Source organism: Pseudochaenichthys georgianus, chromosome 7 (assembly GCF_902827115.2).
Source record: "Pseudochaenichthys georgianus chromosome 7, fPseGeo1.2, whole genome shotgun sequence".
Classification (NCBI taxonomy): domain Eukaryota; kingdom Metazoa; phylum Chordata; class Actinopteri; order Perciformes; family Channichthyidae; genus Pseudochaenichthys; species Pseudochaenichthys georgianus.
Window position 1 is genome coordinate 6,231,850 of NC_047509.1, and position 144,179 is coordinate 6,376,028.

General features: G+C 40.7%; 5 protein-coding genes across 12 annotated transcripts in view; all 5 read right to left on the minus strand.

The window, feature by feature from the left end:
* Positions 1-1,859: 1,859 nt before the first annotated feature.
* Positions 1,860-22,460, minus strand: LOC117449208 (homeodomain-interacting protein kinase 1-like). 5 transcript variants are annotated; one of them, XM_034086687.1, is made up of 17 exons: positions 22,113-22,460; positions 17,362-17,646; positions 16,666-17,135; positions 14,701-15,074; positions 13,183-13,306; positions 11,925-12,044; positions 11,070-11,156; positions 10,800-10,981; positions 10,230-10,338; positions 8,814-8,985; positions 8,236-8,354; positions 6,964-7,109; positions 6,713-6,811; positions 5,881-6,033; positions 5,440-5,642; positions 3,809-3,927; positions 1,860-3,509 (listed from the first exon to the last, which is right to left on the minus strand). In XM_034086687.1, exons 2-17 carry the CDS (start codon positions 17,642-17,644, stop codon positions 3,120-3,122), a joined length of 3,150 nt encoding a protein of 1,049 aa, XP_033942578.1. In that variant the 5' UTR covers positions 17,645-17,646; positions 22,113-22,460; the 3' UTR covers positions 1,860-3,119. The 5 variants fall into 5 exon arrangements, with proteins under 5 accessions (XP_033942578.1, XP_033942576.1, XP_033942577.1 ...); XM_034086685.1 differs by having other exon boundaries at positions 6,964-7,106; positions 10,230-10,380; XM_034086686.1 differs by having other exon boundaries at positions 1,860-3,503; positions 10,230-10,380.
* A 1,015-nt stretch (positions 22,461-23,475) lies between these two features.
* Positions 23,476-116,834, minus strand: LOC117449209 (arf-GAP with coiled-coil, ANK repeat and PH domain-containing protein 3-like). Its single transcript, XM_034086691.1, has 25 exons — positions 116,627-116,834; positions 81,044-81,101; positions 76,655-76,774; positions 75,637-75,690; positions 61,505-61,563; positions 61,033-61,216; positions 56,411-56,455; positions 56,205-56,300; positions 54,888-54,962; positions 52,653-52,664; positions 44,732-44,844; positions 43,835-43,886; positions 43,269-43,369; positions 42,357-42,468; positions 41,486-41,694; positions 39,699-39,768; positions 38,808-38,902; positions 38,509-38,726; positions 36,617-36,706; positions 35,108-35,197; positions 34,131-34,345; positions 32,874-32,983; positions 31,559-31,669; positions 30,897-30,958; positions 23,476-24,401 (listed from the first exon to the last, which is right to left on the minus strand). Exons 1-25 carry the CDS (start codon positions 116,671-116,673, stop codon positions 24,295-24,297), a joined length of 2,505 nt encoding a protein of 834 aa, XP_033942582.1. The 5' UTR covers positions 116,674-116,834; the 3' UTR covers positions 23,476-24,294.
* A 6,603-nt stretch (positions 116,835-123,437) lies between these two features.
* Positions 123,438-127,007, minus strand: LOC117449796 (PHD and RING finger domain-containing protein 1-like). Its single transcript, XM_034087683.2, has 7 exons — positions 126,366-127,007; positions 125,430-125,513; positions 125,225-125,355; positions 124,623-124,714; positions 124,122-124,309; positions 123,655-123,742; positions 123,438-123,567 (listed from the first exon to the last, which is right to left on the minus strand). The coding sequence occupies exons 1-7, from the start codon at positions 126,507-126,509 to the stop codon at positions 123,530-123,532; spliced, it is 765 nt and encodes a 254-aa protein (XP_033943574.1). The 5' UTR covers positions 126,510-127,007; the 3' UTR covers positions 123,438-123,529.
* Positions 127,008-127,990: 983 nt separating this feature from the next.
* Positions 127,991-139,133, minus strand: wasb (WASP actin nucleation promoting factor b). 2 transcript variants are annotated; one of them, XM_034087652.2, is made up of 12 exons: positions 138,867-139,132; positions 138,009-138,149; positions 135,958-136,044; positions 135,751-135,847; positions 135,345-135,374; positions 135,218-135,253; positions 132,964-133,150; positions 131,310-131,485; positions 131,166-131,167; positions 129,917-130,453; positions 129,376-129,478; positions 127,991-129,291 (listed from the first exon to the last, which is right to left on the minus strand). In XM_034087652.2, the coding sequence occupies exons 1-12, from the start codon at positions 138,966-138,968 to the stop codon at positions 129,233-129,235; spliced, it is 1,557 nt and encodes a 518-aa protein (XP_033943543.1). In that variant the 5' UTR covers positions 138,969-139,132; the 3' UTR covers positions 127,991-129,232. The 2 variants fall into 2 exon arrangements, with proteins under 2 accessions (XP_033943543.1, XP_033943542.1); XM_034087651.2 differs by lacking the exons at positions 127,991-129,291; positions 131,166-131,167 and having other exon boundaries at positions 129,382-129,478; positions 138,867-139,133.
* A 714-nt stretch (positions 139,134-139,847) lies between these two features.
* The window catches only part of LOC117449329 (sodium-coupled neutral amino acid transporter 3-like), a 19,860-nt gene continuing 15,528 nt past the window's right edge, over positions 139,848-144,179 (minus strand). For all 3 annotated transcript variants that reach the window (XM_034086942.2, XM_034086941.2, XM_071203714.1), the window contains exons 14-16: positions 141,934-142,078; positions 141,701-141,804; positions 139,848-141,072 (exon numbers count right to left, since the gene is read on the minus strand). In XM_034086942.2, the coding sequence (XP_033942833.1) occupies positions 140,968-141,072; positions 141,701-141,804; positions 141,934-142,078 (354 nt within the window). In that variant the 3' untranslated portion in view covers positions 139,848-140,967. The remainder of the gene's footprint in view (positions 141,073-141,700; positions 141,805-141,933; positions 142,079-144,179) is intronic.

Consider the following 144,179-nt stretch of genomic DNA (forward strand, 5'->3'; position numbering starts at 1 on the left):
AAAAATGATTTTCAAAAGTTGATTCTGTGATTTAGAGATCTATGGCTGATGGTTAGGGACACGTTTTTTTGAAAAATTCCGAACTCTATGATTTTCGGAATCTTTAAGAATTGTTTTGAGAATTCTGACTTTTTTTTTAATACTTTCTTTTATTCTGACTTCTTTTCGAATTCAGAATTTTTTTGTTAAATTCTGATTTTTTTTTATTCTTACCTTTTTCGAATTCTGACTTTTTTTTTCTCGAATTCTCCATCCATCCATCTTCTCCCGCTTATCCGTGGTCGGGTTGCGGGGGTAGCAGTTCCAGCAGAGAGCCCCAAACTTTCTTTTCCCTGGCGACATCAACCAGCTCTGACTGGGGGATCCCAAGGCGCTCCCAGGCCAGCGAAGAGATATAACCCCTCCACCTGGTCCTAGGTCTACCCCTTGGTCTCTTCCCAGCTGGACGTGCCTGGAACACCTCCCTAGGGAGGCGCCCAGGTGGCATCCTAACTAGGTGCCCGAACCACCTCAACTGGCTTCTTTCGACGCGAAGGAGGAGCGGCTCAACTCCGAGTCCCTCCCTGATGACCGAACTTCTCACCTTATCTCTAAGGGAGACACCAGCCACCCGGCGGAGGAAACCCATCTCGGCCGCTTGTATCCGCGATCTCGTTCTTTCGGTCATGACCCATCCTTCATGACCGTAGGTGAGGGTAGGAACGAAAATGGCCCGGTAGACAGAGAGCTTTGCCTTCTGGCTCAGCTCCCTTTTCGTCACAACGGTGCGGTAAAGCGACTGCAGTACCGCTCCCGCTGCTCCGATTCTCCGGCCCATCTCACGCTCCATTGCTCCCTCACTCGAGAACAAGACCCCGAGATACTTGAACTCCTTCACTTGGGGTAAGGACTCATTCCCTACTTGGAGTGGACAGTCCATCGGTTTCCTGCTGAGAACCATGGCCTCAGATTTGGAGGTGCTGATCCTCATCCCAGCCGCTTCACACTCGGTTGCGAACCGATCCAGTGAGTGCTGAAGGTCGCAGACCGATGAAGCCATCAGAACCACATCATCTGCAAAAAGCAGTGGTGCAATCCTTAGTCCACCGAACTGCAGACCCCCCCCCCCCACGACTACGCCTCGAAATCCGATCCATGTATATTACAAACAGGATTGGTGACAAAGCGCAGCCCTGGCGGAGGCCAACCCTCACCGGAAATGGGTCCGACTTACTGCCGAGGACCCGGACACAGCTCTCGCTTTGGGAGTACAGAGATTGGATGGCCCTGAGTAGAGACCCCCTCACCCCATACTCCCGCAGCACCTCCCACAGTAACTCCCTGGGAACCCGGTCATACGCCTTCTCCAAGTCTACAAAACACATGTAGACCGGATAAGCGTACTCCCAGGCCCCCTCCAGGATCCTTGCGAGAGTAAAAAGCTGATCCGTCGTTCCACGACCAGGACGGAATCCGCATTGTTCCTCTTCAATCTGAGGTTCGACAATCGGCCTGACCCTCCTTTCGAGCACCTTGGAGTAAACTTTCCCGGGGAGGCTGAGTAGTGTGATGCCTCTGTAATTGGCACACACCCTCTGATCCCCCTTTTTAAAAAGGGGAACCACCACCCCGGTCTGCCACTCCTTCCTCCTTCGAATTCTGACTTTTTTAATTCTGACTTTTGTTTTCTTAACTTTTTACTTGTTTCAAAATTCTGACTTTTTTTCTGAGTTGTCTCAGATCTAAAAACAAATACACTTTCGGTCAGATCTCAAATGAAAATGTCACGTGGCCCTAATCCTCTTCCGTAGTGATGCAATTTGAAAACAATCCTTCAGTTTAATCATCAATGAGTCAAATTCTCTTTTGAGCATATTTTATTGTGTATATACGGGTTAAGGTCCGTTGAGTGTTTTATGTAACGTAGCACTCCACAACACAGCAAAAGCCACCATTTCACCAAACCAATGATTTGTTTATAAGCAGTTACACATTGAACATCAATTTGTATTTTTATATATCGTCTTTTTCTCAGATTTCTTTCACAATTTTAAACGCATTAGCTTTGATGTGATAGTGTGATGCCCGATCAGATTTTGATGCACACATTTTAATAGCACAGACATCACTTCACAAGACACAGGTTTAACAATGTACCAATATCCTTAACGTGTTTGTCCCACAAATGAAATATAACATGTATATTTGTCTGCAAGCGACGATGAAAATCAATGCAGATGCAGTTTGTACGCATCTCTCCTGAATGCTACCCCATGTCAGAGCCATGCAACCTTAAGAACACATTTAAAACTGTACAATCCCCTCTTACTGTAATACCACACCCTATATAATGGTATGTCCTAAACATATACACATAATCAAGTATATAGCCAGCACTAAAACATAATTAACACTGAAAACATTTGAAGAACATTATCAGACACAGCTTAAACACACACACACATGTTCATAAATGAAACTTTAAAACGCCTAACGTATCACAACCTGCTGACATTGAAGTAACAAAACAATCAAGAAACGGATTAAACAGGTAAGGCGATTGGGTTTCTGACTTAATATAGATTACCATGGAGATACAAAATAATAATAACATTTTTGGACAGCACAGCAAGTAGTCAAGTTCCAGTTTCTCCTCAACACTTCTCTCTCAAAAAATAAATAAATAATGGGGCTCAGCATGTTAGCAAACTACCAGGAATAGTAGAATTGCAGCTGATCGATTAGTCCCTTAACATTTAGGGACTTTGTACAAAAAAGGCTACAATTCCTACTTGCTTCATCTGGTCTGTGTGTAAACAACCTTCAATTAGAGCCACACGTCAGCACTTTAAGTTTATACTTATTGTTTAATTGTAAAATCTAATGTATTGGAGTGCAGAGCCAACACAACCATACATCTGTAAATAAGTAGATACTTGCCGACTGCACTGTAACTGTTAACTGGCAGTATGTATGCAACACAAAAACACGAAAACGTTGGAAAAGATTTTAAAACAGACCATGATTAAAATATAAATAAATTACATGTTTAACGAAATTAAGATGCGTTTAAAAAAAAAAAAGACAGAAAATGTCAAATAAGCCGCTTGTGCTCGTCTCTAGTCTCGGCCATTTGGTGTTTACAGGTAGGGGAACTGGTTGAGTTTTCTCTGGTAAGTAGCACTGGCGTGGTGAAAAGGCAGCACCCCCTGCTGGAGGCTTTGGTTACCGTACTGTGCCGGAGAGACCCCCAGGCTGCCGGTCTTCTGCAGCAGCGCCAGGGAGGAGAAGGCCCCCCCGACCCGGCCCCCCTGCATCTGGTCCACAGCCTGCGAGACGGAGGCCAGGGCGGCAGAGGCGGGGTAGGCGTACAGGTTGGGGGCGGAGCTGAAGAGGGGGTTCTCGTGGAGCAGGAAGGACGAGTGGGAGGAGACGGGAGGAGGGTAGGTGGGCTCATGGGTGGGCTGCCTCCTCAGGATGATACAGCTTCCTGTTGGGTCGAGGGAAGATGACATCACAGACTGCTGTACCTGAAACCACAGAGAGAGGGTTTGGTGTTTTTGTAAGAAGGAGCAGGTCAAATAAGATTTTCTTCTCCCTGCTCCTTTCCACCATGCGCTATAAAAAAAAACAGTATAAGTGTACATGTTTTGTAAAGTCTACATGTTTTGTTTTAAAATAACTGCCATGTGTGGAATAAACAAACAAGTACATTTAAAAAAGTGTCAGAAATACTCCCACTTCAAAACTGTTGAACTATTCTTTCAACTTGACCGAACTGAAGTGCTTGAGTGATGTCCCTGTCTAATGAATACATAAAAGCAGTTACCTGACTGAGGTTGAGAGGCTGAGATCTGCTGGACGTGTTTCGTTGATGGCGGTCAGTGTTGGAGTCTCCGGTCCGACTCGACGCTTTCTTGGGTTTTCCAGAGCCACTTGTAGCTTGATCTACGAGTGGAAAAACAAAAACATAAACATACTGTGAGTTCGAACAAAGGATGTGCTTCAGGTAAAGATGATCAGTCTAACTTGTTAATTGAGCCGAGCTGATTATTAATGCACCTTAAATGGATCCATTGAGGCCACTTAATGCAAGGACACCTGGTTAAATACAAGAAGAATGAATAGAATTAAAAAAAACTAAAAATAGCAAATTCTGCGTACAGTAAATTATTTTCCAAAGATCTTTCACTCGATGTGACAGTGATGAAATTAACGACTATTTAACAAGTTACATCTTCTCCACAAAAAGGCACCAAATCAAAAGGACCTCCTGCTCCTAATCTAATCTCGAAATAAAAATGCTCTCGGTAACTGGACTTTGTCTTTTTTTATTCACACTGAAGAACCTCCACAACGTTGATCTGATCTGATCTGATCTGTCTGTGTGTGTGTGTGTGTGTGTGTGTGTGTGTGTGTGTGTGTGTGTGTGTGTGTGTGTGTGTGTGTGTGTGTGTGTGTGTGTGTGTGTGTGTGTGTGTGTGTGTGTGTGTGTGTGTGTGTGTGTGTGTGTGTGTGTGTGTGTGTGTGTGTGTGTGTGTGTGTGTGTGTGGCTCCGTCAGGAGGGGCTTGGACTGGGAGCTGTAAGGTCGTCGGTTCAAGTCCCCGACCAGACCTAAATATGGAGTGTGGACTTCTACTTGGAGAGGTCCCAGTTAACCTCCTGCCCTGCCGTGGTGCCCTTGAGCAAGGCACCGGACACCCCCCCTCACTCCCATTGCTCCCCGGGCGCTGTGCACTAGCTGCCCACTGCTCCTAGTACTAGACTCCTGGTACGAGGATGGGTTAAAAGCAGAGAACACTTTTCACTGTGTGACCTTTAAAGAGGGTTTCCTCCCTCCGATTCTATCATGCAGCTAGTATCTAAATCTCACCAGCAAAACATTTGATAGACGAGACCAATCACTGCATAAAGAATAACGTGCAATTACGTATCTGCCACTACTAAATAACAAATGTGACCGTCTGTTTCCTGTTAGTGTACAGTTTTATTATTATTATGCTGCTGTGTTTATTGTATTTTTTAGGGCTGTACCCGAATATCCGAATATTCGTTCGTTGGAGTACTATTCGGGTTTCAATTTCGTTATTCGGTTTTCCCCCCCGTTTTTTTTGGCTGCACTGCGGCTGCAACATTGAATTGATTGAAAACTCCAATATCAACGTAAGAGCTTGTGCCTCTTCGGGGGGGGCTAACACTTAAAATGTAGATATGACTTTTTCTCCGTTAATCTTCGTCACGTTGTTTCCATAGCAACAACAACTTCCTGTCAACAGCGCTAACTCTCCTTAAATAAAAGCATGTCCATGTCCATACAAAATAGGAAGCCAAGCCAAATTACACGTAAGATATATACAATGGCAACGAAAGTAACAAACACAGTGCGATATCCTTTTCAATTTCAAAGCACACAAATTGGGTTCCCCGCGCAGGCCGAATATTCGCTGCTGATTACTGACCCGAGCTCTCCCCCGGCTGGCTCTTCACAGACGGCACGATGACGGCCAGAGGCTGGGCGGGCTGCGGGGGCGTCTTGGTGCTCAGAGGGGGGGTCTTTGTGCTCAGAGGGGGGGTCTTTGTGCTCAGAGGGCTGCTGGTGGAGGAGTCCGAGTCATGCACCGTCACACAGCTGATCACGTTGGTCCGCTGGCTCGTTCCAGAGCTGCAGGAGAGGGAAACAACGATAATACGATAATACTGTAATGGTCAGATCACGTCTGAAATTTGACTCATGACAGCAGCTCCACTCTGGGATTCAGCTCTGTATTTACCGTGAGGATGGACTGATGCACAAAGGATGCTTCAGTCGGACTTTATTGAATCGTTATTTACAAATAAAGGTGTAAAAATAACAATTTCAGCTAATTTAAAAACCTCTCAGAGACAGGAAGTGAGCTCACCAGCCAGCGGGGAACTTCCTGTCGTCCTCGTCCTCCGAGTCGCTGTGGATGGTGATGATGCTGACGGCGGGGCTGGGGGTGTCGGAGATGATGATTGGCTGAGACTGATCCCCAGCAGGAGGGTTCTGGAGCGCAGTGGCCGACGACACAGGCCTGCAGGGAAGAGGATGTTTAATAAATATGTTTCGAAGATAACTTTTTTCTCATCTCAATTTTTTTTTTTGTGAAGCACCTTGAGATGACATTGTTTTTTTAAGTGTGCTATACAAATAAAATGTATTATTTTTATTAAGATGCTCACTGTTTTATTGCAAATATTTATCTTAGGTGACCTGCCACCTATTTATGTTGCTTCAAACTACTGTTATATTACCATTGTTATAAATAGATAAATACTCAAACACGAGTAAAAAGTAATTATTAAGTCAAATGAATCTAGTAAGTACTTGGGGCACCAGTGTAGTGTATGTGGGGTTATTTCTAAATAAACTACCCTTTGTGTGTAATTTGTAGTGACATAACATTTCACCCAGGTCAACAAAGTGGTTTTTGAACGACAATGGAGCTCGATGTCTCAGAGGAATGTTAAATGTATGGCTTTGATACACGGACACCTTTGTTAGAAGTAGTTAGTTGTATCAGTTAACTGTTGGTTTTGGTATTACTATTGGAAACTTCAATTCTTCACAACTTGCTGACTGCAGGATAAAGGTTTCATGGATATCACTGCAGCCCATTGAACAAGTAGATATGAAGCCAGGTAACAGACCACCACCACTACCCCCCCCCCCCCATGGAGATGATGTGGATGTAAGGCAGTGTGACAGGAGACCTGGCTCTGCTCTCTGCGTGTCGAGCCTTTGCCCTCTTGCCCTGCTGGGGTCTGGAGGCAGCGTGACCGACGCCATCGAACTGGCTGCCATGACGACCCCTGAGAGAAGGACGAACACACGTTATTTATCTTAAACTGCATCTATGACTGACTGACCTCACAGAGATACATTTTCTTTTAAGTTGTAATAATACAATGGCCTGAAGGTGGGTTTTAACATGCAGAATGAAGTCCTATGGGATTAAACTCACCTCCAGCCAGAGCCTTGTTGACTGTCGGAGGCCCCCATGGGGGGGGCCGGCACCACGTTCTGCCCCGGGTTGTGGAGGGCCATGCCGGGCATCTGCTGCCAGGTGGAGGGGATGAGGATCTGCTGAGTGCCAGCTGGCCAGCCCTGCTACACACACACACACACACACACACACACACACACACACACACACACACACACACACACACACACACACACACACACACACACACACACACACACACACACACACACACACACACACACACACACACACACACACACACACACACACACACACACACACACACACACACACACACACACACACACACACACACACACACACACACACACACACACACACACACACACACACCTATTACAAGAGGTTCAGGTTTAGGTTCTTATGCCAAGCCGTAAAGATAAGGTCCAGAAAGAACAGAGCCCCCCTGAAAGTTAAAGGACGTGTTAGTCTGGGACGAGGAGAGGAAGAAAGTGAGTTGTCTCTTGGCATAAGTTCAACCTTTTTGAAAAACAAAAATAGAGAAAGCTTCTCCAGCATTAAAACGCAACAGTATTTTTTTTACATTGCAGTTTTAAAAACATCTTTCGCTAGAAGTGACAGTGATGAAAGGAATCTTTTAAAGGAATAGTAAACCATTTTTGGAAATACGTTTATTTGTTTATAGCGGAGAAAGCCTAATACCAACTCTGAAAATAGAGTTTTATGCTTCTACCACCTGAAGCAGAAAGCAATACATCACATTGTGCGCATGTGTCCACCGTCCAGCTGCAGTCTAGACATACATTAGGAGAGAACAGGAAGAAATGAGAGATGTTATCCAGTCATGATGATGGTGTTTTACCAGCAGGAGGCATTCTGATCCAGTCAGCCGGCTAAACCCGCACATCTGCAGCCTAAAGACGGCAACTCAGCCAGAGGCGTACAGACTGCCCACCAGCAGGGGGTCGAGTGAGGCCTGGGGGAGCAGTGGGGGGGTGGGGTTTAGACATGGTGGATACAGACCTGCTGCATATTCCGCTGAAACCTGATGAGATTCTTTGCATACAAGAATACAGATATTCTAAATCCTTGGTGGGGGTTTTGATTTGTGAAGAGAGTGGAGAGTTGAGAATACATTTCCTTCTGAAAGGTGTGACATGGAAGTACACAAGTACAGGTACCTTACACTTTTACTTGGGTAAATGTACTCAGTTAAATGTCATGCCTGCTGGTGCTTATGGATACTGGAAGAAGAGTGTGTCCCACCTGAGCCAGCATGCCGGGCTGGATGTGCAGAGACTGGGAGTTCTGGTTCTGAGGACCTAAGGGGGCGGAGCTGTCCATCCGCACTGGAAAACCAGAGGGCTTACTGGATGTCTGGAGACCTGGAGGGAGGAGAAGAAGAAGAAGGCAGGTGATATTGGTTAATTCAATGAATATATAATTATAAATATAGAGATATAGAGGCTAGGAAATATAGGGATAATGTAGCAAGTTGCATAACATATACAGTACACAGGCCAGGCTACATTTAAAGCATTAAGACATAGAAACACTTTATAAAATGTCATTAGAGTACATTTAAAAAATAGTAAAGAGAGAATACAGAACTAGAAAAACAAAAAAGAATAAGGTAAAAAATCAAAATCAAAATGCAATGTGAAATATGAAAGTTATTTGATTTAATAAACGGCAGCAGCAACAATTAAATAATGATGCCTCGATCTAAAAGTTTCAATGAGTTTTAAATGTTTGGGAAATATAAAAATGTAGTTATTTCAACATTTTCTAGGTGACTATGAAATGATATTTATTTTCATTCAGGCAACATGTGGCCCGCTCACCCTGGATGGTGGGGGGGCAGACGATGAGGGTCTGCTGGAAGGGCTCGGTCTGGGTGCAGAGCTGGGGGGGGCGGGGGATGTTGATGGTGGCCTGCTGGTAGAGGCCGGGCTGGTAATTGAGTAGCGGGACGTTACTGCTGAGGGACAGAGACTGGGCTCCTGCTGAGGACATCTGGAGACACAACGAGCAGAGACATTCAGATCAATGCCGGGAGATATGAGTCCAGTTCAGCAAGAACGTCGACGGTAAATGGACGGCATTTTGACGCCTCAAGGCACTTTTACACATACGAGTCAGAACACACCCATACAGTACATACAGAACATGCAACGGGCCAATGTGCTTAAGGACATGTATGCAGAATGAAATAAATCTCACCTGTTCTACATCCTCTTGCACTTCTATGCAATTACAAATGCTGCCGCTTAGGAATAACATATGCTTCTTCGTTCAATACATTTAAACAAATGTAACTGGTGTTTAAAATAAAAGTTAGTGATTAAGTAACATTTTTGTACATTTCCTGAATTGAAAATAGAAATTCAAGTGTATCGTTAAAATAAATTGACTGTTTAATAATTAATGTTTTTTTGTTTTTTAATGAAGAGGACCTTCTACTGTACCTACCTCTCACTCAAAAAAACATCCTACATTGCAAAAAATATAACTCCAGATGAATTGCACAATATTCCAGTTTATTACATGGTTTAGTTGAATACTCGATTCTGATTGGTCAATTCAGAGCACGTGACACGTTGTTAATCCAGAACAGACAGACCGCTGTCAAGCACTTATTGACCGTTGTTCAGGACGCTCACATCTGCACAAAGAAGTCCGGTCGATTGAACTGTATACAGTTTGGCTTCGCGTCGGGATCCTGATCCGCCTGTCGGTGTTCTTTTACCCGTCCACACAGCGGTGTGCGTTGAAAGCTTCACCATTCACTTTGAATGGGGTGACGTCACTTTTTGCCGAACTGCATTGTGGGAAGCGACGCGGAGCTTTGCTGGCGTGGCTCACGGCAAAAGTTGAGCAATGTTCAACTTTTGAAGCCTCGGCAGAAGCGTCAGCCAATCGAATCATATGCCAGTACAAGCTCTAGCCAATCAAACCGCTGGTGGTGTGTCAGGGGCGGGAGATTCATGTGATTGGTTGTTGGTCGAGTTTCAGACACGCCCGCCGGCAAGCTTCAACGCACGCCGCTGTGAGGACGGGCCGTAACGACGGGCCGTAACGACGGGCCGTAACGACGGGCCGTAACGACCGCCTCGCTGCACATTAGCCCTTACTTATCCAACAGGTTTTACTCTTCAAAGAAGTCAGGTGCAACAATGGTTTGACTACTTAACTAAAAGGCTGCTTTATAACCTTCAGCAGGTGACCCCCCCCCCGGGGGCAGACGCAGGACTCCTCACCTGGCTGTGCTGGCTGAGCTGGCTGCTGAAGGTCACGGTGAGGTTGGCGGCTGCACTCGACGTGGTGTTGCTGGAGAACATGTTCTTCCCGTTCTCAAAGGCGCTGCATCTGCGTTTGCATATGTCCATATTTTGGAAGCAGGATTTCATGCTGGAAGATGACATTGTACAAAATGGTGAACGTGTGGGCTCGAAGTTGTTACGTACCTTGTCACACGAGGGGTTTAGAAGGCTGGCAATAAGAATAGCATCAACTCAAATGTTTTGTTTGGGTTATGTGTGTGATGTTTTGTTATATCTGAGTATTTACTTGCATACTGTCTATTTCCATTATTATGTAGTTGTATGTAATTATCTTTGGTTTTTATGATCTTTCTGTCGTATGTTTGTCAACTCATTGGGGAATACCACCTGGAGGGGGAGGGGGAGGGGTTTGCAACTTGTTATCATAAATGTTGGACATACTGTATTTGTGAAAAACTGAAAAATAAAGTTGTTAAAACAGAAAAAAATGGTGAACAAAGATGGAACCTAACTGCAGTCTTGATCCTCAGCGAGTCCTGCACTTACTGTGAGCTGTGAGGGAAGTGCAGCAGGTGCGTCATGGTAACGAAGGGGTGGTTCAGCGTCTTCATGGGCGTGATGCGCTTGTCTGCGTCCAGCGTCAGCATCTTCTTCAGCAGGTCGATGAACTCCCGCCGGTCCGCCTTCTCTGCCAAGATGTCCGTCCCCTCCAGGTTCGTCATGTTCACCTGCGGAGCCACAGGAAGTGGGTTTGTCAAGCGGCTTCCTGGAGCACCCTAAACTGTGAGAAGTGTACAGGAAAGGAAAGAAGCTCACCTGCATCATATCATCCAAACAGTTGAAGATGTATTTCCTCGCCTCCTTGGACTTGATGCCCATCTCCGCCTCGTGCTCAGAGGACGTCTGCAGAGAGAAATAACCATAGCAACACTTCAGTATATGTACTGCTCATATGCTTAATGATAGACTCGTTAACTTAAAACACATTGTGTTTGCACCAATCTTTAAACAATACAAATATACATTTGAGGGCTGATGTTGTGGGAACAAACTGGAGGAAGGAATTCAAACATGACATCAGACAGTTTGAGAGGTTGATTGTGATTCTGATGCAGACGGACATAGAGGGTACGTTGTGGGGATGGACTCTGTGGCCGATTGGATCAAACAAAGTTACAAAGTGCTCTCACATAAAAACAGAAACATTTACAACAGAAAAGAAACTAAACTAAAACCAGCAACTAAAACACATTTTAATACAAATAGAGGAAAACAAACTGAAAGTAACACACACAAATAATGAGTTTTTAAAAGTGATTCGATACAGGGAAACTGCTATTTAGTGGTTACTTCTGTTTTGTTTTCCTGGAGCTGCTTTGTTGGATTACTACTTTGAGAATTGAAATCATTGTTTAATGTTGTTGTAGGTCTTGGAGCCTGTTTATAACAAAGCTGTTCTGTCCTTACTCTTTATATTTGAGGTCTTTGACCAGGGGCAATGGCATTGGATAACTCACACAATCATTTATTTTTGTTTATAGTCTGCCTTCCTGCTTCAACTCACGTTATGTTCTTGCACTCTGTCTTGAGAACTTGGCCGTGTTAACGTTGAACTTGTTGAACATGTTTTAATTCAGGCTCAGTAATGTCCATCTGTGCAGAGCAACTCACTTTGAGTCTCCAGAGGGGGTAGCTGGAGTCGGGCCCTCTGTTGAAGAAGCGGCTGGTCTTGGTTCCTGCGCTCAGCAGATACTCCGCAGGGAGGCCCTGCGTCTGGGAGATGTATCGGATCTGAGGGAGACAACAGGAGAAGACATTCAGTTGCCTTTTGTTCAAACAATGTGTTAACATCACCTGAGGGCTGGTTCTCTGAATGAGGCATTGTGGGTTTGGATAAATACATGCAATGCGTGTCGACACACCTGCTTTAAGAAGGTTCCCGTCTTCATGCCAAGCAACCTGGCAGTTGGCTAAAGCTTCATAAAACGTATGCAAAGCGTCTGAAACTGCCACGCGTCCACAAACATCCTTTAAGAGTGTTAACAAATTTTAAACTGATAAGAGTATTTAAATCAACAAACATTTTCTTCTCATGTTTGACATTTTAACAAAGTAATTACAGTTTTTTCATACTTTGTACGAATTCATAGTCACAGAGAAAGGGCTAAAATGTAAGTTTGTGTGCATGTGTCTGTGTAACTGTCTAAAGTTAGATGGGTTAATCCACATATTGATTTATTTTGTCAGACAATATAATATAATAATATTAAAAGATGCAACAAAGATGTAAATAGTCCTGCACACTGTAAAATCAAGCTTAACAAAACAGTAATTCTACACAAACAAGATATAAATGTTAATGTGTTATATTAATATATATAAAGCTGTTTACCCTCTGGTTTCTAGTCTTTATGCTAAGCTAAGCTAACCGGCTGTTGACTGTAGCTTCAAACAGAAAGTGGTATCAATCTTCCAATCTAACGGCCCGTCCACACTCCAGCTTCGACAGCTTCGAAAACGGTTTCCAACGCGTCTGCACATTCACTTTGAATGGGGTGACGTCACTTTTCGCCGAACTGCATTGTGGGAAGCAGAGCGGAGCTTTCCTGGCGTTTCAGGCTGCAAAAGTTGAGCAATGTTTAACTTTTGAAGCTTCTAAAGCTTTCGGTGGAAGCGGCAGCCAATCAAATCATATGCCAGTACAAGCTCTAGCCAATCAAACCGCTGCTTGTGTGTCAGGGGCGGGAGATTCATGTGATTGGTTGTTGGTCGAGCTTCAGACACGCCCAGCTCCAAGCTTTTTTTGAAGCTGTAGTGTGGACGGGCCGTAACTCTTGTAAACTATAATAAAATGAGAAAATTCTACAATGTCCAACTCTTTCTTACTCTCTCCTAACATATTAGTGTGTGTGAGAGCGCTGCAGCTGACCTGATCATACTCCGAGGCCCCCGGATAAAGCGGCCATCCCAAAAACAGCTCAGCGATGACACATCCCAACGACCACATGTCGATCGCCTCGCAGAAAGGAAGGCCCAGAATAATCTCCGGAGCTCTGCAAGCACAACACAATAGTATGTTAAAAAGACAAAAGAGCAGGTCATTTACATAATATTCAAGAAAAGGCACGTTTTTTTTATATAGTGCTTTGTAGAGGGGGGAGTGTGTGAGGGGGAAACCCAGGGATTGTAGTCTTTGCAGACCATTTACATGCAGAAAAATATGTACAACACACTACAGGAAATTGCCCAAAAGCAAAATAGAGCCTCTTTAAGTGCCTTTTAAACCAGCAGTAGTCATTTAAAACCGATTATTTGACCCACAGGAAACCACTTTAAAGACCTCAGAACCGTGTTGATGTGATCATCTTCCAAAGCTCTAACGCAGAGGTGTCCAAACTGTTTTCACCCAGGGCCCCATACAGAAAAATATACGAAGGGCTGGGCCCACTCACTGGAGAGCCTCATAAGTTCAGTTATTATAAGTTGGAAAAATCTATCCAATGTAGGTACATTATTCTTGATACTTGAAAATGCTGTTAGAAAAAAACTGCCTCCATCACAGCTCTCCAGAGCTCATTCCTTTAAACAGAAGCTTCAGATTGCTTATATGGGAAATATGAACAGTAGATTTCAAGCTTGATATGTAATTAAGTTATTGGGCTTTTTTCTTATCAACAGGGCATACGCAGGAATCCTGAAGTCAAATGTAAAACCATTTAAAACCTTTTTTAAGACCCTCTCCGTACATTTTAAGACCTCATCGCCACTTGGAGTTCTAACCGGTTACCTTGGCGACACACTTTACCTCACATTGACTATATACAGTATTGATTGTCCTTCCTCCTTATCTTCCAACCATTTGGACGCAAACTTGCATTTCCCCATAACGATGTTGCTTAGCAACCGGCGTAAACGGACCTTCGCGCGCTACCAAGCAGTGAGCGTGCGACGTCCTGTTCAGATGACGTCAAACCCAACGGGATGCCATCAATAAACTACACAGAATCACACTACACACCTACGCCATGATTACATTCAGGCAGACTGTAGAACACAACCTCTCTGGACCATTTATATACTTATTGGAAACAAGCTACAAAATATAAAACCTTGGAAAATGCCCTTTAACACTTTTTAATAGCCTTCATTTTCGCTAAATTGATTTATCAACTTTTAACACTCTTTAAGACCCCGCGGACCCCCTGATCAAGTTAAATTTGTTAGAACATGTTTTCAACTTTAATTGACTGAATTTATTAGAACATTGGGCTTATTAACACATGAATAATATATTTGAACATATATACAAGCTGAAGTTTATCATACTCAAGTCATTATATTTTTTAATTAGCTGAGGGCCAATTCAAAATGGTCCGCGGGCCGCATTTGGCCCCCGGGCCTTAGTTTGGACACCCCTGCTCTCACGGTACAGTCCAGGCTGACTCACCTGTAGTATCGAGACTGCAGGTAGGTGGAGCAAACTGCTTTGGACACGTGGCTGGCGGAGCCGAAGTCGATGACCTTGACTCGGTACGGCTGCCTCAGAGGGTCCACCAGCATGATGTTCTCCGGCTTCAGGTCGGCGTGGATCAGCCCCAGGCTCTTCAGCTTCATCAGGGCCGTGGCCACCTGCTGCAGGATGGGCCGGATGCATTTCAGCAGCAGCGGGCTGAACTTGCTGTGCTTCAGGAAGTCGTAGAGGTTCTGCTCCAGCATCTCAAACACCAGGCACGTGTGGTTCTTGTGCTGGAAACACTCGTAGGAGCGGACGAAGTTGAACTCGTCGGCGTTCTCTGTGCTCAGTCTGCTCAGGATGCTCACCTGCAGGAGAGAGGGGGAGGAACATGGACATTGTATTGTGCTTAAGAGATAGATGGAATGTCTTTAGAATATTTGTAGATGTTTAGTAATGGCAATTATTTCCATGTGAGTTGTTCCTAACTTTATCTTGTGGTAAAGTGGTTTGTAAAGGCTTTTTTCTGTACATCTACAGGTTTGAAAAACTAGATATCCGGTTTATAACCGGATAGAAGGGAGTGTCGGAGCTCCGTGTGAATAACAACCATGTTTACCGGATACTCGGAGGCGTTGTACTCTCAAATAAAATACATTAATTATGCAGAGGGAAAAACGTTCACCTGAATGGATTTGGGCTTCTTATTGTTTTTATCTAACTGCTATTTGGTATAATCATTTTATATGAAACAAATATTTTAGGGACTATAGTTTCCATGAAACCATAGGGGGAAACAAGCCTCTTGGCTTCTTGTTTACTTTGCATTTTGTGCCTAGGTTGGCAATAGTCTGCTTTTGTGTGAGCAGGCCCTAAACTAGCATTCATGTCTTATTGGAGCCGTCATTACAACAAGAAACTCAGATGTGTCCATGTCTGAAATGAGGAAAATGGAAACCCCCTATATGTATGTTATATTGTCGCTTGACAATAACTAAGCCTGATATAGGCTTAGTTTGTCGGGGGACATCTTACTTCTTCCTTCTCTCTGTCTATACCCGTGTACACTCATGTTCCGATTAACCCAGCTTCCCCAAATGTCTTTCTTTTTGGTGTCTATATACGCTGGGATCCGGAGTCATGGATGATCCTGCGGTCCTGTGTCCTGGATCGCGAGCGCTGGATCTTGAGTCGTGGCTGTGGTCCTGGATCATCGGTCCTGGATGGATATCCTCGTGGATTCATCTTCCTATTATACACACATGCATTTCCAAACATTTGGACTACCTATGTTGCAAATGTATTATCTTTTCAATTTACACACGGCATCTATTGCACGTCTGTCCGTCCTGGGAGAGGGATCCCTCCTCTGTTGCTCTCCCTGAGGTTTCTCCCATTTTTCCCTTTAAACTGGGTTTTCTTTGGAAGTTTTTCCTTGTACGATGTGAGGGTCTAAGGACAGAGGGTGTCGTATTGTCATACTGATATTCTGTACACACTGTGAAGACCACTGAGACAAATGTAACATTTGTGATATTGGGCTATATAAATAAACATTGATTGATTGATTGATTGATTGATTGATTGATTGATTGATTGATTGATTGATTGATTGATTGATTGATCGCTGCAGAGCATAGAGATCTTTCCCATCACCAACCTCCATTTTATCTGACGTGAACATTATGCTATCATGGACCACGTTTGTTTGCCTTTATGTGTGTACACTTTGGCTGTTTGGCACCTTTAAGTCATATTGAATTAGATGTTAGCAGTTACTGTCTGCACCCTACACTGTGGATTCATACAACCTTTCTGGATGACTTTAATAATGAAAAAAAATTACTTTCTTTGGGATTTCTAAGCAGATTTTGGAGGTTTATCGGATGCTAAGAGTCAAACAATTGAAAATACTACCGTTTCTAGAGTTTTCATTTCATTTCAGAAAAAAATACTCACTTCAATTTGACCCTGCCGAGCGTAAGACGGGTGGTTCTTCAAGATCTTGATCGCCACGATCTCGTTTGTGCCTCGCTTCCAGCATTTGGCCACCTGTCCGAAGGTGCCTCGCCCCAGGAACTCCAGCACCTCGTAGCTGTTGGCCATGGAGCACAGGATCTCGTGCTGCACCAGCTGGTAGTCGCCTTCGCTGTGGGAGGAGCTGCTCTTGGTGGTGGAGGTGGAGTGAGCTATGGACTGCGCTGTGGTCCCCCCTCCTCCCCCTCCCCCTCCTCCTCCACCCGTTCGGTTTGACACCACGGGGGCCGAAAGCTCCTCCAGGATCTGAACGCTGTCGCTGCTGTCAACCTCCTCACTCTTCCTCTTCAGGCTGTGCTGCTTGTGGTAGAGGGAGGAGGACTCTGCATCCTTTATGCGGCGGCTGGAGGAAGAGGAGGAGGAAGAGGAGGAGGGAGGTCCGCGTACGCTACCTGTAAAAGTCAGTAAGTAACATTTATTTATAAAGCGCTTTTCACAGACAAAGTCACAAAGTGCTTGACAAAGCATTAAAACATCATACGAATAAAGACGTGCTAAAAACACAATACATTGTGAAAAACACAATAAACAATAAAATAGAATAAAAGCACACAAGTTACCCAAACGCCTGCCCAAACAGGAATGTCTTTAAATTACATTTACCGGACCGTACGCTACCTGTGCTGTCGGCCGCTCGGACCACCGTCTGCTCCCGGGAGCCGGATGAAGGCGGGGGGGGTCCCTGGTTGGAGTTGTACAGCGGGTTGAAGTTTGATCCGGAGCTGGAGGTGGAGGTGGAGGGGGCGGCTCCCTGGGAGGGGCTCTGCTGGAGGTAACCATTGTCCCCCGGCTGGCTGGAGGCTTCCCAGGTGGGGGGGTTCTCCACTTTCAGCCTCTTGGAGCGGGAGTGGGCAGTGGAGGAGACGGCGGGAGAGGAGAACACCTGCAGCTGAGACGCCATGTCTGCAGGTTGAAGATCAGCAGAACCCATCAGAAGTGTGTCAAGAAAACTTGACGGATGGATGGGTTGGTGGATGGATGGATGGATGGATGATAGATACAGTAGAATCTACTGTATGAATGGATAGATAGATAGATAGATAGATAGATAGATAGATAGATAGATAGATAGATAGATAGATAGATAGATAGATAGATAGATAGATAGATAGATAGATAGATAGATAGATAGATAGATAGATAGATGGATGGATGGATGGATGGATAGATAGAAGTACAAAAATATATTGGATGTATTCTTGGTGATAAATGTCTTTTCTACTGTCGACATGTATATGGTAATTGTATTTTGTTTATACTCTATTCCACCTTTTAAACATGTTAATGCCTGAACACATTGCTGCTGTAACAAATAATATCCCAATTTGGCATCAATAAAGTATCTATCCATCTAGAAATTGGAGATTTGAGAGTTCATCCTTTACGGATGATGATTTAGAAAATATATCAAATGGATACAATTTATCGAGTAGTCAAACAACAGAAAGAAATATTCTGTTGTTTAAAATACAATTATTTGTTTTAATTTAAATAATTAAACATTGTTTGGGTCATTCTTGAAGTAAAGATATTCAGGCTTCCTAAATGTTAAATATTTAATGCTTTTTCCTATCTTATATTATAATACATTAGAAATGTATTTTACTTACAGAATACAAACAAAGTAATAGATTATTGATATTTGATGAGTATTTTCGGCAACAGAAACAAATATTCAGTAACTATTTTCATACAGTAATTTAACATCCTTTTTGAAGCAATACATGGCAACATTTTCAAGATTAAAGCTTCTTAAAGTTCAGAGTGTAATGCTTTTTGTTATCTTACAATATAGTAAATTAAAAATGTCGTTTTTCGAAATAATTTTCACCTTGATTACACCAGTGTCCGTGCAGATGCATAGTACCCCGCAACCACCAGGGGGCCCTAAGCTGAAAGTTCAGGTTCAGCCTCAATATATTTGGGGAGAATTAAAATTAGCCGTCTTTATTTGTAGACAGCAAAGCCCCCTCCTGTGTTCGGTGAAGCATTATATGCTTACAAATCTAATGTAGGATATAAATATAAACACAACAAAACTGCAATGATAGCAAAACTGTGGCTTGTGTTTGTGGGGTAATAAAGTCCAAACCTTCTATGGGCTGCCACCCAATGAGTGACGTCTGAGGAAGATGAAAAATGTAAATTAAACATTGATGAGAAAATGCTGCATCTCTTGCATTTGCTGAGGTAGAGGAGCCTTATTTTTTACCTTTTTAATATAATTCTTTGTAAGTTTCAATTGCTTGGTTTTCATGAAATTAGCCTGTTTTCCTCTTCAAGTGTAACAGATTGATGCATCTCCACAGATCATCTTAAAGGCTTCGGGATCCCACCATTGTAGTTTGAAAAAAACTAGGGCCCCCAAACAGCATCTTGCATAGGGCCTCCAAAAAGCTAGAAACGGCCCTGACATGTATAACATGTAACTGCTGTCTGATAATAATAAAAACTAGAGAATGCAATTCCTGACGAAACTGCTAGTGGGAATGCTTTATGCTGAAAAAAGTGAAGAATTTAGGTTGAAATTATGAATACTGGGGGCTTGAATATGTGATGAGAGAAGAAAAGAAAGTAAAATGGCTTGTAAAAGCAGCAGAATATTTGAACTGCAAACTTTTGAACTAACTTGATGGCGAATGATCTGTCGCCATGCCAATGGCATTTGATGACATCCCATAATACGCTTAGGTGCGTTGATGGCTGCATCGTTACCAAACCTGTGAAATTTTGGTCAGTTTGGAGCATTTTCACTGAAGTTATGAGAAAACCGTGTTTCATGGCGAGCCTTGTGTTACCATGGCAACAATATTTGAAGAAATCTCAAAACTCTCACGTATATGTCTTCACGGCTGGACTGTTAGCACACGTGAAGTTTGAGCACTTTTTGAACATTTTCATAGGAGTTCTAGCGACATCGTATTTTATGGCGAGGGATGTGTTTCCATGGAAACGGCATATGGTGAGATCTCAGATTTGGCGTAGAACTGTTGAGGCATGGACCGGTGATATACAAGTGAAGATTGGGGGACGATTGGACCGTGTCCATTGGACTTACAGCGACATCGTGTTTCATGGCGAGTGGTCTCTCGCCATGGCAACGACATTTGATGAAACCCCATAATACGCTTAGATGCGTTGATGGCTGCATCGTTACCAAACCTGTGAAGTTTTGGGCCGTTTGGAGCATTTTCACTGAAGTTATGAGAAAACCGTGTTTCATGGCGAGCATTGTGTTGCCATGGCAATGGCATTTGAAGAAATCTCAAAATTGTCGGTAGATGTCGTCACGGCTGGACTGTTAGCACACATGTGAAGTTTGAGCACTTTTTGAACATTTTCATAGGAGTTAATGTATAGCGACATCGTCTTTTATGGCGAGGGATGCGTTTCCAAGGAAACGGCATATGATGACACCCCATAATTGACGTAGAGATGTTGAGGGCTGGACCGTTAACCATTATCTGAAGTCTGCTGCTCGGAGCATGTCGGTTGGAGTTATGACATCATCGTAGGGGTGGGCGATATGACGATATATATCGTCGTGACGATATTAGGTCTCCACGATATGCTTTTTCAGAGATATCGTCCTATCGTGATAAAAAAAAAAAATAATTGGAAAAAAATAAAATAGCGGGAGGGGGAGAGGCTCTCCGTGCGCGGCGCAGGGGGCTATGACAGCGGACGGAGAGCCTCTTCCCCTCCCGCTCCCCCAGCCTCACCTACTGATTTTAATTTCACCATATATCAAGCCCGATCGATTTCACAATGTCAGCGCACCTCTGCTTTTGTTCAGTCCGAGTTGTTTGACACGCTCCCAAAGTCCCCGCCCCCTTTCTTTGCAGCGAGGGAAAATACACAAGTCTACTCTAAAGTTTACATTTTAATTGTTTGGCACTGACTTTTCCTCATTGATGTTTTATGTTTTACTTAGTTATGTTTTACCCTCCTTTTCATGTTTATTGATGTTCACTGCTCACTTGTTCATTCAGGGATTCATTTCTGAAATAAAACCAGCTTGAAATGCTATTCTGGTCTGTTACTCCTTTTTGTTTTAGTTTCTGTTACCTTGTAGGTGCTTGTACTGTTAAGTAACATGAAAAATAACCATAATAACCAACATGAAAAAATATCGTGATATATATCGTCTATCGTGATACTGCTTGAAAATATCGTGATAACATATTTTTCAATATCGCCCACCCCTACATCATCGTGTTCCATTACACAGGTGTTTATATTTGAGCTAACGAGGCGTCCAGAGATCACAGGTTTCCATTGTTCTGAATGAGAGATAAACCTCTTACATGTGAACGTTTTGTTGAAGAACCGTAAAAGATATCGGTGAAATTTCAAAGTGTGAAGCATCTCAAGGACCTTGAGTATCTGAAGTGTGCTTTTTGTGTACTTTCGGGTCAATAATGTGGCCTTTTGGGCAGATTAACTAAAGGTGTGCGGCTGCTGTGAGGAAATATCAGCCTGAAATTACAATGGGCTTTAATGGAGACATGTTGAAAGTTATTGTCACTTCATGCCCACAAGAGGCATTTTGTTTAATTATTTTTGCTTAATTATTTGTCATTTTTCAAGCTACGAGATGTTTTCCTACGTTTGTCATGAAAGATTATGTCTCAGGAATGTAGGGTTTGGGAATTATGGCAGTTTAAAAAAATATATGAAGGCACATTTCAAGATTTCCGACACTCTATGTGACATCATGCACTCTAGTTAATGTTAAAATCTGAAGAAGGCCTCTGTACCAAGGTCTGAACAATGTTTAATATCTCTAAAAGTAAGATTTAAAAGTTGTTTTACACGAATAATGTCAGAAAGATGTTGGAATGCTGTTTACAGCATTCCCACTAAAATATTCAGTAACTATTTTCATACAGTAATTTGACATCCTATAGGTAGTTTTTTAAGCAAAACATGGCACCATTTTAAAGATTAAAGCTTCTTAAAGTTCAGAATGCAAAGCTTTTAGTTGTCTTACAACATAGTAAATTGAAAATGTATTTGTTTGAATGTTACCTTAATTTTCACCTTGATCACACATAATTAGGGTCAGGGTCTTGGTTTTTGGCCCCTGTCTGTTCACTTCAACTGTGCATAAGCCTTAACATGTAACTACTGTCTGATCATTAAAAAACAGTCCCAAAAGTTTTATTTTGATAAGGTCTCAACACTTTATGTTAAACTGCTGCCACAATTGTTTTTTGGCCATGGTAGTGTACTTATTTGTCTTTTTTATTTATTTATTACTAATGTCTTTCTCTTTTTATCATTGCTTGCCTTTTTTACCTGCTATGCCACTTTTGCAGTGGGACTAATAACGGAATTTCTGGATACACATTAACGAATGACAATACCTGTATTTGATGACTGAACACACCGATCTGATATTTAAGGCCTGATCATCATCATCATCTTCATCCTCTCCTCTTCAGAAGAACACCGGGCTGTGTGTTGCTGCTGCTGCAGCCGATCAGAGGGAGCTGCTGGCCAGCTGCCGCTCGAGCTCTCTCTCGCTGTAGCAGGATGGATGAATGAGCACTAAGCTAACAGGCTAACGTTAGCTAGCTACGCACATCCCAGTCATAAGGGACTGACAGCCGCAGTCACATCGTGTATGAAGCGAGCAGAATGTGCACAATGTCAGAGGAAATGTCAGATACTATCATAATGAGCACTGTCGACTAGACAGAGCTCCATCATCATCCTCATCATCATCACCACTGTACGTACGCTTTCTACTGAGTGGACGTAACGGAGCGTACGTAACATGCGTCTACGGTCGCAGGGTCAGGGATAGAGCAAAACATCGTACAATTTCACAGAATGTCATCACTATAAATAAATATATACACACACCAGAGGTGGGAGAAGTACACAGATCTTGTATTTGAATAAAATAGGTAGAAGTACCAGAGTGTAGGAACACTCTGTAACACGTAAAAGTCCTGCATTCACAATGTTAAAGTACAAAAGTATCAGCTTAAAAAAGTAAAAGTCCTCATTATGCAGATTGGTCTATTTCAGAATAATAATATATGTTTTGATTATAATTATTGGTCATTAAAGTGCTATCAAAGCTGGTAAAGGTGCAGCTATAGTTGTAATGACTTTGTATGCTGCAGGGTAGCCTATGAATTTACTCCAGGTGTAACTAAAGTCTGATTTAAGAGTTGATTATATTTCACATCATTAATCCAAATCTGTACAGTAACTAAAAGGTACAATGTAGTTGAGTTAAAGTACACGAGTTACCTCTGAATTGTAGTGGAGTAAAAGTAAAATGCAGCATATTATTGAAATATTCAAGTAAAGTAAAAGTATCTCAAAATTGTACTCAAGTACAGTAGTTGAGTAAATGTATTTAGTAACTTCCCGACTCTGACACACAAACTGTACAGTAGGGTGAGCACTTTTAAGCAGTTTAATTCGTATAATTCCAACTGTTTCAAGTATTTCCTTGTTCCTTTTCAATATTCTTATTTCTCTCTTCCCGTATGATAAACGCAGTGTGACGTAAAGTATAGATAGTAGAATAGTAAAACAGTGTATATAAAAGAAATCAGGGAAATTCAAAGCCAACTAAAACATAAAAAAAACTCAAATGTAGAACGACAGGTTTCTAGCAGATTTCTTATTTCAACACAAGGGGTCGCTGCTGTTCAGCTACAGTGAGATGTTAAATAGTTGTGTGGCCAAACCATAGACAAGTTCCCTTAATGCATTTTGTGTAAACACAGACAAGTTTATTTTTCATCCATCTTTCATGTGCATTCCTGTTCATAGTCATACAGATATATTATCAAGTGTGCTACTACAACACATATACAGTAAGCACTGCATTTCATAGTGGTACTGCAAATTACACAAAGTAATACAAAGACTACACCAGCATAGTCAATGCAAAAAACACACAACATTTCATAACAAAATAAACGGAAAGTAATACTGCGACTTCATGGTTGTTGATGATAGCTGATGAAATGGCACTCTTTATCCATACAACATAGCTGAATTCAAGTATGAAATATAATGGGAGTAAATGCATGCATTACACACACACATGTATATGTAAAATAAATCCTTCAATGAATCAGAATAATGAAACTGATACAGCAAAGAAACGGCAATGATTAAAGAAAATAACAAAACAAGTGCTTGACATTTTATCCAAACAATTTGTATCTAACACTGTACAAAAGCAATGCTATATTTATTTATAAAAGCATTTAAGAGGACAAGACCAGCAAAGTCCTCATTACAATATAAAACGTTGATCCAAGAACAGCACAAGACTCTTGCGGATATAATGCTACTGTAGGATATTGATATGAAATTGAGGGCTAATGACCAGCGAACAGCATCCAAACATGAACGATTTCTCACTCAAATGTGAATTTTTCTGCTGAATAAACAGACTGGGTAACTTGTAACACGTTATGCTTTTTCTTTAAGGTTTGTGATAGTAACTGTGAGAATATGGAAAGTGGCTGTTGCACTTTTCAAGTACATCATTGTGTTCCTCTGCTTATTTACCGACTACCTGAAGGAGTGTCTGAAGTGAACACTCCTTCGTTTCAGCTTCTCCGGGTTGTGGGATGCCATGTGGGAAAATTCTCGGAAGATGTCGAGGTACGTGGCGTCTCCTGATGACGGAAACAACGTAAATAATGTTAAAAATGATGCCACTTTGAACAGGCAAAACATCTACAGTGTAAGGGTGGGAGAAGTACTAAATCTTGTACTTAAGTAAAAGTAAAAGAACAGATATTAACGGATATCAACATTTAAATACGGCGATATCAAAAGATAAAGTTTACATTTAAGAGTGTAGAAATACTCTGTTGCAAGTAAAAGTCCTGCATCAAAATATTACTAAAGTAAAAAATACACAAGTACACAACTTAAGGTAAAAGTACTCATTCTGCAGATTGGTCCATTTCAGAATAATATATATTATATATTTTGATTAAATTATTGATTCATTAAAGTGTTCTGAAAGCTGGTAAAGGTGCAGCTAGTTTGAATGACTTTGTATGCTGCAGGATAGCTTGTGAATTTACTCCAGGTGGAACTAAAGTCTGATTTAACACTTGAATATATTATTAAACAAAATCTGCAAAGTAACTAAAGGTATTAAATACATCTAGTGGAGCAAAAGTACACCATTTACCTCTGAATTGTAGTTGGACACAAGAAAACTTTGAAATACTCAAGGAAAGTACAAGTAACTCTAAATGGTACTTCAGTACAGTGCTTGAGTAAATCTACTTAGTTACTTTACACCACTGCTTTTATATAAACACAAGCGATGAGAGGAAACAGAAAGCATAAGGAGCTCTGTGTAAGAAGAAGTCTAGTGAATAGAAACAGGCCGAGGCACCGTGAAGCTTTCTGCTTTCAACTTTACAAATTCTGAGCTTTTACTTTACTCGTGGCCATGGTAACCGCTCTATCCACAAGCGTAACAAAGGCAGTCAAACTCTTTGTGTCTCATGAGAGCTCCCAGGCTCGGCTAATAAAAAAAAAAGGAGGAATGAACATTCCTGGCTTTCCCTGTTTATGTGATGTGTGAGAAAGAAAAGTGCATCCTTAGATATGGCTTCATGGTAAAAATGTAAACCCTGCAATAAGTACTTCAAAGTAAACATCGTGGTTTATAAGACATACAGGAGGGAGATTTGAGTTTCAAAATAATATGTACTTAGGAGCACTGTGCTGTACAGAAATTAAGGAATGGTTTATATAAGAACATTATACATTTAATATATTTGTCAACACTCAATATACACTTGTAATGTGCACACGTGCTTCAATTGCATATTATTAATAACATTGTGTTTACAGTGATATTTTTGGACCAACATTATACATTATAAAGCAGCAACAATGGTCCAGTTTATCTACCTCAAAAAAGAGCCCAAGCCAGGAGAAAATGCAATTATAATGCAATTAAATTCTACCTTTATTTTTATATTTAAAGGGTCAAGGGCAACGTTTTTATAATTGAGCAACAGACTGTTACACAACATTATGTGTCTAAGTAGAGCTTATACACATTTTGAATGGTATATCCTATCCTACATTTTTGGGTTGAATCTTTCCAAGAAAACACTTTTTAAGAGGAATAGTACATTAATTAGTTTTTTGTGGGCGTAAAAATGCAGCAAAAGTTCATTTTTGGCCACATTTTCTTACTACAGTTTGTTTGCTGTTCCAAACTCCCTCTGGAGGGAACTTTGGCCTTTGCAGACCATTGACATGCACAACAATCTGTATAACACTCTCCAGGAAAGGGAAACCCTAAAAGCATAATAAGGCCTCTTTAAGCGTTGAAGAATGCGTTAATTGAAATGAGGGCTGAACGATTAATCGATTTTAAATGATGCGATTATCAAATCAAAGCCTGCATTTTGTTTTTACAATTTGTTGTTTTCTTCTTCTTGTGTGTCAGTCATCCACACCAATCAGAAGTGCTGTGCTCCACATGTACCAGCCATTGTTAACCAATCAGAAGTGCTGTGCTCCACATGTACCAGCCATTGTTAACCAATCAGAAGTGGCCCATGATAGAAGGTGATAGACAGATTGATCCAATCACCTGCCAAGTCTTTTTTAAAGTGCCTGCCCGTTCCAAATGGCTTCCAATGGAGCTTTGCTAGATGGTTTGGTGAACCATCTGAGTCAGGTTAGTAATGCTCCATCACATGTTTCTATCACAGGGTGAATCTTTAACTGAAGCTTGACTTTAAAGCAACCCAACGGAAGTTTCATGTAAGTTTAGTTCTTTCACTCGTAGCTCGGGCTGCGGGGGTGCTAGAGACGGGAGCACGTTGATGCGACCTTCCTAGCCGGAGATATGGCCGCATTTTACAATAAACTTCCGTTGGGTCGCTTAAAAACAAATATCGTAAATCGAATCGCAATATCTGTCAGAAAAATCGCAATTAGATTTTTTCCCAAAATCGTGCAGCCCTAATTGAAATACTTAAGTTAACATTATATTTTCTTGCCACTATATAATGTTATATACACCGTTGTATAATTACTATACAGTGCCTATAAATACTCAAAAATAAAAACATTCCAACTCAAATGTTAATCTCTCTGCATAATGCACATTCTAATCGACTGAATAAATATGTTCTAATGTCATGCTGTGGAAACCAGATATATTGATTCATTGTTAGTGCAGCAGCAGTTCATGATGTGCGTTAGTGCTGTTACATGTAGGGAAAGGCTGTAAGAGAAGAGAAGAAAGAAGCAAGGAAGCAAAAGGAGAGGACAGATTTTAGTCACATCTTCCATTTATTTTACTTTTAGAAGACACTGGGAGGGGTTATTGAACAAAGAGAAGGAGTCAAGTAGCAGTTAGTGTTAATATGCACAGGAAAGTTCTTACAATATTCAAAGAAATGAACAGTTAACAGTCAGAGACAGAAAAGATGCAAGAAAGTTAAAAGTTGCATGTTAGAAGCAAGCAGTTAAAGTGTTAATAGTTTTTTTTGTTTCTATACACAACAGTCAGCAGACACATCGTACTGTACAACACATAATCCTTCAATGGCTTGATGCAAATTATCGTGCGGTCAGTGAAACAGTCTGTAAGCTACCACATCGAGTACTGCACAAAATATGAGAAGGCTGGATTTTCAAAGTGCTTTCATTTGTTCACTGACGAGCAAGAAAAGGGAGTGAGCTGCTCTCTTTGTCAGCGCTACGTCTGCTACACGGCTAAGACCTGTGTTAGCAAACTTAAGTTAGGGACTGTATGACAATTATTAGGGAAAAATGTAATACATTTATTTATTTATTAAAAGAAAAGTCAACACAAAATGTACATTAGTTTCAATGGAATCAATGCGTTTTAGTGGGTTCATTCGTGAGACAGGAGTGCATGTGCATACATATCTCAGCTTTGGTGAACTGTTGCTCGCAAAATGTTGATATCATATTCTTTATTAAGAGAACAGGGCTCATACTGAAGCTTATTAGACATGTTGCGCCATCAACTCTGATTTAAACTCCGTTGTTGGAGTAAAAAGGCTGCCTTAAAAATAATTGGTTGCACACAGTAATGAGACAGGAATCTTATTCTCCTATTAGCGACTGAGCTAACGAGCTGCTAAGTGAGAGGTGGCAAGTGATGTTCTTTTTCTTCCGATCTGGTCTTTTATTGAATGAAATAATATAAAATCGTGGTAAAGAATATGTCAGCAGTTAGCTCACCCTTGCCGTGCACTATTGTAACTGTGCCTTTATTTCATAATGTTCTTGCAGGATTCAGTATAAAATGCATTTTCAGCACAAACCAATGTGTTATACTGTTAAGCAGTGACTCTGATCATACTTAGATTCATGGTTTAGAAATGAGTTTCGCTCGATTAAAAAGCTCAATAAAACCACCCAATTATTTGTCATACAGTCCCTTTGGATTCATGGCCGACCTTAAGAAAGAAAAAGGTCATATAAAAGAAGAAAAACACTTGCTGGCACTCTGAGAAACTGTGGTCTTTGGTTAACCAAACCTCAACAGTCCATAGCATCTGTCAAAGACGAGCAACAGACGACAGGACTGTAATGTCTTAATTTAAACTCAGAAAACCACGTTCTGTATCACTGCTACTTAGGAGTCAAACAAATAGAAATCGAGAGACTTTGTTTCATTTCATTTCAGAGCGTAAACGGGATGATTAAATAAAGTTTTAGGCAGGCTACCATGGTCATTGTCAGCTTGTTGCACTATCCAGCCAACGTAAGAGAGGGGCGTTCAGTCCGTTTGCATCTCTTTCTGTCATGGATGTCATTCCATGCACTGTTGTCATGATTTGGCAGTATATAATATGGACATCAACATTATACAACAATATTAAAATGTCAAATATTCACTTACACTGGGCACACAAGTAAACAAAAGCAACAGGAAGATCTGGGCAACAGCCACCCATGCATTATAAACAAAGAACAAATCTAACGTATGCTTAATCGTGATACTTTAGAACACAATGATCAGACATTTTAACATATAAATAATGTTTATAAACAGTAATACTTGTTAGTTTAATGTGATTTATAAAAAAAGTCCATCTTACACTGCAGTTTGTACTCCAAGAGACGATATATTATCGAGTGTTGGCTCTCTTTCTCACCATGAGAATATATGTGTGTGTGTGTGTGTGTGTGTGTGTGTGTGTGTGTGTGTGTGTGTGTGTGTGTGTGTGTGTGTGTGTGTGTGTGTGTGTGTGTGTGTGTGTGTGTGTGTGTGTGTGTGTGTGTGTGTGTGTGTGTGTGTGTGCACTCAGCAAAATAAGATCTACCAAAATATATCCAGCTTAAAAAAATACTTTGATTATCTGTACTGAAATCGTCATTGCACTTTTGCTCTGGACGCTTTGTCTTGATTAAAAGCATTTTAACTTATTCCTAAGGAGAACAAAAAACTAGATTTAAATCACTGTTGGTAAGAAAAAGTGCATAATTCTGCTTTTAATAAATCATAAAAGCTTTGTAAGAGGAATGATCTTTCTTCAGTGATCTTCTACTCTCAGTCACAGTTATCTCAGCCTCACAGTTTCCCCTCAGAATGCAAATACAACACTACCTTTCATCATAAACACGCAAACTACTGATCCTCAGGTTATTCAAACAAGTACATTTACTCGAGTACTTTTCTAAAGTACAGTTTTACCTGAGTATTCCCAATTTATGCTACTTTACTTTATACTTAGTACATTTTAGAAGCCAATATTGTACTTTTTACTCCACTACATTTATCTGACAGCTTTTAGATACTAGTTACTTTTAAGATTTAGATTATTAGCTAATATAAAATATTCATGTGTTATTAAATAGGCTTTGACATATAAATATACACCAAGGTATCCAGCAGAAGTGTATAATTCCCAATAGCACTACCTTTACCAGCTGTGGTAAGCAAACACATCAATAATCATAATCCAGTTGCTTAATATAACTCAATGGGCGAATATGCATAGGGAGTACTTTTACTTTGGTATTTTAAGTATATTTAGATGCCGATAGTTTTGTACTTTTACTTGTAACGGATTATTTTAACAATTTGATATTGCTGTTTTTTAAGAAAAACATTGGAGTAGTTTTTCCACCACTGTGAACAGGCGATGAATCGATTGTTCTTTCCTCGATGAGACACATTTTAGAGTTACCAGGGCGTCCAGCCGCTGATTCCTGAAGTAATTTCTCCCATTCTGTATTCCCATTTCAATTTTAAGGACACAATATCCCCTAAAGGATTAAGCCACGACCACCAGTTATAATTATCTCCATTTCGTTTTTGTGAAATTATCTTTTGTCCATCCTTTCTGTCAAGCAAACAGCTCTTAATACTACAATACCCATGAGCCTCAGCCACCAATACCGGGCTAAAGAGACAAAAGAGAGCGATAGAGAATTTGAAATGCTTCATCGTTTTAAATGGAAACAAATGATGGGTCCCTCGCGGCTGAAATAATCTAAAAGGGATTCCAAAAATAAAAAGCTCTGTGATTGGATGTTTCTTGCGCAGTTAACTTTGACCGAAAAGTTGTATATCTTTTCAACGTCTTACATAAGAACTGGACTGATGATTTAAGCAGGATTTTAGTGCTGATTGACGCGTCAGAAGTCGTCCCTTTTGATTGCATTTTAGTCGGAACAAAAGCGCCCGAAATATCTGAAATCTGATGAAATAAACTTGTTTGTAAAAGCAAACCGTGGCAGGTCTTTGGTTCGGAGCACACTGTAGCATTGAAGCACTCAAATATGACTATCTGTGGTTTGTTGACAGCAGTGCTGCTGGACGGCTCTGACCCCTCCACCATGTTGTGTTAATGCTGTGTTCATGTTGGCAGCTGAGTGAAATCTGACACCACTAGAGGAGGTTAACACTGAGTTAGTGGGTGATCCTAAGTGATAATCTGACTGTTTAAAGTCAGTAGTGTATGGTTCTGATGTGGAGAGGAAACACCTGCTTGTTTGTGTGTGTGTTCTGGCACCCCCTGCACTGCTGTTACTGTAGTTTGAACCCGAGTTCTGATCCTAGCACTCGGCTATAGTGAGACAGATAAACTCCTGAATGCACTTCTTATACTGCTGCTCAGTGGGGCTGCTGATTGGGTAATGACCTGGCTGTCCAAAGGGTCCCTCCGACTCCCGCATCTCCTCGTTCATCCGGGCCAGACGCAGCCTGGAGATACAGAGCAAAGGGTGTTAAAACTATCAAAGCTGGAGAGTGAAAATGGTACGGTCTGCTTTGTACACCTTTTTTGAATTACATATAAAGAAACAAACACAAACAACAGCACTGCTGCTACGGGCTATCTCAACTGGGTATACATGTTTCCAATATTTCACTGAAAACACAGCCTGACGTTAAGAAAGAAAGTGTGTTAAAATCCATCATAGCTGGAGTGTAAAGCAATAAAAAGTGGTTTTATATAAATTATTATAAAATGGTGTGTAATTGAAAGGTTTGTTTAATTTACGTTTTGAGGGGGAAATAAAGAAACATTTAATATTTGGACGCATTTTTTGAATAAAGTGTGTGCCACACTTCTCCGAAAAGTTATCTGCATCTTAACGCGTGTTTAAATTGTTCTAATATTTCACTGTAAACACAGCCTGAAGATCTATTTGTTTATTCCACACATGGCAATTATTATAAAACAAACCATGTACACTTTAAGCCGTTTTTGTAGCAGAAGAAAAGTCTTGGATAAGAAGGAAGGGCTGTTAAATCCATCAATGATGAAGGGGTTAAAGATTGAATGTATAAAAATGAACATACAGTGTGACGATATCCGCGTTAGCTTGTTGCACAGCTATACTCAAAGGGTCCTGGCCATCTTCATCTTCATCGTTCTGTGTCGCTCCTCTTTTCAGGAATAAACACACCTGCCTGGAAAAACCAGAGAAACGGAGATCATTACAGCAAACACACATTCAGACAGATCGATTGACATTAAGAAACATAAATAAGTGACATTTGTGAATGTAAAATGCAGATATAACTTCAGGAGATTAGCAGATGTTATTTATATTGTGTTAATTAGGTAAGAGTAAGTCAATGATGTAACGTGTCGCAGACAGTTTTTTCAGATTTTAGTGAAAAAGCCAAATATTGTCATCGAGTGGTGACCTCTGTATTCAAGGGACTTTAATAATAATACATTTAATTGCCAAGCGCTTTTTCAGGTGCTCAAAGATTTTACAGTGGTTATAAAACGAGATATAATAGAATACAAATATTAAAACAGCAACACAACATAATTCACATATTAACACTAGAACCGCCAGAGATTTTTTTTATACCTAAAACCGCCACCGGGGTCAAATTGACCCGGTATTAGAATGCATTGATTTTCAAGGTAAAAGTATTGCTTGCTTGGTATTGGTATTCTTGCAATTTTGTTAAATTGTTTTGTTTATTAACGCTACAACATAGCGTTTCGTGAGGCGGTTGTCGTTGTTGGGTGAAAAGCAAACAGCGGGAGCTATAGCAACACGTCATGTTTGTTTACACGCAAAAAGGGGTCAATATGACCCGCTGGGCGGAAATAGGTATACATTTTTAACAACATAGCGTGCTACATAACACACTTTCAGGAAAAGTCACGGACTGGGAGACTTTAATATTTTATTGAAAAAAAGTTACATACAATAAAAAACAGCTCCGGGTCAAATTGACCCGATTGGCGGTTCTAGTCAGTCTGAAGATTTAAAAGACTACATTTCCCACGGCGCCAGCAATTTAAGAGACACAGATATGGGCAACCTGTGTAGAAGACACTGTCGAGACACGGGTTTTTAAACAGTTAGTGTTACATTACACAACGTAAAAGAAAGAAAGACATCTAAGTTTGTTTATTATTTTTATTAGAATGTTGCAGCTTTGATTGATATAATGTTGGATCCTAAAAAAAGTCTTTATAAAACAAAGAGAGGCTTTAAAAAGGATGTGAGAGTGATGGAGATATTATTATGTCCTATAGTAGGTAAGGTAATGGTTATGAGTATGATGCTGGACATGCCTAACTGTGCATTCAATAAAGCAACATGATCAATATTATTCTGAAGTGGGTTATTTTGCGCCTCTGACTCACCCCGTGTGTCCCAGATACGTGGCGTGGTGCAGCGGGCCCCTCCCCCTCGCGTCCCGCTGGTTGACGTCAGCAGCGTTCTGCAGCAGGAACTCACAGGCGATCAGTGAACCCTGAAATAACAACACGCGTTAGCTTCATGCTCACAACCAGGTATTGATCTGGGGGGCAGAAGAAAAACAGACTGCAACACACTCCCAGCTGCTGATGGGAGTGTCTCGCACCGGAGCCATTTGTGACCATTTTGAAGGGGATTTCACTTTAAATAGTTAATAATTGAATTATGTTTTTTGTTTAACTTCATTCAACTTTTACGAGTCTCATATTTGTTTCAGTAATATTTACAATGTTGTATTGTACCAAGATATATGGGTATTTATAACTTTAGCACAGTTGTAAGTGAGGTGCACGTCTCATCACAATCATATTCACGTTTGAATGTTCAATAAGGATTTTGTTGTCATTTGTTGGATTATTTATTTCTTTAAATGACCTAGAATTAATTATTTATGTTATTATGAGTTAAATGCATCTATTAGACATACAACGGAATAGCCCTCCATTTAAAATATTTCCCGAATTGTCAAAAGCTCTTTTTTACATGTTGCCTATCTTACTTTGTTTAACATCTGGAGGTCAATGTGGATCCGTTTTGACCGACTCTCTGCACTCAGGCCGTTTCTCAATGTCGAGTGGAGCTGCTGCAGAGCCACTATTTCAAGTATACTACGTCATCGAGTGGCGCCGAAGGACTGTTTAAATGTATGTTAAATACCCAGCATTCGGCGCCACTCGATAACGTAGTATACTTGAAATAGTGGCTCTGCAGCAGCTCTACTCGACATTGAGAAACGGCCTCAGAATGACCAAAACACAGAACTATATACATTTCCATTTCACCATAATCCTATAAACTGGTCCTTTAAAGGAGCATTCAGAAACCATTTCATATTTTAATAAAGATTATTAAAAGATAATGGTCAATAGAGTTTGATATATCCTGACTGTTATTCTCTATTAAAGGTCAAGCTAAAAAAAGTTTGCATCTACATTTCCCACAATGCAACCTTACTTTAGACTACAAAATGTACATTGCATTTCACCATATCCAACTGGTCAAAGCCAACCAACTTGTAGCCGGTTGAGAACCGCTCATGACTGACCTTCATGTGTGTAAGAGCTTTAAGATTCTTATTCTGTCACTGAACGTTTACTATATATATATATTCCTGTGTGACTCATTCAGCTCATTGGACTCACCCCGATGACGGCCTGGATGAGGGGCGTCTTCCCTTCGTCTTCATCGTTCACCAGGTTGACGTCGGCCCCGTGAGCGAGCGCTTCAGCCATGATGGGCAGGTTTCGGGCTTTGGAGGCTTTGCAGAGCAGCGCCCCGGGGGGCAGCTCCCTGAGGTCCTCGGGGTCCGACGTCTCAGGCTCCGCCTCCCCGCTCGAGTCCTCCGACACCTCGCACTCTGAGGAGAGGGGGAGGGGAGTGTGTACTTATTTCATATTCTAATATCCAAAATACCATCTGACACTGTACCTCTCCCTTTATCAAGATTTCTTACAATTATTAAAAATAAACAGAAATATTTAGAATCAACCAGAGGAACAGGAAACTAGATATAATATGAAAGTAAATGACAGGATGAACTTTAAATATAGTCAAACTAAGTCATATTAATATTATACTTATAGAATAATTAGGGAGGTCTTACTTAATCAGATTTACATTAATGAAGGTAAAACTATGCAAAAATGAAAAACACCTTCACTAATAAATATTGTGTTCAACATAAAAATATATATTTTTAAAACTATTATCTTTTTGAAGTTCAAAGTTAGATAATATTATTCTAAATGTCCTGTAGTGTTCAGGTATGTTTTCATAAAAGATGGTTTTACTGGAATAACAAGAAGCAGTGTAAATACATTTTTTTAAATTTAACAAAAAAAGACCTAACCGGGCAGCATTTATGAATGACTTTAAATGATACTTCTTTTACCATATTTACAAAAAGTAAGTCGAAACTTTTTTCCCGCAGAAACAGCTAAATGATTTTTCCAAAAAGCTATTCCAGGTAAAACAGAAACAATATTCCTTTGAGAAAGAGCACAGATCTTACAATAAGGCACTTGTTCTGCTCGCCACGTCAGTTGAAGGAAAATAAAAAAACAGAAGTTGATTCAAAACCCTTTATTTATCAGAAAGTGATTCCTCTCCGTGGACTCACCCTCGGTGACGCTGCCCACCACCGATCCGAACACCAGGATGTCCGAGCTGCCGTCGGTGCTTCCTCCCAAACCGCTGTCACTGCTGAGGCCTGCGGGACCAGGAGGCGCCACAACACGGACACATTACTTCCTCTGTCTCTTTCTCACTCATCAATACAGTTTAAAGGTCACCTATTATGCAAATTCCACTTCTTCATGTCTCTTCTACATCAACATGTGTCCCCTCTTCTTCATGTCTCTTCTACATCAACATGTGTCTTCTCTTCTTCATGTCTCTTCTACATCAACATGTGTCCCCTCTTCTTCATGTCTCTTCTACATCAACATGTGTCCCCTCTTCTTCATGTCTCTTCTACATCAACATGTGTCCCCTCTTCTTCATGTCTCTTCTACATCAACATGTGTCCCCTCTTCTCCATGTCTCTTCTACATCAACATGTGTCCCCTCTTCTTCATGTCTCTTCTACATCAACATGTGTCCCCTCTTCTTCATGTCTCTTCTACATCAACATGTGTCCCCTCTTCTACATGTCTCTTCTACATCAACATGTGTCCCCTCTTCTTCATGTCTCTTCTACATCAACATGTGTCCCCTCTTCTTCATGTCTCTTCTACATCAACATGTGTCCCCTCTTCTCCATGTCTCTTCTACATCAACATGTGTCCCCTCTTCTCCATGTCTCTTCTACATCAACATGTGTCCCCTCTTCTTCATGTCTCTTCATCAACATGTGTCCCCTCTTCTTCATGTCTCTTCTACATCAACATGTGTCCCCTCTTCTTCATGTCTCTTCTACATCAACATGTGTCCCCTCTTCTTCATGTCTCTTCTACATCAACACGTGTCCCCTCTGTGGAAAGAGACTCTGAAAGTTTCAGGAACAAAGATTCTCTCTCTTTTTGATCCATTTCTATAAAAACCTGTCTGAAAATGAGCTGATCAGATTTTGGCCACTTTATGATGTCATAACGATGTGTTGTCTTGTGTAACCGTTAGCCAATCAGCCCCCCCCCCTATCACCTGAATCTCCTCCTAGAGCTCCATTGTGTGGAGCGGGGGAGGGGCTAGTTTCATCTAAAGCAGGGGTGTCAAACTAAATGTCATCGCGGGCCATGTTAGAATTATGGTTGCACTCAAAGGGCCGGTGGTAACTAACTTTAAGACTATATAAATATACATAGATAAATATATATAAAATAATGTATTATTTTACAATATTTCCTCTGCATTGGGTTATTATCGGATAGGGTCATAACTTCATGATTAACTACGTCTGAAAGCAGAAGTCTAGGGAAAATAATAGCAAGTCTCTTCAGTGAGAATGTCACAAAATAAGATGCATTGTGGGACATGTAGTTTATGGGCAACGTGCTCATGTAACCTTATAATAAACGTATTCTATTCTTTGCAAGCTCTAATGAAAACAGTACAATAGGGGACCTTTAAATGAATACAGTTTCTGGATGCTACTGTTCATGGTAGAGAGATTGCATCGTGACTCGCTTACTTCGAGGCCCAGATCCCGTGTCAAAGTATGAGAAGAGAGAGTCGAGCTCATCGGGACAAAACAGAGATTCTCTTCTGAACTTGGCAGCGGCTGAAAGACAAACAGGCAACTCGTCAGAACAAAGTGTATCAGACAAACTTAAAACAGCTGGAGCCACATCAAGCTTCTGTCTGTCACCATTTAGCGAGAACTGGCACCATTATGCAAAATAGCTATTAGCTGCAGTGTTGGGTAACGTAACTACTTTTGCCGGGTAAAAAGTAGTGTAACGCGCTACTACGGAACATTTGGTAACGTAGTTTCTTCTTCAATTCGCCGCAACGTTACTTTTCCCAGGGACGAGCGACAGCGACACTGCCTACTCAGCTGCGTGCTTACGCATCAGGCACGAGCTCTCATTCCACACTGTACGTGATAGAGGCCGGCCGCTGGTGGTGGCATGAAGACTGAAGAGCAGTGATGGCAAGCGAGAAGCAGCCACCGCTAACATTCGAGGGACGGAGGTATTCCCATTACTTCGAACTTGTTGAAACTAAGGGGAAACATGTGAGTGTAAGGTGTACGTTGTGCCCTGGCAAGAAACGTGTGTCCACTGCCGTTAACTCCACTGCCAACCTCACCAAGCTTTTGAAAGGAAAACATGCTAGCATGAAGCTATAGCTCAAGATCCCGGGGAAATGATGATATTTCGAGTCCAAGCCTATTTAGTAGCCTATTGATATGATTTGCACCAGCTGTGCACCTACTTTGGGGCTAGCCTGTAACCCTTAATGATTATGATTTTATTGTGTAGTGGTGGTGTTGACGCCTAAGCCCAATGTTTTGTTAAGTGCTCTGTGGCATTTTTTTATAATAAAGAGCACAAAAGACATATCTGTTATGTCCTCCATAGTAGAACTTTATGTAAGCCTACACATTTAGGAACAGAGACGGGGTTCTGCCAAAAGTCGAGCAACATAAAAGTAACGTGAAAGTAACGAGTAATGTAAAAAGTGACTTTCCTTGGAGGGTAACCAAGTAAAGTAAGGGATTACTTTTTTAAAGAAGTAACGAGCAAACACTACTTTTTAAAAGTAACTTCCCCAACACTGATTAGCTGCTACTGTTTTTAACGCATTCATGTCTTTGTGTTTGACCAAATGATGACTCGAGAAGGAGTGTGTTTTTGATGCAAATGGAGGCACTTAGCTGCCGAGGTGTTGAAGTCAGTAATTGCCTTCATAAGCCGTGTGACTCAGCAGCGGCTTCAAATCCAACTGATCGTGTTGATGAATCGGCCAATCAGCGGACGGAGCTACAATAACGGCGTAAAGAAGTGGAATTCTTTGCCGAAGGATTTAAACGGAAGTAAGACCTTTTTTAAGTTTAAGAAAATGTATAAAGAAAGCGTAATTAGACAGTATGAAGTTGACTTCTGATTGTGTTTGGGTTTATGTTTCAGTATTTGTGAGCAACTGTGACTGAAAGAATATCGCTTTTATTTCACTTTTTAAAGGTTATTTCCTTTATTTAAGGCGCAGGTAAAATAAAAAGTTCTTGTCCCTGCGCCTTTCCACCATGCGCTATAAAAAAATAACAACCAGTATAAGTGTACATGTTTAGTTTTTAAATAACTGCCATGTGTGGAATAAACAAATAAATAAACACCTCACTTCCTGTTGTTTTAAAACACTACATTTTAATGAGTGAGTTTTTGTTAGACCTCGGGACCGTGGGAAACAGTATTTCGATCTTTCTGTGTGTACAAACATATTTTGAGATGGACCTTTGACTATCATGAACCTGTCTCTATCACCACATGGGTATTTTTGCAAAACCCCTATTCCACTGGTTGCCATGTTTGTTTGTTGACCATCCAGTGATGCTCCAGAGACAGAGACCCTCTGAAGTACCTGAGGAGAGGGTGGACGGGGAGATGCTTCCTATGTCGTGTCGATATCTCCGCCGTGTTTTAGGAACCGTGGTGGCGCTGTTGTGCCTCCGACACTTCTTCACGCTCCACCGCCGCTCCGACTTCCTCTCTCCGTTGATGAGGATCTCTGTGGAGCACAGCTTCTTCAGGAATTTCCTCTCCACGTACTTCGATTTGATCCAAGCCTCCTTCTCCTGCCTGCGACGGACCAAACACCAACATTATAGCACACTAACACGCAGAATACATTTGATTAAGCTTTATTTTAGGAATGCCTACCTTGAACTGGACGGTAATGGTTTCTTCAGACCTTGTTCTTGGTATGAGCCTTCGTAGATGTGGTTGATGACACTGTTCCCAAGCTCACACATTAACTACGAACCAAAGACAAAGAGACATTAATGGTGTCCTTATTAAGACTGATTGTTTAGAGCAGTTCGACATTTTAGGAAATTAGTTCATTTGCTTTCCTGAGTAAAACGAGAAGATTGATAATCTCTACAACGAGAGCTACAGCTACAAGATGTTTAGCTTAGCATGCATATTGGCATATGAACGCATTACATCCCCTTTGTTTCATTGGTGTGGTTGTTTTTAACTTTTATGAACCCAGGCTAGCTGTTTCAACCTTTTAAATGGCTTTTATGCTAGGCTAAACTGTCTTAGTGTCTTAGTATATTTAAGGTAGGGTAGGTAAGAGTGGAGAAACCGGAACATATCTGCCACTTCCTCACAGAGCCCCTCCTCCAACACACACGAACGCGCACATGACCAATGAGGGCACGAGATAAGTTTGTGCCCAGATGGAAGGCTGACAGGCAGGTAGGCCATCCAGTTACTTTAGCCGGCTCAGATGATTGGTCGTGCTTTTTACAGCGCTACGGCTTTTTTTAATGTATTTATTGTCAAAGCATTTAATGTATTCATTGCTATCGGATGTTAAGAGCATTCCATGGAATATAACAGAAAGTGTTTCTGAAGTGAATTACCTACCCCGCCTTTAAGCTAAGGAAAGCTAAACTAAGCTAGGCAAACAGTCTCCTTGCTGTGGATTCAAAATCAAATAATAATTTCCCCCAAAATGTTTGGCTATTCATTAAAAGGAATTTGGTAATAGTTAAGAGCAACAACTACCTAATTATTGCACGACACTGCTAAGACAAACTGTACCTTTAATAATTCTGGTTCCCATGAGTCCAGTGTGAGAGAGCGAACCTTCGAACAGTGAACTCCCAGACTCCTGCAACAACACAAGTGAAGTCATTATGTTCTGTAGTCAAAGAATTTAGAGGAGAAAGTGCAGTAATGTAACTATGTTGTGACTTAAGGGAAGAGGTTGTGGCTAACACAGGAAAACAAGAGGATATAAATATAGATTATCAGAACATTTTAATAAAAATAGGAAAAAGTACCATGGAAAATTAAACCTACTTTTATATTACACTTAACATTTATCATATCATTTTAGTTTCAATGTGTGTATAACCCTACCATCCGCAAAGATTAGAAAACACCACAACATTTAAGACAAAACAATAAAACATAGAAAAAGACAAAAGGAAAAATAATAATACATGCTTTTAGTTTTAGATGTAATTCACGCTGACATTATGCACCAATACATACAAGTAAACTCCTTCTGTGTATACAACTACTTTGTAAACCGCATATAGATTCTAATTAACGTTTTTTATTATAATTGTTCCTACAGATGAATCGTACACTTTGTTGACGGCCTCTGAATAGCAGCGGGGATCGAACATCAGAAGAGTTTTATCCGGAGGGAAATGAGAGAAGCTAATGTCATGCAAACCACAGAGTTCCACACATGAAGCTGTTTGGTATCCAGGCAACAGTGGCACAGTCAGAACAAAAACAAAAAAAATGACACCGTGTTTCTCCCTCTGCGTTGTAACGTCTGATCTCACCGAGAGACGAACATCATTTCAAAATATAACGCACACACAACTCCAGAGGGATTTCTATTCAAGCCAGGAGTGTGACGGAACAGAACATGAGGTCTGTCGGAGGGTCTGACAGGAAATTACTCAATTAACTACTAATGTAGCTCTTTTTCACTGAAACTCGTCTTTATCTTCTCACTTTACCTGTGTGTGTGTGTGTGTGTGTGTGTGTGTGTGTGTGTGTGTGTGTGTGTGTGTGTGTGTGTGTGTGTGTGTGTGTGTGTGTGTGTGTGTGTGTGTGTGTGTGTGTGTGTGTGTGTGTGTGTGTGTGTGTGTGTGTGTGTGTGTGTGTGTGTGTGTGTGTGTGTTTTTGGCAGGAAGTTCTAAGTGTCTTTCACGGCACAATTTAGGGTCAAAGTGACAGACAGTTGGCATCACTTCCTGTGTTCAGTGCCAGCGCCCTCACAGCAACACTGGCAGCGGCAGAAGAGTGTTCAGATATTTTATTATTTATAGTTTTACGCTTTATGGAACCTTTTCTGTGCAAAATGATGCATGTTTGACGACTCGAAGACACCTTTTTGTAATTGTCTTTTTGTTGCCAATAAAAAAAATGAAATGCTTGATTTAGACTAAAACAAGTTGATATTATCTCACCACAACTGAAGAATGAAGATTCTTAGGACTTAAATAACTAATTTACAGTAAATTATTAATTTCGGGACATTTTTTGATCTACAAAGTCAATTTAGCAATCAGTTTGAAGTTAGTAGATGTAGGAGCAGAACAAGTTAATACTCAAGTGAGATATACTATAGGAACCTAAACAAGTGTACTAAGGTGCAGTGATAATAATACTTCTGTTTTTATTTGGAAGCACCTTTCAGGACACTGTTGTGGATTACTTCAAGCATTTAAGAAATACTCAAACAGATAATAACATCAAAACAAAAACATAAGAAAACTCGAAATAAAAAAAGAGACATTTTTAAACAGACTGGCAGTACTTTAGCCAATAAGTCACTTTAGATTAGCCTGACAACTCTTCTCTACCTGTGGATGCCGGAGCACTCGATGCACAGCAGGATGCCCAGGTTGATGGAGGCCCAGCGGGGGTCCGCCTGGCCGCAGTCGCAGCAATGCTCGTTGCCTGGCAGCAGCTGGATCCTCTGCAGGATGCTCTCCCCGCGGACGCTGCGCTCCCGAGGCTCGCTGGCCGAATCGATGCTGCTGGTGGACGGAGAGGCCGTTCTGTCCAGGTGCTGGACAAAACACAAAGAAAAGTAAATCTTAAGGATCACAGAATATGTTCAGCAATACCACACTATCAAAGACATGTATTACAAATACATTTTTACACATATTCTGAACTGGTTAAAAAGGTACACAGTCAATTGTTAGTCAAGGTATACAAGTATTTTAAACAGGTCAATTAGTGAGCTTCAGACATGCTGATAGATTACTAAGCTAACCATCTGCTGGTAGTAGAAGCCCTACTGTACGGTACTTATGTGTTATTTCATTTAAACATCACATGCATGCATCTCTGAGAAACGATTGGACCTTGTATTCCAAAAAGAGACAATCTAGACCACATGCTTAAAATGCAGAAATGAACTAAATACTCCTTTAAGGTCTTTAAGGTCCTGCTACTATTTACAGGATACATGACTATTATATTGTTACTCACATAATTGTGATTATAATTTTGTCATGTATTCCGCTCTTTTTGTCTAATCCCTTAAACGCACAAAGACTGTTTTCTTCTTTGTCTCCATGTATAACACTTGTTATTTTTCTTTACTTGTAAATGCACCTTGCCTCTTCTGTGTATCTGTGACACTGCACTTGTCTTGTCTTATATCACTAAATGATTGTTTATTCTTTTAAAGGAAACAAACCGAGATGTATATCTGAGGCTCACCTCGGTGTAGTAAGAGTCTGGGCTCTCTCTGTAGGCCGAGGCGATGCTGGCCTGAACCGCCTGAATCCACGACTGTCTCAACTTCTCAGACTCTGCCTGAAGCATGCAGCTCCTGCAAAGCACACAGAACAATTACCATAATCATCATTTTCCGTCCGTACACGTCTGCATAATGTGACATGTGACATGCTTAATCGGGCTGACACAAACAATTATGGTCATTATTGTTAATTTATAGAAGTTTGATCGATGGAATAAAATAGTGAAAAGGGTCCATCCAGTTGTTAGCCCCAGGGGTTGGACCAAAAGATCTTTAGTTTGATATGACGTCAAACAGAAATAGGAAATAGATACCACACACATCCATATTTTCGAATGGCCAAATTACTTTAACGATTAATAATTGTTCTGTTTATTGAATATGTTAATAAACACATTGACAGTAATATCAAAAAGGTTGTGGGTGACGGTGGTCATGTGTCAGGTCTTACAGAAAACCTAAAAACCCCACCCTTCGGATCGGAATGATAAAACTGAAAGTACATGTTCTTTGCATCGGTGAAGAAGGGCCACATATCTTCTTTAACTTCCTCGAAAAGAGCCTTTCAATGTTCATGGAATAAACAAAAATGACTAACTGAACAGGAGAAGATGCAAAGATTAACTTGGGCACAATAACAATGTATAACTGGGCTGATAAGGCGCTACATAAAAGGGTAGATATTACAATTCACTTTTACTGTCATTCGAACATAGCTACAGTTTAGTTATGTCGATGAAAATCCTAGGTCCCGGGCTCCTCCAACAGTGCAACACAATAAGTAGATAAAATAGTGCAAGTAAATACAATCAAAGAGAATAGAAGTAGTGCCATAAGAGTCTATTGCATGTTAATCCATCCAGAAGCCTTACTTGGAGGGGGAGACGACCTCGAAGCAGAACCTCCTCTCGATGTCCTCGCACGGTTTAACGGAGCACAGCCGGAGGTCCTCCACCACCACCGTGAGAGAGTCCTGCAAACACAAAAAGATGACTTAAAATGGGGCTGCCGTGTCACTCACTTGGTCCTTTGGTAGCGCGGGGCGCAGGTTCAAATCCATCCAAGACATTCACGTGGCTTGCTAGGTTTAGAATAATAGAACGTAGAATAGAACGTAGAACAACTCTGCTTACCAATAAGGCCGCCTCAACACAACACAAACATAAGACAGCTGTTCCTACTTCATGATATATATTTCTTTCCTGGCAGTTCGTGTACGTGGCCATTACATATTCACACACACTGATGTCAAGCAGAGAAGACTGACCTGAAAGCCACACTGAGATATCTCTTGACTGAGATGATGGATTTCACTAAAGATCACCACAATGCTAAAAAATATCCATCCCCCCCCCCCCCTCCATTAAAGTGCACTTAACCTCTGAGAGCCCACTTTACCCCCGGGGAAAGCTGATAGCTGCCAGATATACGGACTCACCTTGAGCTTCTTCTGATAGACCAGCTGACTGTTCTGTATGGAGAACCACCGCCTGCAGAGAGAGGGATAAATAACTTATTATAGAAAGGATACGCTTCCAATCTTTAAGGGTCAGCGTGCAAAGAGAAAAACACTGTGTCCATGTGAGAGGAATTCCTCACATGGCTTCACATCACACTCTCTTTAACCCCCTGCCTCATAGCGACAGAAACATGCTGAAACACCATGAGGAGATAGAAGTACATTCTTGTCAATATTATATAGCATTTAATACTATATTTTAACATATTGTACTCACTGTATTTACATTTTATTTTGAATGGGCCACTATTATGCACATTTCAGGTTTATATCTCTACCGCTTAGAGATGTCCCGCCCCTTAGCCTATCACGTACAATTTGTTGGAGCGCAATCCTTCTCTCACAGAAGGGGGAGTGTGTGAGAGAAGGATTGTAGCCTTTGCAGACCATTTACATGCACAAGTTCATATATAACAGGAAAGGGAAAGCCTTGTAGGAAGATGTAGGAACGTCGTCACCTCCTCGGTCGACCACGGTGTGCTTTTCTTTGACGTTGCCATTTTTGTAGCTCCTCTGTTTACAAAAATGCTGTGTATAAAAATGCTTCAAGCTTGCTTCTAGATATATATGCGACGCTAGGGATGATCTCGTGACGATTCTCTCTGACCAATCAGCAGTCGAGAGTGTTGACGTCACTAGTTCAGCCCTGGCCTGATAGAACCACGATTTGATGGGGCCGGGAAAGAGGGAAAAAGTACCCGCTAGCCGGTGCTACGCTATATGGAAATGCCACCAAAAAGTGGCCTGGCCGCTTGAGGCCGATTAAGGACACTTAAACGGGGCTACCCGCTGCAGTGGAAATGCGCCATTAGTTACCTGTTCCAGGTCTTAAAGGCGTTGCTGGCCCTCTTGAACAGGTAGCCCTCCATCACCACACCGTTGGGGGCGTCCACGTTGAACTCCACCTTAGAGTCGTCATAGGAGAAGTCCTGCAAGAGAAGAAGAAGAGACACATCAGACTCCAACACACAACAGATCTAAAACAGCAGATGACTGAAGGCAGGTTGAGCCTTCACATCGTCCAACAGGAAGCAGAGCTGCAGAGAAGAGCCGTGTGCTGTTCCTGGAATACCAGCCGCATTGGATGAGCGATGTACATACAGTCCATTAACCGACCGGCTCAGCATACACTGTGCGGCCGTGTGGAAGAAGTCACGTGTTTTAGTCCATGTATGCGTTGGAGATGCATGCCATGTTGCTGCCTGGCACACTGGGGCATTTCGTAACTCAACAGATGTGAATGTGACGTAAATCATTACATAAACATATGATTCATGAGAATTAGCCTCCAACCTTTTCATGACTTATATACCACGACATGTAGCACTTTAAAGCTAGCCAGCAGAGAGTGACACAGGTATTTAAAGCTCAAAACATCAGTGTTTTGATGTAGGAGTATGACACAGCATGTCCTGAGAATGCTAACAAGCTATATTTAAGAGGTAATACAGTATAATATACAGGAGGAACAGAACATTCACTTATCCATAATCTGATTTAAACATCACATGCACGCAGACATGAGAGACGACCAGATGGTGTTTTTCAAATGGGGTTAATTTAGGCTGCACGCTAAAAATGGAGTGATTTACCAGACATCAAATATATAAAAGAGTATATGTGAGTCATAACAGGGTGTGTGTACACCATCCACTACTTATTTGGTGTTTAAATGATAGATTAGCTGGTTGCCCTCTCACCCCAATTCTGGCTTCACTGCACTGGCTTCCAGTTCGGTTCAGAATAGATTTTAAACTCCTTTTATTTGTTTTTAAAGCCCTAAATGGGCTGGCTCCTGCCTATATAGCAGAACTCCTCCATCGCTACACTCCGGGCAGAGCCTTAAGGTCGGCTGATCAGCTGCTGTTGATAGTGCCTAAGACCAGGCTTAAGACCCGAGGGCATCGAGCTTTCGCAGCGGCTGGCCCTAGGCTCTGGAATACTTTGCCCCTCCATGTGAGGTCGGCCCAGACCCTGGGGGTTTTAAATCAACACTTAAAACTCACTTTTTCTCTCTGGCTTTTGTTTAATTATCTATTTATTCATTTATTAAATTATTAAAGTATTTTTTAAATAGTTTATACATTATTCAAATATAGGAATAGTAGATAGGATTACTTAAAATATAGTACCTTATATTTCATATTTTTTCCCTTTAGACCCTTGCGGTTTATTCTTAAAAACCCTTACCCACCCCCCATTTCCCCTCTGCTGGTCTATGGCCTTGTAGAGGGTAACGGGCTACAGAGTCGCTTAGATAAGCGGGGAGTGCATCTGGGACGGGTGGCGCAGTGGTCTGTGCGTTTGATCATCAGATCAAGGGGGCCTTGGGGAACTCCAGTTCGAAACCCGCTCCCGCCCCACTGCGTCAGGCCGTTGTGTCCTTGGGCAAGACACTTCACCCGAATTTGCTCCTGTGGGTATTGTCCACAGTAGATCACCATTACATGTATGATCTGTATGTGTAATGTGTATTTGTAAAGCGATTTGAGAGTCTTTGATAAAGCGCTTTATTTAGGATTATTATTATCTGACGAAGAGACAGGTTGTTGTGCTCCCTATCTCTGTTTCTCATCTATATCTAATAGAACTGCTCGGGTCTTGATAGATTGAGTGGGGAAGTTCATGAGATCTTTCTAGAGGATTATCAAGAATAACTTTCATCCAATGACCTTCTCCCTCTCTGTCTGTGTCTGTGTATTCTCTTGTTCCGATTAACCCAGTCAAATCTTTTTTCTTGTTTTGTATCTATATCTACGCCGGGATCCGGAGTCGAGGCTGATCCTCTTGCTGTAGTCCTGTGTCTTGGATCCTCTTTCCTGAGTTCTGGATTAAGTCGTGACCTTCGGGTCGTGTCTGAACCTGTCTCTGCGGTCCTGCCTTGGGTCTCGTCTTGCTGCTTCCCTGATGGCTTCCACAGGATTCTAGCTGACATCCTCGTGGATTCATCTTCTCATTACAGACACATGCATTTCCTAACATTCGGTCTATATGCTGTAAAATGTATTATCTCTTGGATTTACACACGGCATCTATTGCACGTCTGTCCGTCCTGGGAGAGGGATCCCTCCTCTGTTGCTCTCCCTGAGGTTTCTCCCATGTTTCCCTTTAAACTGGGTTTTCTCTGGAAGTTTCTCCTTGTACGATGTGAGGGTCTAAGGACAGAGGGTCTAAGGACAGAGGGTCTGAGGACAGAGGGTCTAAGGACAGAGGGTCTAAGGACAGAGGGTGTCGTTTTTCTCATACTGATATTCTGAACAATCTGTGCTGTTGTATTTGCTGTAAAGTGTCTCTACTGTAGGCTATTTTTATTTTATGTACAGCACTTTGGCTCGACCAAAAATCGTTTATAAATGTGCTATATAAATAAAACTTGATTTGATTTGATGTAATCATACACATGTTGTCAACATGTTGAAGAAAATAGAGCTGGATTCCAAAACACATATAGTTTTAGTTATGGCTCTTCATCAGGAATCACATTTACAATGAGAAACAAGATGTGTAGCCTACAACAAGTCGAAGTGAGTAAACAATGATAAAAGAAAGAGAGACCAAATCTAGGACAACACAAACGACACATGTCAGAAATTGCTTAATACAACTGAAAGTTAAAAAAATATATTTAAAGCTAGAAAAGACTAGACGGGCAATACAACGAAACACATTGTTTCAACATAAATATGGTTTTAAAAACGGCACTGGCGGCATAAAAAGTTAAATATAGCAAAAAGAAAAACATATAGACAAAATGGGGATTTCTTCACACCATGGATTCAACACATCGTCATCTATTTCCTTTAAGAAAAGCATAATGGAATCCATGAATAAGAAAGTTTGAGGTAAAAAGTTCAACACTATACAAATTATGCAGGAATCAAACATGATTGCATTTCCCTGTGCAACTATCTTCCAGTGTGAACACCTATTTAAAAATGTGCATGTACGTCATTGAGCATTACACCTGGGAACCCCGAACATTTTTAGATTTTAATGAGAGCAACTGTGCTGACAGAGAGAGAGTTAAGTAGGAGAAAGAAAGAGATACTTTAACAGTGAGATAGAGAAGTAAAACTACTCCAACAACACACACAGATGTCTCGTAGAAAAACAGAGATACATACTCCAGATACAACAATAAATATCACGATAATAACCAGTTTATAATCTGAACCAAAGTAACAACCAGCCAAAGTAATGCAAATCTACCCACCAAACTGCGGTCCCAGCGGCCGAGGATCTTCATTTTCAAACGTTTAGTGTGTTTCAACAACATTTCAGAGCACAAGAAGACAACAAAAAGGGTTTACAAATAGACTCCTTTAACGCAGATCCCTCAGAGCAGCAGCAGCAGCATGACTCTCCTCTCTCTCTCTTTCTCTCTCTCAGCGGAGGTTATCGTGTAGCTGCGTAATTCCAACAGTGCGCTCTCCACTACAGCCACCTGCCAGCAGCCTCGGGATTAGCACTGATTAGCATACAGATGCTAACGTGGAGCAACAGTGGAAACACCTCCCAGTACTGTAGCCGCTCCTGACTCAAACAGGCTGCTTTGACAGTTTCACAACTCCCTAAACACACCTCCCTCTCTGGGGAGGGTCCTCTGTTGATTCAGAGGGAATCTATCTGGCAGGGGCCCAGATCCCCAAACAAACACCTCAGGGCGTGATTTACCATTGCTGTAACAATTTCTTTAGAAGTGGATACAAGCCTATTGCTTAAAAAAAGCCCGTTAGCCACTGGAGCTTTATAAAATAGCGACCATTTTCCAAAAATGTATGCCGTTTCCAGCCGATGAAACATCATTTTACCACAGAGTTTTAACCACTATATCAATTTGGGGGGGTTTTGGTAGTGAATTACATGATTTTTCACAATGGGGAAGTCAAATATACAATTTAGAAACTTTTGGGTGTCATTTTAAACACAACATGTTTAATTATGGGGCTTATTAGACAGAATCTGGGACAATTAACCTAACTAAGGCTAGTTTTCTATGTTAGCAGAATAAGTTAACACCTTGATGAAACCAGTACTACCTCTACAGTACTACAGTCCTACAACCCCAAAATACAACCAACCTCCAGGGCCGGCCCTAACCAATTGGCTGCCCTAGGCAAGATTTTTGCTGGCGCGATGAAAATCTATTCTCTTATTTTTTAACTATAATGATCATATAAAGGTGTGCCTTGGAATTCCAATGTTAATACAAGCTGTATACGTTTTTTAAATTAACACAAATACAAAATTAAAACCTATAATTGCACACTAAAACCATTATTTTAAAAAAAGAACTATTTCACATAAACCTCTGTTTTTTACTGGGGCTGAGGCGGTTCAACTTGATTTGGGGGGGGGGGGGGTGAAAATTGTGTTGTTATGAACTAAAAAAAATATATATTTTTTAAATTTCTAATTTTTTTTATTTCTTTCAATTTTCGGTGCCCCCCATTGGTTGATGCGCCCTTAGCATTCGCCTATACTGCCTATGCCAAGGGCCGGCCCTGACAACCTCCACTACCATGCATGTTCGGCTTTCCATTGGCACGTTATTTTGGTTTTGGCTCAGACACGATAAAATAAAGCTTCTGACCAACTACTGACGTCTGAATTTTGTTTCTACGTGGTCAAAAATGGATGATTTGACAACAAGAGCATTTATATAGGTCAAGTGGAAGTGATGTTAATGCAGAAAAAGACATTCGCAAGCCATCATTGGAAGTCATCTTGAAAATGGATCGTGGATTGTTTGAGTGGCTAACAGGCTTTTTTTTAAAGTAACCGCCAAGGAGTTTAAGTGCTGATTTTAGTACTTCTCCTGGTATATTCAATTATCTGAAGCAGTACAACCAACCACAGCCAACTATTAAAGATAAGAAGTCAAACAGCTTACCTTCAGATTCCTCCCTTTCCCTGAACACAACATCCCATGCAACACCGAAACAAGATGTGCACTGTGTCTGTCTCCTACTCTGAAATCTCTCAAGCTTACAACAAAGATCATCTATTTTTAATGACGCAACGTCACACAGGCAGAAACTGAACACGAGTGAATTATTGAAGCAGCAGGGAAACAGAGACTTTCCAAACGATGGGAAGCAAGGAAGCAAAGTGTGGAGAGCATGCAGACAAAATGTCCTGATGTTTCCTACACCTGCTTCTGAGCGTACTGACGTTACACCTGGAGATCCAACGCCAAATAGTGACTGAATATTCATGATGTGATTGCTTATTGTCCGCAGCATCCTTTTCTGTGTCTCAATATCAACGTGTTCCTCTGTTACACACCGGCTTTGCGTCGACTTGCTATGTTTGTAAAATGTAATTTTCTTAAATGTTTTATGTGAGGGACTGCGGATGGAAATTAGCTCAAAGCTAAATCTGGCACTGTTACGCTCGACACATTTGAATGCCTTAAGTGTTCATTACTGTGCATTGTCCCTGCCAAATAGACGATTCATGAAAAATGACTTGCTGAAAATACCTGGCTAACTTAACCATCATCAACTATTCTTCAACACACCTGATTGACTTCCCTTCATAAGTCCCAAAGCCCCCAAAAGTCTTGAAAATACACTGATGATAATAGAAATGGAAGAAGCCACAGTCTTACATATTATGTATTTGTGCAAATGTGAAGGAAAGCTGCCATGACAAGTACAGTAAGTAAGACAGTTAACGACATGCAGCACCAGTGTTGTTCAATTGCAAATAAGGCTTTAATGCCCTATTTTTGTAAAGCACTTTGAATTGCCTTGTGTGGAAGGTGCTATATAAATAAACGTGCCTTTCCTATAATGAGCTGTGTTGGAATACAATAGGGATGTTGAAGATAAGGAGATTAAATGAGTGATGGTTTTTCTACTTTTATCTAACGAAGGCCTCGGGGCTATGTGTACATTAATGAATGTGCCAAATGTCTACAGTAAATAGCAAGTGGTGCATTTCCTTTTGTCTATTCTGAAAGCTGAGGATTTGAACCGAGGAAGAACAAACAATTATTAAGACAGACTTTGACTTTCCACTGAGAATTTCACGGGCATTTCTTTGATAAAATGGCAGCAAAAATATACTTTTTCTGACTTGTATGATATAGTGAGCACTGATTGGTCAAATGACAACCAATTAGCATGGTTAGTTTTTTGATAATTAAGATGTTCTTATGCCAAGAATGTGCTTGTTTCAGCTCCTCTAATGTGAGACTACTGGCTATGAAAGTAACACTTAAAATACAGGAAATAAATTATCACTATTTTACATGCAAATGATGATTGGCAGATCAAGGACATTACATGAAGTAGCAGAAACTATTTGAATATACATGTTATTACATTATGTACATACATGCATGTGTGTGCTGCATGTGCCTCCTATATCTCGTGCATTTTAACATCTATGTTGAGATGTAAAGTGTTGTTGTCATTCATAAAAAGCACCATACAACGGAAACATGTAATCATTATTTTACTACAACATCCATCTGGAGTTTAAAGCAGTGGAAATAAAACCAATGATGCACATTTGGGGCATCTTGTAGCGCTGCTCTGGTGATGTAAACACAGACGTACAGAATAGCAGGAGGAGCGACAGCAGGAACAGGACTTCTCCATTAAATCCTCCGTTAAAAATGAATGGCGTTTCTTTTCGGCGACAGCACTTTAACTCCCTTTCTGCTCTCCTGGTTTGTACTTGTATAGCGAGAAGGAGCTGCCCCTTTGACCTGGGTAAGTTTACACAAGGCTTATTGCACAGAAGAAACGAGAAGAGAAGAAACAAGAAGGAGGGAATAACAAAGTAGGTCATGATGCTCTGAAGGCCGCGGGGAATAGGGAATCCACATCAAAGCGACATGCTGCAGTTTCCTGAATGGATATCTCTTAAGATACAAGACTCTGAAAGATGACATGTTCATGCTGATGCATATTGAGCTACTAAACATGTAGGTAATAAGATATTTATGAGGGGAACTGCTAACTCAGGACACTTTAGTGTAAAAAAGTAACTCTACACAATTTACACTACTACAAATCTACACTTTAAATAAATATTACAGTAAACAGACTGACGAAAGAAGACGTGTGTTAACCTTTAGCACTAGTCAGAGGTCATCAGACTTTACACTAAGTCAAAGTTACAATACCGCAGTGTACTGTAAATGTCCTGCATACGACACATTCCTTAATACAACTGCAATATTTAGCATCAGACTAAAACTTTAAAACACAAAATATGCTTTTTTTGTGGAACCTACTTGAGCAGGTCTCCCTTGAAAAAGAGATCAACGATCCCAATGGGATACACCTGGATACATAAAGGTTTGAAATGAAACGAATGCTACTTAAGTTAAGTACAAAGTAGGATAAAATCCAAAGACTCATTTTAAGTACAAGTATAAATCAGGATTACATGGAAATACTTAATTAAAGTGCAAGTATGAAGTAGGATACAAAGGAAATATTCAATGAAAGAAAGTAGTATGGGTATAGTACTTAAGTAAATGTACTTTCCAACACTGGCAAATGGTGATATAACACGGTTTCCACACAGGCTGTTCAGGATGCACTTCAGTTTGCCCTCAAGGCATCTGGAGTCTGCCTACAGCTCACAGAGAACACTTCAAAGGGGTTTGTTAATGTTCTGTATGATGACTGGGGGTCAAACTCCCCCCCCCCCCACACTACCCAAAGATGTGTTTCAAGCTGAAATTCAGATGGGAAATGAATGGAGGATCACTCACCTGCATGAGAGTCTGAGAGGAGATGGTGTCATCGGGAAGAGGAAGAAAAGAAAAGAAAATACAGCGTTAGAACAACCCGAGCCGTTTCATTTGAGATAATACAATAATCTCTCCGCCTCAATGCACCTCTGATTATCCTCCTTCAAGGAATACAAGCTGCCCACAGAAAGAAAACCACCCTTCAGGGCTGCACGATCAATCGCAATGATATCCACATTGCAATATGGACTAGTGCTAAATCTGAATCGCAGTAAGCGGGATTGTGGGAATCGGTATTTCGATCTCTCTGTCTGGACACACACGCTGGAAGATTGACAATAAAGTTGACGTTGATAATATGTATAACGCTGAGGACGCCCAGTCCCACAAATGGATCAGATGAGAGTTTAATTAAGCGTTTCATCCATGTTGTTTAGAGTATGTCTGCAAGAAAGAAAACACAAGTTAAAAAAACTAAAATAATCGCAATTATGAATCGTATCTACATTGTGCCGCCCTACATCCCGTCATAAAGATATGTCCATGGCGATGCTTTTCATGCAGCTTCATCTCCCTGACCTTGATCATCTCCCACTGCGGTCCCTCTGATGGATGGTGCATTAAAGCTCCGTGTCTCACAGCTCGGGTAGAAACAGATCAATAACGCTGCACACATGTGACCCGGCTGCAGGCGGACAGATGGTCCCTGATCCTGGGGTTCACAGGGGCCAGACACGGGGCCCCTACAAATCAGGCTTTCTGAATTATTAAATAACACGATGTCAGGAGAGGAATACACCCTCGGGAGGAAATGCACTCCTAGCAGGGTTCCCTCATTTTAAAAGGATAACATTTCTAAACATTCCCAAGTCCATTCGTTGTAGGGAATACTGTTTGCCACTTAAATATCATATTCCAATTACTGTATAGACTATTCTTGCACTATTTCTATTTTATTGTATTTACTTGCACTATTGTATCTGTTTTATTGTGTTGCACTGTAGGAGGAGCCTGTGACCTCAGATGTTCATTGTCATAACTACACTGTAGCTATGCACACATGAAACTTGAATCTTGTATAGCAGCAACATTTTACACCTCAACAAAACGTCTACGGATTTAACTTATTCCCTGACTTCACCAGGCCTTGAAAAGTTAGGTTTTCCATGATTGTAGCAACCCTTCTGTCGAGCCTTATTATTTGACTAAAAACGAGTCATAGCGGTTAGAGACAAAAAGATAAATCCATCCTCTGGGGACCATGCATGTCTGCAGAACGTATTGTTTCAATCCAATTCATATTTTGAAATATATCAAGCTGGACCAAAGTGGTTCATTACAATTGGGATCAATAAAGTACTATCGTATCTTATCAACACTAGCATGGTTAGAAATGCTCAAACATCACAGTCAACTCTTGCCTCACAGTCCAGGAGATAATGTGCTTATTATCTACAGCAGACAACAGTGCGATTAATATCTGGTCAAATCACTTAATACCTCCTGATTTTAATGCTTAAATCAATGCCTGGACTTTGTTAGGGGGATTCATCAAACACTCCCCAGCTGCCCAGCTCTAATCCCGCCCCCACCCCCCCCACTCCCCAGTCACAACAGACGTTGCCGAGTGGCAGACAGACCTTAGAGGTGAGATGTGACAGCAGCGTTAAATTAGCTCCATTTCACCCTGTGTCTCTACTGGGACGTGTCTCCATGCTTTAATGTTCAAAAAGCTCTTTCTTTATCTCACTGCCTGTGCTGCAGCACCTCTTTTCACCCTCTGTCTGAAACCAGAGCCCAGTCTGCTCTGATTGGTTAGCTGGCCGGCTCTGTTGAGATTGATCAACCGCTAAGAGATCTAGCCAATAGAAGCTCAAGTTTTAAATAGGGGTGTCAGTATGTTACGGAAGTAAACAAAGGACTTATTTGGTTCTTTTTGCCAATGACAACAATAACATGACATATAACATGTTGAAGAGATTTAAGTTTTGCGTATCTCCGTCAATATAAATGCTACTTTTTATGGCATTTACTTCTCTGAATTGGGTGCATGTTCTTCCTATGAGAAAAAACACGAAAGCAATCTCAATGTTTGCTGATATCTTTACATTTAAGCATTTTAAAACCTTTTTTACGTTAAAGAATTCAATGAAATACCTGTCTCAAACTGGCCGAAGTGTTACCGTATAATGGAAAACCTTTTGGAACAACATGGTCTAAAATTAAGTAAATAAAAACGATGAAATAGGAACTCACCCTCTGCTGAATGGTCGCATGTTTATGCTCCATTTCCCTCTTCTCCATGGCTGAATCAATCACCAGCTGATCCAGCTTTAAGCCCGTCAACATAAACACAAAGAAATAAAAGTTCAGTGTTTCAGGGAGACATTCGGTCGAGAGGGGAAAAGAGGTGACGAGAGATCAGAGAGCAGCACTGACTCTGGGTCAGCGTCTGGCAATGAAGCATCGATTGTCCTGCAGCAGAAACAACATGGTCCAGTGACAGAGCACTCTACATAGCATGCTGTGTTACGTAAGATGTCTATTAAGGCTGCTCAATTAATCAATGTGTAATCAATATAGGCTAGTGCAATAATCAAATGGCGTGAAGCAGAATATTTGTTGAAGGCTAAATATGAGTTATCATTTGGAATGAAGTATTCACATTTTGACGTTTGTGGTGTTATTCCTCGTGTGTTTTTCATGTGGCTAAATCACAAATAGTCAAGTTTTGTTTTGATGTAAAAGTGCAAAGATATGCCGGACTACGGATCATATTCGACAGACTTAACGAAACATCCGATCGTTTTCATTGATAACGAGAATAATGGTTCACAAATATCTCCAATATCATGAATCGTATCTCAATGTCAAAATAATGTCAATGTTTTTTTCAAATTGTGCCGCTATATTTTATGTACATACTGTACAAGCTATGGAGAGGAAGACTTTTTTTGTATCAGTACACCCCGAATGTCATCAAAAATCCAACATAGTAAGAAAGCTATAACCAGAAATTGGCTTAATGTGAACGCTCCAACTCAGGAGCAGTGGCTGGAAATTGTTGAAGATATTTCTGTCATGGAAAAGTTGACATGTGTTTTGAGAATCCAAGAGAATGCATTCAATAGGAAATGGGAAAAGTGGAATATTTACATGGTTGACACCAATGAGTAAGTGAATGACTAATTCAATCGTGTACGGTATGTGTGAATATTGAAGGTCTTCAGACAACTAGTATTTATTGTGCTTTATTTTACAACTGATTTGTGTGTACTATGTTTTGTTGTTCTGTTATTATTGTTGTGAAAACTCAATAAAAACATTAAAAAAAAAATTTTTTTTAAAAAAGCCAACATATTGAATTAAAAAGCAGAAATGCACAATATATATTACACAACTGTCTCTTGTCAATAGTTCAAATGAGGATCAACCCGTTCACATCAAGACACGGAGCACCTAGAATCTTAAATCCCTTTTAGTAGCTGCAGACACAGAGGGAACTTTGATTTGTGGGGATCATAGTAGAGATACAGCGAGTAACAACATTCAAAGAGCGCCTGTTTCTCTCACCTCAGCAGCCAGCTTCTTCATGTACGGGTTGATCTCATCCAGCAGGTTGTAGCCTTGTTGGAACAGCGAGTACTGCGCGTGCATGAAGGACAGCATCTGGATGGGACGGGTGTTGTTACTAACATTATAAAGTCTTTTGACTCAAATGACACTCTTTAAGTATGTGGAATATATGATAACGATACAGGTTTATTGTTTTGACTTACAGCGTCCAGGATCTCAAACTTCTTCTTGGCCTGGAGGACATTGATCTGCAGAGAAGAAGACAGACATGTGTTACTACATGTAAATAATGACCTCCTGGAGTATTGATTATGGTGGTGGGGATGATCCGCTACAGTACAGGCTAATGAGATACCTCCATCTAGTGGACAGCCATTTCCTTTCTCTCCCTGTAGCACCATCAACCGACCAATAAGAGTTGACCTTATTATACATCCATGGAGTTAACTCGGAAATAAACAAACCACCAGCCATCAAATGTAACCGAGTACTTTCACTCTACTGAATTTGAAGTACTGATGTCTCCTCCTCCACTATGTCTTAGAGCACATGTGTCAAACTAAAGGCCCGGGGGCCAAATCAGGCCCGTGGTGGATTTAATTTCTGCCCGCAGGATAATTTCTAAATACTATTAGATCTGGCCCGCCGGTATATTGCACGCACCCCTTCACTCCATCCTGAGGGTCTCCTCAGCTCAGAGCCTGAGCCCAAACATCGATGAGCTTGCACCCCCGAGATGAGATGCCAAGTATCTGAGCTAGCATCACAGAGCAGCACACTGAGTTTACATGTTTCCTTCTGCACTTTGTCTCTTGAGACAGCAGGGCATGTTTGGTTTTCACTTTGAGGGAAATAGTTTTTTGAAGCTGTTGTTGGCCTGTGGGGAAATGTAATCATAGGAAATGACTCTACAGATAGAGCCATAAGAAATGAATGCAACTGATTATTTAATGTTTAATGTTGTTTTTATAGGCAATAATTTAAGCTTTGTTAGTTCCAGGTTTAATATGTGCAATAAGTTCATTTCAATACGTTCTGCAAAAAACATTGAACCAGTCCGGCCCTCGGCTAGTACCCATTTTTTTTTATTTTGGCCCACTGTGTATTTGAGTTTGACGCCCCTGACTTAAACTCTAAGACTTAGAGGGAAAATATAGAATTGTTTCTTAACTACACATCTATATTTGAAGACTTTTATAACCTTGCAAAGTGAGATTTCTGCATGAATAACATACAAAGAGCATATCAAATAATATATATTTTAATAGAGTTTTGGAAATCCTGGTTTTTCAATAATGTGAGATAGGCAGAAGGTTAACAGTCACAGCAGCATTGAATACTTTACATTTTAATACTTGAGGTGCATTTTCATTATTATACTTAAATAGTGTTGCACTTTATTAGAGGTGTTGAGATCTTATATTATTATGAGCAGACTGGGCTCTGGTTTCAGACAGAGGGTGAAAAGAGGAGCTGCAGCACAGGCAGTATGAGAAAAATAAAGAGCTTGTCTTTAAAGTAGAGACAGTACATACTGATATACACCTGAACATCAGCAGGAGAGGACTCTTTAAAGTAGAGACACTACATACTGATATACACCTGAACATCAGCAGGAGAGGACTCTTTAAAGTAGAGACACTGCATACTGATATACACCTGAACATCAGCAGGAGAGGACTCTTTAAAGTAGAGACACTACTGATATACACCTGAACATCAGCAGGAGAGGACTCTTTAAAGTAGAGACACTACTGATATACACCTGAACATCAGCAGGAGAGGACTCTTTAAAGTAGAGACACTACATACTGATATACACCTGCACATCAGCAGGAGAGGACTCTTTAAAGTAGAGACACTACATACTGATATACACCTGAACATCAGCAGGAGAGGACCCTTTAAAGTAGAGACACTACATACCGATATACACCTGAACATCAGCAGGAGAGGACTCTTTAAAGTAGAGACACTACATACTGATATACACCTGAACATCAGCAGGAGAGGACTCTTTAAAGTAGAGACACTACATACTGATATACACCTGAACATCAGCAGGAGAGGACTCTTTAAAGTAGAGACACTACATACCGATATGAACCTGGACATCAGCAGGAGAGGACTCTTTAAAGTAGAGACACTACATACTGATATACACCTGAACATCAGCAGGAGAGGACTCTTTAAAGTAGAGACACTACATACTGATATACACCTGAACATCAGCAGGAGAGGACTCTTTAAAGTAGAGACACTACATAAAGATATACACCTGAACATCAGCATAATAGGGCCCCTTTAAGTATTCTGTACTTAAATCCTTATTTTTACTCAACAAGAGGATCTGATCACTTCCTCCACTGCTTTAAACCACCAGTAGAAGTGGAAAAATTACCCCATCGCATTTCAAAGCCTCTCCATTGTACATATTAACCGATGCAAAGCTAAATAACATTTGGTGCTACATTTAAGAGGTCACTTATCCATATAGCACATCTCCCTGCAGCTTTGACCTTCTCTGCCTTGAGACACTTTCAATTAAGACTCAAAAGGGTAACGTGTCTGAGAGCAGTGAGAGGAAGCTTTAAAGAAAGGAACGAGGCCACGGCGTGGTAGAGATCGCACTGAATCAGTTTCTTTGTCGCCCCGCGGGCAGCCATAGCGCTCACAACTTGTGGGCAAAATAAACCGCCTGCTGCATATATGAAGAGAGGAGGATGTGTCACTCGGAAAGAATGACGGACGCAGACACCACCGCGGGCTGAAAGAGCAACGTCGCGGTCATTCTCTTATCGTACGGGAGAAATGTAAGCGCGTCTGGTGGGATTTTAATCGATACTTTATAACTAACCACTGAACAGATTTAGCCACATTTTTAACAGTAATATTCAGACTTCAACCGATTGTCACCAGATGTGTTTTGCTGTGTGTGTTGAAGCCCAGCTTCTGTTAACGTGTTATTTTTCATCTCGTGATCTGAATTAAGGAGAGTTCGCGAAAAACGAAGTTAAAGCTGGGGGCTGTCTCAAAAGTGTATGAAAGACAATGACTTACTTCCGTTTGACTTGGTTGGTTGGTAGTATTCTCTTGTTTTTGCAATGACTGTTTATAAGTAAACTCATTTATTTATCATAAAATAATCAGAGTATAGGGTAAAACATAATAGGCGGAGGTGTGTGGCGCAGTGGGTTGTGCGTTGGTGTTCGGATCAGGGGGTCACAGGTTCAAACCCCACTGCAGTCAGCATGTCGTTGTGTCCCTGAGACACTTCACCCCAAATTGCTCCTGTGGGGATTTTCCCCAGTATTGAGTATGTAAGTCGCTTTGGATAAGGGATGGGAACGATTAATCGAATATTCGAAATTATTCAGGTATTCGAATAATTATTCATGTATTCGAATATGAGTTATGAATATTTTTATTAATTTCTTCTTTTTTTTTATAATTTTTTTTTTTTGGGAGTGATGCCTAAGTTGATTACATATTATCAAATTGAATAATTCAATGTATACAACAGTGCCATAGCTAAATGTGTTAGGTGACGTCTAAAGGTGTGTTTTGCTCCGCTCACCGGTCCCTCACAGCAGGCGGAGCTGCAGGTGCTGATCTCTCTCTCTCTCTCGCGTCCGGTTATACTTCACTCGCGTTTATGTCCAAATCCATCAGATCTAGCTAGTTCTAGCCAATGATATGGCTGCTGTCCCTCCCTACACGCAGACCACGCAGACTCAAACCTCATCTTAGGCCCAAATGCGCTCCGCAGCCGTTGCGAGGTTCCGGCGCTAACAGTTCATGAGCGTGCTCCCCCGCCCCGTCAACACTCGCGACACATGAGTGGCCAGCCTAAACAACAATAAGCGCTGCTTGGCAACCGTGTGTGGCGGCAAAGTACTAGACATTTTGACTGGAGAGATTTAGTTTTGCCGGTATTCAACATTTTACCAGTCATAGTCCGGTAATTATTTACACTCTAAGAAGAGTCCTACACAGACATGGCGTCAAAAAGGAGTAATGTGTGGAAATACTTCAACCAGGTTAGTGAGTGCGGTGTAGAGGTCAAACTATGCTAAATTAAACTTATATATATACATGCTATACCTTGCTATACCCGCAACCTCCGTTCCAGCTGAGAGGGCCTTCTCTACAGCTGGCCTGATTGTGAATCGCCTCCACACATGAAAGCTGTAGGCCTATAGCTGTCAAACTGTGATCACCAATTCAATACATTTGACAAATTCGACTTGGTTTCTACTCTTATTTGAACATGTATGTATTTATTTCCAAAAATTATTGAAAAAAAATTGGGTAAAACATTTTTATTTATTTTTATTCTGAAAAAAGTTTTGCACATTTTTTTTTATAGGATATGTACATTTCGGTTAACCGTTTTTGGGGGGGTCGAATATTCGAATATACATTTGCTTTCAAATGTATATTTGTAGTACCCTACTTTGGATAAAAGCGTCTAACAAGTGACATGTAATATAATGTCATTTAGCAATTTGGTATATACAGTACATTGCAAGCTAAAAGAGCTCCTATGCAGAAAGTGGAGAAGTATAAATGGCATTTTAAAACCGTTCAGCACAAAAAATAAGGGGGTCGCTAAAATACTTAATGTAGTTAGTGAGACCGACAATAAGTATAGTAAAGTATCCAAATACCAAAATGTGTGTGACATAGACAGAAGTATATATGTAGGTCAGAAAGAGAGTATCTTTACAGGACTGTTGTGTCGACGTTGATGTCTCTGTCAGGAAGGTGCAATATCCTGAAATACCTAAAAGGACCACATTGTATATCCTGACATGATTCTGACCTGCAGCACGTAGTCCAGCGCGAGGTGTCTGAAGCACTTCCTGGTGATGCTGAGCGTTCCGGTAGCTTCCTCCACCTCGTGAGGTTTGTTCCTCGGCGCCTGAGCGTTCTTCACCTGAGCGATCTCCAGATCCTCACGCACGCGGTCAAAGTGCTTCTTTGTCTCCTTGAACTTACGAACATCCCTGTCAGAAGAGCGGATTTTAAAGCGAGACATTAGCAAACTCAAACTCAAAACAAACAGGATGACAGGTTTTTGGATGTACCACAAAGTCACGCTGCATTGTTCATGAGCGTTAGCACACCTGCGGTGCAAAAGGTTGTACTGTTTAATATTTAAAGACACCAAAAAGGTTTTTGGAGGTAACAAGGGTACATGTGGTCTTTTAAGGTTGCTAGTTCTTCTGTTAAATCTTTAATACATCCCAAGGTACAGCAGGGATCTGAAGAAAGTGAAGTGTAGGTTTACTCACTCTTTCACAAAGTTCTGCAGCTGCTGCTTCACAGACCTCTGAGCCTGATCGAACAGGACCTGAAACAGAGGCAACAGAAGACATTAGCATGTTTTATTTCACTTTGTCCAACTGGAGTTGAAAGACATGGCAAAAATGTCGTTACTGTTGCTGTGCAGAAGTGCTTTGACTTTGTTACTAAGGATAAACAGTTTAGTTGTGTGGATTTATATATTCATATAACCAACAGCTGAAACGATAAGTCGCTCAAGGGATACATTATTCTCAAATATATTGTGGATAGGTTAATATAATGTATGTATGTATGTATGTATGTATGTATGTATGTATGTATGTATGTATGTGTGTGTGTGTGTGTGTGTGTGTGTGTGTGTGTGTGTGTGTGTGTGTGTGTGTGTGTGTGTGTGTGTGTGTGTGTGTGTGTGTGTGTGTGTGTGTGTGTGTGTGTGAAACGTAAATGTTTTATATGACCGAGTGCCAGCTTCTTGAATACGAGGGTTTGCTACATTTCGTTATGTGATAATGAGCTAAATCACTTTAGCCTTTGGACTGTTTGTAAAAAAAACAAGCAATAGAGTACACCACGTTTGACTTTAGGAAATGGTTTTGATGAGTTTTTTACATTTCCTGACATTTGATAGAGAAAATAATTGATAGGTTGATAACAAAAATAATTCCAGATCAAGCAATTATAAAACAATCTGAATAAACAAATTAAAAAGCATTACAGTCTTAATGTAGAGTTTAGACTCTTTGGAGAGGCATAACTGCAGTATTTATACATTAATATCTTTGTACGTTTAGCACTCAAGTCAAATATCTAAAAAAGGTTTTCCATCTCTGACCAAGAAGTAGAGTATACAAAAACAATTGGAAAATTCTTGTGACAAATAAAGACGTCGGACCCTAACTGTTGTTTGATGATTTGCTTACTACTATTAAAACCGAGTCAGCGTGAAAGAAATTAAAAAGAATATATATTTTCTGCACGATCTCACACAATATGCCATTTCTCATCCAAAGTGACTTTTGGAGGGAAACCCACCTTCCCACCGTGTATTTCTGACCAACAGAGGGCGCCAAAGCACAAATGTTTTCGCATAATGCATGCAAACGTTATAAATCAGCCTTTAATGCCTGTTAGAATGAATGCTGCAGGAATGTCTCTGACTAACTACACCGGCTGAGACACAAAACAACAACATTCAAGATCCTCCTCCTCTCGATTCACCCTCTGAACACATCCTCTGATCGCTGCTGCCGCTAAATAGGTCACTCGGGCAGAGAGGCAGGGAGGAAGTGGGAGAGAGGGAGGAGGGGAGAGGAGGGGAGAGGAGGGGAGAGGAGAGGAGGCTTTTGGTTCAACGTGACATTGCAGAGTAGGGCTGCTCAATTAATCGTATTTTAATCGCGATTACGATTATGGCTTGCAACGATTACGAAAACAACGTAATCGAAATAAAACGATTATTTTTTTATTATTATTATTACTTTTTTTTTTAGTTATTCTTAAAGTTCACGGTAATCAACTGTTAAAAACATACTGTTCAAATTTTTTTCTCCAATAAATGGATGTTTTCAAAGTCAATGAATAATCGCATTTAATAATCGCAATTACAATTATTGACCCAAATAATCGAGATCATGATTTTTGCCATAATCGAGCAGCCCTACTGCAGAGTCAATGCAGGGTTCAGAAATACTAAAACTGAGCAGCCTGATTGGTTAAAGGGGTTTGAGTCCTCATCCTGTCTGAATGATTGGATATGCAACAGTGTGCGTGGATTAGGAGATTTGCAAGGCTCTTTAAAACTAGGCTTATGGGTGTTTTAACTCTGGGGTTACAAGCACTGAGGATGAGTAAGACCCTTTCCTTCAGTTGACTATGTAGGCGATGTGCCAGCATAATCTTTTTTTTTTTTTTAAATGACTTTGACTTGAAAAATAAAAAGCGGCTGAGATAAAGTGGTCATCGTGTTCCTGCCTATAAGAGACGCGTATGTTTTAATTTGGGGTTAAGGCTTTATTTTACTGCTCTATAAACTCCAAATAAGAGTAAGTGTGAGAATAAGGAAGCAGCCCTCCCATCCGGTCTGTTGATTCATCAGAACCCCACTTCACTGCCTGTGAGAAGCAACCAAAGGAATCCCTTCAGTGCTGCGTCACACTTTGTAACTAGCAGGTGATAAAAACTTTTGAGTGAAGTTAATTGAGTGCTTTTTACTACTTCCCGTCAGATTCAAAAGCCACATACTTGACTGCAAAGGGGCTGATGGTTCATGTCGGGTCAACAGTTTCTCCTGGCTGCACGATTTGGAAGAAAATCACTAATATTGCAATTGCGATTATATTAGCGTAGAAAGGGAACTATCAATTATGAAACATTATTCACACTAAAATGATCCTAAATGTGATATTTTTAAGGACGATCTGTGCCAAACAAGTATTTCTGTGTGAAAAACGTTGCTTTTCTGCGGCACCGTAACACTTACTTCACAGATTTTTTGAAATATTTTGACTTTACCAAATATTGCGCTTTCTGCGATTTGGACATTGCACTAGTCTATATTGGCATTTCTTTATTTATAAATTGTAGATTAGTTGTGAAGCCCTAGTGCGGTTTAAGAAGTGAGAAGTGGAGTCTTGTGCCATCAAGCATTTCCACGATGTGCAGAGGCCATAAACACTCAGATGTAAGATAAGTTCGGCACCGTGCAGAAAGGACTGAAGTGTACGAGTCCATATTGCAATTTAGCTAACATTTGGATTAATTGGTCAGCACTAATGCAGTTTAAAAATCACGAGTGAGAAGTGGAGTCTTGTGCCATCGAGGATTCCCACCAACATTCGAGGACTCAGAAACAGAAGCAGCGGTGAGCAGAGGCCATAAACACCCGGATGTAAGATAAGTTCGGCACCGTGCAGAAAGGACTGAGGTGAACAGAGTCAACCACAACCTTTAAGAGCAGTCGAGTCAACAAGCACACATCCATGTTGGCGAGTGTGTGTGTGCTTGTGTGAGTGAGTGTGTGTGTGTGTGAGTGGTGGCAGGGAGAACTGCTGAGAGACTTCCTGGCTCGGGGGGAAGTGCAGCTTGAAGCATTCCTGAGCTGCTTTGAGGGAAGTTGACACCGTGGTTTCGTTTGACAAGATGCCAGAGGTCGTCTCTGATGGGAACTCGCCGGACTCCAGGACCAACAATAACCCATCCAAAGGAATATTAATGGATCTGATGGTGCATTCGTGTGTGAAATATCTTGGCTAATGTTGGAGGTATGGCAAAGAGATTAGGATATTCGTGGTCCCCAGAGGTTACTTCCCATTTACTTAAATTATCATCATCAACAAAAACCATAAAGGTATCAGACACAGTTGTTAACAGGATACGTCCAAACTGAAGCTCTGCTATAAGCCAATACAAACTTTCTGCCGCCCCCTTAAACTAATGATGTTATTATTTTGAACACTGGATAGCGTATTGGTGCAACAAGTGATGTGAGATGGCAGTGATTGAGGCCGTGAAGAGCACCGTGCAGCCCTGCACTCAGTCTTTGGTTGTAAATAAATAGCATTGCAAGTAAATAATGTTGTAGTCAGAGTGCATGCGTCCAGACTGTTTACCCAGTTTAGCAATCCATCAGTGATATTGAGAATAATCACCACACTTTCCACTTTCCTTTCAGTCGGTCCGTGTTTTGTCCGTTATTTTCTACGCCAAGAGGAACCACACAATAAGACAAGTTACTTTCAATGGTTTGACACGCTAACAGACAGTGGTGGAAACGTTCCTTAAAAATGGACAAAACCAATAAAGGTTTAAGAATATCTTTTGAAACGCGGCTAAATGTCTGCTTTATCATACTAGCATTCACAGATACACACACGCGGTATGTTTGGATGAGAACATGACAACTCCACGAGTACAACTGATGCTAACATAGCATTCATGTCTCTCGCTTCTGAAATGTGGTGCATTTACGAGGGAAACAGAATGTGAGCCAACCTTTTCTAACGAGAAAAAGAGAACAACCAGAACCATGATATTTTGGAAACAACTTTTTTTCCAAATGAGATCCATACAGACCCCTCGACCCATAGCCAATGGTAGAGGGCGGTTTTAATTGATGGCCGTTAAGCTTGGCGCCCCAAATTAAGTTTGACTGGATAAAGATAACAGTATAATTTTTTGCAAGAACATACTTTTTATTTAAAAAAATACAGATATTTAAGAGACAGGATTAGGCACATCGAATGATATCTTATATCTTATAAAACAAATAGTAGTGAAGGCTTAATGTTATGAGTGAGATTCCTATTAGTTTTGATTTGAAAAGTTCTCCAAAACTGATGACACAACATTATTTTTCTCATACTCAATAGAGAGGTCAACATTCACAGTGTTTCTGGAATGTGGTGGAACAAAGAAAACTCTGTCCAGCATGCGAGTGTGTAAGTGAGGAATATCTGTCTCATCTTCTGTGACCTGATATCAGGGCTGAGGAATGACACGGCAACAAACTCCCTCACAAAGCTCCACTGTACCGAAACCAGCTTCTGCTCCCATTCCTCAGACATGTCGGGACACACACTGATCTAATCCAACCGGGAGAGCAAATTATCTTCAGCCAAATCAGTGATCCATGTTAATCACTGTTAACTGTTCACTCTGAGAGAAAAACTGTTGTTGTTGTTGTTGTTGTTGTTGTTGTTAGACTTTATACAGGAAGGTTGATTGTATCTAAACAACCCTGCTTCATTCAGTCGGAAAGGTTTCTAATGTTGCACCTTCACAATTCATCAAGCAGATGTGGTGCAATCTTCAAATAGCAGAAAGCACCATTTTTTTTAAAGACTACATTTCTATTAAAAACCCGTTTCGAGGAAAAGGTATTGGCCGACAAATTGTTTAGTATACGGACTCAACCAAACCATTTTTTCCCATTACATTTCCTCCAAAAAGTTTCCAATGATAATGAGAATGTTGACACTAAAGAGCTCTTCAATCGTAAGGCTTTACAGGGGGGGGTGAAAACTGCACAGCACATCACCAGGACGGAGCTGCCATCCATGGAGGACCTTTACTCCCCGCGGCTCAGGAAGAAAGCCCTCCGGATTATAAAAGATCACCCCAGCCACAAACCGTTCAGTCTGATGCCGTCTGGCAGGCGTTACCGAAGCATCCGGACAAAAATGGACTGTACTTATATAGCGCTTTATCCAGCCTTTAAGACCCCTCAAAGCGCTTTACATGTCGTTCACCCATTCATTCAGAACAGTACCTTACTCTAGGACCTAACATTCACACACCGTTGGCCATCGGGAGCAACTCAGGGTTCAGTATCTTGCCCAAGGATACATCGACATGTTGACTGCACGGGCTGGGATCGAACCCACAACCTTCTGGTTGAAAGACGACCGCACTCCCTCTCAGCCACAGTTGCATCAAAAACAACCAGATTCAGAGACAGTTTCATCCCACAGGCAATGAGACTGTTAAACACCTGAACTGTTGGAACAACATCCATAGCATTCATCTGCTACTTAGTAATTATTTATCTAATATGTCATTCCAATAGCTTGCATATAGACTCTTATTTCACTTTTTTAAAACTATTTTTTCTTTTTGTATTTACTTTTTAATATTTACTTGCACTATATTTTCTGTGTATCTGTGTTATTGTGTTGCACTGTAGGAGAAGCCTGTGACCTGAGACATAGATACTCTGTAGCTATGTTCGTATGACGAATAAAGAACCTGAACCTCCGATACCCTGAATTATATCGCTGTTGCGATTCGAGTCAAAGAAATTGCCATCATCTGAAGAGCATCAACACTTTTCTAATCTTAAATCAAATAATACTTAAATATATAATCGGGAGCAATTTCTAAAAGGATGTCTTTTTCTACCAGCACCGTGTATTTTGCACCATTTGCTCCATCTTCAGATCTGATTCAGTAAAAGTTGTTGCAATAATGATATCGCAGCTCAAACATGCCCATTACATATTGATGCTCAGTGCAGGTCGCCCTGTTTGTGTCAATTTGTAATGAAGTAACCATCATTGCAATCTGTTACTTCATCCCAAAATACACGCATTTCAGTTTAGACTGAGAGCCCGTTTACACGAGAACAAAACGGGTTGCATCCGCATAGTTTCTCTTGCGTATAGCCCTTTCATTTACACGAGGCCGTAACAAAACGATAGAAACGGACCCCACAAACGATAACGGGTCCCAAGGTGGATAGATTTGCAAACGAAACGCTCTGGGGGGTCCAACGGCTCCGTGTAATCGCCTCTATACGATCATTTCCTGAACAAATAACGATAGCCCCGCCTAGCCCCGCCTAGCCCCGCCTCCCCCCACCTTTGTTTGTGCCTCACACATCCGGGGGGGATCTTATACTCGCTGCTTTTGGTGTATTTTGTGGCGGAAGTTACAGTGCCAGTTACAGGCCCAGCATATGTACTACAGCGTTTCCAGCGTTCTCGTGTGAACGGAAGACTTTTTTGAAAACGCATACTGTGCATAAATGCATACTGTGCATGTGTGAGCAGCACCTGACTCTGCAGATGTTCATATCATAGTAACTGTCTGTGGCCTTCATTGTTTTCTTGTTGCAATGAGGCTAATTTGTATTGAAAGAAGCCAAATGTGCACTAAAAACATGCATATTATCCATTAAATGGGTGCAACTAAAGCAGGACAAGGAGGGCAGTCCCATTATCGATTTTGAATGTCAGGGCTATTGAATAATAATAGGCCAATGAACGCTAGAATAACATGGATCAAGTAATTCCTTTCATGTGTTGTGAATCTGTCTTTCAGCAAATGTGTCTCGATAAGGATCAGTGGATATTTGCTGTGCTCCTTTGGAAGAAATATTTGAAATAGTTGGGTAGTGAGTTCAAATCCCGCCTGGAACACCACCACTAGTGTGCCCTTGAGTAAGGCACTTAGTTACTCCAGGGAAAATGTCCCTGTAATCGGTAATTGTAAGTCGCTTTGGATAAAAGCGTCAGCTAAATGAAATGTAATGTAATGAAATAGGATTTCACTTTTCGGGACAAAGAGTTGTCTTCTGTGAGGAATGAGAAGGAGTGCAGACAGGATCGACTTCTTGTTGTGTCTTTCTTTGTTTTCCAGTTTCCAAATATAACCCAGAGACTTTGGATCCCACGCGGGAATAAACTCAGAGTGTACAGCCTACTGCGGCAGACACGTATTGTATTCAAATGAAGTAAATCTACATGCAACTGAAAATAATATGCAATTAAAACATAAATTCATCAATCTATACTTAACTTCTCTCTAATCCTACACATAATCCATTCGCAGCTCGGGTGTTTGTCTCTTCTATGTGCTCATGTCTAATGGATGTTCAGTGTCAAACACAAGTCAATCATTTATTGAGTATTCATATGGATTTCACGCTTGAATTGAACAGAAAGCGTCAAAATGTTGGCCTGATTCTGTGGATGCAATGAGCCAAAGCAGGGGCCGGCGACCCGCGGCTCTTTCAGCCCTCTGCTCTGGCTTGCGTGAGCTGACACAAAAATAAGAAGGAAATACAATTAAAATATTTATAGGACTATTTATATTTTGTTGCACGGTTGAAAATGTTTCGTATCTTGTATTTTGAGGTGATACTGTAACACGTGATTATTTTTTAAACGTTTTTAATGAGGTAAACTAAAATATGCGTCATATCTGCTACGGTCCCTTTTCTTACAGGCGAATAACCCGACCCCCGGCTCGATGAGCGAACTATGGATACATCAAAGAAAAGAAAAGTATCGGAGGAACACAGAGGGTTTAATTCTGCGTGGACAGAGTTATATGTTTTCACAGCAAACGATGCTGGTTTACCGCTATGTTTGATACGTGGAGAGAAGTTGTCAAAGGTGCTGCAGCCTTTACGTATCGAGGAACAACGCGGGGGAGGAAGACGGCTGACGATCTTCGGTCATAATTTATTTTATTTCTTATTTTATTTCAGTCTTTATTTCAAACAGATTAAAAATAACAAATAAAAAATAACAAATGTGAAAAACAGAATACCGTATTGTTATAATACAGTATTTATCCACATTCACGGTCATATTTGTGCATAGATACATAGATCCTGTTGTTTTGTACAGAAATGGGGAAAAAAGTTAATCTAACAGGAAATGGATGGAAATAAGGGCCAATACTCTGTTCTTGGATGTGTATGAGCTCACGTCTCTGTGCATACGTCAAACATAATGTGTTCATCTCGATGCATTTTAAAGGCATCCGAGCATGGCTGCAACAAGGCCAGTTGGCGGTCCCATTCGTACGGGGACATTTGTTATTCCTAAGCGTCCGTCACCAGCAGCAGATTTAACCATCGTCATGTTTTATTCATCGCAGCACTGCTCAGTCAAATGCACACGCTGTCTTTCCTGGTTAAAATAGTAATGTGTAAAAGATGTCGTGTCGTGAAAATCAGCAGATCTCGAGGCCGCGTAACGGTCACATCGTTGGAAATATGTCAAATTCTTTGAGATGTTTTATCTCAGGGGGGATCGTTCTCATCGCTTCAGTCTCACACATTTCAAACACTGAACACTTCGTTCTGATCGTACATCATAATAACATGGAAGATATTTGACAGCCAATCATAACAATGTCCGGTCACATTCTTGGCTTTGATGGGAGCGCTCTTATGAATATGCTTACAAAAGGCCAATCAAATCAAAATATCGCCAATAAAACGGATAAAAAAGCAGCTTTTTCTACAATTAGTGCATTATAATGTAATGATATATATACAGTAAGAAGGAATCAGTAGTTCTTGGATTTTGAAATAAAGATCCGAAGGTTCGGATAGTTTTCCAATAAACTATTCAGGGATGTTTTTAGTATTTTATTTGTATTTAACATGCATTATAGAGTGTGCTGCTTGTAAGGGTAAATGTACACTCAAGTCCAGGGGTGTCAAACTCAAGGCCCGGGGGCCAAATCCGGCCCGTGACTTCATTTCCTGTGGCCCCACAAGAGCATGCAAAGAATATAATACGTTTATTATACGGTTACGTGCCGCTTTACAGAAGCACGTTGCCCATAAACTACATGTCCCACAATGCATCTCAGATATGCCTTTATCTTAGAATTTGCCATTTTCTCAGAATTGTTCTTTTTTTTCAAAATGTTAATTCTTTTGTTTGATTTTCAGAATGTGTTTTTTCTTCAAATCATTTTGTGACACTCACTGAAGAGACTTGCAATTATTTGCCCTAGACTTCTGCTTTCAGACGTAGTTAATTATGAGGTTATTGCCGGCCCTTTGAGTGCAACCATAATCCTGATGTGGCCCTCGATGAAATTGAGTTTGACCCCCTTGCTCTAGTCGAAACAAATACAGTCTGATAAAGTCCTGTAGTAAATCATGCTATTACAAAGCATTCAAAATTGTTTGTATGACTTTTAGCTTCTGCAGGACGGCGTCCAAAACTAATTTCCTCACAGAGATAATAAAGTACATTCATCTACATTCCTGCTCTGATTTGTTTTACAGCCTCTGAAGCAGAAGAGAATAATATATAACATTTTCCTTTGCTCTGATAACAACCTTTGCTTCATTGGCTGATATTGTTGTCCCTGATACGACGACATATTCTTCATATACCAAAGCAAACTCATCGTATGTGTAAACCTACTTGGTAATACAAACGATTCTGACAACACAACATTAAAACATTTGTGGCTGAGGTTGTGACCTACGACATCAATTTGAGACGTTATAATAACACTTCAATAAAACTAAATGAAACTATGCAATCCTGGAGGATACGCCAAGAAGAGGTCACACCAGGGACCGTAGGAACTAGGGATGCCAGCGATTATTCGATTATTCGAATATTCGCTACAGTCTCCATAATCGAATATTATTTTTTAAAATCGATTTTATTTATTTTTTATTTTTTTATGTATTTTTTTTTTTTTCTGGCTTAGTTTCAACCAAAATATTTATAAATATATATATGCTAATAATAGTAATAGTATTAATAATTGTAAATGGTCATTGGTCACACCACCAGTTTGTCGAATAATCGATTATTATTCGCCAGGGCTGCCGAATAATCGATTTTGATCATGGTCAGTTTCTGGCAACCCTAGCAGGAACCAGATCTTCCTCTACTTAAAGTAAAAGGCAAATGGATCACCTAAACTAAAAAAAACAGCAACAACTGGACAACCAGATCCTCCATCCTCAAAAGAAGCAACATGAAGATTTAAAGGGCCCCTATTATACTGTCTTTCATCAATATATGGTCTCATAAGGAATAATGACTGATGTGTCTGGTAGCAAAACAAGAGTTTGACACACACGCATCAGGCTGGAGGACACTATTGTCTGACTACATGCTATAGACAGTCACACACACATACTGTACACATGCCAGACCATATATAACACACTCAAGGTTAACTAAGGTCACTTTTGTCCAGTGGCTGAAGCTAATCCTCGCCTGGCTGAGCATCGCGGCTCTATCGACCCTCACTCTGTCAGCTGACCCCCCTGTCTCTCTGAGAGGGAATGAGGTGAAGGGACTGGCTGATTTGCGGCGACACATCTTTGTTGCTCTTGTTCTTCAGAAAGGAATGTGACACACACACACACACACACACACACACACACACACACACACACACACACACACACACACACACACACACACACACACACACACACACACACACACACACACACACACACACACACACACACACACACACACACACACACACACACACACACACACACACACACACACACACACACACACACACACACACACACACACACACACACACACACACACACACACACACACACACACACACACACACACACACACACACACACACACACACACACACACACACACACACACTTTATAGCACGCAAAGGGTCCCAGCTAATGGACTTCAAAGGGCCTCAGGGGTCAAGAGGTCAGGAGCCTCGGAGGGGAAACCCCACAGCTGTAAAGCTATTACAAATATTACCTAATTGTTATTGTTATTCAAGGTTCTGATTCTGAGGAATGTTATTGTCGAGTGGATATGACTTAAATACTTGAACATAACTGCCTTGTTGAACAGATAATGTACAAAAAACAAGGCTTTACTGTAACGGTCTCTACTAAAGCATTGTTTAATAGGTTTTTAAGATATTACTAATGCCGTTAATAACAGTTAATGACTCGTTTGCCAATGCGTTATAGACAAGTTGTAAGGAAAACTACTAGGGCAGCACAGTTAATGCAAATATTTTATCGATTTATCATCAAATTGCAGATAGCACAATATATGTTTAAGACTTAATATGCGTTTAAATTGAATTTGTTATGAAGTATTGTGAAGCTGCAGCATCACATTCTATAGACTTCACAAATACAGACCCTCTGAAAAAATTGAATAATTTAAATATATTTTTCAATGATAATGTATTATGCAGTAATACTGCAATAATCAAAATGTGTATTTATTTTGCAAAACATGCAGCTTTATCAACTAATGAATACATTTTAAAGGTGGGGTAGGTAAGTTTCAGAAACCGGCTCGAGTGCACTAACATTTGAAAGTACACAGCCGAAAAGAATCCGCCCCTTCCTTCAGACTTCCTTACAGAGCACCTCCTCCAACACACATGAACATGACGTCAGCAGACTGGTGAACGTGGCCGCCTGTTGCTGGCGAGTCATTGAAGTACTGCTGCAATGCACGCCCAATGACGGCACGCCCAATGACGGCACGCCCAATGACGGCACGCCCAATGAGGGCACGAGATACATTTGTGCGTGCACGAGATGGAAGGCTGACAGACAGGGCGGCAATCCAATCCGTTTAGCCGGCCCGGATTGGTTGTACTTTTTACAGTATTATGGCTTCCACAGATGACTTTTTTTTTATGGATTTGTTGTCAAAGCACTTCAGATATTCATTGTTAAGAGTAGTTTACAATGCATTTAATGTTTATGCATGTACAGTAGGGAGGGAAAGGTTTTAAAGTGCACCTATCATGCTATTTTTAGGCAATAGCACAGGTCTCAGACATATAAAAAACATGTCAATGAAGTGTTTTGCTCAAAATATCAAAGAGATCACCCATTCTAGCCATGCCTCATATCCCTCTATTTCACTTCCTGTTTCAAAAGGGCTGATTTGGGGATGAAGCTTTAAAAATTTAAAATAATTGATAACATAAAAAAGGAGGGGGCTGAGCTCATGCGGGACCCGGCAGCTACTGTCTAAACTAAACGCTGCCGTGATGAAACGCCATATCAGGGATTATCAAGGATTCTCTCTGAAACAGTCTGGAGCTCAAAGGCTTTCTCTCTTGCCGGTTAAACCACAAGGTGAGTTCCTTTTTACTTCCTGCTTCTTCACACACATGCTCTCCAGTACAGGTTAGCTCTGAGTGTTAGCGATGCTAATGTAAACGCCGACCATATTACGTCCAAAACAGTCGGGCATTGTTTCTGATAGCAACTTTCTGATTGGGTCGTGGGTCCACATTTCAGATATTACGTCATATCGGACGCACATCTGGATCAGCTCCGTTTTTAGAGATTTGGGTACGGAGGAAAAGAGAGAGGGCTTTATTTTCTGACGCTGCGTGAGTTCCCCGACACACCGGGGACACATATTTATAAAAGACATCAACAAGTGCATTTAGCATGATAGGTCCCCTTTAATATCCAGATCAATTTTTCTAGTTCCTGTTTGTCAAAATCCCCAAAACTGCTGCACCAACAAATCTTTTATGTCTCCCCACACTTCTTATACAAGTTAGATGCTTCTTATTTTCAGTCGTTGCTGATCATTGGTTTCAACGGTTAATATAACCAGTGGTAGATTTGGATCAGCTGAGGCTAATTATCGTTAATTTCAACTCTAAAGCCGTTTACATTTACAGTTCATATATTAGGATGCTCATCTATTTTTGAAGTTGTGCTTTATCAGCAAAACAAATTATAAGACATCTTTGAGTTCTTGTTATTTTTCCTTTAACATCCAATGAAGGATTTTAAAGGATTCAGATTCAACAAATGGATTAAAGTGTGTACATTTGTGTTTGTTTTCTTTCATTTAATATCGAGTAAAGTGTATCGCGAATCTCTGAGTGAGGAACACACATACACTGCGATGAGGCTTATCAAAAATGTATTATAAACTATATATATATATACTGTATATACGGCTTATAAATGATAAATAGGGACGGGTCACTATTCCTGGAAATGGGCTGACGGCAATCGGCGCATTTCTCAGCAACTTATAAATAGTTAAATCATAAAAATGCATGATTTAAATGATTCAATTTAATATTTTAACACTTATATCTCCAGAAGGGATTTGTTATTGAAAGGTAAGCGTGTATTTTGTTAGTCAGTAGGGGCTTGGACTGTGAGCCATAGGGTCGCCGGTTCAAGTCCCCGACCAGACCTATTTGGAGTGTGGACTGCTACTTGGAGAGGTCCCAGTTCACCTCCTGCCCTGCCGTGGTGCCCTTGAGCAAGGCACCGGACACCCCCCTTCCCCCCTCACTCCCATTGCTCTGCGGGCGCTGTACAATAGCTGCCCACTGCTCCCATCAAAGAGGGTCTCATCCCTTCGATTCTATTTAATAATGGGATACCAACATTTATATGTAAATTATTAACAAAAATACATTTAAAAAACACCTGCTAATGAGAGATTTCACAACCCTGAATGTGTTCTAAAAATGGCTTTAAACTGATATTAAAGGCATTTATTTTCAATGTTTAAGGGTTGCCTTATTAGTTAGTAATTCACTTAACCCTCTGACATACTTCTCTTATATAAAACCCACGTGTGTGTGTTTTCCGGGCCGTTCTGCTCTCTGTGGGACCCTCTGAGATGTGATACAGCGTTGACTGACAGTCCTGACAGCTTCACAGCGACGGACAGATTTAATGATGTGGGAAAGAAGAAGTCCATGTAGTTCAAACACAGCCGGAGCTTGACCCTCAGTGTAGTCGGGGATAAAGGAGCCTTGTGAGGCCCGTAAAGCGCAGCTAACGTTGGATGAAATCATTGCATCTCAAAATGTGGAGCCTGTGCAGAGCGGAAGACTCACCATGTGGTAGTTGATGATTTCCTGGAGGCTCTCGCCGCACTTTTCCAGGCACTCCTACACAGAAGAAAATGACATAATTCTTTAAGTAGATAGTACATGAGGATATTTTCTCCTCAGAACAGCTGCTACTGTATCTGGAAGTAAAAGAGAGAAATAAATACAGCCAAAAACTAAAAACCATAATAGAAAATGAGATGATCTGCAAAGCTAAAATTAAGCTGGTTAACTTGAGGTACTCTGGGGATTGAATTAACTGTAATTGAATGGTTGCTTCAGTGTTTTTTTACAATGGAAACTACAAATACTTTACTAAGGAACTCTCAATTAGTCTGACGGTTGAAGCCAAGAAGGCTTTTAATAGCACTTAATGTCAGAAGCAATGAAAAAGCATTAGGTGCTGCGAGACGAGACAGAAGTACGTTTCCAGATCGGATCTGATGCTCACTTCCTGTTCTGTTAGTAATCAGGTTAACTCACACACACGAGACACAAGTCATAATCACAGGAGACTTTCACTGTCATACATTTTACATCACATGTTAGACGGTTTTATCCAAAGCGACTTACACACTCAATACTGTGGACAATCCCCACAGGAGCAATTTGGGGTGAAGTGTCTCAGGGACACAACGACATGCTGACTGCAGAGGGGTTTGAACCTGTGACCCCCTGATCCGAACACCGACGCACTAACCCACTGCGCCACACGCCCCCTCCTTGTTATCATACATTTTACCTCCTTGTGTCTATCTGATAAAATGTTATATTTTGCTGCATGTACCTTTTAAAGTTCTTAACGAATAATATGAGGAGAATTTCTTGTTGTTTGTTTTTAACTTGTGATTTTGTGAAGCACTTTGAGCTGCATGTGAAAAGTACTATATAAATAAAGCTTTATTATTATTACTATAACTGTCGTGGCTCTGATCGTAGGCCCTAAACATGGCTAAATATGACCTAAATAAAAAAGGCTCCAATGCCTCAGACAGAGACTCCGGATTAAATGGCCTGTCCTCACCGATATCGACTCATCCTTCTTGCACTGTTGAGATAAATCCCGGACGCCGTTAACGAAGAGTTTGTTGGCGCTGACGTACGCCTTCCCGGCTTCGATCATCCCACTGCATAGCTTCACCAGCTGTGGAGAGACACATCAAATGAAAATATATCACTTTAAGGAGTGGAAACATGGAGAAATCATATCTTTGATGAAATATGGAGACATTTGGTGAGGAATGCAGCACAAAGATTTCAGGGTATTGGTCAGTGTTCAGCGTTTTTTAGCTTGGGATTGTTCTGTGTAATATAATATTAAAAAGTTTTAATAGCGTTGAAGGCAAACCAGGTGATGCAAATATATACATTTTCTGTCACAGGACAAGATTGACTGATTAGCTGTGTGTTCTTTCTTGTCCATAAAAGTTCAATTATCCCCAATTGTTAGAAATCAAGACAGAATTAAAATGCCTGAGCATGGATGGCACGGTGCAGCTTCCCATAAACATTTCATGGTAATTTGCTGAAGGCCATGTTTCCCCGCTAATCTGGTGTGTTTTCTCCATAAGAGTTACGAAGGCAATAAAATTGTAGTAGAGAAAACATCAAATCAGTTTTAAGTTTTTTAGCTGTATAAGCAAAAATAACTGCAAACATTAAGGGAATTTCTCCGACAAAATTATATTCCAAGCATTGAGGAGGTGGGAGAAAATATTCACCAAATATGTATTTTGTTTTGTTAGGGTTAGGGGTAGGGTTAGGGTAATGTTGTGAATTGAGTGGCCTTTGTTCGTCGTCCATTACATACGCCTGCCCATACCATAACCCCACCACCACCACTCGATTCACAACATTACCCTAACCCTAACCCTAACCCTACCCCTCACACCAGATACTGCCTGGTTTTCGGACCCCCCAGACCCCCCCAATAAAGCAAAACTGCACGTTTCAAAGTGGCCTTTTATTGTGGCCAGCCTAAGGCACACCTGTGCAATAATCATGCTGTCTAATCAGCATCTTGATATGCCACACCTGTGAGGTGGGATGGATTATCTCGGCAAAGGAGAAGTGCTCACTGTCACAGATTTTTTCAGATTTGTGAACAATATTTGAGAGAAATAGTTATTTTGTGTATATAGAAAATGTTTTAGATCTTTGAGTTCATCTCGTGAAAAATGGGAGCAAAAACAAAAGTGTTGCGTTTATATTTTTGTTCAGTGTATATATAAATATATAGAGACCATTCTCCTAACTTGCCTGTATATATTATATGAATAATTATATAAAGTATTCAAGGTTAAAGTATACATTGATATTGTTAACATATATTAAGATGTAAAAAGAAAAAAGAAAAATTGAAAAAACGGGAGAAGGGGTCGGATTAAATAAGTGTAAACTTCTTCCGACCCCTTTTCGGACGTGTAATTAGCTAAAGTGTTGTTGTTTATTGATATCAGACAATGATACTACAGACTATTCAATTATTAATTAAATATTTCGTTTTGTTATTGCATTCATTTGTATAGTACTGCATCATGTCTGTATCATCTTTTGTTTCATTTGTATTTTCTTTGGTTTTACACGGTCGAAAAAAATAAATAAACTAAAATCAAAATACCACATTTTCTGCTCTGTTTTCAGCACGTTACCACACAGACCAGGACGTGTCCCACAGTTTGTATATTATCCCTGTGGTAACAGACGGTGGTGGGTGACTCTCAGGTGCGCTCCATATGTTCGCCCCCTGATAGCACGTCGCTCCACACAGATCGGTAACACGTTTGTTTTCTCTGTGGCTGTCAGCAGAATGTGTGATATCTATCGGACACAGAGCGTGTTTTGTTTAGCTTTTATGTTCATCAGAGGATTTATTTGGTTTGATCTAATGCCAGGTTTTTCAGCACCAAAGTCAAACAGCTGCTAACCAGACATGAGACTGATTTAGATTAGTTTAAAGACCAATTATTCCTTGACTTAAAGAACAATCGGTACCATGTCTGAACACTTAAAGTTTTAGCAAGACGCAAATTAGCTTAGCATTAGCACCTCTAAAGCTATCTAGTAAACACATTGTATCTTGTTTGTTCAGCGTATATTCATATGTTAGTGTCTTGCAATTTGTGTCTTTTCATTTTATATTATATAATATGATTATTAATATGATCATTATTTGTATGATTTTTAATTTATTTGTAACTTTTTCAAATTTAAATAATTAATTAGGCTTTTCTTTTTTTTTTTAATATGTGTATTTATTTATTTATTTAGGCTATATGTGTTTTTGTATATTGGCGAGTAGATACTTGTATATACAGTAAATGTATACATACTTTTATTTTAATGCAAATTAGCTTAGCATAAGGGATGAGAGGAAACTGCTAGCCTCACAATAAAATAAAAAAAAGACTTCTAAAGTTAGTAAACACATTATATATTGTCTGTATATAAAATATATCTTTCAGTGTCATAAAATCACAATATACTACAAACATGGAAATAGAACACAACACAATACACTTTGTTAAATTACAGTACATTTGCACACAAAAAAGGATGAAGCTTACTGTAATCTTTGTGGAAAGGATTTTACATCTGGAATACATTTTTAATGTTTAACTTGCTGACGTTTAGCAGGACTAATAATTCCTGACTGGAGTTCATGAACTATGATGGAGTATTCCTGCACTGATGGCAGAAAGAGAAGAAACGGCTCTCAGACACGTTCTGTAATTTAATGTCAAATGGAGCAGAAGGACCGGTGACATGAGCATCACCGGCAAAACACCTGCCTCTTTATAACGGGACGCAGTGTGAGAGCCATGTCACGTTTAAAAAATAATAAATATGGCCAAAAACTAAAACCATGATAGAAAATAAGAAGATCTGTAATGCTATATTTAAGCTGGTTAACTCGAGGATTTCTTGTCTTGTACAGAGAGATAAACTATACTTGTATGGTGGTTTCGGTGTTTTTTTACAAACTACAAACACAAACACTTTAAAGTGGAACTCATGCTATTTTTAGGCAATAGCATAGGTCTCAGATATATAACAAATATATGTAAAAACCATGTCTATGAAGTGTTTTTCTCAAAATACCAAACAGATCACCCATTCTAGCCACGCCTCATATCCCTCTATTTCACTTCCTGTTTCAAAAGTGCTGATTTGGGGTATGAAGCTTTCAAAAAAGGAGGGGTCTGAGCTCATGCGGGACCCGGCAGCTACTGTCTAAACTAAACGCTGCCGTGATGAAACGCCATATCAAGGATTCTCTCTGAAACAGTCTGGAGCTCAAAGGCTTTCTCTCTTGCCGGTTATACCACAAGGTGAGTTCCTTTTTATTTCCTGCTTCTTCACACACATGCTCTCCAGTACAGGTTAGCTCTGAGTGTTAGCAATGCTAATGTCAACACCGACCATATTACATCCAAAACAGTCGTTGAACTAGCGACACTCTGCAGTCCTTTTTCGGTCACTAGAAGCTAGCAATGTTAGCACTTTGGCATTAGCTAGTGAGTATCATGCTGGGAGTGAACAGATTGAGGTGATGGGCAAGCTGTATCCAATGTATGTCGCAAGAAGAAGCTGTGACATAATATGGAAAAAATCATAACAACGTTCCTCCTTCTTTAGGTATTTATCCCAATATATATATATATATATATATATATATATATATATACACACATTATAGACCTGGGATTAGTGTGTGAAATACCCTCTGAAGATCAAGAGAGTCCAATATTGGTATAATGTCAAAGTCTGTTTACGAGAAACAAAAGATAACATGCAATTATCTCCAAGACATCAAATATACAACGCTAATACATGGAGATGACAGGGGCTCCTCCATGTTTCCAATCAATACCTTTACATCTGCAGGCTCTATACATTTTAAGATGCATTTAAATGCTAAAACCATGCTGGTAGCTGATGTATAACTCCAACACAGAAAAGAAAAGCAGATGGGCTGATCTCAATTTACGTTTTTAAGAGCAAGAACATAAGCGTATTATAAATGGCAAAGTTGTTGTACTGACTTTAAATGTTGACCTGGATGACTTCTGTATATGTTACCCTGTTTGACTTGATCTTTATTAGAAGAAAAACACTAAAAAGCAAAAAAGCCACAGAAATCAAGAGAAAGCCAAAGGAAAGAAACTGGTTTTATGATGCTCTGATTTGGCTTTCAACTTTAGTTAGTATGCAACATGTGGCCTTGGAGAGATGCTGCAAACATCCGCTATAATAACAATGATTGGAGAGAAGAGACATGCTTGGAAGTTTAACCCCAAGAGAGAAAAGTGTACCAATCCTGTAATGCAATTGGTTAAGCATTAGTAACTAGTAAGCATGTGCTGAGTTGGACAGTATCAAATAAATGAGGGTGTAATACAACATTGCTTACCTTGTCTAGTTTTGCCTCGATCTCCACAACCTCCGTCTCCACCTCCGCGATATTTGCCCTGAAAAATACAAATAAAGAGAAACCGTTAAAGCAACACATGTTGAAGAACACATGTCAAAGCATGTGTTGTAATGTGTCACCGTACAACTGAAAGAAACTCTTTAGAAAAACAGCCGTTCGACAATCGTTCCCACGTTGCTCAGAGAGCACGAAGCGCCTCCATAAATCGGAGAGGGACAGATGGAGATTTTGCACAGGGCCAAACGCAGACGTGTTCGTGCAGAAACGGGCCAGAGTTTTGGGCTTTAAGTGTGGAGAAGGCGTCTTGGGAGCGGTTCAGCTCTGTCAAAACAGAGTGACAGACGGGGTCTCGACACAGTGAGGGGGAACATGGCTGTTTTGGACCCCCACCCACTCATTTCCACTGTCAACACAACCGCCACGATTACCACCCCCACTGAGAGGTGGGATTTACAACCAGAGGCTCACAGCTGCATCGTGGAGACCCTAAATCCATTGCTTTCCCACTTCTTAAAAGGTCCCCTATTATACTGTTTATCATAAATATATTACAGCTCTCAGTTATATATACAGAACATGTCTCTGAAGTGTTTGGCTCCAAACACCAAGCAGATCATTGCAGCATTACCCATAATCCCCTCTGTTTCAGCCCCGTTTCAAAAGTGCTGATTCTCTGTCTGTTACTTTAGATGAAAATAAGGAGCCCCTCCCCACGCCCCTCTGAGAGAACACAATGCTGCTCTAGGAGGAGATTCAGGTGATAAGGGGGGGGGGGGGGTTACCTTGGTTGCTGATTGGCTAATGGTTACACAAGCCAACACATCGTTATGACATCATGAAGTGGCCAAAATCTGATCAGCTCGTTTTCAGACAGGTTTTTATAGAAATGGATCAGGACAAAAAGAGAGAGAATCTCTTCCCACAGAGGGGATACATGTTGATGTAGAAGAGACATGAGGAAGAGGGGACACATGTTGATGTAGAAGAGACATGGAGAAGTGGATTTTGTGTAACGTTTAACATGCTGATGTGTATAGAGTGGTTCAGTGATGACGTTTTCTTTACATAACATTTTGGATTATTGCAGAAGACAAGATAAGTGGCAAACACATAATTATGTTACTGTTCAGCAGGATAATCTCCTGCATTTTTCTTGCAATTGCAAGAAGCAAAAAGCTACAGTAAAGATCTACATCACGGTACCATTGCTGCACGTCACAACCGCTAAGCTAAAGGTGGCTAATTTTTGGCGGGAAGAGATTTAGTATTCTTATTCAGTCACTTGTTCGCAACCGCCGACACACAGAAGCTAAAGACTTTCACTGGTGGGGTATTTACTAATACTGACTTGGAGACGATCGAACCAGAAGTGGTCAAATGCCAACTCATATCCAGGTTTTCGGTCTCATTTCTGCACCGCTCAATAAGGAGTGAGTTTATAATGAACACAGATGTATGAACACTTTCAATTAAATACTTGTTTTTGTTATGCATTTTTCAACGTTATGTCATCTAAGTATTATGGGACTACTTTCTTGTGTACAATTATGTGTTACTTTCTTATATTTCAAGGAGCTAGGCTACTTTGTCTAATGCTGCAGAAACATGAAGGTGGTTGAGCAACATATTGCCTTCAAAAGTGATTTTTGGTAAATATTTTTAATTTTTGTCTAAGGACAACAATTTAAAAAAATGGTGTGACTGCTCTGATTTTCAATTGCTAGTTTTTAATCTGGTCGAAGTCTTGCTTTCCTCTTGAAAAATAGGTCATCAGAATGATTTTCGTCATAGTTATTGGCGACAAAAACAACATTTGACAAGCACTTTGGAAGAATCATATATGGCAGGCAGCTTCTCCATTCAATATGATGAAGAAACACACACACACACACACACACACACACACACACACACACACACACACACACACACACACACACACACACACACACACACACACACACACACACACACACACACACACACACACACACACACACACACACACACACACACACACACACACACACACACACACACACACACACACACACACACACACACACACACACACACACACACACACACACACACACACACACACACACACACACACACACACACACACACACACACACACAGCTTTGTGATGAGAGTATCTGTGGCAGAAATCGGCCACGGCTGGGAGGATATAAAACTTGTATCTTTGTCTCTTTGGCCTTGGGTGGATTAGCCTGCTCAGGGGAGGATGGCTCTAACTCTCCCCTCCACCCCACAGCTTTTCCCTCTCACCATCTCCTTTTATAAAAGATCTGAGGAAGTGAAGAGGGGGGGAGAGAAATACTCCAGAGAGGAAATATCTGTCAAAAGCTCCGACTCGTGCAAAATGGAAACATACATTACTAAAATAATCAATGGCATGTTATTCCACATGTAGACGTGTGTTATTGTAACCTCGGATGATCTCCTTCAGCTCACCACACCCCGGGATTATGTTGCTGTGAGCAAAAGCTGTTTTCATTGCTGATGTCATTTTTTGAAACTTCCCTTTTTACTGCGACAATGCAGAGCTTAAGCTTTTCAGGACGCTCGACCCCTTCACGCCTTCCAGCAGCAGCAGCAACTCTGATCTGGAAACGACTGCAGATTCCCAACATGAGTGACTTTAGGCTAGAGCAGATAGATACATATTTTGTGAAATAGGCTTGGGGTTTTCTGTAGCGTGTTATATAGGTTTTAGTGCATGTAAATGGTCTGCAAAGGCTAAAATCTGTGTTTCCTACTACCGGAACAAAGTGAAATCACTATGTAACACTCACACTGATATCCACTAGCGCTCCAACATAGTGTACGTGATAGGATAAGGGGCGGGAAATCTCTTAGCAGTTGACCAATCACAACAGAGCCGGCCAGCAAACCAATCATGTTGAATCGGCCGTGCGTCGGCCACAGGCAGTCGGACAAAGAAATCACTCTGATTGGCTGTTCAGCTAGTGAATCAGTGCATGAGAAGCGAAGCGGTTGCTTGAGAATGTCTTCCACAAGCAACACTCCAATGGCTGATCGCTCCAGTGCCGCACCAAACATGTTTTTGATAGACAAGAGTGAAAATGGAACGCACACGCCAAAGTTCCCGTTAGAATATTTTTTCACCGGTCAACATGTCCGTTAAAGTTTAAATCTTACGGACAACATTTGAAAAGTGCCGGTCAAAGGTCTTCTTTGTTATTTATTGAGCTTTAAAACAAATTGATATGATTCGATATTAACTAACTAATTATAGTAGATAAACTACATTTTTCAAAAGTGTTCAGTAACTTATAATAACACGGGAATAGCGCTCTCCCCCTCTCCTGACAGTCCGTCAGTATCATGCAGCTCGAGGATCAATGAGTGACCGACAGTAAAACTAAACACATCTATAACTAGTTACGGTAGTTTGAGAGGTAATTAAAATAGCTACGTGTGATATTCTAACCTGAAGTGTGTGTTTTGTTCCGCTCACCGCTGCATGTGATCATGCAGAGCTGCGTGTCGAGTCTCGACTCGTCAGCAGCAGCTGATCTCTCTCTCCCGTCAGATTAGACTTCACTCGCGTTTATGTCCATATCGATCAGATGCAGCTAGTTCTAGATAATGATAGACTACCTGCTTATTAAAAGACAACTAAACAATAAGTGTCGCTATGCAACCGGGTGAGGCCGCAAAGTATAGCGCAGCATTATGCATTTGTTTACATGCCCACCGGAACCCCGAGGCATTACCAACAGATCAATGCACAATCAACCCACACAGGACATCTCTTTCTCCACATTACGTGTTAGACGTTAGAATGGACTATTCTTGTCTGTCACATAAGTGGGGCAAGTTGCGCAATTGATGCGGTATTGCGCTAAATGGAAATTATTTGGAACGTACACTTTGACCGGAGAGATTTAGATTTGCCGGTCTTCAGCATATTTTACCGGTCGTAGTCCGGTAATTACCGGCTAACGGGAACTCTGGCACATGCTATTTGTTGTTTGTTTATATCACGCAGTCTGTTCTTCTTCTCTGTCGTCCGGTTGTTGCCTCTTTGAATGACGAATACACACTACCGCTGCCTGCTGGTAAGGAGAGTTATTGCCGCTCACGCATGCGCAGTTCGTACGTGCTCGGCTGAAGTCTTTGCGGTGTGTTCCAGTGCGACACATGGCCAAGATGCAGGAGAACACGGCGACGCAACAGTCGGCGTCAGCGAGTTCTCTGTTGACTGCTCGGTGTGTCAGGGCCTTAAGGGACTGTATGAAAGTTCAATGGGTTCAGAAAAGGTCAATGATAGAAAGTTAACCCCGACAGACTTCTGACTATGACGGGGAAACGACTCTTTCAATACATTTCTCACAGTTTTGTCAGTATATGTATGTACGTACGTATGTATGTAGGATCCCTGGGCCACTCCACCAGGCCTACCATCACAAATCTTGGGATAACGATGGACCCTGAACTCAAGCTTGACAGCCAGATCAAGGCAGTTGTTAAAAACCGCTTCTTCCACCTCAGGCAGCTAGCCAAAATAAAGCCTTTTTTAAATAGTGACCTCTTTGAAACGGGAATCCATGCCTTCGTCACCTCCCGCTTGGATTATTGTAATGCACGATATATGGGGATAAGTGCATCCTCCCTTGCTCGCCTGCAGATGGTGCAAAATGCAGCAGCACGGCTCCTAACTGGCACACGCAAATACGAGCACATTTCCCGCATCTTATCTTCGCTCCACTGGCTGCCCGTTCATTTGAGGATTCATTTTAAAACTCTCTTATTTACTTTTAAAGCTCTCAATGGCCTGGCCCCGCCCTACCTCTCTGAGCTGTTACACAGCTACACGCCCACTCGCACTCTCAGGTCAGCTGATCAGTTGCTCCTGAGGGTGCCAAAAACAAAGTCTAAGCGCAGAGGGGACCGTGCTTTCTCTGCTGCCGCCCCTAAACTGGGGGGCAACGACCTGCCCTCGCTCATCAGACAGGCTCCCACACCTAAAACCCACCTCTTCTCCTTAGCATTCGGAAACAAGTAGATTGTTGCTTTTATTTGCTTTCAGTGGTCTATTGTTTTTATTATATGGCTGTTATTTATTTTTTAATTATTACGTTTATTCTGGTTTGTTTTGTGTTTGTATCTTGTATTTTAAATGTATTTATATCATGTTGTGTGAGCTTATCTCTCTGTACAGCACTTTGGTCTGAAGGTTTTAAAGTGCTATATAAATAAAGTTGGATTGTATGTATGTATGTATGTATGTATGTATGTATGTATGTATGTATGTATGTATGTATGTATGTGTGTGTGTGTGTGTGTGTGTGTGTGTGTGTGTGTGTGTGTGTGTGTGTGTGTGTGTGTGTGTGTGTGTGTGTAGTAAAAAACATAATTGTGTAAATGTAGGTCCAACAGCATTGAATCACACCAAATTTAGAAATGTGGTACGATCACTGAATACGATACGGTGAACTTTACTATGCCCTGAAGGAAATTAGTTTTGGACACCACATAAAAACCACATACTACAAAGCAACCGATAAAGTAACTAACATGTTAACCCAAGACACACACACACACACACACACACACACACACACACACATATTGCATAACCATCAAATGTCTCATATAAAGGTATGTTTTATCGCCACGTCTTGCTGTGACACGGTAAATGTCCACGCTGTGTGAAGAATAAAGGAAATCTGATTCCATATTACATTTACTTCTGAGGCAATACAAAGGGAATATTTCAAAGCCCCTCTCCACACAGGCTGCTCTATATATCCTTATTTAACCCGGTAAAAGTCTCATTGAGATTAAAACCTCTCTTTCAAGAGCGACCTGGCCAAGAGGGCAGCATGAACAAAGTTACAACAAATGAACACAAAGCAATACAGGCAGATGAGTACAGCGGTCGTGTCTCAAACTGAACTCAACACAGCGACATCTCGGCTCCCTGATCCAGATGTGTGGACCAGCTGAGCCCCCCTCCAGGCTGAAACCCCCCCTCACTGCACATGCCTCTCCTAATGGATGCACACGGTTCCCCCCGGGTCCCGTAGCCACAGCAACCGTCTCCTAAGTGGGCCGGAGAGGTCCCCGATGGGCTTGTGGATCGACCCTTATTCACACCACGGGGAAGGCAGAAGCTAAGTAGACAATAACACGACTTCATGACAGGAGATGACCATCCTCACACCATTAACAGCTCATCAGGAGACCCTTAAACTGCAGTAAAGCAACAGTGACTTTATTACCTGTCAGTGCAGATTGAGGTTAAGTGCCCCTGTTTGTGTGCAGGATTTAAGCTTCACTGTAAAAACAAAACATTAACAGTGGGATTGTGCTGAGCGAGCGGTTCTAGATGCTGACGGAGCGTTCAGAGCAACGTCTGAGGTACTTTTACTGGTGCAAAGCAGCACCTCGATTTGTGTTTAATTTATAAACAACCGCGTTCTTAATCCCATGATGCAGTATCACAGCAACTAAATGTTTTCCAAGCTGGCTTTCTTTTTTCGTGTGCAAACTTTTAGAGCTTCTGCAAGCATCATCTCAGAATAATTTTTTTACATTATTCCAGAAATAATTATCAATGGAAGAACAGTTTACCTTGTAAAGTAAATGTAAATGTTATTAGAAAATGAAAGTACTTGGAATAATGGCCAGGTTGTAGTTTGTTCATACTGAAGTAGTTTTGATTGGTGGTTTGTAAAAATGCATCTTATTTTCTAAACTCTTCATAAATGTTAAATCTGTTTTAAGCTATTAAATACACAGTAGAAATGGTTGTGTTCCTGCCATTTGAATATTGCACTTCAATATTGCAATTTCAATACAATTTTGATTATAGGTGCAGCCTTAAGTATCTAAAATCTGTACCCAAATATCGCTCTTGTGGCCTGGCTGCAGTTTGAGAGGATGCAGCTGGGCTCACACGCCCCAGAGGGTTGTGTGTTGTGGAGGGTGAATCCTCCTGGTGGTCTGGATGGAGAACGAGCAGGTGGGGCGCTGAGGAGAGAGTCCAGGTAGTGAACCCTAAAATACAGCCGTGTACCCCATCCCAGAAAACAATCCTCCGGCTGGGGCACAGAGACTAAACCTACTGCAGTCGCCCCTCTGGGAGTGAAGCGCACACTGAGTGATGTCTCTCTGCCAGAATACAAATGAGAACAGCTGTAGCGCAGACTGCAAGTGATCCTCAGTCTGATGCATCTTTCATCTGCATCCAAACACTGCCACAGAGATACCTCTTCTAATCTGCACAGCTTTCCAAACAATACAGCACATATTTTATATGTATTCTACTTTATTTTATGAGTATTTTGTCATATGACACTGAACATAGTTGTTGGTATCAATCAAACTTCATTTGTACAGCCCTTTTCTTTCACACAAACCAAAAATACAAATAAAACTACACCCTTCCCAAGCGATAAATACTAAGCAACACATAACTTAAAATAACTAAAACACAAGTCAATAAACACAGGACTGAATAAACAAGTATTACATTATTTAAAATAGATAATTCAATTTCAAAAATTTTAATAAAATAGAAATAAAAAATAAATACAATTGTCATAAATACATGTTAATTAAAAGAGGACTGGTTGAGTGTTATAACTATGGGGGTTAACCAGTTCAAATCTATATCTCATGTTAATATTTCTCTTTATTTTAATATTATAATATGTTGTTTTAAAATAGCTTTTTATAATTGTTTTATTCTTTTGTTATTTTCTCACAATGTATCTTCTCTGACTGTGTTTATGTATGCACCATACAGTATGCACCAAGGCCAATTCCTCACATGTGTGTAAACCAAACTTGGCAATAAATCCGTTTCTGATTCTGATTTCATCAGGATGGAGTATTTGGGAGTGTGGAGGAGGGGGAACCAAAGGGTCTGGAGAGGGGGGCGGCCCCGTCTGTCTGAGGGCCCCATTGTGAAGAAGCCACTTCCTGTCTGGAGAAATGGCAGCATTTTTGTCATATTATTGATTGCTTTATTGTCCTAATTGAGGCTGTAGTGGCTGAATGGCTCTGACTGAAGGGGGGGGGGGGGGGGTCAGGAGTGTTTTCCCTTCAGCAACAGAAGCTCGGGTTATTCTTAGCTCCCTGCCCTCCTCTTCCAGACGTGAACTAATGTAGGATGGCTTTGCAATCCCAAGCACTTACACAAATACTACCATTTTTTTTATTTGTGCTGTTGTATTTGCTGTAAAGTATTTCTATTGTATGTGCAGCACTTTGGCTCGACCAAAAATCGTTTTAAAAATGTGCTATATAAATCAAACTTGACTGATTTACCAAGTGTATTTTCAGAGTCACTTAAAAAGGTCCAGTACAACGACTGTCGTAATAACAGACGAACGACCGTAACCAGGCACTTCAGGTCAGTCGGGCCTTTAATTGTTTAATATTTGGAGCGATACTCAACATTAAAAGCATTTGGATGGTGGTGTTCTTTTCCAATATATACTTACTTACTTACACTACTACATAAACTAACGCAGGCTCGAGGAGACATCGCTGGCTATGCAATGCCACGCACTTACACAAATACAAGCCAGAGCATTTTCAGACACTATAAATATCTTCCAAAAAAACGTTACGGTCATTTAAACTCGCCCGCGGTACAACAACTGTCCCAATAACAGATGAACAACCGTAACCAGGCTCTACAGGTCAGTCAAGCCTTACATGTAGTAATATTTGGAGCAATACTTGGAAAGAGTCTGGATGGCGGTGTTTGATTTCCTAAATAGAATTTAACCATATAGAACAAAACTATAAGGATTATTAAATATTTGTGTTTATCTGCATGTCCTTCTAGCTTACCTCCAGGAGTAACATTATTTCCAAGGACAAGATGCACATAACTACCAGTTTGTGTTACTGCATGTTAATTGAAAAACTAGCACACTTCTTTAACTAGTCCCATTGTGGATGCCAACCTTGAATGCTCCATCAGAGTTTAAGCTAACATTAGTGGTTGTGTCTTTTGCTTTATTGGATTTAGAGTAATGTATAGTCTAGAAACCGCTACTAATGTAACCAAATACATGTTTCCATGTCTTCTACATGATCAGTGGCTGCCGGTGAAGAGGTCAGAATATACCCCTTATTATACCATATAAGTCAGACATTTTCACTTACTCATTTCATTTCATTTTTATTTGTCCCGCTCATGGTACGCAAAACCAAATGTACAATAATTGCCACAAAACATGACTCCACCATTGAGCGAAAAGGAGCAGGGAGAAGAATAAAATCTTATGTGACCTGCCCCTTTCGAAAAAAAACAAATAAATACAAATAGATGGTCTCTTCATCATAATAATTATTTTTTTTTTCACAGCCAAACATAGCAGTATCTTAGGATACTAAGAGAAGCTCATGAAGCTAAGTGGCAGTTATTTCAGCCATTAGAAGACATTAGAAGTCTGCTTTTGGTTCCCTCTATATGAAATCAAGGACCAAATATAAAAAAAACCTACTAAGAATTGAAAGTACTCTTGCCTCGTCTATCATTGTAAACTGCATACCAACCTTATGACCTCAGAAGAAATTCTGAACATCGTCATCCTAATAATTTGAAAAAAGCCCTGCCCAATAATCTCTTGTAACCCAATCCTAATGCATTTAAGGTGCAGAGGGAGTTCAAATGTCTCCAGTAATACCCTCCCCTGCATACGCTCAAATCCCTGACTATTGTTTCATAAGCCCAGGATGGTATTTCCACTTGAGAGCTTATGTGTGTTTCTCATTCTTAAACAGCTCTGTTCTAAAAGAGGAGAGAGCTTGGTCTATAAACAGCGCTCACAGTTCTGCAGCAGACTGTGGAGAGTGTGCTGCTGTCCCTGCACTAACCACCGACCATCTTCAACCACGTACATCTGCACTAATGGCTTCACAGAAGTGACATGTCTGCTGCTGCAATAATTATTCATTTATGCTTCGATGACAACATGAAGGTCGGAGCATGAAGTCATATAGATTCAGCTGCATGTACGGATGGGTGGTATCCATCACAAGGTTAACTTTGATGTCTCTGGACAGGTGCTGTCAGTGTGTATGTTAAAGCCTGGTCGCTCTTCTACAAGAAGCCCCAACAACCTCCCCCTACCCATTTCCACATCATCAGCATCCACATTAAGTGCCGTTTCCAATCCATCTTGTAGGAGTGGGTTCTTCAGCCATCCAACAATGAGTTATTAAACCCTCTAACACTAAATCTGCATCGGTTTTGAGTAACCAGATGTTGGTGTTTTGAGCGACCGACTCAAAACCTTGGTTACGAATAGCTAGGATAGTTCCTGTTTCTGCCAAAAGGAGTAAGGGGCATTTCCAGCAAAAGGTCCCTGGACTAAAAGCAATGAGATTTTTTCATTGGCTTTTGGAATTTTGCAGAAGATAAGCTTTGTTTCCGACCAACACACGTTTGTGATATCCAGGTTTTGTTCAGCAGGATAATCTCCCACATATGAATCCCACTTTATTATTTTTGAAGCGTAAATTCAACCGCCAGAAGTACATTAGGCTATACAGGAAGTACATCACGGTCCCATGACTTCACATTACTACTGCTAAGCTAAGGGCGGCCTATATTAAGCGTCATGGCGTTTAGTGGGCGGTAGGACTCCGGTATTTACTGACGTGTTTTCTGTTGCAGAAGAAAATCTGCTTGTGTTAACAATTTCAGGCATCTGACCAAAAACATGTTCAGAAACCAGTTGATATTACGAGCAAAACAAAGCAACCAGAAATGATAACTAATTTCCATATTTTTGTCGTACTCTTTGCCACCCCACTCTATTGGTTGTAGTGTTTAGTGCTCACCATCCCCCCCCCCCCTCTTTCCTAATACTTGTGAGAAGCCAAAACAGCTGAGAGGCAGCCATTCACCAGGACACGTTTCTACGGCAACATTCATCTGCCCTCGCAGACAGGCGGACCCTCCCGGCCCACCCACCCATTCTCCCAGTGGACTCAAAACAGAGACCACCAACACTCCCCAATAAACTGTTTCCACCCAGAGGCCTCGTGTGTCTGATCTCTGCCAGGTCTGTGAACGCACCGTCTGGTGTTGAGTTCAGGGGAGGACCTGTGAACCTTCTGAGGTCACATAGTTTCACATTTTAGTGCTGAAATAAATCAGTCTTCAGAAAATCCATTGATTGAAAAGTTGTGGTCATTTCTGGTCATTTTATCAGGAATACATGCAAACCATTCATTGGTTTGGGCTGCTTAATTGTGATTTTTTTTTTTTGACAGAAAAGGGAATTTGAAGATGTGAATATTGGCTGTTGGAACTTTTGCCGACCAGCTAACCAATCAGAGCAGACTGGGCTCTGAAATACAAATATGAAACCTGAAAATGTACATTTAAGACCTCTTAAATAATGAATTGATTAATCCAATATATAATTGCAGCCTTATTTTACAAGCAAATAGAAGTTTTTAACTATGCAATTACCTCATGGATCAATTCTTTGGTCTATAAAACATTGACCGTCACAAACGTCTACAAAAAACAGTTATACATCATGATTGAGAAGATTTTCTAAACGTAGCTGGTTGCAAAAACAGTACCGACAAATCAAATTTGTAGGAGTACAAAAAAAACGTAATTATTTCACCGTCCATTTGAATCCGCCCAAAATGAAATCTGCTTTCCATCACTGCTTTGAATACTACAGAGTGTCATCTAAATCTGCCAGGATGAAAGCCAACCCCTCACCGCCCTGAAGGCTCTCCGTGAAACAGCAACTACATCAACACACAACTGCCAGCTCGTCCACGTGAAGGAGCCCAAAAAAACTCTGTCTATTTTAGCAGGAAAGCACATGAACTCCCTCTCACGACATACATCACTGACAAGGACACAAACTCATGGACAGCTATGTCTATCTGCAGGACAAGTTGCCCAACAGCACTCCAATTATACGAGACTCAGACATACAGAAAAACCACAAAGGCATTCAAATAGAATAATGCAGGGGTGTTCAAATTAACTCCATTAAACAAATTCTGCAGCTTTGTTTTTGCATGCGACGAGAAGCCTCTGAAATGCAAATTAGATTAGAGGCGGTGTCTCAAAATAGATACATGATTAATATTTCCAGCAGCAATTTTCTTAGGCACTCAGAGTAAATTCAGGTCAGAGCAGCAGACGTTCACCGACTGTATCGTAAGGTGATTTTGGAAATTGGAAATTGAAGCCGCATATCAGAGTTCATGTTTTCATAGCAAGGTAATAAATGTGCCCAGAGCTCGATAGGAAAACACAGATGTAGCCATAGATAACTTCACTCGAGCAAGAATTAAATGTATTTTCGAGAACAGCCACCATCATCACTCGGCTTGAGTAAAATGGATGGTGATATATTGTTTTTCCTCCTATTCTCAGAGTGTGAAGGCAAGTGTCACACTGCTGCTGTTATTCCTGGTCAGCCACGTTTACCCTTAGTGCCTAAAGGCAGCCAAGTCTCTCCAGTAATGGGACCACAGACATTCTTCACAAAGACAGCCTCAACAGGGTCAGTCCATCAAACACGAAAGCATTGTGTTGCTAGACCACCAACAGATCAATATGGACTATGGACCACTGTTTTGCCATTACACTTGTGCAGTATTTTACTATTGCTATTACTGGCTGCTACTTTTGTATACATTACTTGATACTGCATAAATAATATTGTGCAATACATAATTTTGACTATTTTACTACTTCATTACTTTTAAAAGTGTACTTACTGTGGACTGATTTCATTTGTATTTCTTTATTATGTGCTTGCCTCTTTATTTAATATGTTAGTCGACTCTTTTATGTTGTCTTCATCTGTACTATACCCTTTACTGTAACAACGTAAACTTCCCTGTTGAGGGACGAATAAAGGATTTCGGATTACTATGCAATTGTGAAAACATCAGGCTGCCATGTTTTCTCTGTAAGGAATTTCCCAGAGCTTTAAGTGGGGTCGGATGATGAAACGTACAGAATCGGCACGACTGCAACATCAGAACATCTAGAGATGTCTGGACGGGAAAGAACGAAAGGGAAAACATAGCCAGAGATTGACAGAAGAGGAAAAGGGGAACTTGGCTGACCTGCACGACGTCTCCCAAAATCAACACTCCTGATGCTTCTCTAACTGAAGGAGCTATCTGGTCTGGCGGCAGGTTGAGCTGCTTATGACCAGTCTGCCGTCTGTGGGTGAACTTTTGCCTGTCTGATCCTTCCTCTTCATCATCCTCTTCCTCCATCCCTCCCTTTCCTACTCTGGTTGGCTGTGTTTTGCTTCTTTGCACGATGAAAGCCACAGCACATAAATCCTGACAGAAAAAGCAGCAGCCCGTCCTCTCCGAAAGCAAACCCCAAAACTCTAAAAACAACCTTTGGTGTTGGCGTAATCCAACAAAGCCACGAACATAATGCAAATAACTAATGAGTGTTTAAAGACCAACGCTTATACCAACATGACTTATTGATTAATACCAGTGAGTATATTTGTATACTGTGTATGTGACCAGTCCTATGCCAGAAATTACAAATCCCCCCATCATTTTCTAATTTGAAATATAACTCATAATACAGATTCTAGACACTTTAACCGCCTAAAGAACCAATGTGAATTAAAACGTCAACAAATAAATCAAAAACACAATTTAGTGCTGGTTTTCCTGATTGGTGTTATGTAGCTGTGGTCAGAGAAGACCCTAAATCATATCATAGGAGCCACATGACTTGAAAAAAACATATGATATATAATAACAGGGCCACAAGAGAGTGGTGCAGTGATGACGTATTATTGGAGGCCGACCCGGAAGTAAGCTGCGCGTTGGTTCCCTCGACAAAAAAGCGATGGGATTTCTCCATAGGATTTTGAATATTGATAAAATAAGATCAGTGGAAAACGAACCTGTTTGAGAAATGCACGTTTTGTTCAGGCGGATAATCTCCACACGTCTACCCTACTTTTATACTGTTCGAATCATAAATCTAATCACCAGAAGCTAAATGCTAACGTTATGCTATAAACGAACTACAGCCGAGTACAGCAGGGTCGCACGACTTCACCGCCACGCCAACTTAAGATCGATATTAAAAAATAGACTCAACATTTTACAAGTTGAAGCGTTTGTTTTAACAGTTTGCAAGAGCACAGGTACTGGCTTTCAAGCAGAACAGGGCAAATAAACTTAGCGGGAGTGTTTACGTGTTCGGTGTATTGACGTACAACGTCCTCGACGACTTCTGTAGTCCTCTTCAGCCACTTGGTAACAACCATCGTTTTTCAGACACGCTAACTCTTCAGAAATCACCAGGGTCACTGCTGATGGATTTAATGTCGTAGAACAAAACGCGATCCGTCTCTTAAATTTGTGTCAACCGCAGACTTTATTTCCAGCTATTTTCCAAATGTCCAAAAAACCGTTGACTGAGACGAGGGAACCGGAAGTGGTCAAATGCTAACTCACTTCCAGGTTTTAGGACTCGTTCCTGCACCACTCTATTGGTCTGAGATATTGGCAAATCATATTTTTCAGCACCTTATTCGTCTGGAAAAGTGAATGCACTAGCAGCGCTTTCACACCTTGTGCACACAGAGTAGATCCTGACTCCTGACCCCTCAGAGACACTGTGAGCGACCCGGCCCTGCAGGAGGAGCAGCTGCCCTCCACTCCCCCTGAACTCCCCCTCCTCACACTACAGGCTCAGCAGCTCAGAAGTGGGTTAACGTGCCAAAAGAAAAACACACTCAGCTTGTCTCACCCGGTTCCCTTCAGAGAGACAGGCTGCTGCTGACCAACTTCAACAGCTGAAGACGCTTTTCCCGCTCTTTTTCAAATCTTGTCAGTTGACATTCAAATTTGAATCAGTTAGTGCCAACAGATCTGCTAAAACACCATACAGATGTACAGAAGTACTTTTTATATGGCACTTTCTACTTCTACTGCTCAGGGAGAATGCTCAAAAGATACTTAGAATGTATAAAATATGATGTACAGGTATACAAATTAAAACTACCCTAACACTTTTTACTTAAAACAAAAACGATTTGTTGATTATTTTTGTAATATTTTGATAATGCTATACAATTCATGTTTCCAGCTACTCCAATGTAAACATTTGCAGCATTTCCTTTCAGTTATTTAATTTTAATTTAGGTAGATAAAGGTTTGACAAAACAAACACTTTGGGTCATTATTTAAAGTAAATTAACCCTTAACATAATTGAAAATAATAACTAGTTGCAGTTTGAATAAAAAAATGGATACACTAACTTCAACCAACTATAGCAGTCAAATCCTGCTTTGACATTAATGCAATAATGACCTTTTGATGTAATTAATAATTGTATAACAGCCAGAGGGGACATTTTTCTACACAGAGCACTTGTACATTTCATATTTCATACTTAAAAACATGTAGTAAACACCATTAGCACTGCAAGACATTTACGTAAAGGAGCATTTACAGTGGGGTACTTTTACTTAATACGTCTAAATACTTCCTCAACCACCGACAAGACATCCACATCATTTGAAATAAAGCAAACTCATGTGATTTAAAATGCTATTTAAAGCACAGAATATGCCATCATGACAAACACTGATGCTTTTTATCTCATTGAAGTCGTCCAAAAATGTCTAAAATAAGGAAAGTGATGTTATTTCCATTTATAACTCTGTCTGGCTCAGGGACTTTGCGCAGCAGACCAATGGTAAAACATCTGGATTATCTAATTTTAGCTTTGACTCAGACAGCCTGGTTTAAGGGTACGCGACCCGAGTGGAGTCGGAGTTATAAGCTTGAAAGAATTGGAATTATTTCTGCTTTGCACATGCTTGAAGTCTACAATTAAAAGCCCTGATGCCCGTAATGTGGAAGAACGTTTCCGTCCTGGATCTGGGAGCGTTTTCTTTTCCTGTGTCAGCCTTTCCACCAATATGTCAAAGCTTTAACTACAGGTCAGCTGTGGAACAGACGTCTTCTGCACAATATCGCCTTTCACTCTGTAGTCAGGCTGCTGGATGGATTTCAATACCGAAGACAGTCGTATGAAAGTGTCTGAAGAGCAACATCTCCCTCACTTAACTGGCTGCTGATGTTTCTCTTTTTCCTTTATAACACGCAGCTTTTAGAGCGCATTTGATTGGTGGTACATCCTGGGTAGTGCTGCGTACCGGTACGCCGAACCGATACTGGACTTGTAAAAAGTTTCCGTTCAAGTCCGGAACCGGTACTTGGACTCGCAAAAAAACTAGCACTTACGTATATTCTCCTTTTTGTTCTAAACCATCTAAAACCTTCCATAGATCGAGAAATTTGCGCTGAGAAAAGACGAAAAAAATTACTGAACTCACGAAGTCTCGCAAAATATCGCAACTGCTCGCGAGATCTTTGTGACGTCAAGGGAAGCTAGCGATGTGATTGGCTTAGACATAGTGTCTTGAGTCTTGACAGTCCACAGTCTCCTCACTGTCCGAGTGACATAGATAATAGATGCTTAAGTTAACTATGTATGGCATTTGTATCAAAATGGTATGTATGTACATCACTATGTATGTAGTATGTACTGTATAATGTACACATGTAGAGTTGTAGAAAAGACATGGTGTACAGACAGTCCACACTGACTGAACAGTCACTACAGTGTGTACTGTATAGTAGGTGTGTAACAGTGTAATGCGTATAGTCTACTCTACACTCTACCATTCAGCAACGTTTTAGGGATTTAGGCTCAGTCAGCTCAGGGACTGTTTGGTTACTTGAGTTTGGTAAATGAAATAAATGTTTGAACTTTGTAGTAGTTCACTGTAGTTGCTGTCATAAGTCATTTGTAGACTAAGTGGCAAAAAGTGTTTTTTTTACATTTGTACTTTGTAGAGAAATGTAGACACAAGTTGGAAGGGAGCGCAATAAACCTGAGGAGTTTGAATTTGAGTTGATTATGAGTTTATTTTCAATTGATAATTAGCTCACAATAAGTTCACTTTAGTTACTCACACAACTTGACTCAAGCCATGGGTTCAGGTCCTGACCTGAACCTCTGTACTTGAGTCCGGACCTGAACCTGAATGTGAGTCCAGGTACGCAGCACATCACAACATTTAGCCATAGAGACATTGACACATGTCATGACATCTCGTCTCTGTCAGGTGTCCTGTTAATAAGTATGACTGACAATAAACTGAAGATTACAGGTTGCACAATTGTGGAAACAAATTACTAAATTTGGTTTATTTGACTGATAGAGCAAGTATGTTTGAAATATTAGGGGACTGATCATTTTTGAAACTCTATTTAAAATGTGCACTGAAAGACATTAAAATGATCATGACACGATCTGTACCAAACAAGGAGTGTTTGAAACATAGGGGTTGTAGCCTTTGCAGACCGTTTACATGCACTAAAGCCGATATAACACACTACAGGAAAGGGAAAATAGGGATTGTTTAAATCTTTAGAATATCTTTTGTAGTGCAGGACTTCTCTGCAGCATGCAATATTCCAATATTGTGCTTACTGCACTAGACCACAACATTTCGATGCTCTCTTCCAAATCTGAGAATGAAAGGATGTCTTGAAGGATAACATAATGAATGTGGTTGCTTCCTTGAGTTTGCCTCAGACCGTCTATGTCCTGAAAGCCTCTCTGTATTTTGTGGTTGGATCGTTATTAGTTATTTATATATCCTTATTCTGTGATGAACCAAACAACCATGGATCCAGGAGACTGTAGAGATGACAAGTGATGACAATCAGTCCAGACAAAGAGCAACATAAACTGTGTATAAAAGACAATGAACACGGACAGGACAGACGTTTCTCTAAAAGCAACTGTCAATCTCAGCCTAAAGTATTTACAGTGAATTGGCAGCCGTGCTTCTCTACTCCTGAACTTCCTGCTGTCAGCTCAGTTCTTGGAAGCTGAACTGGAATGCAGCCGGAACAAAAAGAAAAAAGGACAACGAATGGGAATTTGGCGACCTTGAGTTGTTGTGGGGTCAGCGGTGAAGTCATTCTGGAAATCCCATAAACAACCACTCCCTCTTTGATATCAACACAGGAAGAAACCACAGTCCCTGCTTTCACTCTCACTCCTAAAACATCTGTGTGAACTCGGAGCCCTGCAGGTGTGATGCAACAGTCTGTAACCCGACCTGACCGAATATCACATCCAAATTAAATATTCTGAAGGATATTTCAGCTTAAAGCTTCTCAATTTTGAGATGTTGGCGGCCTTTTTTTTTTTAATTCATTTATTGATTATGGCGTAAAACAATAATAAAAAGTCACATTTGGTTTTGGTGATAATGTTACATTTCCTGAACGCGCCATATCACCAAAGTTATTTCGATTCATCCTCTGGGGACTATTTCACGGTATTTTACAAGATTGTTGTCGAGACATTTTATCATAAAACAATATAGTCAAATGCAGAGTGCCAGGCACGAGATGAAAAATCAGGGGATCAGTGGGACTCATTGATTGGAGAACAAGAAAGTCCTTGCATCCAATAGTTACCGAGATAACTAACCCTAACCAACTTAACTTGGATTCTAGCCGGGCTAAGAACATCATTACCAATTCAACCAACCCGAAACTCCTATGAGTCTTTCAAAAGCCAATCAGATCTTTGGTTGAAGTGCCATATCATTTCTTAGTTGCAATTGGAGCTTTGAATCAATCCAAACTGAGATGACCCCAGGTTAAAAAGTCTGATCACTGCACGATTGTTAAATCTGGCAAACAGCAGGGAGAAGGCAAGGCAAGTTTATTTATATAGCACTTTTCAACGCAAGGCAATTCAAAGTGCTTTACAAAAAAAAAAAAATGAAAGACATTAAGCATTAAAAAAGAAAAGCTAATAAAATAAACATTAAGGAAAAATACATGGATAAAGGTCTTTAATATCAATTGGGCTTTTTGACAAACCAGCTGGGTGTAGTCGCCTCGCCATGCATAATGCAATGCCATTAGCTATAGTGGGAGAGTTGGGGGGTGCTGCACCATTAGGCCACCACAGCCCATGGGGAAATGGCACTTCAGTCAGAGAGCCTACAAAGATGGTCATGTAGAGGAAATGTGACACAGATTAACCCCGTCAGCACAACACCACTAACTAACTAACACGTTAACACCACTCCTCGGCCAATAATTGGATGAGTATGTGGCGCTTCCTGTGCTCAGGGGAAACAGACTTGAATGGATAGTCTCAAATCTTGTGTTTATTATTACTCTGGATGCTAGAGGATGTGTTGGATACACAATAGTATTGTAAGAGTTGGGATGCTGTTTATCGGTGCGGGTAAACGGGGGAAAAAGGCCGGAGAAAGGTCAGGATATGAGAGGTTTATATTAACCCAGGGTGGTCGGACATGACTGCAACACGCAGACATGTCAAAGAAGATATTTGGGCCGTAAGAGGGAACGCACACAGGGAGGATCCAGAGGAGGCCTGGGCTGTGAGAACCGGCCTGGACAATGTATTTCATTGACGGCAGGAAGACAATAAAGCCTACAGACGTGAAGCTCCTCGCTGCCTTTCTCTTGGCAGAATACCCGGAAAGAAACCAGCAAATAGAACAAAACTCTCATCCCAATAAACTAATCCAGTGTAACATCCTGACATGTTAGTGAAATAGCCACATTCCCTCTGTAAAAATCCCTACAAACACGGGCGTGATGTGGTGGGGCTGAGCTGGGAGTCTTCCCAGCATTTTTGTGGGCTAAACAAGCAGCTTGGCTTGCACTAGAAAGACATACCAGACGTGTGAAGCATTCAGCGCTTTCCTGTCTGAAAGCTCCAGAGATGGCTAGCAAAAAAATACAACAGCTCAAGCTGCTTCCACGTGAAGTGCTGTAGTATATTGGTCTTTTGTAGAACAGTTTAACTTAACTATAACATTTTATATTGAGCATTGTTTGTGGTTGATGTCCTTTCTTCTGTAGATATGTGTATATATATGTATGTCACTCCCCAAGCCTGATTATGTTTGGAAACGCTACAGATGTACGGTTGATGTAAGCATGTGGAGATGGTGCTTATTCGGACATCATGTCAACGTCATAGGGTCAAATCAGCTGACTCAGAGACAGTCAAAGACAACAGGAGAGATGTCACTTCCTGCTTGGTTTCCCCCAGGTGTTTCCTCTGGTCTGAGGTCAGAAACACACCCCTGGCATCACCCTTTGGCTTCTGTGACCTGCAACCCCTCCCCATCCCTCTTTGGCCCTGAAAGCTAAACAAGCTAACCCTGACACTATCAGTGAGGAAGCAGAACAAACCAGAGAGGATACTGGAAACTATGGGACATCAAAATTGTTATTGCTTCACCTGTAATGGGACTGGAAATGAAGTTACGAAGACGATCCGGGCCAATTTCTTGCTACTTTTTCCTCGAACAGCGTGAGAGAAATACAAACCCAGGAACACTTCATGGGCAAAACACAATGCAGGAGAAGTGAAGCTTGGGATAGCTGCCCGAACCTCAGTTAACAATGCAGAAACATGGCGGTGAAAATGACTCTCTGGAGAGTAACAGCTCAGCCAGACTCGGTGAGAAAAGAAAAGAAAGGAATTATACAGATTTGTGAGGAGAAATCCAGTCACGGCTCATTGGTATCTTTCGCCCAAAACCACACTATCAAGGGACAAACACTACACAGAACAGTGAGAACGAGAATTCAGGCTGATGTGTATGTTTAGCTAATGTTGACAAGGACCAAAGAATACGGCTCACATCTGGGGAGACTAACCATTATTTTCCTAACAATAAATCAACTTTTCAGTTAATCATTAAATGAATAAACAACATGTCTGTCACGATTGTAGACTGTGCCAGAGACGACGTCTTTAAATCAAAACCCTGACTCCAAAGATATTAAGATAAAATCTACTGAGGAAAAGTAGCATATTCTCACACTACCAAATTATTTACTGCTTGAAATGTAACCGATTTGATTTAACACAATTGTTTTATAGCAACATTTTCTGTCAATAAACTTAGTGATTTTAATTGTGGCAGCTCGACACAAATGTCTCAGCTTGCAATCATATACAAATAATTCATCATATTTAAGAAAATGGGTGCAAGACATTTGTCAATAAATGTTGTATTGATCATTTCAGCTTTGCTAAAAACACTTTTTTATTCCACTAATTAGGAACCAGGAAACAACCCATTTCTTCACTTATACAACTTTCTAAAAGTGGTGTCACTTCTTCACTTATAATTGTGTCCTACAGAAATATCCAACTAAATAATCCTCTTGTGCCGCATTGTGTGCTTTTAAGTTGTATTGAAGTAGTTTTGAGGGATGAATATCGTGACTCAGGTTGTCAGAACACAGTCAGCAGCACACATCACCTCCTCTTGGTTTCCCCCTTTCCTCTGAACCTGCTTTTAATTTTTTTCGAGGTGGACTGACGCATTTCCTGCCCTGTGCCTTAGACCCGGTTCTGGCCCAGCCCCGACCAGAAGTCTGCCCCCGCACACAGGGGAAGGGAGGACGGAAAAGGGGGAGAGAAAGAAGGGAGAGTATGAGGCGGCGAGTGAGTGAGAGGGATGGAACAAATGAAAAGCAGATGCTTGTCCACGTGTGATTCAGCATTTCAAAAACGCAGCTATGAGAGCATGTGGAGAGCATTGATTCCTCCCTTTATCTCATCTTCATTTCCAATATTTGTACAGGGACACATTTCTTTATTCCCCAGATGACGACAAACGCACAGCTGTGTGGTTGAAATACGTCTCTTTTCTCCCGTTTCCTGATCCACGGGGTGATAAACATGTAGCCGATGTTGATACACCTGGAAACTACCCAACCAATCCCCCCCCCCCCACCTGACATCATGGATTTCCTCGCAGACTCATCATCAGGGGAGAAATGTCATAGAGACATGACATTAAACCGTGAAATCCGTTAGTCATAACTCTCTTTGTTCCACTTGTGTCAGGCTATCTTTCAAGAGTGTGGCGGTAAGAGCAAGTCCAGGTCATTGTGTCTGTGGATCTGCTGACGCACAGACGCACAGTCGCTGTCACACTGAGAGACGCTGGAGGGAAAATCTCCTCCAGCGAAGTCGTAACAACACAGCGGAGAGATAGAGAGGCCGAGAGCTGCTGAGGAAATTGCGTATTTTCCAATTAGTCCTCCATCTCGAATGCCAAGCGCTCGGTGAAATACGGTCCGGGCCAAACACCGTGCACCGCTAACTAGAACATCTGATTGTGATCAATCAGATTTTAGAAGCTTGAGCGTCTGTGAAATGTTTCTAGGTCACGCTCTCGTTAACAAGGACACATGTCAAACTCTTAAAGCAACAGTTTTCTGGAAAGGAGCGTATTGGCCTTTTTCACAGCATTAGAGGAGACTGGGTGTTCGGCTAAATGTGCTTCAGCAGTTGGTTTAGATGCAGCACATGTACTTAATGTGGAGACATATAGGCAGTTAGCTGTTTGTGTTGAGCTCAGCCTTTGAATGAGAACAAAAACTCTTGTTATTTCCTCTCAAATCTCCTTTTTCCTTTCCTTACATTCATGATTCGTAGCAGACACGTAAGGAAATGTGCTTCTTATTGAGTCTTTCCATTTACTTCCTGTGCAATAGTGATCCAGAAACGACACAGGTCTGTGGTTAACACAAGCCTAAGAGATGTCCACGTCCACAGCATAAAATACATCAGTAAATACGCACTGGTGAATGTCCGAAGCTTCTGTCCGAAAAACATCGGCTGCTAACAAGTGACTAAATGTCATCACGCGGAACATTAGCCACCTTTGGCTTAGCGGTGGTGATGATGATGTGCAGCCATGTAACCGTGATGTAGTTACTTTATAGCTTTTGACTTCAGCCGACTGGTGAACAAAATGTGTGGAGAATTATAAATGTGTGTTTGTCGAAGATCTTATTTTCTGCAGGAAAATCCCATTGCTTTTTGTCGAGGGAGTCCTTTGCAATGCTTACTTCCGGGTAGGCCTACAACAATAAATCATCACTGCACCACTTCTAAAATTCCCTTTTCATTCTGCCACGTTACAGCAAGAAAACCGTTAGCTTAGCCTAGCATAACAACATGGAACAACAGGCCTTTCTTGCAGTACATGTGCAGTTCGAAACCCGCCACCACTGCGCCAGGCCGTTGTGTCCTTGGGCAAGACACTTCACCCGAATTTGCTCCTGTGGGTACTGTCCACAGTCCATGACCGTTACATGTATGATGTGTGTGTACTGTGTACTTATAAAGCGCTTTGAGAATCTGGAAAAGCGCTATATTAAATGTAAGGACTTATTATTATTACATCTCTGCTTAACGGTATGGATAATCCACCAGGAACATTTGTCAGACTATTAATATCAACTCAGAATTATCGCGCATTTAATAACCGGATGCCCTCTGTGCACTCGGGTTGAGTAGGGGTCGGAAAAGGTTGAAAGAGCACAGATGATACTAATCCTAATGTGATTGATTCCTACCACCTGTTGTTGCTCTGACACACACATTTCCAACATTTTTCTCATGTTTCAAGATGTTCTCTGCCGTGACGAAACATATGATCAGGTTCGTCTCTGGGGCAAACTGGCAGTCCTTCTCTCACATATTAACGTGGAAAAGTGGATTTTCTTTTCCAAACAGCGACAGACATCGGATATCCACGGCCGTGCAGAATTGAGATCAGATGTTCCCTCTCCATTACCATAATCCAATCTGCTAGGGAAAACAAATGCCGCGCTGTGGACCACGACCAACAGGCTTGAATTATCAGCGTTAAAAATCTGCTGTGTTTTTCCAGTGTGTGTGAGACTGGCTCGTTTTCTGACTCCCCTGCCTCGCATTAGTCATCGCTGGGCTCATTCAACGTGGTTTGTGATGGGAATACTAATGCAAATTCAGTACAACACGTTCATCATTTCAGGGGCTCAGGATGTTGCCATAGTGCTGATTCAATGTCTGCAACCTGTGGCAACACCGGATGGCTTATTTGGAAAAAAAAGACGAAAGCAATTGAGCTAAGTCTGGCTATGAGATTTTTATCCCACTTAATAAACTGTTCACACACTTGCCGGTTGCTCGCTGACTGATGGAGGTCTTTGTCAGCTCTCAGGATGTCCGACAGAAGCAGATTAGCAGCGTTCAGCATGCGGCTCCATGCTTTATAAAGCTCTTTGTGTGTGCAGTGTGTGAAACGTCTTGCTATTCACAAAAATTAAATGAGAGGGACAGCCAGGGCTCATGTGGCGATCCCCTCTCCTCCTTCAGCACAAAGGACTCAGGGATGACATCATCTCTGCACCCCAAAGCAATTCACCAGGACATAATCTGCATTTACACAAATCATCTATTAACTTCCTGGATATAGAATAAAAAGGCACAATTCAAAACCACGCATTAATACAAATGTTCAGGGACCTCGTGTTCTGCTACGTCTTTAATTGAAGATATATGTATTTTCAACAATTTAGAGTAAACTACTGAATAGGGCTGCTCAATTAATCATATTTTAATCGCAATTACGTTTTTGGCTTGCAACGATCATGAAAACAACGTAATCGAAATAAAACGATTATTTTTTTATTTTTTTTCAGTTGAATTATACTTAAAGTTCAGGGTAATCAACTGTTAAAAACATACGGTTCAATTTATTTTTTCACTAAATGGATGTTTTCAAAGTAAATGGATAATCGTTTTTAATAATCGTGATATCAATTATTGACCCAAATAATCGAGATTATGATTTTTGCCATAATCGAGCAGCCCTACTCCTGAATGTGTTTTACTTAGGGAGTTAACAATGGAGTAATGTAGGTCGGGGGGGCTCTACTTTCTGCATGAGTGTTTTCCAGGAGAAACTGTCAGCAAAGTGTGCCAGCTTTTCACTCAGCCTTCATATGTGGTTGCTTGGAGCAGCTTTACACATTTGATTTCCAAATATAACAATCTGGAGGGGATCAAATTCACTTTGATGGAGGGTCCTAGAACTGCCAGATGTACTTCTCAACATGGAAAACATACAGTATATATTATCTGCACCACATGTACAAATGCTGTCTGTTGCACTATAGTGTACCAGGTATATCTGGCTAAAAGTACTACAGTCTGATACAAGTCATGCACAAAGTCTCACCTTGGTGAAGGTTATAACGTTCTGCATTGCCGTCTCTGAGGCGGCACAGTTCATCTAAATGTATTCATAATCTAATAAACAATAAATATGGGCTAATGGAATATTCAAATCGCATGAGGCATAATGTAAATTACCAGCAAAAAGTGTGTAAATGTTCATTCTGAGGTAAGGAATATGGTGATTTATAGATATCCTGGCCTAGAGATCATATTCTATGGACTTTCTTTGGTACAGATCGTCTTAAAGAGGCCCCGTTATGCTTCTGGGGGGTTTTCCCTTTCCTGTGTAGTGTCTTAAATACGTTTTTGTGCATGTACTGCGCACGGAGGTCCCAAGTTCCCATCAGCAAAAACACGTGGGTTTGCTATCCTGGCTCCAAAATTGTGGAATGAGCTCCCCATTGACATCAGGACAGCAGATAGCTTACACACCTTCCAGCGCAGACTGAAAACTCATCTCTTTCGACTCCACTTCGAGCGATAGAATTACTAACAAAGCACTTATATACTAACAAGCCAGTTGAGTAGCACTTGAAATGTGTTGGCTCTATGAAACCTGATGTACTTATAAGATTCTGTTTTCTTCAAGGTCTCCTTGGTCGAATGCACTTATTGTAAGTCGCTTTGGAGAAAAGCGTCAGCTCAATGCAATGTAATGTAAATGGTCTAGTGACATCACTCTGTAACACTTCTATTGACTAACACATTGTACATGATAGGCTAAGGGGCGGGACAATTGACTAATCACAACAGAGCCGGCCAGCTAACCAATCGGAGAACAAAAAGCATGAGAACAATTACGCAAAAACAGATCAAAACCATCCGACATCTTGAGTCCAATCACCATTGTAATGTCAGCCAAAATAATCGCAATTAGTTGTTTTTTCCCTATCGAGCAGCCCTAGCTGTTTCTATCAAGGTTCAAGGCTTTTATTGGTCATCTACAGTGTAGTCATGACGATGAAAATCTTAGGTCACAGGCTGCTCCAACAGTGTTTTGTCCACCCCATTTTTACCAATGAGGATAGTCTGAAAACAGCTCTGTGTAAAATGCGATACAGGTTCAACAGCGCCTTAAGCAACGTCCCCTGAAATAATCATAAAGTTGAATCAACAGCAGTTAAAGGGGGGGTTATTGCAGCACTGTTGCATTCGACTGCATTAGCATGTATTAATAAACTAGTAGTAGTATATATCCTTCAAACACTAATAATATATGTGCAGCTGCTCTCCACAGTACATGCTTGGAGCCTGGTGAGCTTCGAGGCCTCAACTGGCAAAAGCCCTTCATCTGGTCTCATTTCAAATAAAAAGATGAAAGCCTTTCCCACTAATGGTGTGCCTTCTCAGTGGGAGGGCAACAGCGCCGTGATGAAGATGCATCATTGGATCCGTTTGCAGTCCGTCACATCGGTATCAAACCTGGACGTTAATCCTCCAGGTGCGACACCTTGCCGTTTCCAAAGGGATTGAGCGGGAGAATGTGGGCCAATCCCCGATTAAAGAAGCGCCACATGACCGTCAAACTCCACACCGCGCATTTAATCCCTGTCACTTTCATTACCTGCAGGCGTTAGCTCGGGGCACAGCGCTCACGGGCGGCCTCTAACGAGATAGAAGAGGTAGAAGTGCCCACTGAGCCGCTCTCGCTCATTAAATCAAGCACATGGGTGAAGATTAAAATAGCAGAACAAACACTAAAGGGTGGGGGTGAGGGTCGGAGAGTTAAATAGGTCGAAACAGGAAGTAGGCTTAAGCGAAAATATTTGTAGCTAGATATTCAGTCAATCTAAATAACGTTTCCCACAGATATTTAGTTGATGTTAATCAATTTCAACTAGAGAATTATAAATCAAACTATAGCAGATATTTTGAAAGTCCAACCCATTTTAACTGTTGATTTCATGAACATGTCATTATTTTTTATTTAGTCGATTTATTTAATATCTTTTAATCAAGTTTTTTTTCCCTTAAGACTCAATTATACTGTGTAACGTGTCACTTTGTTGCCACCATTTTTGGAAGTAACCAATGGTCACATTTTTCTAGGGTGTAAATATTAGGCCTCCCCAATAATAAATGATATACAAATCGCAAAATGGACGAATACAATGTTCAGCCTGCAGGAAGAACAACATTTGAAAAAAGGTTAAATACGTGTGAAAATACCATTTATGAATGAACTATTGTGGAGATATCCCGACCTACAAACAGAACAGACTTATTAAACCCATATTTGTCTGGAACAGATGTCCGGCAGTGGCTCAGTCAGTAGGCGCTGGGAGCTGTAGGGTGGCCGGTTCAAATCCCAGACCAGACCTAAAATATGGAGTGTGGACTGCTACTTGGAGAGGTCCCAGTTCACCTCCTGCCCAGTGTCCGGTGCCCTCAAGCAAGGCACCGGACACCCCCCTTCCCCCATTGCTCCCCGGGCGCTGTACAATAGCTGCCCACTGCTCCTAGTACTCGACTCCTGGTACGAGGATGGGTTAAAAGCAGAGAACACATTTCACTGTGTGTGCTCTGTGACCATTAAAGATGGTTTCATCCCTGCCAATTCTATTCTAATTCAATTCTATAAAAAACTATGACAATGAGAATTATGATTTAAAATCCATCCAATATCATGAATCCTGTCAGCCAAATTGTGCAGCCAGATATATAACTGAACATCCTTGTCTATAAATAATTAAAATATCAGCTGCATGAGAAGATGGATGCAAAAGGAGACCAGCTAGATGTCTGCAAATTGTTGTTTTATTATAATATGGCTGCGTCCCCTCCTCACCCATAACTGGCCGGAGTCACAGCCTGGTTGTGAGGATCACCGCTGGCTGAACAGAAGGACCACTGACACGCATTCAAGATGGAAAGAGGTCAGTCTGAAATAGAGCAGAAGCAACAACACCTCGCAGAATAAATCCCTTCCAGCTCCATGCAGCTGGAGAAGCAGATCTTCCAGAAACCTCCTCCAGCTCGAGCCGCTCCATGTGAGGGGAATACGCGATAACACTGTTGAATATCGCTATGATGATACATCCCTCATGCCCAGAAAACCAGAACTTAAAATCATTCGGGTTGTGTTTATAAAGTAACTAAAGCAGGCACAGCTAGTCGTCCACCACAACCTGAACCATACTTGCCAACCTTGAGACCACAGAAATCGGGAGAAATTAAAAACCACGCGCCGCGGGGGGTTGCTAGTCGATCGCCGGAGCCGTTAGAACTGTTAGCGCCAGAGCCTCGCAGCGGGGAAACTGACTTTAAAAGATGAAAAGAACATCTACACATGCTTGTAGTTGTAAGTGCAATGCCGTGCTGCCTGTAGCACAATCCTTGATGGAGCATGTGTGTGGGCTGGACCTGTATTCTCCAGGAAAAGGAGTGAGCAGAGGGTGATGCTGAACACCCGCTCAGACTTTCAGTTGGCGCGCTACTAAAGAGATACGCTACCATTACATCACATGAGGTCACTTGTTAGACGCTTTTATCCAAAGCGACTTACACACTCAACACTGTGGACAATCCCCACAGGAGCAATTTGGGGTGAAGTGTCTCAGGGACACAACGACATGCTGACTGCAGTGGGGTTTGAACCTGTGACCCCTGATGCGAACACTAACACACAATCCACTGCGCCACACGCCTCCCTCATGGAAACCAAACAATGGTGTAGCTGTATTAAAGACAAGTCCGAGTGGAAACAGAGTAAATCTGATTTTGTCAGAAATCGGGAGAAACGGGACCCCGGGAGGAAACCGGGAGAGGGCAGGGAAATCGGGAGGGTTGGCAAGTATGAGCTGAACATGAGCAACAACCCGAAGAAAAGGAGGATTTGGTTGGGGAAAGAAACTGGATGGAAATGTGTCAGCTCCAAAAAGGATGATGTGACTTTGGCTTCATCCGATGTACAATCCTGTATTTTATAAACAGGCATATATACCACAAAAAAGCAATATATTAAAACAAAGAATATTACATTTGTATTGAAGAAAAGAGGCCCACTGACTGAAGGAGATCAGTCTGAAATAAAGCAGAAGATGTTGAATATTGCGATTACTTGCCATAAATATACAGACATTTAGACGTTAAGCCTCTACTGCTTTCAGTTTACTGCTCAAATACAACGAATATTATTGTTGAAGTAAGTTGTTTCCAGCATCCTTTAATTGAACAGAAAACAAAAGGCACCAATAACAAGATCAAAAAGGGCGGTTTTCTATGTAATGACTCTTTAAACGAGCAAATAAAACATTCTTTGGTGATGCGTTTACTGACAACAGATGCAATTGTTTTCCCCAGCTCCCAAACGTCCCTCCTGAACTGAGATGAACCCGGAGCTTTAAAATTGAACTCCAGCTTTATCTGCACCACTTTGGATGCTGTGGTGCCATGATGAATTCAACATGCCTCGTTGTTGTGATGGATTCTTATTTATGAACAGACTCCGATATGAAATCTGGGCCTTCCTCTCGGTAACATGTATTAAATATGAAGTCATGAAGCCAATGTAATCCCTCGATAAATTAATTTCCTTTTCCCACAGAGAGAGAACCAGACGGAAATGCATCTTGAAATATATTTAAAATAATCGAGGCAAATTACTTTTCAGGTCACTCAAGGATACTCAAGGATACAGAAATTAACTCAACTTATAAGCAGTGTGATGAAATTAAATTGGGTAAACCAGCAATCAGAGCTTTTGTTTTTTACATTTGGATACTGAACATGGAAACTTGTTGTTAACAGTGATAAGAAATAGCATTTATGACAAAACTAAAATACAGTCTTAGTGTTAAAATGTTGTTACTTCCAAAGTCTTTTAATGTAAGAATACGTAGCAAATAATGTACTTAAATGAACTTATTCAAGCTGCACTTGATGTGGTGATAAACTGAATGTGTGGGGTATTGCAAGGTCTGTTGTACAATGAAAGATATTGAAGTTATCTTTTCTGGGGGTTTTTTTCACTTTTTTTAAATCAAATGGTTAACCAATAACCAATTAAAACTTTAATCGATACAAATAAAGTATTTAGTTGCAGACCTAGTCTTATCATCTATTTACATTTTGTGGAATCATCCATTTTTAGAGCTGCAACTTAAGGCTTATTTCATATAGATTAACATGCCAATTGTTTCCTTAACCAATTGATGAATTGTGTTGTTTAAAAAAAACGAATTTATAAAGACTTTTTTGTGATTTAAAATGGATTCAGCTCCCATGCATTTAATATCAATTTCACGATTTCACACATCCATGTTACTACGGACTATCCCAATATCAGAATAGCTGCATTTTGTTGTCTCTAAACGTGTACTGTAATAAAGCTCAACTAACCCATTTTGTTTTACCATACATCATCCAACCTTAACGTCGTTATCCTTTGCATTCATTTATGCTTCACATTCAATTAATCGACTCTAAATAAAAAGGTATTATTCGTGTCTTCTATTCAGACTAATCAGGCGTATTTAATTCATCTCTCACAGAGCTAGAAATGACCCTAAGCTACTTTGCATTCCTTCACAGCTCGTGGAATTCGACATACACCCCTCCCTCACCCTGTCATCTGACTTTGTGTCGTGAATCCATCCATGCTTCCCGTCACTCTCTCACAGACGCTGCCGACAGGTCATTGAACTTGGATTCCCAGACTCTGCCCCGTGACTTAATGACAAACCTCGGTTCCCCCCCCCCCCCCCCCAGCTGTTCACAGGGAGAGGGAAGGATCATGGACGCCCCAGGCCTTTTCAGAGCCAGAGAAAAGAGTCTGTCTCTCAGCGGAAGCAGGAGAAGCTCTCTGGACAATAGTTATATTCTGCTGGAGGACTGTGTGGACGCATGAAGGGACGGCAGAGATGCTGAATACCCCGCCAAATAGCAAAAAAAGGGCGGCAATGAAATATCCCCTCAAGTTAAGCATAAACAGAAGAAGCATTCATAGTGGTTCAGGATCCGTGGTCATAAAACATCCTCATCCTAAAGCCCAACATTGCTTTTTGATGCCTGAATTAGCAGAGACAATTAGAAAATTATGTAATGAAAGTCCTAACTTTAAAGAGTGTGTAAGTGCTTATGATATTTTAAGTACATTTTGCTGATACTGTAATACTATTTCCTAAGCTCTGCCTCCAAGCACGTTATAATGTTTGGTTAAAAATGTTTTTTCTTACCTTAAAAAGTCTTTAAAAAATGTCTGAAAATCGACTCTTTCTCCCATTCTGCACATTTTCAGGTTCATATCAGTATGTAGTGTCACTGTGACATGTCTCCATGCTTTAATGTTCAAAAAGCTCTTTATTGTTCTCATACTGCCTGTGCTGCAGCACCTCTTTTCACCCTCTGTCTGAAACCAGAGCCCAGTCTGCTCTGATTGGTTAGCTGGACGGCTCTGTTGTGATTGGTCAACCACGATGTCCCACGATCACGTACAATGTGTTGGAGCGCTAGCCAATAGAAGCGCACGCACGCTTTACTTAGTGAGGTCACTTTTTTACTGAAGTAAACAAAGGAGTCCAATGTTCAACACACTACAGTGTAAACCCCAAAAAGCATAATAGAAGTTGACTTGACTGTAATGGCACATTTCCACTGCAGGGCCTCGCACGGCTTAGTACGGTATGGCTAGGCCTCGTTAGGCCAGGCTCACTTTATGCTGCGTTTCCATTACAGTTTAGGAACTGGGGTAGTAACTATAGTAACGCAGTGTAGGCGGAGCCGTGACGTCATCTTCAATGCGAAACACAAAACCAACATCAGCCGTTAGCTCTTAGCACTCATATCACTTCATATCTGTTCAGAAACTAGACAAAAGTTAAACAAGTACAAACCACAGACTGTCTGTGTCATGGCGAATACAGTCGCTGGTTTATTTATGTCTGTAGGCCGTTGTTGTGAGTGTGGACGGTCAGAGCTTAGCCGATCTCCATTCAGAAAACAAGTATTTTAAAAGGGTTTCCGCCTGCCGTCTGTCTGCAGACTTGTCAAAGCATTAATTCATGGTTTTTACTAACCGGTATCAGTATGTTGTTACTTCGGCATCATTTTGAAACGTGTATTACAATTAAATCACGGTCAAATATGTTCATTTTGTTGTAGTTGCCAGCAATTCTCTCTCTAGTTTAGCATACTCAGCCCGGTTGTTGGCCCGGAAAGAACCTCGATTTTGGAGAGCCAGAAAAACTGTGAAAAAGTACCCGCTAGCCGGAACTACGCCTAGTGGAAACGCAACCAAAAACGGGCCGGGCACGGCACGCTTAAACCGCGCTGTAGTGGAAATGCGCCATTAGAAGGCCTAGATCGCTAGCTGTAGCATAAGTGTTAGCCAGTTGGCTAGCAAGGCAGCTAGTTTCAGTAATGCAGGCGATCAGGAGAGAACTAGGCGACTAAACTCAGCTGCTTTATTTCAGAAACACAAAGGGCTGGGAGAACTTGGTGGGTGGTAGTGACTCCGGCTGTTTAGCTCAGATCCACAGAAACAACGGAGAAAATGTCAATATGAAACAAAAATGTGTACATTATGTTTAGCCAAATTATTATTTCTAGAACTGCCCAGCGAGGGAAGCAACGTTTATACAACTAGTCCACTTATCGCGCATATCCCTAATTTCTATGCCTCAACATTATCCTGCAGCAGTGTGTGAGTGCGACCTCAAATTAACATGTCAGTGGGGAGAAAACAGCTCAAACGTTGCGTGTTGCCACTGTTGAGCCGGAGCAAACACAAACACTTGAGTTCCTGCGGCCGTGTAATCATCACAGACCACTTTCTCAAAAACAGATGTGGAGCGCATCAGTGCCTGCAATCTCACATCTGTCTGGGACGTAGTATCCATAGAGAGTAAACACAGAATACACACAGTTTGGTCAAGAGATCTGAACATTATTTATCAAGTGCTTAAACATCCGAATTAAAGGGAGAGAAGAAGAACCTTACTGTCAACTTTTTATCTGGTCAGAGTAACCGCTAAATCATTGAAACTGGAGCCAACGAATGGATACGCCTGAAACATGAGATAATAGTACAAAGATGTGCAGGAAATCAGTTCCTGTATGGTTTCACACGTGTGGGAAGCAGAGTGTCATGTCACAGAGAAAGGCAACATTTTTCCTGTAATCTGGGCCTGCCGCTTCCTTCCAGTCATCCACCTCCAGGGACGTTACATAACGCAACACAGCGCTGCTTTTAGCCACACAAAGGAAAGCATTTGAATGCTCCATGAAAAAACACAGTTACAGGCTTCATTGGCTGCAAGAACATGCGTGTACTTAATCTCTTTCAGCGCCTCTTCTAGTCATTTAAACAGCCTGGGCAGCAGATAAAAGAAACATAAAGTGCCGAACACGGAGCGTATGAAAAGCATCTGTAACGCCAGGGAGGAAGGGTACAGTTGTTTCATTCCACATGCACAGCTTCAGAGTGATAAGAGATAACTTTATCGACCCATTCAGGGGGGAAAAGGAAACAGTGAGGCGCCTCAGAGCTTTATATAATGAGGTGGGTTATTCTGCAGCCAGTAGCCTCGCTGCTTAGCATATGAAACACAGGAGGAGAAGGTTAGTGCACTCAGCACTTCCTGAGAAGGGCCTTTCTGCAGCCCAGATGGCCGTCATTAAGGAGCTGCTGCCAAGTCTGGAAGTCTTTGATTTATTTGGGAGCAGATTTTATCACACACACACACACGCACACGCACACGTACTTGAGTATCATTTTTGGGTATACTTACTCTATTTTATTATTTTATGCCATACTTCTACTCTTCAAAATGTCTGGAGCACATGTTGAACTGTTTTCATTTGACAGGTGTAGTTACTTTCCAGATTTACGATAAAGACATAGCATGAGGTTATACAATAGAACGCATAGTTGAATGTACCGTAAGCCCCTTACTATAACACATTGTCTAGAGGAGGCTGCTTGTCATGTTTCAGATGAGTTGTTGGTTTCCTTTGTTAACTCAAAACCCAATGTCACCCCAAGAGTACTGTTTTCTCTTCTTTCATCCCCCATGTATCGTCTCATGACCCCTCAGACCAACCTATGACCCTTTATTTGGGGCTCAACTACTACACAAAACTACCGATTCTATAAAGTAGTTGAAACTTGCTCAACTAGCTTGAAGGACCTCTATTATGCTTTTCTCTTTCCTGTAGTGTGTTCTATAGGTTTTAGTGCATGTAAACGGTCTGCAAAGGCTAAAATCCCCGTGTTACATCCGCGCACTCCCCGCCTGAAACACCTCCATTGGACTCCTTTGTTTCCTCCTCCTTTACTTCCAAAATATAGTGACATAGTAAGTGATAAGGGGCGGCACATCTCTAAGGACTTTCTACTGGTTTTCTCATATAAATAAAGCGAATATGTTTACATCGTGGTATTCCTGCTCACTTTATACTTCAGTAAAGTCACTTCTTCAGACTCCGAGTCCTCAGGTCTTCCCCTCTTGACTCGGTGGGAGCAGAGGACCAGGTTTAGATGTGGGTGTAGAAAAGTCCTGCCTTATTTATGTAACATTTGCTGCACAGCGGTCGGGGCTTTGGTGCAGGCTGTGTGGGATAACCTTCACTTCCCTCTGATGCAATGATTAGTGACACCGTTTAAACCAGAGCTGATACATCAATTAATTAGTCGATGACAGAAAAGTGATTCCCAAATCATCGTTTAGGTGATCTCATAGACCCAAGTCCTATTCTCAGCTCCTACATTGATGCTTTTCTTGTTTTATGTGCAATTAAACAGGATATTTTGGAGGGTTAAAACTGTATTTAATAGACAAGATAATTACCTGATTAATCAATAACGGAACAAAAAGCATTACTTGCAGCTCTAGTAGTTTGAACTGCATCCTTTGGTCAGGAGATCTTTTATAAGGAGAAAACAATTCACGGAATCATCTCCATCCATAGCTTTAATTATTCTGGATTGGGACTATGTTTTTTTAAGTAGGCTGCAATGATATAACCTACTTGACACTATTTTAACTGTCAAATGCACAGGGATCAAAAAAAGCTATAGCAACACAAGAGGAAAAGCAAAGAAAACTCAACACAATGTGAGACTGAACAGACTCTGATTTCATGCTGTCCCCATGTGACAAGCATTGCTCATCATCATGCAAGCAATGACTGACATGGAGGCTGAGAAATAACAAATCCTTCTGACTGTTCCAAAATTGTGATCCGGACACCATTTATCGGATCAATGTATACAAATCCCACTGAGATTTAAATCCAAAATGCAACATAAGAGAGAAGACGAATGCAAAACAAAGAAAATGCACTTGCTTCAAATGTCTCGGATAAATAGTGTGAATATACTAGAAAATCGCACCACAGTCTTGCATGGGAATCACTGGTTGCGTCCAACAGTTAAAACGTGGATTCAGAGTTTTGCCCTTACCTAAACCGGGGGGAATCCTTAATGCATTCTTCAAAATCTACCGTCATCTTGGGCTGGATGGTGAGGGTTTAACACGGTTACAATGTGGGTTTCATGTCCCGGGTGTTGAGGAAAGTAGAGATGTTTAGTATCCGATACAGCGATGCGATCCTCCCGCCTGTTAGTGCTCCTGTTGCGGATCAGTCTCTCTCTGAAGAGCCAGAGCTGGAGCACCAGCACTGGACCCTGTGCGGCCTTCATGGACTCCTGCTAACCTCGGATTTATAAGCTGCCACGTCCGAGTTGTAGTTGTTGCCTGTAACATGACATTTCAAGGTTCAAGGAGGTTCAAGGCTTTTATTGTCAGTTGTGCATAGCTGCAGTGTGTAGATAACGAACATCTTAGGTCACAGGCTCCTCCAACAGTGCAACACAATAAAACAGATAATCGTGCAATTAAATAAAATAGAATAGAATATAATAGAAATTGTTCAGAATAATCTATATACAAGTAATTGGAATATTGACATATATATGTATATTTTTGCTTTTATTTATTGTTTATAAGGGCACTATTATGCTTTGTGTCGTTGTCCCTTTCCTGTAGTATGTTATACAGGTTTGTGTGCATGTAAACGGTCGGCAAAGTCTTAAATGTTAACTTACTTACTTAAATATTTAGACATATTATTGGACACTAGTTCAACATCTGATGACATATGTTTGTAGGAGTACTGTGCTTTTCTTCTTTCCTTCCCAATGAATCATCTCATGACCCCTCACCTTAGGGTCTCGACTAATACATACAACTACTTTACTGTATGTTAAGTAATTAAAGGGGACTTATAAAGCCTTTCCTGTCGTGTGTTATAGGTTTTTGTGAATGTAAATGGTCTGCAAAGGCAAACATCCCTGCGTTCCCTCCAGACGGAGTTTCTCTACCACACACTTGAGTTTATTTCTATAAAATATAAATAATTTCTTATGACTAAAATCTCAAATTTCCCTTCAAATGTGAACCTGAAAATGAGCTTAATAGGGCTCCTTTAAAGTGGTTCCAACTAAAGGCGAAATGTTACACATACTCAAGTAAATTCCTAAGTATAATTGGAAGGTACTTGGACTTTACCTGAGTATTTCAATTTCATGCTACTTTTAAGCCACTTTTACAATTTCAATTATTGTATTATATAACGACGCATTCATGCATCAATGTCATGTTATAGCTGGAAACAATACGGCTCTATTAACTTCCTTTATACATATACTTTGATATGATTTTTGCTAATGTTATGATGTAAACAGCATTTTATGTTGTAGAAGATTGAGGTAAAAGGGTAATTTAACTAGTTTGACAACATTTCATTATATGATCTTTGAAGTACAGATGTCAAATACATTTAGTAGAGAAATCAAACATTTAGTGGTATAAAGTACATATAAAGCAACATGTTTTCAATTAAATAGAGTAGAAGTAGCTCACGATTGTATGTCTTTGTTACTTTTCACCATTGATCATAGCAAAAATCGTGCTGTTTTGCATTCAATTTGTTGAAGTTGTAATATTTCCGACAGTACTTGAACGCACCAGATGCTCAACCCTCTGCATGAGAATGAGTGGAACGCTGACGTCACGTTCCGTCTCATTTGAATGAATACAACGTGTTCAATAATCTCATATCTTTTGAGCCTGTTATGACATTCAGTCCTTTGTCTTTGTATTGTAACACCATCAAATAACCCTTTAAATGTACAGGTCAAAGCAGAAAGTAAACCTCATGGTCCGTTTTTTTGTTGTGCAGATATTCAGGTCACTTTTATTCTGTGATTGTTTGCAATATTGATCATAAAAGACACAAAATAATGTGCATTTTTTCGGCAACATATTTACATTTTTATATTTTACACTCTCTGGTGTGTTATTATCTTAAGCAATGAATAAGCAAACACCCACAATGGCTTCAGTTTCTTCTTTTCAGAGATGCTCCCAACAGTCAGATTCACACCTCTAATACACTATGGTGTCAGATCTGCTTGTTTGTACTGCTTTGCAAGCTGTGAAAATCTATTTAATGTCAATATCTGACTCAGTGAAACTAAGTGCTTGGTTTTCTGAAACACTTAAAAGAGACCTCTAACACATCCGAGTGTTGCTATATCTACTTTCCCGTGCTGCTGCATGAGGGTATCTTAAGTGCATCCACTTCCCCAGCAAGGCTATTATTAATTTACAGGAAATGGGAAAGCATCGAGTAATATGCCTGCTTGGCATTTCACTGCATGTTTTCATAGAGCACCATTGTTCCTTCAGATTCTGCCTTTAAAGAGGCTGCGGATCAGGAACAGAAATGAGTTCACTCTTTTTCAGTGGAGGTGTCTTGACTTGTAATCACCATCGGACAATGACACAATTAAATCTCAGAGGAAATACATGTTCAGCCATGCAACAGATGGTTGGTCCACCACTTTCACCGACTATTGGATGGATTGCCATAAAATGTAAAAGATATACAGAGTTCCCAGAGGATATATCGACTTTGGTGATCCTTTTATTTTGTGGACATTTGTAGTTTTGAAAAACACATATTTAACAGATTGCCATGAAATTGGTAGAGAAATGTCTTATGCCTTCCGGATGAATCCTAATCATTTATGATCTGATCGACGATCCAGACATCTTCAACAAAAAAAGGCAGTGATGTGCACCTCACATTTTGAACCTGCAAAACATGCTTGCACTTAAGGCACACACAAAAAAACATGGTGCTCCAATACAGCAGCTCTATTTCTCTTCCCTGCATTTGGGACACAACACTTTTAGACTCCACTAACCATCCCCCCTTTTCCTCATTGCCTCACTCCCAGTTCCTTTCACCAATCTGAGATCAAGGCACCCAGAAGGTGTTGAGTCAGCAGTTGGATGATCTGAAATGCACACGAGTGAAACTTCAGAGCAAACTTAGTGGAGTCAATATAATCTATACGGTTGTGCATGTTATTAAAGCAGCCCATGAACAGATACAGATATAAAATGATACCTGTATTCATCTAGCGAGTATGTTGATTACATGTCCATGCAACTGGCACGAAACAGGATGAAAACAAACATTTGGTGTGAATGAATAAACAACTGAAGAGAAAACAATATTCGGGAGTTTTTTGATAGAAAACGACACCAAAATGAAATAAAAGGGAAACCAACATTGTGTTACTGATTGTGTTCCTGGCAGACAGTCAGGCTTCTTGTGTCCAGTCCTTTTGCTAAGCTAAACTAGCCTGTTGCTAAAAATAGTCAGATATTGCGGTATCAACTTATGGGGCTGAATATCAGCCAGGCAGACACAAGTGTATGTCTCAAGATTTCTTTAAGGGAATCTGGGGTTTTTGAGGCAGATTCTTCATCGTATTATGAACAGATTTAAGGTACTTGACAGCAAGATGATTTACAGGAGACCGCCTATCATATTAGTAATGGACCGTTCAACTCCTGCTGCTTTTGTGTAATAGGAGCAGGGATGATTCTCTTCTGCCTTTGTGCAGGAAAAAGAGTGGACTGGAGCTGTCGACTCTCATTGTTGAGGCCCTCTGATGGCAGACACATGCACTGCTGCAGTGTGAAATCACTGGGAGAGATGTGTGGGTCTCTGGGAGGGTGACCTACTTTTCCTCCCCTCTTTGGTCTGCTGGAGAGAGAGCTGCGAGTCGCACTGCTGAGCACACAGCTTGTAATGTTATCCCCTCTGACTGCAGGTGCACGGCTCTACAAGACACCACCGATGAGGCATGTACAGATGCTGCATGCATGTCCTATTTTATGCAAGCATAAGTCTTCTCAGCAGCGACCTATTCCAAGTGTTATGTATTCCCATGTCTTTGTGTGTGTGTGTGTGTGTGTGTGTGTGTGTGTGTGTGTGTGTGTGTGTGTGTGTGTGTGTGTGTGTGTGTGTGTGTGTGTGTGTGTGTGTGTGTGTGTGTGTGTGTGTGTGTGTGTGTGTGTGTGTGTGTGTGTGTGTGTGTGTGTGTGTGTGTGTGTGTGTGTGTGTGTGTGTGTGTGTCATCAGCAGCTGGTTAGCTTAGCATACAAAACTGGAAACAGGTGGAAAAGAGTCAGGCGCTCTCCAAATGTGATAGTATACCTACTGGTCCCTCTAAATCTCACAAATAATTTTTTTCACACAACAATTTGCACTTTCTTGGAGGGGTTATGCTGAATTATATATATTGGCTCGTCCATAGAAAATCAGAGGAGCCTCTAGAAAGTTACTCGACGCAAACATAAAAACTGCAAAATTGACATTTTACACTTTGGCTTTAGTACGTATTAGACTAGAGAGATAGTGCGTAATTGTACAATGAGAATAAAAGTAAAACAAGGCCTGGTACCTGCTCATACCTGGAGGACACCAGTGACAGGGGTTACTAGACATAGCTGTTCCCAAGCAAATACTGTATGTTGGGAACCACTTCAGCAAAGGATACTGCATGTCGTGAAAATAGAGCTCATTTTAATAAATAATATTCTCAATTTGCATACTGGGTCATATTCAAAAGCCATTGACACATGACCACCTTCATGAGTTTGAAACCCCCGTTACCAGAAGCTGTTTGCAGTCATGCTTACATCACTGCTGACTTATTTAGCATCCCAGCCAATGCACATTAGCCCGTGTTGCTAATGTCTCAGGCAAAGTGCTTCTGTGCCGCTCTAAGCATCGCTCCTGGTGGTGAAACAACTTCAGCATCAGTTCACCTGCATCAGCTAAATAACTTGATGGTGGAAGGAGAGGGTTTCTTGCTTTTAATACAGCTATATGTTTTCAAGGTTCAATAGGCCTAAGTAGATGATGTTTGTATTACCAACAGAACAAATCTGTTAAACACAACAAAAGAAAGTAGAATTTCAATTAAATCATTTAAAAGTAATATACTTTTGAACAGAGCTAAGTTGTCCCCTTTGATTACAGCTAAGCTAAGTGGCTAAGCAGCTAGCATCACATTTAGCATACAGATACGAGTGGTACTGATCTTCTTCCCGTGTTTCCCAAAAAGGAAAAACACCTCTTTAAAGTATGGTTTTAAATAAGTACAGGTAATACATTGACAGCCTTCACATGTGGAATTAATACACAACAAATTATGTTTTTCTGAACCACTCGTTGGTGCCGTATCAGGTCACTTAGCATGTCAATCTTTAAAAACACACCGTGCTAAACAGTCTCTTGAGCAGCGAGTCATTAGGAGTTTTGACCTTGGCTCCGGTGTGTGTTCATCGTGTTAGGGTAAGCTTAATTGCTTAAGGAATTGCAGGATTTACAGCCCAGAGCCTGTCAGCGTTGGCCCAGCTCCATATCCACTCTGCTGCAGCATGTTGTTCCTGTCGGTGATTCCTTTGAGGAAACTGTGACAGGATCCCATTCAGAGTGGATGGGGTGAGTCCTGGGTCAAAGCTGGAACAGAGACATGGGAACTTGATGTTGAGGAAGTCTGTTTCACTGTGTCAGCGAGTGTCATATTCAGATGCCCAAAGGCAGTCCGAATCCTTGCCGCCAGGTGTAGTAAAAGTAAGGCAGTTGACCTACTCAAACATGTAATTATTTGGTTGAAAACATCACAAAAGAATAATGTGGCCAGAAAATTGCCTTTTATAAAAAGTGCTGCTTTATTGTGCTGATTTACTTTTGAATTATAGGCTACAAGAAGATCGATGCCACTCTCATGTCTGTCATTTAATATAAAACCACAGCCAGGAGACAATAAGCTTAGTTTAGCAGAATAATGACTGGACTTTCGCTCTACGCTGTTCAAAGGTTTATGTGTAGTGGCTAAGCTAGGCTAACAATCCCCCTTCTTCAAATGTAAAAGTATCTCTAACCCTGTTACATATTCACACAAAAATCATGCTTTATATATTGATGACTAAATCAAACCAAGCGTTTCTATCATCTGGATGTTAAGTAAACAGAGGAACAAGCTAAGCTAAGCAGTTCGCCTGCACCCCTCCACCCTTTGTCTTTTAACCTGTGTCGTAGCATCACATATTTGTAACAATTTAGCAGTTTTTAATAGTGCAAATAACTCCTAAGTTGTGGTTGTCCAAGTAAAGATCAACCAGCAGCAAACAAGGAACTGTGAGTGCTTTATTGTGTCCACTTGGTTCTACAGTGTCATTTTTGTTCATTTCAGAAATGTTCTGGCAGATTAAGGTGAATATTGTTTGTATCCTGTGCATTGTTAAGGGGGGGAAGTAGGGCAAGATGAGCTGGAGGCTTGTCAAGTACCCGCCCACTGAATCATCACACAGGCTGATAGTATTACAATCAAACCCAAATTGATAAGCAGAGAAAAAAGTGTTGCTTTATTTACTGTATTATCAGGGATCACATGAATATATTGTAGTTTTTGTTGTATTTTCTCACTTTTCTTGCATCTCTTAGAATCTAGTTATGATTAAAAGACGTCCAATCCAACACATGATTGATTTTGAACATGAAAGGATGGATTTAGATGACCAGAAACATCAGATGTGAGTGTCTGACTGAAGCTCCTCTCTCGAGTTCGGCCGGACGAGCTCCTGAGAGAAATGAGACGGAGGATGCTGTTGCTAGGCGACGGCTGTGGGAGGCGGAATTTAAAGGAGTCTCAGACATCTGTGTTGCCTCAAATACTTTCTTTGGTCGAGGTCCACCTACTGTCTACTACTGTGTCTCCACCCACACCATGTCATATGTAACAAAGCTGCTGCGAACAGTGATTTTCTATGCAAAAAAACAATCCCTTAAAAACCAAAGCAAACATCATCCCTGATATAAGAAACAAAAAAAAGCACGAGACGTGAGGTTTTGGTCAGTTTATGTTTGGGACACAATGCTGCCATCATGTGGTCATTTCTGACAGTCCAAGTCGACCCTTCTTGATCTCAGGAGCTCAAGTTGCACGCTTCTTTCTTTTTCTTGTGTTTAACTCTGTAAAATAGAGCAGATATTTCAGCTATAAAAGAATTCATCGACTCTTAAATCAATGGGTCATGTAACTAAAAGTTGATGACTTACTGACTGCAGCACTGCTGGTTTCACTGTAAAGAGCAGCTTCTTCCTCTGTTGTGACCTTCGAAGCCCGTAACAGATATTTAGGTACATGCTGAGAAAAAAGATAGAATGTGTAATTAAAGTTATGTACGGTTGCCTATGACAGATGAAAAGCAAATGTATAAATCAACCCCTATTTCATCAACTGAATAGCGTTTTAGTACAGTTAGTATTTCAGGTTACAGGAAATGATGATGTGTTAACAATGAACGGCCTCTTAGCATTGTATCTCAACTTTTATGGTTGCACTTTTTTTTCACCAAGCCCTCCGTCTTTTCCGAATCATATGACTGCCTGTAAGTACATCACTGAAAGACCACTGAGAAAAGGCTCTCGAGATATTCAGAGTGGAGCCTCGGTGTTTTGAGCTCATGCTGTCTGATAGGTATACAGATGTGTCTCTCTTGCTCCCTGTGTAAGGTTGTGCTGACCCAGGAGGGTTGTTGCAGAGGAAGAGGATCGGCTCTGCTCTGGATCCGGTCGCTGTGTCGTCGTTCAGTGGAGCTGCTGGGGCGATTTATGGTGGACGGCCGAAGACGACTGCTGGTCGATTCATCGGCTTCAGCTAGGAGGTCTGTTAGCTCTCCATCACTGATCTCCCCCTCCACCACGGAGCCCTCTGCACAGGGACAATTTCACAAAAGACAAAACTAAATGTATTGTGCAAATCTTTGAAATACAATACTTCCCGTAAAGCTTACTTTTCTTTAGCACTTTTATGTGGATCTTTTCCTATGTCATGTGGATTCACTAATCCACCACTACCACTATTATTATTTATAACACCCTAAATGCTTGGTGTAAAGACAACACTGGCTTTGATTGTATCATTATTTCAGTATTTACACATATTTCAGCTTTGTCTGAACATTTCAATCTCCTGGAACTTTCGCCCCGTAAAATCATATGCGAATTGAATTCACAGCTTGTACCTGTATGTTGAGGAGTGACCGCACACTCAGCACAAATCCAGTCGCCTGCATGAACTGTGTTTAAACGTGGCGTCAAGCAGTCCATATGATACCTGGAACAATAAGTACAACCACAGAGGACTGGATTAGCATCTTTGACATGTGTAGCAACAAAGCTTTGAATAAATGAAGTCGCTAAGCCTCATTACTTTGACTCATTTCAGATAAAAGAGTCCATGCTAAAATGGAGGTCTGTGATATTTAATAAAGAAAATTAAAAATCTCTCTCTGTACCACCATTTGCCCTCTAGCAGCAAAACAGGCGGACTAAATACCATTTAACCATGCCCAAGTGACAATTGCTGGAAGTGCCCAAAACAAATGTGTGAAGTGTTAACAAATAATGATAAGAGTAAAAGAATAAGCTGGTGCTAAATTAGCATGTTGGCTCTTACAACATGTATTTAAAGTGTGTGGGTGTTTTGATGGTAAAACTTCAACAACAACAAAATTCAAGTGCAACTCACTATAATGCTTCTGCTTTGACAAAACCACTGATATGTACCAACACATAAAGATCAAAATAACACTGTGTTAAGCTCCCAAGCACTCAAATGCCATACCCTGAGTCACAGTGAACGCACACCAGCAGCCGGTGCCTGCGGTCGCTGCGTCCACATTCCTCACAGATAGCAGCAGGGCTCTCCTCCTCATCATCATCTTCTTCTCTCCTTTTCTTTGTCCTCACTTTTATCTGCAGAAGCGGCACCACAAAACAGTTTAGCTCCAAAATATTTCCAAATACTTCAGGACACTGTAAATACTCACCTTCTCTTGAATGTCCCCTCCAGGACACCGTCTCTGGTAGATAAAACCAAAACTGATCCGATCCACGGGGCAGGTGTTGGCTGTCTGTGATTTGAGACGAAGCAAAAACACACGAAACTTAGCTTATACATAATAGTGTTTTACATCGTGTACAGAGGCAATCCATCAAACATCATGTCAGAGCCCCTGGTGACATTTTTAAATAATTCGATGGTATTGTGCTGCAAAAAGATTATAACACTGCAACCCTAATTTCCCAATTATACATAGCCTATAGACAGATAGATTTTATTTTTTATTTAATCGTTTATTTGAACCGGGACAGTTTCATCCGTAGTCCCGTCACATACAACATTTATGAACATAACATTTATATACATGGCAAACAGAAATACGTGAATATGAAGAAAGAGCATGAGCAGCATACAAGCATTTACCACAAGGTAGTACAATGTTGCAGCTACGACATATAAAGTGCAGGAGGAGATACAAGAGCTACATAAAGTGCAAGAGGAGATACCCCTGTGTTAAAGTGCATTTAGCGGTGATTGCACGTCTGTTTGTTTCTCAACCATTCTTTGAGTTGACCTTTAAAGCTATTTAAATCTATCTCAGTTGGGAGGCTGTTCCACAATGAGATAGATAGATAAATAAATAGATAAATAGATAGATAGATAGATAGATAGATAGATAGATAGGAAGAGTATCTATGAATAGACACCATCAAATATACAGAGTTATTTTAAGTTATTAAAGGATAAACATGTCTACTGACACTACTTTTCAAACACAACTTGTGTCAATATTTGTATATCTTGCCAATTTGGGATTGTTGCACCTTGGAGTATTCTACATGTTATACTGATAAGATAGTATGATGGCTGACAGCCTGACACATTTAGCAGGACAGGGGTGACGGGTGAAGTGTGTGTTTACCTGGGACCATTGCAGAATACATTTAAGGCAAAATACATGCTGGCATTTCTCCAGAGACGCCACTGTTTGCTTTCCAAAGGGGCTGAGGCAGATATAGCATTTATCTGCTCCACCGGCTCTGTTTATCACGGAGGAATCATCCATCTTTACAATATTGTGGGTCAAAATAGTTTCGGTGGAGGAATTTTAAACGGCTTTTGTGACGAACTCGAACTCAACCGTTAGCGCAATGACAACAACAACAACAACAGCAACACAACCAAGCTAACGTCTGTTAAACGTTTGAAGCTAAATGAGAAACATACGATTTGTGAAAACAAGGGTAATATAGTCACATCCTGTAAACCTTTTTCTGCCTTGTTACAGAATATATTCCCTAAAATAATTAGCTCTTTGTTAGTTATTTAGGACATTTAAAAAGCTGACTGCTAATATTAAGTTCTTCTTTTTTGTTTTCTTCTTCTCTTGATGGCGGTTGGCAAACAGCTTTTAGGTGGATTTAGCGCCACCTTCTGGAATGGAGTCAGTGTGGATCTGCAACCTAAAATCTAAAAATAGTCCTTGTCCTTTTTAAAAACCTAAATACGTTACTTCCTGAACCCCTCTATATTCTCTCCAATCTCTATTAAATGTAGTTCTGTTTGGTTTCTGGTTTCAGAGATTCCTTTAGTGATAAACGGTCTGATACTTACACATAGACTGAAAAAAAGACACGTTTGAAACTTACAGTTGTTGCAAATCTTTAAAATTGACTGTTTATTTTGAATGGCTTATGAATGCTTGCTGATACAATGGGCACTTGTAAATGTCTATAAATATGTATCCTGTAAATATAATGTATAATGTCCTTTATTGTTTTATGTTTCATGTGGAACCTATATGCTGCAGGTCTCCCTTGAAAAAGAGATCTATGATCTCAATGGGACCAATCTGGTTAAATAAAGGTTTGAAATTAAATGAATGTTGTTATGGAAACTTCTGTGTAGCAATGCAGTGGGAGTCACCGACTCAGGAAGGAAACAGGGTAGAGCAGGAGCTTCGATGTCAAACACTGGAGGTTTATTTGGAGTTACGGCCGGAGAATTCACATCACAAGTCCAGTCACGGTCTGACTGCACGGGTGGTTGCCACGTCAATTCTGGAGCGCCTCTCTCTGGTTAGCCCATTTAACTGGTTTCAAAGAGAGTAATCAACATATCTTGATAAGATAGTTTAACCAGTTGGGCACACTGAGTCACTTGCGTCCGTCACTTATGGCCTCGAAGATGTCATACCTTGGAGTCCACAAACAACAAAGAAGGAAGTGTCCCAGTGCACCCACAACAACAGACCATCTGTGACCTAGTGTTGACCGGTCACAGAATGGGAACAATAACATTATGGCTCAAGCAGCCTATGTCCTTAAAGGAGATAAACAAACGTCAGGGTTGGTCCTGTACGTCATATCTAGGAGTCTAGGTCAATAATTTCCCTAACAAATGTCATAATTGAAGCTGGCAGAACACTTAACAAATATGCAAAGTTATTATCATAATTGGCTCTCAATTACAATTTTATTGGCAAATCCAATCTATCTGGAACCAACAAAGCTTGTATTTATTGAATGATGAAAACTTTAGGCAGAATAAAATATTTAGTTTTTATTTATGGATCACAAATTACACATTTGTCTCAGGGGTCTTTACAGACCGAACAGCATACAGCACCCTCTGTCCTTAGACCCTTGCAATGCAAAATAAAAAACTCAAAAGAAAACCCACAATAACGGCAGAGAAATGGAAGAGATTTCAGAAAAAGGAAAAGAGGAGGGGTCCCTCTCTCAGAACGGACAGATTTGCAATGGATTTTGTTTTTTCCAAATGAAAAAACATAGTAAAATGACAAAATCCATATGACAAAAATGATATAGTAAATAGTTGGATCAATGCAGGAGGATGTGAAAAAGCTTCCGGTCCATGCCATTAGAGCTTGTTAATAAAATGTTGATAGTTTAGCACTCACTTTGCGTAACACGTCAACAACAACAAAATACCATAAGCTTCATAATAAGTGTCATCTAGAATGAAATACCATAATAAAGCCGTTTCTTTAATCCATTTTAAATGATTATTTGTTTTCACAAGATTGTCCCTTGTCGGAATATCTTTTCAGCGTGACACATCCTTGAGTCTTAACTCCCCGTTGGGAATTAAATGAAGAAGTACAAATATATGTTGTCATGAATACTGTTATGCTCATCTAACAGAGCATGATAAAATACAATGATGATGCAGGTCGACATATCAAGTTGACAGCTCTGAAGCACTCTTTTAAATGCCTGCTGTACCAACTCCTCTCTTCGTGCCAAGTTATTTTTCTGTGTGTGTGTGTGTGTGTGTGTGTGTGTGTGTGTGTGTGTGTGTGTGTGTGTGTGTGTGTGTGTGTGTGTGTGTGTGTTGAATCAAACTAGAACACAACAGAGGACAGAAAGACATGGTAAACGCTTGCGTACTTAAAAACGAACAGGAATGTAACGACTTGTTCGCCACCACTTTATATACCTGCAAAAGGCTTTCTGTTGTCCCAGTATCTGTATTTGAAAACCTGGGAATGAGAAAAATCCGCACACTTTGTTTTTACCTAGAAATATCCCAACAACAAAAAAGAACGGAGATAATACAGGCAGAGGGCAGCAGGGTCAAACACTGCCACAAACTGCTAGTTTGACATAAGAGAGGATTGAGAGGGGTCATTTTTATTTTTAGACTATACGTGTTTTCTTTTAATATGAAAATGCTGCATATTATACCTTTAACCAATCATAACTTAACAACAAACATGTACCGGTATTGTAATTCAAATGTTTACATAAGTTCAAAATCCTGAAACTAGTCATCCCACTCATCGTCATCCTCGTCTTCATCTCCTCCCTCATCTTCACTTTCATCTGAAAAAAAGGACATATGTTAATATATGAGACCTTTGTTATGGCCCTCTTGGCTCCATGTCGTGATGATATTGTGATATTTACCAGAGGAATGGATGGCTTTACTCCTCTTCTGCATGACCATCATGAGAGCACCAACGATGCCCTCATTGGAGTCCGCTGGAGCTGCGTCAGGACTGTCTATCACCTGCAACAAGACACGAGGACAGCGTTCGAACATCTGCTACACATGTAGAGGCACTAGGGCGGAACAATTCATTGAAACTAAGTACAAATCCAAATATCGGTGCCTTAAGTGATTACGATTATTTGTTACATGCTTTGTCGTGCCGCCCTACCAAGCACAGTTTTAAAGGGGCCCTATATAAGGGGTTATATAAGTTGTTGTGCAAGTAAATGGTCTGCAAAGGCTAAAATCCGTTTGTTCAAAAGAGGTGCTGCAGCACAGGCAGTATGAGAGAAATAAAGAGCTTTTTGAACATTAAAGCATGGAGACATGTAGAGACACTACATACTGATATGGACCTGGAAATGAGCAGAATAGGGCCCCTTTAAATATGCCTCATTCAAATCAAGAATTGTGTATTATAGCAAAAATATTTTGAGAGAAATAAGTTTGTTTTACATTTTTGAGCTTCTTCCCCAGTCGGATCTGATCCAGCAAAGCTCCTCGGGGCTCTTCTCCTCCTCCTCCGGCTGCAGAAGCTGGTGTTGATGGTTTCGCACTGGAAAGAGGAGGAGGAGGAGGGGGGGCATTTGAAGAGGGAGGTGGAGGTGGTGGAGGAGGAGGAGGAGGCCCTCCACCTCCCCCTCTGTTGGGTGTAGATGGGACAGGAGGAGGTGGCATGGAGCGATGTGAGCCGGATGGTGGAGGAGGAGGCAGGCTGTGAGAGGGGATTGATGGAGGGCCGTGACAGGGAGGAGGTGAGGGGAAGTGAGAGGGAGCAGAGTGTGAGGGTGGAGGAGGTGGAGGTCCGCCTCTGCTTGATGAAGGAGGGGGGGGTGGTAGGGCTCCACGTCCAGGAGAAGAGTGGGGTGAGTGTCCTGGGACAGGAGGCAGGGCGCCGGAGCGGCTCCGAGCAGGTGGAGGCGCCGGGGCCCCGAGGCCAGGGACCGGAGGGAGGGGCCCCTGCCTGCCAGGCGGAGGGGGGGGGGGGTCCACCTGGAGGACGACAAGATATGTGTCACTGTTTAGTTTAGAAAATAAATGATATTAGCAAGTGGTGACAGTAATATTAATAATGAGGAACATTACATTTCCGCTTGTCGAGTTAAACAACATCTAAAATTTACCACTTCTGGTTCCCCATTCTTAAAGTCAACGTTTCTTTTCTACGTGTTCTTGGTTAGACGCCTGAAATAAAGTCTATGTTTAACACAAGATATGTTCACATTGTGTTCTACGACATAACATAGGTCAGAAAATGATCTACTGGCGAATCTCCAACCAGTCACTAAATAAACGCCATCACGCCGGACATTAGCCGGTGGTGACATGAAGTCGTCGTGTGACTGTGATGTTCCTTTATCGCCTAATGTTTTTACTTCAGAAATGAATGAAGGTGGTGGTGATGTGTGGAGATTATCTTGCTGAGCAAAACATGTTTTCAAAAAACATGTGTTCATGAAAGATCTTACTTTTTGCAAAATTCCTGAGGGAGATCTTTCAATAACCTATAAATATAAGTCATGTGTTGGACGCACTTCTAAGCCTACACATTACTCTCAACATAACTCCTTTTCACCTTTGCCTTTTCCACAGGATGAATTAGTGATCCACAGACTGTCTTTATGTTTGCACCATTTTCACCAAGGCAAATTCCTGTTTGGTTTAAACTTACTTGGAAATAAACGTGTTTCTGATTCTGATGGACCCCTTACAGTTTTCACCATTAACAAATTTTACCGCCAACAAGTTTTACAACAGACAGAACGTTTTTTATATACTCAATGAATTCCTTTGCAGTCTGACATCTCTAGAAGTTTAAGTGTAATCTGAGTGAGTCTCAAACTGATACCTCTGTTCATCTCCCTTTTGACGGCCTCCATGCCTCCGGACTGCTCGATGACGTTAAGAACCATCTGCGATGTCTGTTCGTCGTTCATCGCGTCCGCACTGATCCCGGCCTGAGAGAGCAGCTTCCACATATCAGGGTCGATGTTGTTCGGATCCCAGCCCACATGACCGACATGCCTGACAGGAGGGGAACACACCGAGAAGAGACACCATTTTACAAATATTGTAAAATGAGCTCCTCTCTAGATATTTACCAAACTTCCCTGCCTGACATCCGGTGGAAGATGAGGTGCTTTCTCTTGAATACAATGTGTATTTCCAAAGTGTGTCTATCAGTGTCAATAAAACCCCCTTCTGTATACATTGGTTTTTATTCATGTGTAAAGCCATTTTAGGAAAGCTTCCACTCTACATATGTGCCAGATGTGCTCCAGTTTGTGACTCTCACAACCTCAGACCCAGTGCCTGGATTCGGGTCCAGGTACGCCGTGCGGACTGAGGCTGGACAAAGGAGTCTTTTTCATTATGGTCCATGGTCCTTGGTCTTGGAATGACCTTCAATCACGCCTCAAACTGACGGCACTTGTCTCAATAGCATGTTTTAAATTGAAGTTGTCTGAAGTCCTTACCACCAGCTGCTCTTGCAGTAATAAGTAGTACCTTTCTTACTGTCCTAATGTGCTCCATGTAGTGACTGCTTTTCGTCTTTTGTTTTCTTAGTTATGTTCTCTGTATTTTATATGTTTGTGTTATGTGTAACGTTGCTGCTTTCTTGGCCAGATCAGCATTGAAAATGAGATTTTACCTCAATGCTTTTATCTGGTTAAATAAAGGTTAAATTAAAAAATTAAAAAAACAGCCCATGCAAATAACAAATGGCTTTTATTATAATAAGCTTGATTATTGATGCATTTAAGTCGTCATCACTTCAATGTTGCACCCGTTAAAGAAGAACCTTAGCTTATTAATTGTATTTATTTAAAAGCTATTACTTGGTAGCTTGTGAATTTCCCCAAGGGATCAGTTAGGTTTATCATAACCCATAAGAATAACATAGATGATAAATAATCTGTTATATTTTTGTGTAAAGTAACTAAAGTTATTGAATACATTAAGTCAGTGCTTCTCAAAATCTGGTCCGCGGACCACTGTTGGTCCGTGAGCACCCCCTAGTGGTCCGTGAGTATATTGGTAAAATTTCACATTTGAAATAAATAAATACATTTTAGTTTTGCAGAAATATCTCCGCAATGGAGCGAGCTTAAGTTTCACTTTCAATTGCATGATATAGCCCAGCGCAACACCTTCGTCACACATGTTGGCACTCGTTTGTACCATTTTCAGGCGATTTGTAATCTGTTCTAGAAAAACGATGTGATTTTCGATATTTGTGGAGTTAGGTGGTCCGCGAGTGTTTTTTTATTGGTTAAGTGGTCCTTGGTGTGAAAAAGTTTGAGAAACACTGCATTAAGTAGAGTAAAAAGAAAAACGTTTGCCCTGGGGTTGTAGTGGAGTAGAAATATAGAGAAGCAGGGAATGGAAATATTAATGTAAATTACAAACACCATACAATTGTTCTCAAGTTCAGCACACGAGTAAACACACTTAGTCCCTTTCGACATTAAGGCAACACATCCATCTGCTAAAACACTCACTTAAATCCACTGGGGGCCCCGATGTCTGCTTTGGAGAGTTTGGGGCCCTTCTTTCCTTTCTTCTTGTCCTTCTTTAGGCCTAAGGAAACAGCAGGAGGAGGCATCGCGCGGTACCGAGAGGAATGGATGTCCGGGTTCTGGATGTCCACTGTGGCCATGTGGAGAGCACCATGGCCGCCTGGGGACGCTTCAGGAGGAGAGACAGACGTTAAGGATGGTGTAGGCTTATTATTCTTTAGATGTTTTACTTTAAAGGTCCCCTATTATACTGTTTTTCATAAATATATTACAGGTCTCAGATATATACAAAACATGTCTCTGAAGTGTTTGGCTCCAAACACCAAACAGATCATAGTAGCATTACCCATAATCCCCTCTGTTTCAGCCCTGTTTCAAAAGTGCTGATTCTCTGTCTGTTACTTTAGATGAAAATAAGGAGCCCCTCCCCACGCCCCTCTGATGCCCCTTTCACATCAGCGCCTTTTCAGCTCCGGCTCGGAGCTAGAGCCTGAAAAGCGCCGGGTTTTCCAGTTCACACCGGAGCTGCGCCGGCTCTTAGCTCCGGAATCCGCTTCATTTCCAGCTCCAAAAAATTGTCGGTCCAGAGGCAAGAGCTTTGGAGCTAAGAGGTGACGTCGCTTACGTCTCTCTTACGTCGAGGCGTGCAGGAAACTAAACCCACCTCCCATGGGTCGACTGTTATGCCTGCCTACAAGCAGTAGTGCCTATAAACACACTTTATAAAGTCAGGCAGCACTAACCAGGCTTCGTGTGATTCTGTTTATTTGTGCCTTACTTTGACCATCCGTTCACTGTTATCGATCATTGTGGAGAGAGGCAGACGTGTTGTTTTGTATTATTGCAGCTATCGGATGCAAGTAGTCAGTTTAGCTTCGGTTGCTATGCCAACATCACCCGTTTTATACCAGAGAAACTTTCATAACAGCGTTGTGATACCAAACAGTGTCAATTCAGACTGACACACATTCACTTAGGCTAAGGGGAACTGGGGATATGCATCAGCTGCTTGTGTGAGTCGGACAGTGAATGCTTTAGAGCGGCCGCTGCAGTGCGAGCTAACCGGGAGCTAACGGGAGAATACACTCCGTGGAAGAGCAGCCCTGCAGCGGTCGGTAAATGCTGCAGAAACACATTAATAAACAATGAACCACGGCACTCTGGAGAAAAGTATAAGGTTGGAGAAGTCGTTATTCAATTTATTCTGGCTTCGTGTGATTAAAAGCAACACGATCATCGACCCTACGCAGTTGTTGTTATTGTGAGCTGCCGTAATGGCTGCCGTTGGGGGGCAAATCAGCGATGTAAACGGTGACGTCATGACGCAGCAAGGGCAGCTCTGGGGCGCCAGTGGGCGGTGTGCACAGAGCGGGAACTGAAAAGGGAAACCGGAGCTGAACCAGAAAAGCTCCCGCTCGGAGCTAGAAACTGAAAAGCGCTGGTGTGAAAGCCGCATGAGAGAGATTTGTTTAAAAAGAAATGTTTAAATGTTGGCGTGGTTTTCAATTCGCCCAGCCAATCAGAAATTGGAACTTTTTTCTCCTGAGGAAAGTACCTGGGGATGGGGGGAAAAGTTCTCATGAACTAAGTTCTCTTTTTGGTGTGAACGCAAAATCCCAGGAACTATCGGAACTAAAAGGGAGAAGTGCGGGGAAAAGTAATCCGGTGTGAAAGCGCCTAATGGTGCTCTAGGAGGAGATTCAGGTGATATGGTGAGGGGGCGGGGGGGGGGTTACCTTGGTTGCTGATTGGCTAATGGTTACTCAAGCCAAAAAATCGTTATGACATCATAAAGTGGCCAAAATCGGATCAGCTCGTTTTCAGACAGGTTTGTATAGAAATGGATCAGGACAAAAAGAGAGAGAATCTTTTTTCCTGAAACTTTCAGAATCTCTTTACACAGGGGGGACACGTGTTTATGTATCTATCTTATCTATAAAAGACATGATAAAGTGGATTTTGCACAATAGGTGACCATTATTTTAAAGATGTTTGACTTGAAGGGGCCCTAGTATGCTCATTTTCAGGTTAATATTTGTATTTTGTGTCTCGACTGTGACATGTTTACCTGCTTTAATGTTCAAAAAGGTCTTTATTTTTAACATGGAGTAAAAGTATAAAGTAGCATAATATGAACATAAAGTACATAAGTATCTCAACATTTAGTAAATGTACTTAGTTACTCTCCACCACTGACTGTTGGTGGTAGTAACAGTTACAGATGAGTTTAACGCACCTTTTTCAATGGGGACTCGAGGCAGGTTACCTCTATCTGCAGAGACAGGAAACAGGAAGGAAACCGTTTATTGTTTGCCACATATGTAAATGAAATTGTGCAGATGTGAAATGTAGTGTTGTCTTACCACTTGGTGGCGGGGGGCGCTGTTTCTTAACTGTCAATAACGAGCAGGTGAGAGAAACCATTTTGGGACACATTAAAAACACCATAACAACGTTTTTCATTCTTCTAAAACATCCTAAAAAACGTTTGAATGTTTATTAATTATATATCGACTCATTAGCATTTCCTACATTTTCCATAATAATATGAGAAAATGTAACAATTTCTGTTTAATTTAAGTCTCTGCAGGAGGCTTCTTGATAAGGACTCACTTGTAAAACATAGCCTCATTAAAATTGATTAAAGCTTTTATTTTCCAGGATCACATTGCAATGAGCCCAACATGAATACACACATTGCATATTGAATTGTTGTTTTTATTTCATGCTTAAAATACACATGAAAGAGGTCTCTGTGACCTCACTAACCTTGACGGGTGTTTCTCTGGGTGATTTTGTCTTCCACAGCGTGTCGGAAGTCTTCTGCTTCCTGTTGCATCGAAAAGTTTAGTCCCACTTGACAGTCCTGCGTCGCGCAAGGAACAAACAACAAATATGTTAAATAATTGTGACGGTACTGATGGTTTAAAAGACGAAGATTGCAGTGCACCTGGTGGAAAATGAGGGTGTGCTTACATCCGCTTCGAAAGTGTGAAAGAACGGTTGTGGTGAGGAGTAAACTATCTGGTTGTAGATCTCCTGCTCCCAAACCATCCTCCCCATCTGCGGAAAAAAACATGTTTAAGTCCTTCAATAATAATACTCAGGAAAGATGCGAGCGATGTGGTGCCATAGTTCTTCTTTTAATAAAGCCTTTAGCTAGGCTGGTTTCAGGCTTCTCCATACAGAGCGTCCGCCTCGGTCCAACATTTTATGGTATTTTATTTATTTGTTATTTTTTTGTATATTTATTGGGTTTTATTATGTCTTTTATTTTGTTTCATTTGATTTATTATTATTTGTATTTTATTATTATTTTTTTTATTTTTTATTGTCAGTCATGTTTTTTTATCTGTAAAGCCCACTGACACAAATGTAATATATATAAAAAATATATATATTTATATTTTATTAAACATTTTCAAAAGACAAAAACACACGGACAAGGACATGGCTCTCACACATCACAAGTAGGACAGGACATAACATGAAGGGTGGGGGGCAGGGGGATTACAGTGTCAGTTACATTTGATGTGTACATATTTATACATGATTTGCTTCATTGTTTAATAGGTAAATAAATAGATAAATAAATATATATATATATGCACACATATGTACATGTACACACACATCTCTTTCTCTTATGATTAATTCACCTATTCATCCATTTCCCATTTAATTTAACTTCTTTCATTATTATTACCGTTTCTTCATAGCTCATTTCTCTTTATTTATTTATATTTATTTATTAATAATATATATTATTATATTTATTGTTGGCAGCCGAGATGGTTTGAGTCCAGGAAAGCTCTATCTTACCCCAAAGCCTGTTGTCTGGCTTAACCAAATATCACAGGGAGAAAGCAGCTTCTTCCAGACTTAAGATGTTTAGCATGTCCTCCAGCCATCTATTGAAATTCAAGCAGTTGGGCTTTCTGGCTTTCCAGTTCATAAGAACGAGGCGTTTAGTTGAAAGGAAAGCTAGGGCGATACGTTTACGTTGATGTTATGCCATTGAGCGGGGATCCCAGCAATCACAAATGTGTTTTGTGACATTGGGTTATATAAATAAAATGTAATTTGATTTGACTTAAATTAGTTTGAAAAGGGCCAAAATACTTTAGTGCAATCATACAACAAGCTCTTGGTACAATGGCAGTGAAGTCTGAGAAGGATGGGGACACTTTTCAGATAAACAAAACTAATTATAGTGAGTCCCCCACACGCAGTATCATGTAGGCTATTTTCTGATATTAACACCTAAAGACGTCTGCAGACATGGCTTTGATTTGCAATGCTGTAAACCCAACTCAACAGCGTACAGCATAAAGAAATAAAAGCATAATGTTAACCTTAGACTAAAATAAACTGTGTCAATCATTTGTGACATTATTTAATTTGGTTGGCAACTAGTTTAGCGCCTGGGCCCTGCTGCTGCAAAGCGGAAGCTCTTTCTTTAAAAAGGTCACTGATGTTAACTGTGTCACACTTGGGTCTCTGGAAATACACCGACAAGCTTGAACAGTAGAAACAATGTCTGTTTTTGAATATTTTCTAAAAAGAAAAACGGGACAAACGATACAACTTCAGGATGAGGACTTTTTTATAAACCTTTAAGGTGATGGATTTGATAGAAAAATGTTAATACAACTAAATGTATACATTTCCCGTGAAGAAATGGACTGACTCTTAACCACATTTGTACACATCTTTACTTAGAATTACAACAACGATTAGAAATAAAAGAAATATTGAATTTGATAAATATTTCGCCTAATCATTCACTTTTGTTTACTTCCTTACTATTTTCTTTATATTTATTTGTATCTGTAAGTGTACACCAATGTCAATGTTTGGTGTGTATTATAATGCATGATGTTCATTTATACTTTCTTGAATAAAAGAAATTCAGAACCTTTTCAACAAGATATACTTTAGAAAAGTGTTTGGGACTATATTGGCCATTTAAAAAAGTGTTCCCCCAGCTCCCCCAGCTTAAATGACACCTGTGTCAGTGAGGGTACCTTCATATCAAACATCCGTATGAAGTAGGAGCGCTGATGGTTGTCTTTGACGAAGCACACGACTCCAGTTTGCTGCAGGCTCCACACCGAGGGGCTGTGAGGCAGAGCCATGAACAGCTGGGCGACTGCAGTGGCCATGGACTGAACACACAAAAGAGATAAAACATGCATTACAAAACACGTAAGATCTGATAGGACACTTTTATTGCCGCTCATGTAAATGTGTGGTGAGGATCTACTTCCGTGCATTCTCTTGTTTAAACAACAACTTTTTTAAAGTGCTGTGCTGCTCTTAATTTGCATGCACAGATAGCATACGAGAGAAATATGCAGCGAGAGTCAATGTGTTACGGCTCACTGACAGTGCTTACTTCAGTGGCTTAAACAAAGTCAGGAACAAAGCCAACTTCTGCTCTACTGTAAGACTAAACAACACTAGAGTCTAATTCTGACACCAGAGGAGGAAATGGTTCAGCCACCATTTCCTGCTACAGCTACCTCCTCTTTTCTGATGACCTAATGTCAGCAATACATTTTAAACTGCATGTACACAGTCTTGTGACGGAAACATATGTCAAAGTAACACTGGAAGTCAAATAAATGTCATTAAATAAATCGACTGGAATTCAAATCAACTTCATTAAATAAATCCACAGCGCACATTCAAACTCAGGATATCCAAGAGCCTTAAGGGCTGAGACAACATTACTATATGGAACAACCAGAATAACCTGTATTATCTTGGACGGTCACTCCTTTCCACTTGCACGACACATTCTGTATCAGGTAGTACACAAGTCAAGAGAAATACAGCAGGTGGGACCCCCCCCCCCCCTTCCTCAGTTTGCTTTAACTTACAGCACATCTTCTGCCCATTAGCTCCTCGCACTTCTCATTCTCCTGTTGGCTCAGCAGAGAGCTCCTGGCACCCTCCGGTTTAGTTTTAGATCCACGGCTCATGATGGTAAATCTCCCAGCTTGTCTCAAGTGAATGTGTACAGCATTTAAAGAAACAAAAAAAAAAGACAGTCGTCCTCTGTTCAGAATACTGAGCTCTAAGTCAAGGAAGTTTCTCTTCTCTGTTCTGCGCACACATCAACTGAAAGCAGGAAACGGACAACCGCACTTCTCTAACCCCCACTTTTCTTCTTTCTCTCAGACGCAGGAGCACGAATGAATGTGTGACTTCCATTTTCAGAGAGAGAGGCAGTGCACTATGGCTCCTAATGCTGTGACTGCATTCATTTTACAACCACTTTGGTGAATTATTACACAAAGTAGTTGTAGTAGTGTCACACAGTTGTAATGCCTATTTATATATTACCTTTGTGGATTGCTCATGTTTGTATTTGTGGGCTTTAAATGTTTTTTGAAAGATAGACAAATAGACAGATAAATACTTTATTTAAATAATGTTGTCACAGTAGCAGTGTTGTCAAAACTGTTACGGTACTGGATGTGTATTTTGTCAATTGTAAATAGTAATATTTGTTTACTTTTATCTTTAAAATGTTCATGCATGCTTCTGAATTAATACTCTTAAGTTCTCTTTTTTCTTTACTTGCTGTAACAATGTACATTTCCCCTCTGTGGGACGAATAAAGGTATTCTAAATATGCCTTTTTTCTTAGGATGTGCCCTTTTTTAAATGTCACTTCCCTTTAAAAAAAGTCATTTCTTTTTTTGATTTTGACTAGCTTTTCTTTTCAAATCATTTTGTGACATTCTCACTGTAGAGACTTGCAAGATCCTTTTGTCTTTTATCTGCAAACCAAATCTACCTACGGGTCCAAATAAAGAATCCTGAACCTGAGATTAAGATGTGGATTAAAAAGATACTTTGTACAAATGAAAGACACATTTTATTGACAGATATCAACATTCAAATTAACTAAAAAAAAAGTACAGGATGAATAACAAAGTCAAAACATGTTTGTAAATCAAATTTTAAACACAAGTTAAAACTTTAAAACCCATAGGTCATTATTCACCATACTGAACCGTTTCTGGGGCGGCTATAACAGACACGTCTTCATTAACACTGACATTATTTCATGTACACTTTTTTAATGGATTTTCCCCCCCTTAATTTTTTTTTTTAAAGGTGTGATGGACCCTCTTTCAATATGACACAAAAGTATAATCTCCTGGTTTTAACGGTTTTTTTCTTTCAGGAATACATAAAAAACTGTACAAACCACCACTTGTCTTTAACTGTGTATTTGACCTTCATTGATAGCAGCTGAACACCACACATTGCACCATTTCTGTTGTATTATTTATAAAAGACCACCTCAGGCTCAGCTTTGGAGATGATCACTTGTACAGGAGTCATGTTAAGTGTCAGTATAGATTAAAAAAGTCACATTAAGAAAATGTTAAACTCCATGTACAAGTCATTGAAAAGTGTGTTTAGGTATGGTTAGTCTGGCCTCAGCCTCACTGCTCGTATGTTGCAGCTTCTTTGAAAGTTTGGGGAATTTGGACACAAAGCAGCAGCATTTTTTACAGTCCTAAATGTATATTGAAACAGCGACTGACGGATGGACAACTGAAATTTTCATTTATGTATGCAAACTCCCGGGAAAAGCAAATGACAAAATACGACACAAATTTCTGCGCGGGGAAGTGTGTCGAAAGGAACTTTACACGTCCATACTCTAAATGGGATTTCCATTTGAGTCATGTTCTTCCCGTTCATCCTTTGGCTGCATTTCTACACATGCCTCCAAACATCCTTATAGCGAGGCATGACTTTTTATTCAGTCAGAACACATTTCTTTTTATTCTCATTTATCTCCATTATTATTTTTTCTGTTGTATCGGAGAACTTCACATATCCTTCATCTTGTGCTGCCAAACGTTTGTTTTCCTGTTTGGCCTTAAAAGAGAGGAGGGGTTTAAGAACAGGGAGAGTTTGGGATGGCATTGTGTTCGTTTAGTTTCTCTGTTGAGACAGTTAGTGTCCGCCTCCGCTCCGAGACTCCCCGGTCACCCAGTCGATGATGATAAATGACAAACTCATGACCATGAAGACGACTCCCAACGCAGCAAAGCATGCAGCCTGCAGGAGGGGAAAGGAATAAATGGACATTGGTATCAACAACACACTTAAACTAATTAAAATGTACGTTTAGTATAGCGTATCCTGGGTGGACACACAATTGCTAATTAAAATGGTTAAAAGAACAACCATTAACTAAGTCTTCAATTGTTAACGTAAAAATAATGTATGCATTTTTTGCAACTAAATCTAATGACTGGGAATGATACATGTAGAAGATTCTTATTCACTATTTTGAGACACCCCATATTTGAAGTTAGTAAAACATTTGTTTTACTTCAAAATGAGAGGATGGTTAGGGCAGAAGTCAAACCATAGTCATATATGTTGGTCATCTAAGGCTTAGCGGTTTCTGGGAAATGGCTATTAGAGAAATGTCAGCTACTTTTGGTATTTCTCTAAATACAATACCACATATACTATTACCTGGAAAAACACCAGAAGAAATGAAAGGAAACGATTCTTACTTATTGTGATAAGAGTAGCCATTATTAATTCCAAGAAACTGGTAAAAAATAATGGTATCTTGATAAATGGAAAAATGGAAAGATCTGGTAAATAAATGTTATGGTAGCGATCTGTTACTATATTTAAGGTATTTGAAATAGCTAAAGGAGCCGAGTTGTACCTGAATCTTAGGTCTGGACTTCAAAGGTTCCTGGTCTTCAGGAATGATACGGATGTAGAAGATTGCAGGAAGGATGAAGATGAGGCTGGGGGCAGTTGTGGCTCCTGAAGTTAAAGGAGGAGAAGAAGTGAGTTTTCTTAAAGCCAAACACAGTACATGATAACACAGTTTAGGCATGATGATAATAATGGAAGCCCAGACCGTGCAGCCACTCTTTCCTGCATAAAACATACCAATGAATCCAAAGATGTCGCGGATGGAGGGCACAAAGATAACCAGCAGGTTGACCACAAACAGGAGACAAAATGTAATGCCGATGTGCACCGGCCAGTTGAAAGGCTTGTCAGGGTAGAACATCTGCAGCAAGGCCCTGCGGATCTACAGGGGGAAGGTTGGAAAAGAGGGACAATGTCATGACTTTCTTTACTTTACAACAAGTTGCATCAGGATTAATAAAGAAAACTATATAAAAGCTGTTTCATAAAGCCATGTGGAAGATAAACTCAATACAGGCAGCAACTTGACTACATCCCCTCCCAGCAGGTTAGCATTTTCCATTAAAATGCCTGCTTATTGTATATTAGTTAAGACTAGAAGTGCAACACACTTGAAAAATACTTTGGGTGTGTGCTTATTTGCTTTCTTGGATAGAGTGGGATGAGAAGATAGATATAAATCAAATTCATCAGTTCAATATGAAGCTGGAACTATAGGCTATCTGCAGGTTAGCTTAGCGATTAGCTTAGACATATCTTGTCTGGCTTTGTTATAAAAGCTTACAGCAGAGTGTGGAGAGAATACAAAATTGATTACCCTGTTGTAAAACCCAAACGTGACACCTTAAAAATATCTATGAGGGTTTAAAAATGAGATACAATGTGTATAACATATTTTGACTTTTGGAGCTATTTCACAGCTAGCATTCTTAGCTATGCTATTTGTCTATTGGGAGCATGTCTATGTTCCCACAGCCCGATGGTCCCACAGCCCAATGGTCCCACATTTCTAAGTAATCTAACTATAACTAACCTAACCCTAGGGCTGTGGGAACATAGGGCCTAATATTTTTTTTCAAATATAGAAATGTGGGACCATTGGGCTGTGGGAACATAGGGCTGTGGGACCATTGGGCTGTGGGAACATAGGGATGACCCCTGTCTATTGGCACCAGTTTTATACTGAAAAGATGGACATAAGCTAGGTGATATTCCCAAAATGTCAAACACTGTCTATCTGACATTTAAAGGTTTGTGACTACAGTTTGTGTTTGCTGATCTGCTCTGTGTCTTTCCCATTCATTTTTTATTTGGATGTTTTCCACCCATTTTAAAAACCTGCTTACATTTTGAATGGTCATATTTATCAACTACTGTATATTCAGAAGTTATGTTAAGTTGTGTTAAGTCCATACAGTCAACACACCATGGAAGTATAAATAGCTGTGTTCATAATGCACACACTGACAGACACAGAACTGAAACAGTGCAATATTTATTTATAAAACTAATCATGTTCTTTGAGTCAGTCATCATTTTTCGGCAGGATCAGCAATGTGGTTAAGATGCTACATCAACATTTTTTCAAGTTTATTCTGGGTAGAACTGTTACGTCTCTACAACTTCCTACCACTAGGGGTCATTGTCATTTCATATAATTGTGGCACATATTTCCATGATGACATTCGCATTGGAAACAAGTGAGAAACACATTGAGAAACTGATTATTTTGTTGTATGAAGGTTTTTGCTTTGTTGCAAGGTTCTTTATCTGCAGCATTTTAGAAGTATTTTGTATACATAGAAATACAAATAATAAATATAATAAACCGTACACCCCAGCACGTGCTCTACGCTCTGCATCAGCCAAACGGCTCGCTGTACCCGCACTGCGAGGGGGACCCAAGTTCCCATCAGCAAAAACACGTGGGTTTGCTATCCTGGCTCCAAAATGGTGGAATGAGCTCCCCATTGAAATCAGGACCGCAGAAAGCCTGCACACCTTCCAGACTGAAAACTCATCTCTTTCGACTCCACTTCGAGCGATAGAATTACTAACAAAGCACTTATGTACTAATAAAGGGCTGGCTTCTCTAAAGCCAGTTGAGTAGCACTTGAAATGTTTTGGCTCTATGAAACCTGATGTACTTGATTCTGTTTTCTTCAAGTTTGTATCTTGTTGGTCGAATGCACGTATTGTAAGTCGCTTTGGATAAAAGCGTCAGCTACATGCAATGTAATGTAATAATATCATATAACATTTTAAATAAATAATAAAGGTTTGGCAATTTTTATATACATTTTTATAAAGTTCTATAAGGCTGCAACTATGGATTACTGTTCCTAATTGATATTTGTATTATTTGGGATATAAAATTCCGGCAAATTGAATGTTTGATTGTGGTCCAAAAGCAACAAAGAAAAACTGAAATGTACACAATTTAGAAGATGAAACCATTTTGGCAGAAACATTATTTTAAGCAA

Coding starts and splice junctions, on each gene's coding strand:
- wasb (XM_034087652.2), bottom strand. CDS start 138,968: ATGAGCCGTGGATCTAAAACTAAACCGGAGGGTGCCAGGAGCTCTCTG. Junction 138,150..138,866: donor TAATGGGCAGAAGATGTGCT/GTAAGTTAAAGC, acceptor TTGTGTGTTCAG/TCCATGGCCACTGCAGTCGC. Junction 129,292..129,375: donor TAAAGCCATCCATTCCTCTG/GTAAATATCACA, acceptor CCTTTTTTTCAG/ATGAAAGTGAAGATGAGGGA.
- LOC117449796 (XM_034087683.2), bottom strand. CDS start 126,509: ATGGATGATTCCTCCGTGATAAACAGAGCCGGTGGAGCAGATAAATGC. Junction 125,514..126,365: donor GTATTCTGCAATGGTCCCAG/GTAAACACACAC, acceptor CTCAAATCACAG/ACAGCCAACACCTGCCCCGT. Junction 124,715..125,224: donor TGCGTTCACTGTGACTCAGG/GTATGGCATTTG, acceptor TTATTGTTCCAG/GTATCATATGGACTGCTTGA.
- LOC117449208 (XM_034086684.1), bottom strand. CDS start 17,644: ATGGCGTCTCAGCTGCAGGTGTTCTCCTCTCCCGCCGTCTCCTCCACT. Junction 5,643..5,880: donor AGGAAGTTCCCCGCTGGCTG/GTGAGCTCACTT, acceptor CCTCTCCTGCAG/CTCTGGAACGAGCCAGCGGA. Junction 3,510..3,808: donor AGCCTCTCAACCTCAGTCAG/GTAACTGCTTTT, acceptor CTGTGGTTTCAG/GTACAGCAGTCTGTGATGTC.
- LOC117449209 (XM_034086691.1), bottom strand. CDS start 116,673: ATGACGGTAGATTTTGAAGAATGCATTAAGGATTCCCCCCGGTTTAG. Junction 61,217..61,504: donor CTGCAGAACTTTGTGAAAGA/GTGAGTAAACCT, acceptor CTCTTCTGACAG/GGATGTTCGTAAGTTCAAGG. Junction 30,959..31,558: donor AACGCGGATATCGTCACACT/GTATGTTCATTT, acceptor CTGTATCTCCAG/GCTGCGTCTGGCCCGGATGA.